At 43.1% G+C, this 144,179-nt stretch overlaps 2 protein-coding genes, 1 long non-coding RNA gene and 1 gene segment (V, D, J or C); 2 read left to right on the top strand and 2 right to left on the bottom strand.

Moving 5' to 3' along the window:
• Positions 1–44,190: 44,190 nt before the first annotated feature.
• On the bottom strand, positions 44,191–88,253 carry LOC138764660 (uncharacterized). Its single transcript, XR_011358278.1, has 3 exons — positions 87,562–88,253; positions 74,910–75,176; positions 44,191–49,998 (listed from the first exon to the last, which is right to left on the bottom strand). It is a non-coding gene; the product is annotated as an uncharacterized lncRNA (long non-coding RNA).
• LOC138764657 (Ig heavy chain C region-like) lies at positions 85,794–99,414 on the top strand. The segment is given in 7 exon segments: positions 85,794–86,141; positions 91,204–91,518; positions 92,431–92,733; positions 95,602–95,901; positions 95,987–96,304; positions 97,340–97,660; positions 98,755–99,414. Coding segments are annotated over 6 exon segments (1,749 nt in total).
• Positions 99,415–102,925: 3,511 nt separating this feature from the next.
• Positions 102,926–130,565, bottom strand: LOC138764659 (uncharacterized). Its single transcript, XM_069940861.1, has 3 exons — positions 128,513–130,565; positions 104,835–105,019; positions 102,926–103,391 (listed from the first exon to the last, which is right to left on the bottom strand). The coding sequence occupies exon 1, from the start codon at positions 130,457–130,459 to the stop codon at positions 129,713–129,715; it is 747 nt and encodes a 248-aa protein (XP_069796962.1). The 5' UTR covers positions 130,460–130,565; the 3' UTR covers positions 102,926–103,391; positions 104,835–105,019; positions 128,513–129,712.
• A 3,610-nt stretch (positions 130,566–134,175) lies between these two features.
• Positions 134,176–144,179, top strand: part of LOC138764658 (uncharacterized) — a 60,049-nt gene continuing 50,045 nt past the window's right edge. For 2 of the 10 annotated variants that reach the window (XR_011358268.1, XR_011358275.1), the window contains exon 1: positions 134,176–134,504. Coding sequence is in view for 1 of the 10 variants with exons in the window: in XM_069940859.1 (XP_069796960.1) it covers positions 140,469–141,545 (1,077 nt within the window). In the remaining 9 variants the exon portion in view is untranslated. Of the gene's footprint in view, positions 134,505–138,535 lie in introns of all 10 variants that reach the window. The other 8 variants (XM_069940859.1, XR_011358276.1, XR_011358270.1 and 5 more) reach the window with 8 other exon arrangements.

Raw genomic sequence — 144,179 nt, 5'->3', positions numbered from 1 at the left:
GAAAGGTGAATTGCTAGAGGTTAGAGGCAACCGAATGGCAGATGAGATGGCAAAGGAGGCAGCCCTAAGTCCTGAAATCTCTGAAATATACGTATTAGTTCCCATTGTGGGTTATGAACAAGCCAAACCAATATTTACTAAAGAGGAAGAGGAGTAATTCCATGGAATGGGAGGCAGTAAACATTGGAGAAGGGAAGTGGATTCTCCCAGATGGAAGAGAGTTAGTAAATAAACCCATCATGAGAAATGTCCTAGCCACCCTGCACCAAGGGAGTCACTGGGGAGGACAAGCGACATGCGATATCGTGTTGAGGAAATATGGATGCAAGGGAGTATACACCATGGCAAAACAGATATGTGCAGGATGTCTAACCTGTTAAAAAGTTAACAAAAAGGTGCTAAGGGAATCTCAAAAGGGAGGAAGGGAACCTGGCATAAGGCCCTTCCAGAATATACAGGTAGGCTTTACCGAACTACCTCAGGCAGGCAGGCAGGCAAAATTACCTTTTAGTACTAGTAGATCATCTGACAGGATGAGTAGAGGCATTGCCAATTGCCTCGGCCACCTTGGGGAGTATCAAAGGTTATTTTAGAGGACATCATACCAGGCTATGGGCTGGTGGAAAACATAGACTCTGACCAAGGAAGTCACTTCACCTCTAAGATACTTCAAGAAATAATGCAAAAGTTAGAAATAACATGGGAGTTTTCATACCCCATGGCATTCCCCTTCCTCAGGATGGGTAGAACGAATGAATCAGACATTAAAGAAACAATTGTCCAAATTGGTGGGAGAAACAAAGTTACCCTGGACTAACTGCCTGTAGCATTACTGTGAATCCGAACAGCACCTCGAAGGGATATCAGATTCTCCTCCTGTGAGATGCTGTTCGGACTGCGATTTTTGTGAAAAGAAGGGGAATTGCCTACTGTAAAAGTCACTGACAAATTTCCAAAGAACTATGTCTTGGCGCTTGCTTCTTCATTTGTTCTTAGGAAAAAGGGTCTGTTGGCCCAGACACCTCCGCTTGAATTTGCAGTCCACCAAATACAACCAAGTGATTGGGTTCTGGTTAAGACAAGCTTCAGCCAAGTTGGGAAGGACCATTTCTAATCCTCGTGATCACTGAGACGGTGATAAGAACTGCTGAAAAAAGGTGACAAATCACACCAGAAAGGACCGGTGGGGACCCCTACAGAGCTGCCGGTGGCACATACATCCCACCAAAGACCCACTCAAGATCCAGTTGAAAAGACATTGATGATCATTAGACCAGGACTTTAAATAGTTTGTGAAACATAAGTTAAATGCCTATGTGCAACCCTCCTCCTTCAGTAGAAAGAAACATGAGATGGTGGTGGATATGTTGGATAGGGTTGGTAATTGGAAACCAGGGTTGGGCCAATGGAATTCATACCCCAGTAGGGAGAGGATTAGAATCCACCGTCAAGCCCTCGGGGCTAGTAAAGTTCACGATTACTATCCCCAAGAGTTCTAACCCAAATTGATACAGTTCAATGCTTGTAGTTTAATAAAATGTGGAGGGGTCGAGAGTCAGAGATGATATAGTGTTCAGGAGAAATATATGAGTCTTAATAGATACTGCCCCCTATTGGAGTGCTGTATGGTGGACCACCCAGACCTGGGGCTAGACGGCTAGAATAAGATCTTGTATAAAAAGTCAGATATCAATTTGAAGGGGACCCTTCAGGAACAAAGAGTGTAATCCTGTCTACATGACCATTAAACGAACCTCATGGATTGAGGAAAATAATGAAAAATCCTATTCAAAAGGGGTAGATGGGGGAAAAAATTTGGAGTGGGGATAAACATCAGTGGTGTGTTGTCTTAGAATAATTGTAGAAGGATCCAAGACTAATCCAATTGATAGTACTTCACAATAATGCCCAACATGAAACCCTATACTTCACCCAATGATCCGAAAATAGTAAAGATAGTGGAGGTAGAGGACCTTAGACAGATGATTGAGATTGAGACGGAATATGGGGATACAAATGCCTGGGTAGAATGGGTAAAATATACGGTGAAGAGTTTGAACAAGCAATTGCTATGCATGCGCTTCTGGATGTCCGATAGCACAGGTGGTTCCATTTCCATTGGGTTGCGATAAAGACGGACAAGGACTGAGGTCCATGATAGCTTTGTATCAGGATAGAGTGGCCTGGGGTAACCAGTCCTGTAAATCTCTGTCCCTGATATTCCCTCCTCTGAAGAAGAAGGATGTCCAGATTCCGCCGGCATTCTCGGCTGTGTCAGGAAATCACTCAGCCTGCATTTAGAGACAAGGAAGGCAGTTCATGAAGAACCTAGGAAAGCTATGACTATGCACAAAGCTACGAGACATGACGGAGGAGAGGGGAGGGAACTACTCAGCCTTGAATGTACCTCAAGGGGATCTATGGTGGTTCTGTGGAGGCAGGATCCTTAGACCGATTTTTCCTCCCACTTGGAAGGGCACCTGTGCAATCATTCAATTGGCCATACCCTTCACCTTGGCATTTGAATGAGAAAAGGTGATAAGAATAAAGAGAAGTAAGAGGGAGTTCTTGGGAACGTCTTTATATTGATTTTGGGATGCCAAGGGGAGAACCTAAAGAATTTAAGGCACTCAATCAGATAGCAGCAGGGTTTGAGTCGACTATCTTTTGGTGGGCAACAATTAATAATAATGTAAATTGGATAAACTATATTTACTACAACCAACAAAGGTTTATAAATTATACTCAGGATGCTGTAAAGGGGATCACTGAGCAATTGGATGCAACCAGTCGAGGGGCTTGGGAAAACAGAATAGCAAAACATGATGTGAGCAGAGAAAGGAGGAGTCTGTAATGCTGGCTGGAAAATGCTGCACTTTTATCCCAAACAATACAGCCCAAGATGGAACTATTATAAAAGTGTTGCAGGGCCTCTCCACCCTGGCTGAGGAGTTGCCTGAAAATTTGGGAGTGGACATCTCACTAACTAGGTAGCTGGAGTTGTACTTTGGAAAATGGAAGGGAGTAATAGTCTCCATACAGACCTTCTTAATAGTGGTGGTAGGAGTACTAACTGGTGTGGGATGTTGTATCATACCCTGTGTGCGCAGGCTTACACAGCGGCTTATTGAAACTGCAATTATGAAACAAATGCCCTTAAGGGACGTGGAAGATGGGACAACACAGGATAAGCTGTATCTACTTGATAGAGAAAGCCTTAAGAAAGTGGAAGAGACTAGTGGTATGATGTTATCCAAATTGGAAGCATTTTAAGGTACTATCTCCAATGATGGAGAAACACCATTGGAGTAGAAAAGGGGGGGGGGATTGTGAAAAGTAGCCAGAGTGATGTTTCTGCAGAATATGATGAGCAGTGTTAATAATGGCTACCCAGAGAAAGCAGATGCGAAACTTGTGGGAGAAAAGTGGGGGGTTGGGGGGGGGGGTAATCTGCTAGAATACAAAGGAAGGTCAGTTCCTGCAAGAGATTGGAGACAAGGGCAACTTGATTTAAAAAATCGCGAAAGAACAGGAACATGTGAGAAAGCATCACACCAAATAAGGATAAGGATGAGAATAAATAAGGGTAGGGGGTAGTGAAATAGGGGTAGTGGGAGAAGTAAACCAGGGTGAGCTTTAAGACGAGGAGAGGAACAGCTTTTGATAGGTTCAACCAACATATCAATTATTCAGTGAGCTAACCAATTAAACTAACAGAGGAGTGGTTATTAATACAAAGAAATGTATAAAAAAAGGATGCCTTTCTGAAGGACACCTGCTCTTGCAAGAATGTTGAATAAAAAGGTTATATCGTTTAACCTATTGACTCTGCGAAATTATTTAATCAGTGAGCTGTGTTTCTCACAATTTTGACCTCCCATCTGCTGTGGTTTGATTTCGACTTGCATGTCCAGATCATAAAGCTGGCTTCTGAATGACATCCAGTAAATTCAAAATTATGTCGGTGTATCCTTGGCTGAACAACACCACAGAGAGACCAGCAACAATACAGTTACGTGTTCACATACTGCACAGTGGACCCACCCTGCACACACTCTCCTTCATTTAACCCACTTCCTTGTGTTCCCTCTTTCTCTCTCCTCTTCCATACAGTCTACTTTCCACTTCATAACACACTGTGGTGGTACACCACCAGCCTACTGCAGGGGGCAACCTCTGTACCTGCAGGAGTACAAGGGGACAGGACAACACCTGGCCGGCTGTCAATCAGTCGGCTTGAATGGATCAAGCCCCACCCAGTCGGGTGTCAATCACCCTCCGGGATACAAGCCTGTGCCGGCCTCCCGAGGCCTCACTCAGAGTTGCTGCAGCCACAGCCAGTCTGGCTCTGTGGAAGTCTTTGTAGATTAAAGCACGTTGTACAGTCTTTATCTTTGTGTGTGTCTGATTCTGGCTAACAGTGCACCACACACACTTCTTTTTGTACCTACTTCCTTTCCTTTTTTCCTGTTTTTTTTTTTTTTAAATTTTTTATTTTTCACACCATAAATCACATTAGCCATGTTATACACTATTTCTTTTTCACACATATACAGTGACTTTTTCTTCCCCCCCCCTTTCCTCCCAAACCACCCCCCCACCCCCCCCTCTCATCCATTTTAGGTATACAATCTAGGTTGCATTAAGCCAGTCAGACAATGTTGTCATTCAACAAAATTACACCAGAAATTCTACTGAGTCCATTCTTTTCTTTCCTTCTCCTTCCATCAACTTAGGTAATGTTTGTCCCCGGTAGGTTTTCGCTATTGTATTTAATGTAAGGCTCCTATACTTGTTCGAATATTTCAATATTATTTCTTAACCTATATGTTATTTTTTCTAATGGAATACATTTATTCATTTAAATTTAGTAGTTTCTTCCTTTTAATTTGGTTATGTATTCCATTAATATTTAAAGACATATAGTTCAGCGTAGCCCTTTTATATTTTGTTTATCTTCTCTTTCCGTTTTTCCATCATTACCTTTCCTCCTTTTCCATTTCTGTTTTCTTATTTTCAACTCTTTATAAGACAACATTCCTACAACATCCAACATTTTCCTTATTCTCCTATTTCTATCTTATTTATCCCCAATCTCCCCTTCACCTCCTGAGTTGTCCTTTATCCCTTGTCGGACAACCACATCTCCCCTCTCCATTTGGATTTGCGAAACACTCGCAAGCGTCAACTGATTTTGCAGTGACCGCTATTTCCCCCCACCCCGCCTCCCCCAGAAAAGATTTCACTTTTCATATGTCACAAAGGTCACTCTTTTAATTCCCTCCTTATTCTCTCTATTCCATTACCTTCCCTTATTAATTCTTGTCTATACTATCTATATTTTCCTCTAAGTACAGATACATTCATGTATGCTCATTGTCTCTATTCACTCTTATACCTCTTTACCCGCATACATATCAATCGTGATCATTTTTACTCTCATTACCCGTCTTCATCCCTCAGTCTATTTTTGTCTTTACCCACATACATATCAATCGTGATCATTTTAACTCTCATTACCCGTCTTCCTCCCTCAGTCTATTTTTGTAATTGTTCTGCAAATTTTCGTGCTTCTTCTGGATCCGAGAATAGTCTGTTTTGTTGTCCTGGAATAAATATTTTCAATACCGCTGGATGCTTTAGTATAAATTTATACCCTTTCTTCCATAAAATCGCCTTTGCTGTATTGAACTCTTTTCTCTTCTTTAGGAGTTCAAAACTTATATCTGGATAAATGAAGATTTTTTGCCCTTTATACTCCAGTGGTTTGTTGCCCTCTCTTACTTTTTCCATTGTCTTCTCCAGTACCTTTTCTCTTGTAGTATATCTTAGGAATTTTACTACAATAGATCTTGGTTTTTGTTGTGGTTGTGGTTTAGAGGCCAATACTCTATGTGCCCTTTCTATTTCCATTTCTTGCTGTAGTTCTGGACATCCTAGGGTCTTAGGGATCCACTCTTTTATAAACTCCCTCATATTCTTGCCTTCTTCATCTTCCTTAAGGCCCACTATCTTTATGTTATTTCTTCTGTTATGGTTTTCCATTGTATCTATTTTTTGAGCTAGTAGTTCTTGTGTCTCTTTAGTTTTTTTATTAGATTTCTCCAATTTCTTTTTTAAGTCTTCTACCTCCATTTCTGCTGCTACTGCCCGCTCTTCCATCTTGTCCATTTTCTTTCCCATTTCTGTTAAGGTCATCTCCATTTTATTTATTTTCTCTTCTGTGTTGTTTATTCTTTTTCTTAAATCCTTAAATTCCTGTGTTTGCCATTCTTTAAATTACTCCATGTATCCTTTAATAAGAGCAAGTATATCCTTTACCTTGCCTTTCTTTTCTTCTTCTATTTCACTGTACTCTTCCTCTTCCTCTTCTTCTTCCTCTGGGTTGACCATCTGTTGTTTCTTTGGTGCCCTTTCCACCTCTTCTTTCTTGTTTCTATTGTCTTCTGTGGTCTCTTCTTGCTGCAGGTGTTCTGCAGCTGTCGTTGCCAGCTGTGGAGATCGACTCCCCAGCTGGTCCCCCCTCCCGTCGGTGTGTTTTTTTTCATGCGCGGTTGCGCACTTTTTTCGGCTCAGCGAGCCATTTTTGTTGTCCAATTTCTACCGACCTGAGGGAGCGGGTTTCTCTCTCCACCGCGGGCCTCTTCGAACAGGTAAGGCCTTCTCCTTCTTCCTCCGTTGTCTTCTCTTCCTCGCTTCTTACCGTTGATTTCAATTTTTCTTTTTTTGTCGCCATCTTTTTTCCACCTTTATACTCACTTTTCTTTAACTTTTATTTCTGTGCCTTTGTGTTTTCCTTTGTTTTTCCCGACTTTTCTGGAGAGGGCTGGAGTTCACCGTCCGGCCACTACTCCATCACGTGACTCCTTTTTTCCTGGTTGATAACAGATTTCTCCCCAATATCCTTCCCCCCCCCCCCACTATCTCTCGCACGTACGACACTTGACATCTTCCTTCCATCTTTCACAGGAACATGGTGTCAGCAGCCAATAATCAACAGACTCTCTCCCACCCTCACGATTCAGCCATCTACAAACCCAGGATGTGGAACCAAGGAGGCCCTTTATCAGTCCACTAACCTCCGCTCCTCTTTAGAAGTACCAGCTCCAAACCTCTCACGACTCACAAAGTCAGCCTCAAATTCTGTTTCCTGTTTTTGCTATTTATCACTTTTCTTTTAATCCAGTTTCCCAAATGAACAATATTTAGTGTTAGGACCGCAGGAGTTTTAAGGTTCGTATTTTATTCTTGGTTTTGGCATGACATTTTTAGATTCAATTACCATCTTATATGCTGACATAGATGGTATCTTTTAAACTTTACAATGGTACGCACCTCTACTACTTCCACTGGCAACATGTTCCAAATACACAGCAAGAAAGTTGTCCTTCCACTATTATAGAGTGGACCATTGTGCCTCACCGCCCTACTTCCCCGTCTATCCTTCAATCGTTGGGTTGTGGGGGGGGGTTCCATCTCTTCCCAGCCAGGAAAAGTCAAGAGAAGAAAACAGCCTGAGCACTGGCCCCCTTGTCGTGACCAACCCATAAGACCCTGAGATATGTCTTATACCTTTGTTTGAATGTCTTAAATGTTGTGTGTAACTGTGCTTAATTAAGCATTAAATGTGGGAATTGGGGAAGGAGGGAGATGAAAAGCGCTCGAACTCTGCAGAAAACTGTATAAAATGGATAAATGTAAATAGTTGTCAATATTGACACTGTTAACATTGGCAGTGATAATGTTGATAACTGAGTTTAAGTTTGGAAAATCATAAATATTCAAAAAAAAGAAAGTTGTCATTCAGGTTCCTTCAAAATCTTGAGCCTCTCACCTGAAAATGATGTCCTCCAGTTTTAGACGTCCTTCTCCGAGGGCAAAGGCTGTGACTATTTACCTTTTCTCCGCTCCTCATGCTTAAACAAATCTATTCCCCTTTCAGCCTCCGACACTGCAGGGAGAAAACCACCAGACTCCCACTAAGGTTTTGGTGGATAAAGCAGATGAACAGACCCCATATCATTATTGGGAATGATGAATGATGTGGCAGTTGCAGAGGCGAGATGCGACAGGGACTGATATGGAAGCTTGAAGTTCCTGGGTTTCAGCAGTTTAGACAGGAGAGGACAGAGAAGGAGATGAAAGGAGGGTGGTCGCGAGATGGAGTAGGAATTGGTCCGGTGTCACCAGCCCTCTCCGGAGCAAAGTTCAAACAAGTGATAAGAATGTAAAGCCTTGATTTAAAATAATTAAAAATCAAAAGTTAAATACTTGAAGAAAAACTTGATGATGGCGCCAAAGTAAGAAAAATCTATGATAGTTAACAGAGATGAAACAATGAAAATGTCAATAGATAAGGAAGTAGGCCTCACCTGTACAGTGGATGCAGGAACTGTTCCAAGGAAGGTAACTGTGATGCACTGAGGTAGCAGCAAGCAAGCACAAGACTCAAAAACCTGTATTCAGATAAAAGTCCAAACACCAGTTCATGCTTTGGTGGCTCCTGTGTGACTGGCTCAGGAGGAGCCAGCTCAGGTCTATACTCTGATTGACAGGCGGCCAGGTGGAGTCAACCCCCTAGGGGGTCTATTCAGGTTGACTGATTGACAGCCGGCCACTTGAAGTCAGCCCTTAGGTAGTCTTCCTGCAGGTAAAGAGAATGCCCCCTGCAGTCAGCTGGTGGTTGTATCACCACATTCACACCCTTCTTAAAATTGTCCTTGGGGGGATGTGTGTGGAACGATGCTGGGTGGTATTTACAAATTTAGATGGTCTGGCAGCCATTGGAGTCTCTGGGACCATCACAGGGTTGGCTCCTGGTCAAAGGTCAGCAAGGATGTGCTTACAGCCTGAGGGCTGGCTGGGTCCAGCATGGTTGGGGTGGGCAGCGTGGTGCTTATTTCCACGTTTGTTTGTGGCGGGGTGACCAGGGAGGTGTGGATCGTCTGGAGCGGGGTTCACTGCAAGGGCGGAAGGAGGGCATCAGCCCCCGGATCCTGGATGGGCCAAGGGTACCCATGGTGGGGGGGACTGGGTCGGGTAGTTGTGATCCTGGGGAGTGGTGCCCCTGCTGGTTGAGATTGTACTGACAACAACCACACCAGCAGTATGGGTATAAGACGGCTTTAATAAACTAATATGTACACTCTCTGCAAGGCGAACCTGGAAGGCTTGACTGTAGCTCTGGACTGCTTTTTATACAAAGTCACTGAGATGACCCCTGGTGACCTAGTGGTGTAATTACATATCACCACATTAACCCCCCCTTTAAAAATTACTCCCCCCCAAACCCATCCTCCTTCCCTTGTTTGTAAGTTCATGTCCAAAATTTTTCGTGGCTTCCGTCGCTTTCTGGACCTCCTCAGTAGTGGTATAGGGGTGGAGAGTGCGGTCTGCCTTTTGGCCTTTCTTGGTGGAGGTGTGGGAGTGGGAAGTACTGGTTGGTCATGTGGCCGTGTGGGCTGGGGATCCTCTTGTATGGGATTAGGTCCTGCCATCAAGTCTAGGGTGGTGATATTTTCTGGGACCGGCGTACCCAGGGTCCTGATTTCCGGGGTGGGTGGTATAGTCCTCAGGGGTGACTCGATGGACGACTGTTCTAGTGACTGCTGCTGTGCTCCTTGTTGATCCGTAGACATCTGTGTTTCCTCCACGTTGTTCACACATCCGGCTGGCACGAGATTCCTGGTGGCCACCGAGTCTTCTCTTCCATCTGGGAATGTGATGAAAGCGTACTGAGGATTGAGGGTTCACATGCCTCAACTCCACTTGATCCACCAGCGGGTCCACTTTGTGGGGTCTGCAGTGCTTCCGGAGGAGAACAGGTCCCGGTGTCATCATCCATTTAGGAAGCACTGTGCCCATCGTGGCTTTCCTTGTGAAAGGAAAGATACGGTCATGTGGGGTCATGATAATGGCAGTACACAACAAAGAATGTATAGAGTGTAGGGCTTCTGGCAACACTTCTTGCCATCTAGTAACAGGCAGATTTTTTGCTTTTAAAGTCAAGAGGACCATTTTCCAGATAGTGGCATTTTCCCTTTCGACTTGTCCATTCCCCCTGGGATTGTAACGAAGTGCGGCTGCAACTGCTGTACTTCTGCCCTCATGAATGCAGCACCTCTGTCTGTGTGTAAGTAGTTCAGGTACCCAAATATGCTGAAGGTGGGTTGGAGGCATTTTATAACAGTGGCTGCTGATACATCAGAACACGGGATTGCGAAGGGGAAACGGGAATATTCATCTATTACGTTTAGGAAATAGACATTTCTATTATTGGATGGGAGCGGGCCTTTAAAATCGAGGCTGACGCGCTCAAAAGGTTTGGTAGCTTTTATCAGGGTGGCTTTGTCTGGCTGGTAAAATTGCGGTTTGCATTTCACACAGATGGGGCAGCTCTTGTTCACTGACCTCACTTCCTCTACCGGAAATGGGAGGTTTTGGGTTTTAATGAAGTGAAACAGTCTAGCGACCCCCGGGTGGCCCAACTCATTGTGCAAGCTCTGAAACTGGGATATGTGGTTAAGGATGGCACAAGTGCCTCTGGACAACGTGTCTGGGAGGGAGCTCGTTGAGTCTCCCAGGGTGGTATAGAATGTCATAGTTAAATGTAGACAATTCTATCTGCCAGCGCAGGATTTTGTTGTTCTTAATTCTCCCCCTGTTCTGTTTATCGAACATAAAAGCCACAGACCGTTGGTCCATGACGAGGGTGAAGTGTTTGCACACCAGATAATGTCATCAGTACCTTACTGCTTCCACAATGGCTAGGGCCTCCTTCTCTACCCCTGTAGGGTTTGCAAGAAAAAGGCCACCAGTCGTCTGTCTTGGTTTAAGGTGGCATCCGTTTCTACTTGAAACGGGATCGACTCATCTATGGACCGCATGGTAGCTTTAGCGATATGATCCCTAATGTCTCTGAATGCTCTGGTAGCTGCTGGGCAGTGGAAAAACTGAGGCTTTTATAAGTAGGCGGGCCCTGTCGGCATAGTTGGGGACCCATTGGGCATAGTAAGCGAACAGTCCCAAACACTTTTTTAGTGCTTTCAGTGTGTGAGGCACTGGGAGGTCTACGAGAGGGCACTTACAGGCTAGGTCTGGGCTGATTTCCCCATTCTGCACTATGTAACCCAGGATTGGCAACTTCCTGGTGCAAAAGGCACATTTGTCCCTGTTGTATGTTAGGTTCCTTTCCTTGGCTGCGTAGAAGAAGCGTTTTAAATTCATGTCATGATCCTCCTGAGTGTGGCCACAGATTGTCACACTGTCTAAGTAGGGGAACATCGCTTTCAGTTGGAACTCATCTACTATTCGTTCCATTTCTCTCTGAAACAGGGACACTCCATTGGTGACACCGAAGGGGAGTCGCAGAAATTGATACAATCTGCCGTCTGCCTCAAATGCTGTGTAAATGCGATTGTTGTTTCTAATGGGCAGTTGGTGGTATGTTGTTGACCATGTCTGTTATGCGAGGCAGTGGGTAGGCATCTAGTTGTGTAAATTTGTTGATTGTCTGGCTGTAATTCACTACCATGTGCAGTTTTTCTCCTGACTTTACTACAACCAGGCTCTCCAGGGGCTGGTGCTCTGCTCTATGATGCCCTCCAGTAGAAGCCTGTGGACCTCTGTCCTAATGAAGGCTCTGTCCCTCGGGCTGTACCTCCTGCTCTTTGTGGCTATTGGTGTGCATTCTGGGGTCAGGTGTGTGAACAGCGGAGGGGGTTCTATGTTCAGAACAGACAGGCTGCCGTGTTGTTTCTTTGTAAGGCGTAGTGGGGGGTGAGGCCTGTTGTGCACTATTGTAATGCTTTCTAACTGGCACTGAAAATCTAACCTCAATAGTACTGGGGCACAGAGGTGAGGGAGTACTAATAATTTGAACCCTTTGTATTTTGTGCCCTGGATTTCTAGAGTAACCCTGCAAAACTGTTTTACCTCAGCCGCAAGGCTGCTGGCTGCTGTGAGAAACAGAAGTACCTTCACAGAATTTGCTCGAGACAAAAATTGAGAACAAAGAACATTTATTATACAACAATGCAAAGTTGGGTGCTTCCCCTTACCCTGGGAATACACACACATACTGGGGCTCACCCAACTTTTATACTGTTCATTTCAGTGTAGAGGTACCCTCCCCCCCACATTCTTCTGCCTCCTGGATAAGTTTGGCATTTGGCTGTCTGCCTACGCGCTGTTTCTGTGAACTTGGAGGACCAGGGGGTATCCTGTCTGTGTCCCATCATGTCATTGTCCTTATTCACCTGCCTTTGTCCTTATTCACACCTTCCCAACCCTCAGGGCTTACTAACTCTTATATGCAGAACTTGCTAATTCTGAGGCTTACTACTTTACTTCCTACATTCTATTATCTACCCTTATCCTATTCATACTGGCTTTATTCATTACACATATTTTCATATTAGTTTTACTTATCTCTCACAATCCTCACTTTTCTTTTAGCTACGCTTCGTGAATTCTCAACTGGAATGTATTACTTGTAAACTTGGTCTTTTTCCCAGCGAGTCAGTAAACAAACTGCAGTCTCAGCATCATCAGACAGAATTTGGGAAACATACATCCTTTGGGTTATAGTGATCTGACGAGGGGTCCGTTGAATTAAATACTGCACACAAGTCTTTAGGCAGGGGAGCACCATAATTGTCATCTCTGCTGCCCCTATTCCAGGAGGACTTAATACATTGTGAGCAATTTGGTGATTTCCCAAAAATTGGAAACCAACAAGTAAACAAAACAGCAAATGGTAAAAACAACATTACAGCACTTTTTCCCGGCGTAGTGTAACTTTCAGATCAGAAGGATGAAGGACTGCACGCCAGGTGGAGGGTAGATTATCAATGTCTTTAGTCCGTGGATCAGCAGCTTGTTTAATTCGTTCTATGTGAGTCCACCTCTTTTCTTTCATTCACACTACAGTGTCTGTAATTAAAAGTACACAATAGGGGCCATCCCGGACAGGTTTTAGTTGGTGATCTTGCCATGCTTTTACATATACCCAATCACCAGATTTAATAAAATGAATAGGATGTTCCAGGGGTGGGTTTTGAGCTAATAAACCCTTCCGTTTTAATTCGTATAGAGAGGCAGAAAGTCCCTTTAAATATTTGGATATGTACTGGTCGTTAGCCTCAAGGGTAGGGGTATTAAAAGGTGACATACAAGGTTCAAGTATACCATCTTTCACCAACTGGTCAATGACTGGCTGCAGCCCCTTTTGGCCAGCCATCGGAATTGGATACTGCTTTTGTCTAATTACTTGCTCAGGATCTTTTAAAGTAACTTGCAGGGGAGGAATATCTAACACTCCTCTATTGCTTCTTTTTGCCCATACTCCAGGATTTATTAGTTCCCGATCCTCCTCGGTTAATACATACAATTGAACCCCGATACCTGATTCCTGTGATCTGATGCCAATAGCCAATTGGTCCTGTAAATATCGTCCTAACAAACAAACTCCAGCTTGGGGAACTAGTAGAATGTCCTCCGTTACTATCTTCTCTCCCATTTGTATTCTTACATCCCTTAATACAGGGACCATAAAATCTCTTCCTCCTACTCCCGAAATCATCACTGTCCCCTCTACCTTAACACCCTCGGGTGGTTGTAAAATAATAGACCAGGCTGCCCCAGAATCTACTAAAAAGGTCATCTTGTCACTGTGGGGTCCTATGTTTAAATTTACCAATGGTTCTCCGTGCAGCCCCACGGTGTGTATGACTGAGAACCGTGACCCCCCCTATTCATAATCTGCTTAAGATCGCATCTCCCTGGCTCGCATTAGGCATTCTCTCTTAAAGTGTCCCTCCTTTTTACAATGGTAGCAGACTAATGCTCCTGTTTCCCAATTCCTACCGGGATTACCACGAGGTCCCGGGAATGGTCGTCATCCCCAGAATTCCCCTCTACCCTTGCCCCTGTTCTGGTCTCTACTCTCCCACTCCCGGAGCTCTTCCCAATGTCCAGGAGCTGGCACACAGCCCCTACCCTTTCCTTGCTGTCCCTTCACGACTTCCTTGACTGCCTGCATCAAAATCTTAGCCTTTCCTTTCTGTTTATTGGGCATTCTCTCTTAAAATTACGCACCTCCATACTAGTCAAGGGCACATTTATGAAACTGAGACCCCCTCCCATGGGAACTTCCCATAAAGGTCTCATCCAGTTAATTTCAGGCTTATCCTCTCCTTTATAATGTCTAGATTCCTGCTCTCCAGGAAATGAATCAAAGGGTTCTGCCCTTCCCTCCCGGAGGGTATCACACTGTTTTGAATCAAAGTCTCCTCCCTCTCTTGTCAATTGAGGTGGTAATCTAGTACTTTGTGAATGGGTCATCATACCACCCCTACTTTCTTCTCCTTTCTTTAGCTGTGGGGGAGGAGGGGAAGGTGAAGAAGGGTAGAGCATAGGAGAGAGGGGAAAGATAGGAGCCGGCATAGGAGGAGCATAAGGTGGAGGATGGGAATGTAACACATCCCATCCTTGTGTTTCAGGGACAAAAGGTTCCTCATCCTTCTTGTCCTTACATTCCTTTTCCGATCCATTGAGCCAGCAGGCTGCATATTCTCTGCTCTCAATATTATCTCTTTGATTTTGATAGAGCCAGATGTTCAATGCCTGACACATCCAATCCTCATCGGATTCAAACTTTGGCCAATATACTGAATTCCCTTTTATTGGTTTTTTTTTAACCCATTCCAGACAGCAATACCTGACCATGGTCTGTTTGTCTTTCCCGCGAGTTCTCTCCGCACCCCAATCAGATAGCATTAATCCTAACGGACTTTGCTTAGTTATCTGATCGTCACGTCCTTCCTTAGGACTATTTCCCTTGCTACTCACACCTCCCATACTAGCACGCTTCCTTAACATCCTCCCGTTGTTTGTTCTCAAAGCCTCTTCTCGGATATCACTCGCTTCATCCACTGACAAATCACCCGCCGTCCGTGAGTCCAGCTGAATCAGCCGGGGTGCACCTACCCTCGTCGTCGGGCACTCTGTCAGTGGAGGGAGTGGGATCCCGGACGAGCCCCCATTTGTGAGAAACAGAAGTACCTTCACAGAAATTGCTCGAGACAAAAATTGAGAACAAAGAACATTTATTATACAACAATGCAAAGTTGGGTGCTTCCCCTTACCCTGGGAATACACACACACACTGGGGCTCACCCAACTTTTATACAGTTGATTTCAGTATAGAAGTACCCTCCCCCTTACATTCTTCTGCCTCCTGGATGAGTTTGGCATTAGGCAATCCTGTCTGCCTACATGGTGTTTCTGTGAACTTGGAGGACAGGGGTTATCCTGTCTGTGTCCCATCATGTCATTGTCCTTATTCACCTACCTTTGTCCTTATTCACACCTTCCCAACCCTCAGGGCTTACTAACTCTTATATGCAGAACTTGCTAATTCTGTCTAAGGCTTACTAATTACATATGCAAAACTTGCTGATTCTCTCTAAGGCTAGAAGACCCTTATCTTATTCAGACTAACTTTACTTCCTACATTCTATTATCTACCATTATCCTATTCATACTGGCTTTATTCATTACACATATTTTCATATTAGTTTTACTCATCTCTCACACTGCTAACAGGATCTGGTGCTCACTCAGGCGTGTGGGGAGGGCAAGGCGGTTGACTAACCCATGGTTAATAAAACTTCCAGACCTTCCACTATCTATTAAGCAATTTATCCTCATATCATTAATTTTGATGCACACAGAGGCATCAGATAAATTGTGTGGACTCGCCTGATTCATGTGTAGGGAAGCAAGTCTGGCGTGTCCCTCGTATCCTTCCATCCATAGTACTCAGCGTCATATTCATCTACTGAAGACTGTGTCCTCTGCTTTGTAGCATTTGTCCAAGATGGCTGGCTGCACATGGCATTCTTCTTCTTCTGTTTGTCTGTGGAGAAAGAAGAGCTTTCCCGCCTCTCATTAGCATGAGAATGGGCCTTGGTTGTGACCTTGGGACTTCTGCAGACTTTTGCATAATGCCCAGTCATTTTCTCTTGCAGGGCAGAGGGCTCTGGGATGCTTTCTTTGTCCACAGGAAAAGCACTTGGGACCCTCAAGGTGCTGCTGCTGCTGTGACTTCCTGTGAGGCAGCATACTTTTCTTTTCACGGGGCTAGAGAGTCCAGCAATGTGACATTTGTTCCAGCCCCAGGGTCCTGTGAGTACACCTCCAATTCTTTCCTCGTGCTTTCTAAAGCTTCTGCAATAGTCTCTGCCTCATCTAGCCCCACCATTCCTTTCTCCAGCAATCGATGTCTCATCTCAGTGGATCGTATGCCCGCAATAACTCTGTCCCTAATAAGTTCCTCCGCATACTCCTGAGCTGATACTGCTTTAAAGTTGCAACCTCTCGCCAGGTCTTTCAGAGAGAGTATAAAGTCTCTGGCAGACTCCCCGAATTGTGACATGGTCATGAGCCTGTACCGGGAGTAGACTTTGCTATGCCCCTTACTGTAATGCCTCTGTAAAGTGCTCATTGCCTCTTGGTAGGACCTGGCATCCTGTATAAGGGAGTAAGGGTAGTCTCCCAGCTGCGCTAACAGCAGCATTAATAGCTCTTTATCTGATGCCTCAGCACCCTCCACGTAATCTCTACCAGCGGCCGAAGTGCATGCCGGCTCTGGGATTTCTGGGGTCAAGCTTGAGCCTGTCTGGTCACAGCACATGGCTAGGCCGCAGTGTCTGGTCCCTTAGGTAATGTGGGGGCACCCCAGGGGTCGTTCCTGGTCTCCACGTGGTCTCTGGGTCTAGATGTAGCAAGGGCAAACCATGGGGTACTGGAAACTGCTGGTAGCTTGTGTGGGGCTTGTGTCTGCTGGAGGAGTAACCTGCTTGGGGCTATTGATTGAGTCTCTGGCTTTGGGACATTTGCTGAGGGCTTAGGGGGGATCCCAGCGGTAGTGTCTGGTGTCCGTGGTACTGGGGAAACTGCTGCTGGGGGAGTGACAGTAGCGGTGTCTGCTTTCCCTGGCTCTGGAGAGATCGGGGATTCTGCACATATGTGGCAATCAGGAGCACAACTTGTGGGAGATCCTTCCACCCGCACGTAGTGGCCCCTTTCTGATCGGACTGAGGTTTAGGGTCAGCAGCACCTGTACTGGTGAACCCACAGGCAGGCAGGGCTCTTGGCCATTTCTTACCTATCCTATCGTACTTCTGTGGTCTTCCCCGCATTCCACCACAATTCCAGTACAGCCGTCTCTCAACATCTCTGTCCTTGGATGTACATGCGTGGTGGTCATCCCTGGATTCCATTCCTCAGTAAGAGTCTTCAGGTGGTCAGGAATGCGTGTTGGAGAAGAAGCAGCTTCCATCCTAGTAGCTATGATATTTGTTTATTAAATTGTACTGACAATAACCACACCAGCAATGTGAGTATAAGACAGGTTTAATAAGCTAATATGTACACTAAGAGGTCTTGTCTCTCTGCAAGATGAACCTGGAAGGCTAGACTGTAGCTCTGGACTGCTTTATATACAAGGTCACCGGGATGACCCCTGGTGACCTAGTGGTGTAATTACATATCACCACAGAGACTATGTCCTTACAGCCACTGGGGTACCTGATCTAGGTGTAGTTGTGGTTGGTGTGGAGGCGGAGCACCTGCTCGACCAGTGGGTTGGCCTCGTGGGCCCAAATGTGTTTGCGTAGGAGCACCGGTCCCGGAGATGTGAATCAAGCTGAGAGTGAGATTCCAGCCGCCGATTTCCTGGGGAACGAGAAAAGGGGCTTGTGATGGGTTTGATTGGTAGCCATGCACAAGAGCGACATAATGGCTTGGAGTGCCTTGGCGAGAGCTTCTTCTGAGTAGTCAATGGACCAGCCTTTGGACCTCAGGACCAGGAGGACTACCTTAAAGATCACCCCGTTTTTGTGCTCCAGGTGCCCGTTGCCCCCGGGTTGTAACTAGTTGTACGACTAGTTGCAATGTCTCGCGCTACCAGGTGCTGGTGCAGTTCCCCACTCATGAAGCCAGACCCCTGATCACTGTGGATGAATGGAGGGTATACGAACATGGTGAAGATCTGCGTCAGAGCCCTGATAACGATGGCTGTGGGGGTGTCCGGGCAAGGGATGGAAATGGAAGTATTTGTCTACAACTGCGAGGAAGTAGATGTTCTTGTTTGTGGAAGGTAAGGGGCCCTTGAAGTCAATGCTAAGCCATTTGAAGGGCCAAATGGTGGGCTGAAGAAGTGTGGTTTGCTCTTCACACAGACCCTGCATGACTCGGTCATGGTCCAGACCTCTTGTACAGTGAAGGGGAGGTTCCGGGACTTGATGAAATTATACAGGTGCATGATGCCCGGGTGACAAAGGGTGTTGTGCAGTGCCCGCAGTTAGTCAGATTGTACAGCGGTGCAGGTCTGGATCAGGGCATCGGAGGAGTCATTGAACTGGATGTCATAGCTGAACGTGGCCAGCTCGACTCTCCATTGCAAGATCTTATCATTCTTGATCTTGTCTTTATGGGTGGTACTGAACTTAAAAGCCACTGCGCGTTGGTTGGTGAGGAGGGTGAGCCTCCAGGCTGCCAGGTAACGATGCCACTGGCGGACCACTTCCATGGTCGCCTGGGCCTTCTTTTCAATGGCGGAGTGTCCGAGCTCGTAACTGTGGAGGATCCTGGAGAAAAAGGCCATGGGTTTCCCCTTTTGGTTGAGTGTGGCTATGAGGGCAACATCAGAGTTATCGCTCTCCACCTAAAATGGGGTGATCTTGTTCACGGCATGCATCATGGCATCAGTGATGTCCTGCCTGATGTGTGCAAATACTGCCTGTGCCTTGGTGGTGGGGTGGGGGAGGGAAGGCGGTGGCCTGGTCCAGAGGGCAGTCCTTGTCCGAGGATCGTAGGATCCACTGAGAGTAATAGGCGAAGAGGCCAAGACACCTGTGGAGGGCATTGAGCATGTGGGAAAGGGACAGTTCCATTGATGGGCACATGCGTTCTGGATCTGGACCAATGACACCATCTCCCACGATGTATCCTAGGATGGCGAGGCAGTTGGTGCTGAACACGCACTTCTCTTTGTTGTAAGTGAGATTCAGCTCCCCAGCCGTCCAGAGAAATCTCTCCAGGTTCTCATCGTGGTCTTGCTGGTTGTGGCCGCAGATGGTGACATTGTCCAAGTACAGGAAGGTCTTTCTTAGGTTGTGCTGGTCTACCATGCGATCCATCTCCCGCTTGAAAACAGAGACCCTGTGAATGACCCCAAATGGAAACCAGCGCAACCAGTAGAGGCGTCCATCTACCTCAAAGGCAGTGTAGGGTTTATCCTGTGTGTGGATAGGGGGTTGGCAATAGGCCGACTTTAGGTCATTTGTTGAGAAGACCTTATAGTGGGCAATCTTGTTGATCATGTTGGCTATTCTGGGTAGGGGGTAGACATCCACCAGTTTATGGTCTGGCTGTAATTGATGACCATCCTCGGTTTGCTGCCCCCTTTGACTACCATGACTTGGGCTCTCCAGAGACTGGTACTGGTCTCTCTGATACCTTCCGCCAGAAGCCACCTCACTTCTGCCTTAATGAAGGCACGATCAGCCGTGCAATAGCGCCTGCTTCTGGCATGCAATCTGGTGTGAGGCAGTTGAAGAAGCCAGGGGTTTTCCCGTAGCGTGGGCTGGGGGCTGTCGCCAGTCTGTGCGCTGTGGAGTGTGAGGTGAGGGTGTGGCCCACCAAAAGCGAGGGTAATACTTTGGAGGTGACACTGGGCTGTGATGGAGTTGTCCTGGGCTGCGAAGGCTATAGCAAAGTTGGTGGGCTAGATTTTGAGCTTTAGTGTCCGGGCCACATTCGGCTGCACGAAGCTCTCAGTACTGTCACTATCGAACAGGCCTGAGCCCTGATGTCCCACGCCGGCAGTCCCTGTCCCGTAGTACCATGCCGGCCCCCCCTACCCCGACATCCCGCCCCGGCAGCATAAGTCCTGACATCCAGCGTCGACAGCCCCTGCCCTGAAGACCCCCATGCCGCCTCAGCCTCGATGCCAGCAGCCCCATCCCTGACGTCTTGCACCGGCTGTCCCTTTCCTGACTTCCTGCGCTGGCTGCCCCTGCCCCGTAGTCATGCGCCAGCCACCCCTTCTCCGACGTCCCCCGCCGGCAGCCCTCGCCCTGACGTCCCGCGCTGGCAGCCCCACACATATATGCTTCTGTTCCGTGACTCGGCTGTAATGCGGTATGAAATCTTGGACCCCAACTACCGCGTTCTAATGAGGTTTTATTGTATATGGAGAATGAAATACCAAAAGGAATGAGAATATTCATTTTATTCTAACAGGTTGTAAAACCTACTCTTGGACTGATATGTTCTTACTTTCTGCTCATATACAAAGAAGAGTTCAGGATATTGAATATGAAGCAAGATTATTAATGGATCATTCACCCTTACTGTTAACAATTGCTCTAGAAGATATTCAATGTAAAAGATATAGATGCAGCTTTAACTCCATGCTTCTAAAAAGGCAAAACTTTTGGGATTTTATAGAACAACAAATTAAAATATATTTTGATATGAATTCAGATTCTATAACTGATAAATTTATATTTTGGGATGCAATGAAAGCCTTTATTTGAGGGGAAATAACCAAAATTGAAAAGAATACTGCCAAGAAATAAAACAGTTAGAAAAAGATACAGTAGTTTTAGAGAAAGATTTAATAAAACAAGACAATATAGAAAAAAAAAGACAATAGAAAAAAAGAGAGTAAAACATTGAAATATGATATATTACAAACATCGAGTGGAAAAAATATTATGAGAACAAAACAAAGATACTATGAGTTAGGTGAGAAAAGCCACAAAATTCTGGCTTGGAGGTTGAAGACAGAGCAAGCAATAAGAACCATTGTCGCAACGAAGAAGGGAAACAATCAGATTTCATATAAACCACAAGAAATTAATGATAATTTTAAGAAATTTTATGAACAACTCTATCAATCCGAATTTTTAGGAAAAAGTACTGAAATAGATGATTTTCTTTTTTTTTGAAAAGTGTATTTAAAATTTTACATGTAAGCATAAAATACACAAAAGAAAACCCTTCTAAATTACTCCCCATAACCTCCACCCTCACCCACCAACCTTAATACACACACACACACACACACACACACACATACACACACACACACACACAGAAAAAATATTGAAACAAACAAATGAAGTGGGTTAAATTACAATACATAATTTCAACAGTTCAAACAAAAATATTAAAAGAAAAAATTACACATCCAAATTCATACATTTCAAATATGGGGTCACATTTTTCAAAAAATAAATAATTATTTCTCAAATTATATGTAATTTTCTCTAAACATAAGCATGATTGAATTTCATTATGCCACCTCTGTATACTCAACTCTACATCATTTTTACAAGTTACCGCTATACACTTACTATATTGCCAAACTTAATCAAATAAATGCAATCCAAGATTTATCCAAATGTACTGCTAATGGAATCATATATCCTAATAAACACAACCATGGATCCACATATAAATCTATTTGAAATAAATCTCACAAAAATTTAATAATCTTTTCCCAAAATGGTTTAACCTTTGGACAATTCCACACAGAATGTACAAAAGTACCTATCTGATTTCCACACCTAAAACACAAGTCAGAATCTCTAAAACCATACCCTTTTAACTTTTCAGGGATTAAATATAACTGATGTAAAAAATTATAATTAACTAAACTATAATGCACATTAACTAATTTTGTAACACTATGTAAGCATAAATCAGACTATACTTCCTCAGAGATAAATGTCGCTTAATCCTTTTCCCATTTATCTCTTATTCGCAACACACCTAACTTCTTTATTTTTGATTGTAACATTGAATATATTTCAGAAACAAACCCTTTCTTTCCCTTATCCATAAGCAATATTTCAAACTTCGATTGTGTTGGTAATATCATTTCTCAACCAAATTTATTCATTAAAAAATCACATACTTGATAATATGCAAAGAATGTATTTTCTGATATCCCAAACTTCTCACTAAGCCTATCAAATGAAAGAAATAAACCTGCTTCAAAACAATCTTCAATTAATACCAAACCCTTTAAGTCCCATTCTTTGAAATGAGGATTATGCATTGAAAAAGGGAATCAAACGATTTTGATATAACGGAGTTTTAATTGAACATACTTCTTTTGAACCTATAATTTGGTTCCATTTACTCCATACTTTAAATAAATGAGTTAAAACAGGTATCTTATATGTTTGTAAAAGCAATAAATTCCATTTATATATGAAATTATGTAATGACCTTTCTTGTATCTGATCCATTTCCACATAGGCCCACATCAGCGGCTGATCAGTATCAAACAATCTACTAATAAACTTCAACTGTGCTGCCTGATAATAATTTTGAAAATGTGCTAATTGAAGACCTCCCAGATCATATGACCATGACAACTTTTGCATAGATACTCTAGATAATTTACCTTTCCATAAAAAAGAACGTATCACTTTATTTAATTCTTTAAAAAATTTCCCTGGTATCGAACACAGAATTGATTCATTTTTAGCCTGTATTTAACAAGGATATTGGTCCATGTGAGGATGGTAATAAAGGATCTTTTCTTTTCTTTTGGTATTACTGAAATTATAGCCATTTTACAAGATTTTTATCTTTTTATCTTCCGAAACATTTCTCTGCATTTTTCTCCAATTTTTTCATCTCTTCCTCAAGTTTATTACTATCTGCCAAATATTTATTTTTGAGCTTCATTGTAAAACTAATAATCTGACCTCTCAAATCTGACCTCTTCAACACGTCCCACAATATAAATTTACTTTGAACTGAATTCTCATTTAATTGTAGAAACATTTTAATTTGATTTCAAAGAAAACTAACAAATTCAGGTTGTTTCAACAAAGCAACATTAAATCTCCATCTATAACTAGTTTTAATCCTATCTGAACTAATACATGATATTAATAAAAGTGAATGATCCGATAGAAATCGACTTTTATATTTGGCATTAATTATTCTTCTTTGTAGTTGAGCAGTTATTTTTTTTTAAATTCTTGAAAATTAGTCATGTCTGGCTGAATAAAATAAAAGTCTTTTTCTGTCGGATTCAATCTTCTCCATATTTCCACCAAGTTTAAATCTTTCATTACCTTGACTATACGTTCTGCCATCTTTAATTTTCTTACTGATTTTGGTGAGTTATCCAACAAAGGTTCCAAACAACAATTAAAATCTCCTCCTACCAATATATTTAAATTGCTTGGTTCAATCCCAAAAAATCTTTAGTAATAAATTTTTCATCATCTACATCAGGAGCATATGCTTTTAACAATGTCCATGCTAAGAAAAAATCATACAATTAATCATCAGAGCTCTACCCTTCTTTTCCAACATAAAAAGTAAATCTTTATGAATTAAAATTGCTACTCCACAGCCTTGGAATTGTAAGAAGATGAAATAACGTGCCCAACCCAATCTCTTTTTAATTTCAAATGTTCTTTTTCAGTCAAATGAGTTTCTTGCAAAAAGGCAATATCCACCTTCATTTTCTTAACGTAATTTAAAACACTCTTCCTTTTTATCGGGTTATTCAGACCCTTAATATTAAAAGTTGCAAAATTCCAGTTAACATTTTAACTACAGTAAATAGGTACTTACAAAGATACAAATACGATTAAGGCTCTACCAAAAAAAGGTTTATAGCTAAACAAAAAAAAATCCCCTTAAAAAACCCCTCCCCCTCTAAACTACAACAAAAATACCCCCCTAAAAAAAACTTGCTAACTCAGTACCACCCTCTTTTAACCGGGTGTGGTTAACACCAACAGTGGCTGATGACTTCGGCACAACTGGGTGATCATCCTCTTCCCAACCAGATGACACAATAATAAAATCAGTTCATTCAAGATTCTGATGTTGCAGGAAGATCCACCTCCAAATCCATCAATTGTTCAGTTTCCGCCTTTCTACTTCCTTGTCCATTTCCAACTTTTAAGCTCACCAAGGGTTTTGGAGAAAAATCTTGGGTCAACTTGGAATCTGGCCAAAGAATTAGCAATGGTTAATGCATCTTGTGCCCTTTGAAAAAATTGTGACTGGCATTGTCCATAGAACACTTTCAAACCGCTGGATATCTAAAAACGATCTATATCCTTTCTTCCACAACACTGCTTTAGCTGGATTAAATTCTTTTTGTCTCTGAATAACTGCAGGGCTTAGATTGGGGTAAAAGAAAACCTTATTACCCTATATCGTCATCGGGCCTTGATTCATACAAACTTGTTGAATTGTAGCATGTAAAATCATTTCCCGATCCTGATACCTAAGACATCTAAGTAAAATTGCTCGCAGTGGTTGACCTGGAAAAGGCTTCTTTCTTATCTAATTCCAGGCCTTCTGGAAAGTATTCAGATACCAAAACCTCCGGTATCCAATCCTTAAAAAATCTTAAAGGATTTGCGTCCTCAATACCCTCCGGTAAACCCACTATCTTAACATTATTCCAACAACTCTGATTTTCCACTGCGTCCATTTTCTGCAGAAATTTTTTCTTCTCCACTTGCCATCCAGTAATCGATTCTTCAATCTGGTCAACTCTATCGGCAAGATTCTTCACCCTACTTTCAACCACATCAACAGTTGACAGGTACTTATTAATGTTCAATTTCACTGAAGCAATTTCACCAGACATATCTGACATTCTCTCTTTAACATCAGCAAACTGTTGAGACATATATTCCATCATATTCTCATTTTGCTTTGTTAATTCCTCAAACACAGTTACCATATCGGGGCCAGGCGAAGGACTTAATAAACTTGGTGATTTATAAGGAGAAGGCGCCTTCAAAGTTCGAGATTTGCCTTCAATAATATTAGATGCTGCCAAAAGTAGTTCTGTTTTTCTTCATCAAAGTCTTCTTCTATTTCTTCTTCCTCTTCTTCAGGCATCAGCTTTTCACTCCTGGCCACCTGACTGCGAGTGAGGACCCCCCTCCATGTTGAGCTGACTTTGTCAGCCCGAAGGTAAGTAGGCCCTCCCAGACCTGGTCCAGGGCTTCGTGCGAGAACGGGCCTCTTGGGGAGGTGCATCCATGTGCACCAACAGGCCCTGTAGTGCACGCGTGCACAAGGCCGTCTGCCCGGACCACCCATGCTCGTCCACGCTACGTGCCACTCCCGATGCGGAGCCTCCGTGACTGTCCTGGATTGATGCCAGGGAAACAGCGCTGGCACCATCTTGTGTCGCTGGTCGCACAGAGGGCGCCAATGCTTCATCTGACCTTGCTGGAGATATACTTTGCGGTTTTGGATCCATCAAAAATCGTTCCCGAGGCTTCAGTTGCTCGGTAGGCCCAAATTCTTCTGTTTTTTTACCAGTAGTTTAAAATGTAGTTTTTTTTAATTGTTGTATTTTCCCTTTTCTTGTTTCTTTCATTCTCAGAGGTTAAAAAGATTATTTAAAATATTCAGTTTATAATCAGTCCTGTAAATTCAGGTTTTAAACAGTCCAGTCAGGGAGAGATGAATTCCCACGTCTTCGTCCTACGCTATCTTGCCATGCCCCCCTTTTTTTTACAGTTTTTATTCCATGAATTTAGTCCACCTGGAATTCACTACATAAATTATACAGAGTAACACATGCACCAAATGTTTATTATTATCCTTTTATATGCTCGCAGATCAAATTGGAAGTCTCGGACTTTTCATTTTCCTAACAATCATTGCAAACTATTAAAGCCTTAAATTGTGGCAGCAATATTTTGAACACTTAAAAGGCTTAGCTTTAAAAGAATTATAAGTTAAACATTCTATTAATAAAACTTTGAAGAATTACAGAAGAAATAGATCAAATCTTCGATCTCAGGCATCAAGTACAAAGATACTTCAAGAATGTAGAAAAATATCTTTTGGTATGTGACATTCTATCCATTTTGTTAATAAAGTTCATCTTTTGGTGATGCTTAAAGAACTTGTCAATTATGAAAGAAATATGCATGAGCATTTACAAGGCAGCTGTATTTGTGGTGAATGAGGAATATTTTAATGCTCAAAATCAGATTTTTTTCCATATAAAGCTTTAATTTATTTGCATCCAAACATAATAAGTATTGAAAATTTTGATAATGAGAAGTTGTATTATATCCCTTGGAGCAGAATTTTCAATGCCTAATTTCCTCCACAGTGGAATATTTATTGGTGTGCATTACCTGGCGATCGATGGGGGATGGACTGGGCAGTGGTGTTTTGGGCAGGACACCTATAAGTCAGTATCTCCTCAGCTAGGGTGATAACAAATGGTTTAATCTCATCTATGTTTATGTTATCAAGATCAACTGAACAGGGTTGCCCATTGTCACTGGCTTTATTTGCTTTTGTAATTGAACCCTTAGCTCAATTTATGAGACAAAATGTTAATATTAAGGATATAACTGTGGGAGAGGAAGAATATAAAATTAATTTATTTGGAGATGATGTATTAATCTATTTGACAAATCCTAAGGAATCATTAGTTCATTTGCAGAGAAGTTTAGAGCAATATAGAAAAATGTCCGGACATAAAGTTAATTGGGACAAGAGTGAATTAATACCAGTATTAGATGAGGACTATTCAGAATGTAAATGGGTCACATAGTTCCAATAGTCTGATAAAATTAAATATTTAGGAGTGACAGTAAGTGTGTAAAACTGTCAACTTTATCAATTGAATTATATACCTTTATTTTAAAAAAATAAGACAGATTTAAAGAAGTGGAAGGATTTACTGTGAATTTTAATAGAGTTAATTGTATAAAAATGAATATATTTCCTCATATACAATATCTTTTTCAATCTTTTCCTTGTTCTTTACCAGTCTTTTTTTAAGAAATTCAACACGGGTTCATTTATTTTTATGGAAGAATAAATTATCTAGAGTCTCATTACCAAAATTGACATGCAAATATGCATTAGGAGGTTTTCAGTTAACAGATTTTCAAAATTATTATGAGGTAGCCCAACTGAAATTTATTAATCAAATGTTAGATGTTTAACAAGTTCCAATATGAGCTAAAATTGAATTGTCTCAATTATCAGAGAAAGATGTTAATCTTTTTATATATAAATGAAAACTAAACTTTTTGAAAGATTATAATGTTCCTATACTTAGACATTTATTAGAAGTGTGGTATAAGAGAGATTTTATGATCGGATCTAAGGGCAGGATTACAGGGTGGACTCCATTATATATAAATAGGATTATACCATTTTCAATGGATAGTTGTTATCTTAAAGAAAGGTATTTGGAGGGTAGAAGATTGTTTTGAAAGAGGTGTTTTTATTTCTTTTGTTCAATTGCAAGAAAAATTTCAAATACCTTCCAATTCATTGTTTGTTTATTATCAAGTGTGAGCTTTCTGAAGAGAAAATTTTGGGCAAGAAATTAAACTTCCGAATTTAACTAGGTTTCAAATATCCCTCTAAGAAAGGATTTATTTTGGAAATGTATAGTTTTGAATAAACAGAATTAAATTGAATAATTTTATTGAATAATTGAAATAAACCTGATTTGTTTAAAATTAAAAATAAATGGAAGAGGATTTACAAGTGACTATATTAGAGGAAGATTGGTTAAGGATGTGTGAAGAGACTGTGACTAGATTACTTAATGTGAGGTATAGTTTGGTCAATTATAATCATCAATTATATTTGAATCTGGAGAAATTGAAAAAGTATGGTTTTAGGGATTTGGATTTGTGCTTCTGATGTGGAATACAAAAAGGGACTTTTATACATTCTGGTTATGGTTAAAATTTCTGGTTAAAAGTGAGACTATTTTTGGAAAGTTTATACAAATTTCAGTTGTTACTTGATCCTTTATTATTCTTATTGGCTTCTATGAAGGATTTAAGAGGTTTGAAATTGGATAAATTTCAAACTGCATTTATTCATTTGGCTTTGGCTGTGGCAAGAAAATCTATAGCACTAACATGGAAGGATGATGTAGTAATTAATATTCAAAGATGGCATAATGAATTGAAGTCACATATTCATTTAGAAAAAAAATCACTTATAATTTGCATAACAATTATTCTTTTTTTATTAATATGTGGGAACAATATTTGAAATGTATGGATATTTCTATATTTTAAAAATTATATTTTTAAATTTTTTTGGGGGGTAATCTTAAGATACTTATCTTTTAAAGGCTCCATTATAATACTATAATAACATTATAATAATGATATATTATGTAGTGTAGGGGTAGTTAGGATTTTTCTGGGGGGAGGGGATAAATACTACTAATTTACTAATGTATGGTTAAGTACTTTATTAATATATCTTTGTAATAGGGGACTTTGTTTTTTTAAATAATTGTTTGTATATTTTTAATCATATAAATAAAGTTGTTTAAAAAAAATTCAGATAAATCCTAAGTTTCTTCCACTTGTTTTAATACTTCTAGAAAGAGTGGAACTAATAATTCTTTAAAAACTTTGTAAAACTCTGTGGAAAATTCATCTTCACCTGGTGCTTTATTGTTTGGTAAAGTCATTAATGTATCATAAACTTCTGTAGTAGTCAATGATTTTGACAATTTGCATTATTCCTCCAAATCCAGTTGAGGTAAATCAATATGTGACAGAAAATCATCTATTTAAACAGCAATTAAAGTCCCCTCCTTCCATTATATTCTCATTTGATTGATTCAAATTTAAAAAGCCATCATTTACAAAATGTACATCGATTTCGTTCGGTGCATACAAATTCACTAAAGTCCAAGTTTCATAAAACAATTTACAATTCACCATCAAAATTCTTCCAACATTTTCAAAAACACATTCCAAAATAAAAGGTACCCTCTTATATACCAAAATCACCACTCCCTGGACTTAGAATTAAAAGAAGATGCCAAAACATGTCCAACTCAATCTTTTTTTAAAAACTTTATTTATTTGAAAATTCATTAGAAATAATACAGCATACATTCCATAAAGACAATTTTATATATGTATATATAAAAAAACCCCTGAAAAATAAGAGAAAAAAAAGAAAAATAAATAAAAAATTAAATCCCCACCCACCCTTCCACCCCATCAGCCAGCTCTCTCAAGGAAAGTCAAAAAACATATAAACGGAAACTAAGAATATATAATAAATCTAAATGCATATATTCCAAATATGGTAACCACTTATTAACAAAAAAAAATTCTCATGTAAATTATGTGTAATTTTTTTTCCATAACAATATAAGCTTTCATTTCATTATGCCTTCGCATAATCACTATATTATTTTCCCATGTACTTTCAACACATTTTCGAGCAACAGATAATGCTCAGCGTACAAATGTAATTTGAAATTTATCCAACCCTAAACCCTTTTAAGGAACCATATAGCCCATTTTTAAAAATTGATGGATCTAATGGTAACTTAATATCATACAATTTTTCCAAAATTAACCTAATTTCTCCCAAACAGCATTTAAAAAAAAAGTACCAATACACACACCACATCTAAAACAAGAGTCCGAATTACTAAAATCATATTTTTTCAACTTCTCTGGAGTTAAATACAGCTGATGCAAAAAATTATAATTAACCATTCCATACCGCACATTCATCAATTTAGTAACACTGTCATGACACATATCCGCCCAACAATCTTCTGGAAAAACAAAAGCTAAATCATTTTTCCATTTAAGCTTAGACTTATCCCATTTTGGTTTATCCATAATATAATAAACAAACAAAGAATTTTCAGCAATATCAAAACACTCTTTCAATTGATTAAAAGAAAGAAACTGTCCTTCTACAAAACAATCCTGTAACATCTTTATACCCTTAGAATCCTGACTCTTTAAATGATTATTAAACATTGAAAAGGGAATAAGCTGATTATTATATAAGGGGGTTAAGATTGGAAATTTATCTTTTGATCCTAAAATCTTATTTTCCTTTGTCCGTATCTTTAATAAATGTTTTAATTTCAGCATATTATATTCCCACAACAAATTTAAATGCCATCAAAATATAAATCGATGCACTTCGACTTCAGAAATACAAGCCATCTCAACCTTAGCCCAACTTGGGGGTTGGTCCAAATCCATCAATCTACTAATAAACTTCAGCTGGGCTGCTTCATAATAATTTTGAAAATCGGGTAATTGAAGCAAACCTAATGCATACTTCCAGGTAAGTTTATGTCACACTATCCATGGTAATTTACCTTTCCATAAAAATTCTCTCACAGCCTTATTTAGATCCTGAAAAAAAATCCCTTGAAAGAGAGCACGGTATTGATTGAAATAAATATTGAATATGGGGAAAAATATATTAATCTTAATACAATTAACTCGACCAATTAAAGTTAATGGAAGATCTTTCCACTTAATTAAATCTGCTTTAATCTTTTTTAATAAAGGAACATAATTTAACTTGTATAAAGATTGATACTCAGCATTTACAATTATTCCTAAATATTTAATTTTATCAGACCATTTCAATTTTAAAAAATTTTTTATACTCTGAATAGTCTTCTTCTCCAACTGGCAAAATTTCACTCTTGACCCAATTAACCTTATAACCAGATAATGTTCCATATTGCAATAAACATTCCCGCGAATGTGGCAATGATTGTTCTGGGTTTGTTAAATATATCAAAACATCATCTGCAAATAAATTAATCTTGTACTCTTCGTCCATAACTCTCATCCCTCTTATCTGTTCACTCTGTCTTATTGTTTGTGCTAACGGTTCAATAGCCAATGCAAGCAGGGCTGGTGACAATGGACAACCTTGTCGGGTTGAACGCGTCAATTTAAATGATAATGAAACTTGACCATTTGTCACCACCCTAGCAATCAGATTCTTGTAATTTTTGTAATTTTTGTAATTTTTGTAATTTTATCAGGGAGAGCAGCGGCGGCCCCGGCCCCGGTCCGGGCGAAGGGTAGACGGCGGCGGCCCCGATACGGGCAGGAGCAAGGGGGAGGCGGCGGCCCCAGTCCGGGCACAGGGAGAGCAGCGGCGGCCCCGGCCCCGGTCCGGGCGAAGGGTAGACGGCGGCGGCCCCGATACGGGCAGGAGCAAGGGGGAGGCGGCGGCCCCAGTCCGGGCACAGGGAGAGCAGCGGCGGCCCCGGCCCCGGTCCGGGCGAAGGGTAGACGGCGGCGGCCCCGATACGGGCAGGAGCAAGGGGGAGGCGGCGGCCCCAGTCCGGGCACAGGGAGAGCAGCGGCGGCCCCGGCCCCGGTCCGGGCGAAGGGTAGACGGCGGCGGCCCCGATTACGGGCAGGAGCAAGGGGGAGGCGGCGGCCCCGGCCTCGGTCGAGTGAGGCAGACGGAGGCCCCGGTCCGGGCAGTATGGACCGACCTAGGAGGGGAGGCAGGCCCCTCCAGCCCGGGTAAGAAACCTGCATAGGAGAAGGCCACTCCGATATAAAACCTACGACCCAAGGACCTCGCTGCCACGTCCCAGCTTGCTTGGCCACGGCACACGAACCATGGGTGTAAAGGGTGGGGCCAGTACTGCGCGCACTGCACTCCACCTAAAAGCTCCTTTGCGCAGGCCCGAGGACAGGTCCACGTCCTCCCCCTCCACGTCCTCCCCCTCCACGTCCTCCCCCTCCACGTCCTCCCCCTCAAAAGATGCTCACAAACTCAAACCGTGCATCTTGGCGCCTCACAGTTTGGCGGGCAGCAGCCTCCTTTGAAGAAGACCGCAGAGCCCACCTCACTGACAAAAGGCAAAGGAGGAAAAACCCAACACCCAACCCCAACCAACCAATTTTCCCTTGCAACCGCTGCAATCGTGTCTGCCTGTCCCGCATTGGACTGGTCAGCCACAAACGAGCCTGCAGCTGACGTGGACTTTTTACCCCCTCCATAAATCTTCGTCCGCGAAGCCAAGCCAAAGAAAGAAAAAGCAATCAGATTCATATATAAAGCTTTTACCCAACCAATAAAAAGGGCAAAATTTAAACTTCTCCAATACCTTAAATAAAAAATCCCATTTGACCCTATCAAAGGCTTTTTCCGCGTCAAGCGCAAGCACCATTGGGGTGGTTGGGCTGCTTTCAATGTGTATTGACCAAACTAATCAATCGAAGAATATTATCTGATGCATTTCTATTTTTAATAAAACCTGTTTGATCAACATGTATCAATTTAGGTAAATAATTGGCAAGCCAGTTTGCTAACACTTTTGCTATAATTTTATAATCTACATTCAATAAAGAAATAAGTCTATATGAAAACATTTTCAAAGGATTTATCTTTTTTCAGGATTACAGTAACTAAAGCACTAGAGCAAGATTCTGGTAACTCGTGCTCTTCAGTCACTTGTTGTAATACCTCCTCAAACACAGAAGATAAATCTTCATAAAAGGTTTTATAAAATTCCACTGAGAATCCATCATTGCCTGGTGACTTCCCATTTGGCATCTCCAACATAGCTGCCTTAATCTCAAATTCTGTGAACGGAGCTTCCAGATTTATAACATCCTCCTCTTCTAATGCTGGTAACGTTAACTTAGATAAATAAGAATCAATAGAACCACTGTCCTGTTTCCCCTCAGAAGTATATAATATGTCCAACCCAATCTCTCTTCAATTTCAAATGTTCTTCTTCCATCAAATGCGTCTCCTGTAGGAAAGCAATATCCACCTTCATCCTCTTAATGTAATCCAAGACACGCTTCCTCTTTATTGGATGATTCGCCTCTTTAACACTAAATGTCACAAAATTCAGTTTACTCATTTTACCTTAAGAAATAACTTTTGACACAACCAACCCACAAACACACTAAAGCTCTGATTAAATAAAAACCCCACCCCTCTCTCTTCCCTCACCCTTAACCTTAATCTAAATAAAATACAAATAAACTGTAAAGAAAAAAACAATAAATCCAAAAAAAAGGGAAAAATGAAGCGGGTAAAGGGAGGGATAAAAGACCATTCCCCCTCCTTAAATCCCTCTAAAGAAACAAAAGAGAAAAAAACCCACAAAAGTGGTAACCACCCCCCCCCCCTCTATTGACCGGGTGTGGTCTAAACCACTAGTGGTAGATGACTTCAGAAGTTATAGTGCCATCCACCCTCCCCAGCTGATATTCATATTGTGATAGTACATCTATCACCAATGTACATAGTGTATATAGTTACTGTATCTAGACTGTGCTTGCAGCGATTGGCTGAGAGCTAAGCCACACCTATTGTCTGGGCCTTAAAGGGTTGTGTCCGTAGCCAGGTCGGATCATTCCGGACTTGTCGGCCACCTGTGAAGAGCTCCGGTCTTTTGCTAATAAAAGCCTTGGTTTGGATCAACAAGTCTTTGGTTCTTTCGACGAGCTCTACACATATATCTCAATATTTCACTTAATTTACAACCTCAATTCAGTCCTCTACCCCTACAACTCCACCCAATTGCTCCTGAACATCCACAACAGCAGCAGGTGGATCCTCTTCTACCTTCCAGTTCGGATGTTGATTTTGACCATTTCTCTTACTACTCCCATTCGCAGTACCATTATGCTTCGGAGAACCATTTGTTGTTGATTGTTTCTGTAACTTAAAACTCTGAAAATTATTTGGCAAAGAATTAGCAAAAGACAAAGCTTCATCATCAAAAAATTCAGCCTGAAAATCTCCGTAAAACACCTTCAACTTGGCAGGGTACCTAAAAGCAAACCGATAACCCTTCATCCATAACACAGGCTTTGCTGAATTAAATTCCTTCTGACGCCGTATCACATCTTGACTCAGGTCTGGATAGAAAAAAAACCCTACGTCCCTGGATCATCATAGGGCCCTGATTCTGCCGAGCTTTCTGAATTGCCAATCATAATATTAACTCACGATCTTGATATCTTAAACAACGAATAAGAAGTACCCGTGGAGATTGATCAGGAAAGGGTATTCTTTGTAACGCTCTATGTGCTCTATCCAGTTCCAATCCTTCAGGAAAAGCATCTTTTCCCAACACTTCAGGAATCCATTTCAGAAAAAACTTCACCGGGTCCGCTCCTTCAAAATCTTCTGGCAGGCCCACTATTTTAATATTGTTACATCTACTTTGATTTTCCAACAAATCAATCTTCTGCATAAATTCACGCTTCTGAGCCTTCCAATCTGTTAAACAGTGTTCCAAATAATCTATTCGTTCAGTATATCAATCTACAGTGTCAGTACAATCACAAAATGCTCGCTTGATATCCCTAAATTCCCCCTGGACCACATCCACGTCTCTTAAACATTTAACCACATCTTGCTTAATCGATGCCACTTCACCTCTTAATTCAGTAAATTGAAGCTTGTTTTCTTGAAAACCTTGAGTAACTTGAACAGCCATATTATCCATATGTCGCATCAACTCTTCTGAAAGAGAAAGTGTAGTATCTTCTTCCATCTGTACTGTTTTAAAAGTCTGTAGAGTTGGAGATTTACAAATTTTTGAAACATTTGAGGCCTACCTTTGATAAGTCTGGCAGCTTTCAGTATCAAATCCAATTCTTCTTCAGGATATTCTTCCATCTCCTCTTCTTCCCCTTCCATAGTTAATAAGGCAGATGCAGATGCAGCCGCTGCCCGGGCCTCCCGACTCTGGGTCAGCATCCTCTCCCACATAGGTCCAACAGGTTTGGGCCTTCTGGGGAGGGTCGGCCCTGTTGTCGGGGCCCATTCCGATGTCACACGCATGCGCGAATCTTCATGCATGCCCAGTCCTGACTGGGCCCCAAGATCAAGACCTGACATTTTCATTGTCAGGTTTGGCACGTTGGCAGTTAGTCCAATGTGCTCGAGACCTCTATCAGGTGTTGGGCCCCCGCTTGCAGAGGCCTCCATGTTCCCGGGAGCGCGCTCTGAGTCACAAACGTGATTCTCCTCAGATAGACGGGCAGCGGCGGTGCCATTTTGTGTTGAAGGCACTGGAGTCAACATTACCTTAGCCTGGCTGGTCTTCGAGGTCTTCATCTGTTCCAAAATCGATCGCTGAGGATCCTTCAATGAGGTAGGCATCAGTTCCTCTGCACTTCCTACTCTTTTAAAATGTGCTTTTTTTGAATGGCTCTCATTATGACTGTCAAAATTCTTTAAAATCTTATAACAAACACTTTTAATATTCTAACAGTTTTTAAAATTCGGGTGTTAAGTATTCAACTGGTGGAATCTCACGTCTACTCCCTACACCATCTTGCCACTGTTGGATAAATCTCCAAATATTGTTAAGAAAACTAAAATGGCCAAAAGGGTGGTCGAAGTGATGGAGGAATTGAATTTGGTTGATATATGGCGACGTATTCACCCGACCGAGAAGGATTATTCATTTTATTCTGCTCATCATGATTCATTTTCCAGAATAGATTTTTTGGTTTCAGGTCATTTACAGGGAAGGGTTGAATTTGCAGAATATAAAAGTAGAATATTGTCGGACCATTCTTTATTGTTGATTTCTTGTGAGATTGCTGAGAAAGTTGAGAGAACTTATTGTTGGAGGTTTAATGAGATGTTACTTAGACAACCTGAATTTGTTTTGTCTTTAAAGGATCAGATTAAACTTTTTTTGGCGATAAATGAGGGATCAGTACAGAGTAAATTTACATTGTGGGATGCTTTGAAAGCATATTTGGGAGGCCAAATTATTAGTTATACGGCTAAAATGAAAAAGCAATATAGAGTGGAACTTTCGGAGTTAGAGAAAGAGATTGAAAATTTAGAGAAAATGTTTCAGGAGAATGCAACGGATACAGTTATCTAATTTGAAACTGTTATAATACGAAGCAAACATAATTATGAAAGATTGCTTTATAGATGAAAACAATGGTATTATGAGTTAGGTGAAAGAGCACATCAGGTATTAGCATGGCATTTGAAAACTCTACAAACCTCCAGAACAATTAATGCAATATGTAGAAATTCTGGAGTTACTTATAAACCACAGGAGATTAATGAAGAATTTTGCACCTTTTATCAAGATTTATATACATCTGAAGGTAATGTAGATATTGAACTGATTGACAAATTTTTGTCTAATTTGAATTTATCTTCTTTGGACGAGCAAGATGGAAAATTCTTACATACTCCATTTACAGATTTTGAATTAAAAGTGGCATTACAAGCTCTGCCGATTGGTAAATCACCTGGTGAGGATGGATTTACGGTAGAATTTAATAAGGAATTTCACGATTTGTTGTTCCCAGTGTATATGGATGTACTGAAGCAGGTTACAGATACTGGGTTATATCCTGAATCATTTTCAAGAGCATTGATAACAGTTGTACCAAAGAAAGATAGAGATCCATTGAAAGTTGGTTCTTATAGGCCTATATCTGTACTTAATGTAGACTAAAAGATTGTACCAAAAGCTTTGGCAAATAGACTGACTAATTTTTTACCAAAATTGGTGCATGTAGATCAAGCAAGTTTTATTAAAAATAGATATTCAGATGATAATATGACTAAATTACTTACAATAATTAATGTGTCAAGATAGAAAATTAATCAACCAATGATATTAGCATTAGATGCTGAGAGAGCCTTTAATCAAGTTGAGTGGAAATTTTTATTTAAAGTGTTGGAGAAATTTAAATTTGGACTATCTTTTATTGGTTGGGTTAAGGTGTTATATATGAATCCTTCTGCACAGTTGGTGACAAATGGTCAAATTCCTCAAGTATTTACTTTGTATACATCAACTAGACAGGGCTGTCCATTGTCACCAGTCTTATTTGCATTAGTTATAGAAGCTTTAGTCCAGGCAATTAGACAAAATGTAAATATTCAAGGCATTACGATTGGGCAATGAGAGTATAAAATTAATGTATTTGCAGATGACGTGTTGATATATTTATCTAAACCTAAGAACTCATTACAACCTTTACAAGAATTGTTAAAATATTATGGGACAATGTCAGGGTTTAAAATAAACTGGGATAAAAGTGAGATATTGCCTATATCTGATGAGGATTATTCAGATTGTATGCAAATTACTAAATTTAAATGGTCAGAGAAGATTAAATATTTAGGTGTAATTATTGATAAGGAATTTAAGAATTTGTATGGTTTAAATTATTCATCTTTGTTAGATAAGATTAAATCTGATTTAAATCGATGGAAGGATTTACCATTACCAAGTATTTCAGGCATTTAAATTATCAGAACAAGTTTAAGGCTCTATATAATGGACCGAAGGCAAAAGTATTAACTAATGGATATATTTCAGACTCTTTTACATAAGGTATGTCAACTAGACAGGGATGTCCACTATCACCGTCCCTTTTTTGTTTTAGCATTAGAACCATTAGCAGAATTGATACGATTGGATCAAGTGATAAAGGAAATAAAATAAATGATGAAGAATTTAAAATTAGTTTATTTGCAGATGATATTATTGCATATATAATACAACCTGAAAAGTCAATAAAGATGTTACATACCGAATTGAAAGAATACGGGGCAATATCAGGATATAAAATCAATACTGATAAAAGTGAAATGATGCCAATGAATACAGTTGATTACACACAATGTCAAAAGGAATCTCCTTTTAAATGGCAGTTACAGGCAATACATTATTTAGGTATCAGAATAGATAATAATTTAAAGCATCTATTTTAAATTAAATTATCAATCATTACTAAAAAAAAGATACAAGATGATTAAGAAAAATGGAAGACTTGCCTATAACTCTTATAAGGAGGGTAAGCTGTATAAAAATGAACATATTTCCAAGATTACAATATTTTTTCAAATGTTGCCTTTTCCCTTATCAGGGTTTTTTTTTCAAAAAGTGAATACATTAATAAGAAAGTTCTTATGGAAGGGTAAGAAACCAAGAGTGGCTTTGGATAAGTTAACATGGTCATATAAACAAGGTGGTTTGCAAAAACCAAATTTTAAAAACTATTACAGGGCAGCCCGATTAAGATTTTTGTCCAATTTTAATCAAGTAGGGAAAAAACTGGCATGGCTTAGGATAGAGCGATATAAATTAATAGAAAATGTTGCTGAATGTTTCATCTATAACTGGAATGAGAAACTAGTAAAGAATAAAAAATTACAAATATTACATCAGATATTAAAAATATGGAGTATTATATATTTAGAAAGAGGGATTGTAAACTATCAATTGCCAAATATGTGTTAAGGTACAATCGATTAATTTTTTTACAATGAATAATAAATGTTTTTACTGAATAGACAAGAAAAGGAACTAAAAGAATAAAATAATGTTTTTTTGGAGTAATATTTTATTAACAACTGAACAATTAAAAGATAAATATGGAATATCAAATGACACAATATTTTCTTATTATCATTAAAAACATATTTAAAAGAGAAGAGGAACTAATTGAAGGTTGTTTGAATTAAGTTGCTTTGAATATATAATTACAGATACTTTGATAGTTAAAAAATTTATCAAAAATATGTATATTAAATTACAAAACTGAATAAAATAAAGAAATGTACGAATCAAAACAATGTTGGGAAAAAGATTTAAATATATAGATAAAAAATGAAACTTGGTCAGAACTATGTGAGGGAACTATGACAAATACAATAAATACAATATAATTGACTACATAGATTATATATTACACCTCAAAAGTTAAAAGAATGGAATCCCATAGGGTCTGAAAAGTGTTTCTGCTATAAACAGGAAATTGGTACATTATTACATTCAATTTGGACATGTGAAAAACTAAACATTTTTTGGGAGGAAATAAATTCAATATTAAATTGAATAACAAAAAATAAGATACCAAAAGACCCAAAAATCTTTCTACTAAGTAATATAAACAATAAAGATTCACAGTTAAAATTGGATAGATTTCAAAAACTATTCATTTTGATTAGCAGCAACAAAATAATGTATAATGATAACTTGGAAAATAGAAACACCTTTGAGAATACAATGCTGGTATATAGAAATGAATAAATGTATTCCATCAGAAAAAAATTATCTATAATTTAAGAGACAATTTTGGGCAATTTAAACAAGTTTTGGAACTATATATAAAGTGTATTAGTGGTCGCTAGATTCAAATCTCCAACTCTTAATGAGATGTGTTATATTCATTGAATTAATAAAAATTAGATAATATCTAGATGCCATTTTTCTTTTTTTTCTACTTTTTTTCCCTGCTTTTTCTTTCCTTGAGTTATGGGGATGGGGTGGGGAGAAAATGAAAAAATGTCACTAAATACATCTATGAATTATATATGTAAAATTTATTGACTTGAATTATTGTGACTGACTAAATAAAAAAAGGATATAAAACAGGAGAAGATGTGGCATTGTTAATCAGAGACAGGGTCACAGTTGCACCTAGAGAGCAGATAATGGTGGGCTCAACTACTGAGGCAGTGTGGATGTAGGTCAGAAATTAGGAAGTTGCAATCACTCTGATAATGCTATACCGTAGACCTCCCAGTAACCACCAGGAGGAGGGGGAGCAGATAGGTGTACAATTCACAGGAAGTGGCAAAAGCACCAGGATTGTTATTGGGAGACTTTTATCTCACAGATTCACTGCCCTCTGGGAAAAGCAGTTCCTCCTCATCATCCTAAATCTACTCCCCTGGATTTTCAGGATATCTCCCCAATTCTAATCTTCCTCAACAATGGGGACACTTACCTTCTCTATTTTATCTGTGTCTTTTATAATGTTATACATTTCTATAAGATCCTCTCTCATTCTTTCTAAATTCAAGCAAGTACACCCCCAGTCTCTCTTCATACGTTAATCCCCTCATGTCTGGAATCAACCTGGTGAACCTCCTCTGCACCACCTCCAAAGCCAGTACATCCTTCTTCAAATAAAGAGACCTAAACTGCACACAGTACTCCAGATGAGGCCTCACCTTGTACTTTTGCAGCGTAACATTCCTGCTGCTAAATTCAATCCCTCTAGCAATGAAGGCCATCATTCCATTTACTTTCTTGATAGATTGCTGCTGCAAACCAACCATTTGTGATTCATGTACAAGTAGTCCCAAGTCCTCTGCTGACAAGGACCTTGCATGGCAAATGGGCTAGGGCCATCCTTCACCACACCAGGGGTAAGTAGAACCTCAGTGCATAGTAGCACATGATCCCCTTGCATTTTGGTTCCATGCACAGCCTGATACAGTCTCACACAAGGGTGGTCATGAGGACGAGGGCCATGTTGGGAACACCCTAGCCTGCTCTTTCTGCAACTTCTACATGATGACCTTCAAACTCGTTCCATTTTGGATCTCCATATAAACCAGAAGAGTGCTCTGGTGAACATCATGGAGGAGGTTCAGCAGTACCAAGAGCACCTTGCACCCGACAACCAGATTCTTCCATGTTATTGAGAGGGTGCATCCTGCTCACAGACCCATTTTCTGGTTGTCCTCTGTGATCCACTCTGGCCAAATTTTGTTCCAAGCTTGAGGCCCTCGAAACCAAATCTCCAACATTTTCAGGTCCTTGGATCTGTGAAGGGGATGGCAATCTGGTCTGACCAGTTACCAAAGCATTGCCTCACTCTTCTTCTAATTTACTTTGGCCCCAGTCCCACTCAAACTGGCCGTAGATGCTGATCAGTCTGCAGATTGATCATGTCTGAACAGAAGATGGCGATGTTGACCCGATGCAGGGAGGCATTGACCTGAATGCCTCGATTGCCCGCAATGTCACTTCTTTTAAGCCTTGTCCTTCCTTTTTTAATTTTTTTTATTTATCACACAATGAACCATATCAAAAAAATATTTACAGATGTTTCTCATTAAATATACAGTGAAATTTTCCCCCTTTTCTCCCCCCCTTCCCACCCCCCTCCAAAACCAATAAATATTAAACATGTACAATACAATAAAACAACGTCTTCACACAAGGGGAAAACAAACAGGAAAAATGTGTCATCTACTTTTACAATCTAATCTAATCATTTTTATCATCTTATCATTTTAGGAGATGGAGGTCCGAGGCAAGCTCTTTCTGTTATGTCCCATGTATGGTTCCCCAATTTGTTCAAACAATGTAACTTTATTTTTTAAATTATATGTTATTTTTTCCAATGGAATACATTTATTCATTTTCATGTACCATTGCTGTACTCTCAGGCCCTCTTCCATTTTCCAAGTTGACATGATACATTTTTTTTGCACCTGCTAAGGCTATTATAATGAATCTTTATTGTGCTTTATTCTATTTGAGACCTAGTTCTTCACTTCTTGTGTTACTTAAAAGAAAAATTTCTGGATTTTTCGGTGTGTTGTTTTCTGTGATTTTATTTAATATCTGATTTAGTTCTTCCCAAAATGTATTCACTTTTGTTCATGTCCAAATTGCGTGTATTGTTCCCATTTCATTTTTACAGCGAAAACACCTATCCAATATTGTTGGATCCCATTCTTTCAATTTTTGTGGAGTGATAACCTGTGTAACCAATTATACTGTATCATACGTAACCTTGTGTTTATTGTATTTTTCATAGTTCCAGAACATAACTTTTCCCATGTTTGATTCTATATCTTTATAGTTAAGTCCTTTTCCCACTTTTGTTTGGGTTTATAGCTTATTTCATCATTTTCCTTACCTTGCAGCTAAATGTACATATTTGTGATAAATCTTTTAAATATCATTGTATCTGTAATCACATATTCAAAGCTGCTTCCTTCTGGTAATCTCAATGTGTTTCCCAATTTATCCTATAAATTAGCAATCACTGTACCATGAGTTATTCCATATTTGTCCTTCAACTGTTCAAATGATAACAAATTATTTCCCAAAAAACAATTTTCTATTCTCTTGATTCCTTTTCTCTCCCATTCTCTAAAGGAAAGGTTATCTCTTGTAAAAGGGATTAGTGGATTTTACATCAATTGCATTTTTGGTATTTGGTATTTTATTTTTTTCCTTTCTACATGTATCTTCTTCCATATATTAAGTAAATGATGCAATACTGGTGAGCTGTTATATTGCACCAGCTTTTCCTCGCATTTATAAAGTATATGTTCCGGTACCTTCTCCCCTATATTAACTAGATCTATCTTAGTCCAGTCTGGTTTTTCTCTCGTCTGGTAAAAATCTGATAAATACCTTAATTGTGCTGCTCTATAATAATTTTTAAAGTTTGGTAACTGCAAACCACCTTGGTTGTACCTCTCTGTTAATTTATCTAACGCTATCCTCGGTTTCTCCCCTTTCCACAAGAATTTCCTTATTATTCTCCTTAGTTCAACAAAGAATTTCTCTGTTAAGGGAATTGGTAATGTTTGACATAAGTATTGTATCCTTGGGAACACATTGATTTTAATGCAGTTCACCCTCCCTATCAACGTTAGTGGTAATTCTTTCCAATGTTCTCCATATTCCTTTAATTTCTTATGTAGTTCTTTTCTTGATTTCTCTGGTTCTATTGTTAGGAATACTATGATGTCATCTGCAAATAAACTGATTTTATACTCCTTCCCCTTTATTTTTATCCCTTTTCTTAGCAGCTCTGCCAATGGTTCTATTGCTAAGGAAAACAATGAGGGGGATAATGGACATCCCTGCCTAGTTGAACTACTTAATTTGAATTGGTTCGATGCATGTCCATTTACTGCTACGTTTGCCAACGGTCCATTATATAATGCTCTAATCCTGTTAATATATTTTTCTGGCATATTGAACTTCTGTACTTCTTTAAGTAAGTAGTTCCACTCTTCGTCAAAGGCTTTTTCTGCTTCTAAGGCAACTGCCACCGTTGGTTTTTTACTCGCTTGAGCTGCATGAAATAAATGAATAAGTTTACAGATATTGTCTGCTGTTCGTCTTTTCTTGACAAATCGAGTTTGGTCTTGTTTTCCTATTTTTGATACACAGTCGGCCAATCTGTTTGCTAATAATTTTGCTATTATCTTATAATCTGAGTTAAGTTAGGATATTGGTCTATATGATACTGGTGTTAATGGATCCTTCCCTGTCTTTGGTATTACTGTAATTATTGCTGTCTTGCATGAGTCTGGTAAGTTTTGTGTTTCTTCTACCTGATTCATTACTTCCAGGAGAGGAGGAATTAATGACTCTTTCCATGTTTTATAAAATTCTATTGGAAATCCATCCTCTCCTGGTGTTTTATTGTTCGGCAGCTTTTTTAATATATCCTGTACTTCCTCTATTTCAAACGGTTTTATCAGTTTGTTTTGATCCTCTACTTGCAATTTCGGCAGTTGACTTTTAGCTAAAAATTCTATTTGAACATTTTGCCCCTCGTTCTCAGTATGATACAATTGTTCATAAAATTCCTTAAAGTTTTCATAAATCTCTGTTGGGTTGTATGTGATTTGTTTGTCCTTTTTCCTTGATGCAAATACAGTTCTTTTAGCTTGTTCTGTTTTAAGTTGGCAGGCCAATATTCTATGTTTTTCCTCGCAATTCATAATACTTTTGCTTTGTCTTCATTACATTCTTCTCCACCTTGTATGTTTGTAATGTTTCATATTTTCTTTTTCTGTCCACCAATTCTCTTTTTCTTTATATCGTCCCTTTTCACTAGTTCCTTTTCCGTACTTGCTATCTCCCTTCCAGCTGCTCTATGTCCCGATTGTATTCCTTTTTCATCTTCGTTACATAACTTATTATCCGTCCTCTATTGAAGGCTTTCATTGCATCCCATCGTATAAAACCATCTTTAATCGATTGTGTGTTTATTTTAAAATATGTTTTAAATTGGCGTTCAATGAACTCTCTAAATTCCAGCCTTTTAAGTAGCATGGGGTTTCACCTCCATCTATATGTTCTTGGTGGGTTGTCCTCCAGTTCAATTGCTAATAGCAGGGGTGAATGATCTGAAAGTAGTCTAGCTTTATACTCAGTTTTCCTGACTCTCCCTTGAATATGAGCCAACAACAAAAACATATCAATCCTTAAGTATGTTTTATGCCTACTCGAGTAATATGAATATTCCTTCTCTTTTGGGTGCCGTCTCCTCCATATATCCATCAGTTTCATTTGCTACATTGATGTAACCATAAATTTGGCTACTTTATTCTTTTTGCTTGTCTTTTGTCCAGATTTAATGTCTCGTCCTTCCTGATGGATTCAACAAAGGAATATATGCAGAACACAAATAAGAATAAATTAGCAGCCATGGCTGACTTCAGACATAATGGGGTAGCTTGGAGTAAAACACAAAGTCTGCAGACACCGTTATTGAAGTAAAAACACAATGCTGGAGAAACCTAGCAGGTTAAACAGTGTACTTTATATCGCAAAGATAAAGATACATAATCAATATTTTGGGCTAGAGCCCTTCATCACCGTTTATGGAAGGGGAAGCTATTGGTTTCCCACCCATTGATTTGAATTGCATAACAGATGTCTGTGTATTGTGAGACAGTGAAACCTTTATGGAATAGACTTGAGGAACTTTTAGAAGCTATATTCAAATTTAAAATTTCACTTGATCCTATGGTATTTTTACTGGGTTATATTAATAAATTGAGTTTGGAATTAAATTTGGATGGGTTTCAAATTGCTTTGTTGAGATTGGCCTTAGCTGTGGCTAGAAAATGTTTGACAATTACTTGGAAAAGCGAGACTGATTTGAGTATTCAATGATGGCACATGGAAATGAGATCTTGTATTCCATTGGAAAAGATGATGTAATAGACATAATAATTATTCCTTCTTTGTTAATACCTGGAACCTGTATATGAATTATATGAGGTTGAATTTGTAATAGTTCTGGGAGTCTGTTCTCGTCTGTGGCCTTAGTTTCATACAAATCTCCAGAGAAGGATCTACTAGTCCTCCATATGCCCATCTATGACAAGGGTTATGGGTGTGAGATAAAAAAGGGTTTGAATGTTGTGGAATAGGGTTACATAGGTCATCACATTGTGGGCTGAGGGGCCTGTACTGGACTGTAATGTTCTATGTTCTGCAATATTTGGCACTGCAGAGGCCCAATATTAAATTTTAACTCTGATATCATTCCATCCCAAAAAAGATGGGGAACTTCAGTTTTGGTGATGGAGTTCCAATTGTTCACCACCTACCAGCTGTCTCTACCTTCACCCTCGCCTGGATCGTCCTGCTCCACCCACCCTCTTTTTCTTCTTTCTCTCTTCCTCACACACACATCTGGCACCTCCCAACTCTATCCTTCACTCTTCCCATTTGTCTCTGATCCTTCACCCCTCCCATGTTCACCAATTCCCACATAGTCCCTCTTTCACCCCTTCAACCCTCTTCTCCTTTTACTGGCTCTCTGCTCTTTCCACAATCAATCAGATGGTTTTCAACAAAAAATATGGACAATTCCTTTCCCCCTATTGATGCTGCTGGATGCAAGGTGAATTGACCACTGTCAGTTTCCCTTAGCATGTTAGTGAGGAGTGGAATTTGGAGGTGGTGGGTAGTTGATGTGAATGAGAGATAACAGGTTGATTATGGAAGGATTTGAGTCGATGGTCAGTGTGAGCTGAAGAGCCTGTTTAAGTGCCGTTTCACTCCATATCCCTGATGCGAGGGAACCGTTGAAACAGAAGGGATACCGTTTTCAGTGCCACTTGACACACTGAACGGCAGTGGAGAGATATCAGAAGTGGTTGGTTTGGGCCAACATTGACAAGTTGAGTCTGCACAGGTAAACTGTTGCAGGCACAGAGATTAATTCTTTCTGGGGATTGTTTGTTTCTGCTGAGCAAATGTTATTGAGAGAGATGAGAGAATGAAGCTGAATGAATTTATTCACTTGGGCTGCTGGTCACCATGAGGTCGAATGATTTCCTGCAACTTGACCTGAAATCTCAGACTTCCTTGGGTCAGGTGAAAAGATTTCACTTGATAGAATAGTTTGTTTCTCCCTCACAGAGATTGCAAGTCCCTTAGTTCCAGGAATTTTTTTAAAAAATTGATTTAAATGACCTATGTCTGAACAGTGGGACTGGGGTCATCAATGCCAGATACAAGTTGGTGCAATACCTCACACCACAAAAATTACATAAATCAAAGCCAGAAATTTTGGAAATGTGCTTTAGGTGTGGTGTAGAGATTGGAACCTCTGTCCACTGCATCCTGGCCATGTGCAAGGGGGAGATCCTTCTGGATGGACCTGGGGACATTCTGTGATGCATGATCAGTTGCAAAAGTCTGAAGTACAGGTCCTGGATGGAGGCTTTTATTAGCGAGGGTGGACAATGTGCCTTGAGTTGCTGGCTCACACTGACCCGGACTCGAACTGGGGGCAGGTTGTGACATGACAGCTTTTATGAGGAATAAAGGGGAGGAGTCAGGAGCCGGCCAGTGAGAGCAGGGTCAAACATACAAGGTCAAGGTATTTACATATATAAGTGGTTTCACCACATTCTGAAAAACATTACAAAAGTGGATTTTCCACAGGATCCAGAGTTGTACCTTTTGGGAGATGTTGGGGATGTGAGTTATAGACTGTCCAAATACCAAATTCAGTTCGTGAAGGCCACCTGGGTGGGAGCCAGAAAGAGTTTAGCGGTAATATGGAAGTCCGACTCCCAATTAAATATCACGCAATGGAATATAGAAAAATGTGTCTGGTGGTGGGGTCCTGTAGTAAGTACCGGAAATTCTGGCAGATAATGTGTGTGATGCGGATGCTAGTGGGGTGGTAGGTGAGGATGAGTTTGTTTTATACAGGTGAAGTATTGCTTCACCTGAAGGTCTTCATAATGGATGTCCAATCCCTTTACACCTCCATTCCCCACACAGAAGGCCTAAAAGCACTTTGCTTTTTCCTGGACCTCAGACCTGAGTGGTCACCTTCAACCACCATTCTTTTCTGCCTGGCAGAACTTGTCCTCACGCTTAACGATTTTTCCTTTAACTCATCCCACTACCTCCAAATTAAAGGAGTAGCAATGGGTACCCACATGGGTTCCAGCTATGCCTGCCTGTTTGTGGGTTTTGTGGACCAAAACACAGGCAAGACCCCCCCCCCCTCCACCTCAACTCTTCCTCTGGTACATTGACGACTACATCGGGTGGACTCATGCATCCATGATGAGCTCATCAATTTCACAGCCAATTACCACCCTGACCTCAAATTCACCTGGTCCATCTCTGATAATACTCCCCATTTTATGGATCACTCTGTCTCCATCTCTGGAGAATAAATCACCACTGACATTTATTACAAACCCTCTACCTCGCACAGCTACCTGAACTACACGTCCTCACACCCCTCCAAGGACGCCATCCCTTCTCTCAAGAACTCCAACTCTGCCACATCTGCTCCCAAGATGAGGTCTTCCAGCCCAGAGCAACTGAAATGTCTGCCTTCTTCCATAAACGTGTCTTTCCCTCCCCAAATATTAACACAGCCCTCACCTCCATCTCCTCCATTCCTCGCTCTAGCACTGGCCTCCTGCCCCTAGAAACAATAAACAGAATCCCCCTCGTCTTCACCTACCACACCACCAGCCTCCACATCCCACACACTATCCGCTGGAATTTTCAGTACTTACTACAGATCCCACCACCAGACACATTTTTCCTTCTCCTCCCCGATCAAAGTAGTTTTAAGAACTAAAGACAAGGTACAAAATACCCCTTACCAAAAAATTGGAAGGAGGGGGACATAACCAGAACATATGATACAGTGAACCTTCTACAGTTATACATTTATCACATTTAGAAGAGAGATTAGAGTAGAATTTAGATCATTGAACTTTGGAATAGTGGGCCCCGAGTACGACCTTCAATTGTAATAATGAGTGTCGAGCACAACGAGAGGATGAATGTGCTCGTTTCAGAATGGAGTCCCATGTAGTTTCAGAAATTAACTGTTGAAAATCTTGTTCTCATAGTTTTTTAAATTCTGTCCAGGGAACTATGCAGAGATCTTAAAATAATTCATAAAGGACTGATAACAGCTGTTTGTGGTCAAATTTAAAATTATAAATCTCCCCGATCATATTAGGTTCCAGTCCCTGAGGAAGCCTCAAAATTAAAGAATTCAAGGAGCTCCTAACCTGTAAATAACAAAAAAAGTGATGTTTAGGTATTATAAATATGGTGGATAATTGTTCAAAAGAGGCAAGAATTTGGTCAATAAAGAAACCTGCAACTACAAATCTCTGGTGAGTCCACAATGGTCACCTCATTACAGGAAGGATGTGGAAGCTATGGAGAGGGTGCAGAGGAGACTTAGCAGGATGTTACCTGGATTGGAAAACAAGTCATATGAGGCAAGGTTAGCAGAGCAGGGAAATTTTTCTTTGGGCTGTAGAAGGATGAGAGGAGACTACAAGATCGTGAGAAGCATTGATAAGGTGGTCAGCCAGCACCTGTTTCCCAGGACAGGAATGGCAAACCCCAAAGGATGTGGGTACAAAGTGAAGGGAGGGAAATTTAGGGGAGACATCAGAGATGTTTTTTTTGTGGAGAGAGTTGTGAATACCTTGCCAAGGATGGTGTTGGAAACTGAATCATTCGGGGCATTTAAAGGACTCTTAGACAGGCACATGGATGGAAGAAAAATAGCAGGTTACGGGGTAGGGAGGTTTGAGAACATTTTGTAAGGAATACATGGGTCGGCAAAACCTTGAGGGTCGAAAGGCCTGTAGTGTTCTATGTATAAGGAAAAAGCAGGCAGATGTCTGAAGAAAGACTGTGAGAGAAAAGGGGGAAGAATGGGAGGGGGAGGAGTCCAGACCAACAAACCAGAAGTGTTCATTGGACATGATAAAAGGAAAGGTGAGAATTGATTTTGGTTCTGTGCAAGGAGAGAGAGAGAGAGAGAGAGAGAGAGAGAGAGAGAGTGCAAACTAAATAAAAGTAAGGAGATGAAGATTGGCAGGGTGGTGGTGGTGATGGTGGCTTATAGAAAACCAGAGAAATTGATATAAGTGCAATCAGGTTGGATGGTGACCAGTCGGAAGATGAGGTGATGTCCCGTCCATTTGTAGTAATCTCAGTCTCTGAATGAGTTGGTTGTCCTAGAGTTTGGTGGTTGAGGGGTAGCAACTATTCCTGATCCTGAAGATGCAAGTCCAGTGGCATCTGTACCTCTTTTCTGATGGGAGCAACAAGAACAGAGGGTGTCCTAGGTGGTGTGGATCCTTGATGATTGCTGTTGCTTGACGACTTCATCGTTCCATGTAGATGTTCTCAATGGTGGGGAAAGTTTTCCCTGTGAGGTTCTGGACTGTGTTCATTACCTTTTGCAGGGCTTTCCGCTCAGAGGTATTGATGCACCCAAAGCAGGCCATGATGCAGCCGGTCAGCACCTGTTTCACTACATTTCTGTAGAAGGTTCCCAAGGTTTCCGTTGACCTACCCAGCCTCCGCTGAGGAAGTCGAGGTACTGATGTGCTTTCTTCATGATGGCATTATTATGATGGGTCCAGGAAAGCTGCTCTAAGATCGTGACTCCCAGGAATTTAAATGTGCTCACCCTCTCCACCTGTGATCCCCCAGAGATGCCTGGATCATACACCTCTGGTTTTCCTTTCCGAAAGACTGCAATCAGCTCCTTAGTTTTGGTGACATTGAATCAGAGGTCATTGTTAGTACACCATTCAACTAAGCTTTGAATCTCCCTCTAGTATGCTGACTCATCGGCCCTTAATTATACAGCCCACTCAGGTGGTATTGTCAACTAATTTGTGAACAATTTTGTTGTCGTATTGAGCCACACAGTCAATGGTGTAGAGTGAGTAGAGCAGGGGGATAAATACATTACTCAGTGGTGCTCTGGTACTGAGGCAGATTGGAGAAGAAATATTCTGCCAATCCGGGCTGACTGGAGTCTGGAAATGATGAAATCGAGGATCCAACAACACATGGGAATATTGACGCCCAGGCCTTGGAGTATGTTGATTAGTTTGGAGGGAATTATGGTGTTGAATACCAAACTCTAGTCAATAAATAACATCCTGATTCATGTATCTTTGCTGTCCATGTGTTCCAGGGTTTTGTGTCGAGCCAGTGAGATGGCATCTTCTGTAGACTTGTTGCACTGGGAGGCAAACGAGAATGGATATATGTCACCACTCAGACAGGAGCTGAAACTGAAGGAGAGTGAGAAAGACAAAAAGAAATACCAAGGAAGAGATTGAAATGAAATTTCAAGAACTGAGATGGAGACATCTTTATCAAGAGATAAAGAGAGATTTTTGTGCTTTTTTTTGTTTGTGATCACAAATAGAATTTTAATCTTGATTGAGAGAGAGGGAAAATGGATGGGTTTGACAGAAACCAAGAAACCAAAATGGCAAAGTTTGTGTCAAACGTCCACTATCTCCTGTTGTTTTTTGTAATTTTTATTTATTGCACGATGAACCTTTTCAACTATGCACAAATCTTTCTCATTAAATATGCACAATGACATTTTCTCTCTTTTCTCCCCCTCCAAAACCAAAAAATATTAAACATATAAAATACAATAAAACAACATCTTCACACAAAAGAAAAACAAACAAGAAAGATGGGTCATCTACATTTACATATTAATTCTGTTCGTGGTTATCTTCTTATCGTTTTAGGAGATGGAGGTCCAAGGCCAGCTCTTTCTGTTATATTTCATGTATGGTTCCCAGATTTGTTCAAACAATGTAATGTTGTCTTTTAAATTACATGTAATTTTATCCAATGAGATACACTTATTCATTTCCATGTACCATTGTTGTATTTTCAGGCTCTCTTTCGTTTTCCAAGTTGAAATTATGTATTTTTTTGCTACTGCTAAGTCGATCATAATGAATCTTTTTTGTGTTCTATCCAATTTGAGACCGAGGTCTTTACTTATTATGTTATTTAAAAGACAAATTTCTGGATTTTTTGGTATGTTGCTTTTGGTGTTTTATTTAATATCTGATTTAGTTCTTCCCAAAGTATATTCAGTCTTGCGCATGCCCAAATTGCGTGCATTGTTGTTCCAATTTCATTTTTACAGCGAAAGCATCTATCCGATATTTTTGGGTCCCATTCTCTTAATTTTTAAGGGGTGATATATAGCCTGTGTAACCAATTATATTGTATCATACGTAGCCTTATGTTTATTGTGTTCTTCATAGTTCCAGAACATAACTTTTCCCATGTTTTGTTCTTTATCTTTGTTTAAGTCCTTTTCCCAACTTTGTTTAGGTTTGTACCTTATTTCATCATTTTCCTTGCCTTGCAGCTTAATGTACATGTTTGTTATAAATCTTTTAATTATCATTGTGTCTGTAATTACATACTCAAAACTGCTTCCTTCCGGTAGTCTCAATCTGCTTCCCAATTTGTCCTTTAATTAAGCTTTCAATTGATGGTATGCAAACATTGGACCGTCAGTTATTCCGTATTTGTCCTTCAACTGTTCAAATCTTAATAAATTCTTTCCAAAAAAACCAAATTTCTATTCTCTTGATTCCTTTTCAATCCCATTCTCTTAAAAAATATAGGTTGTCTATTGTAAAAGGGATTAGTGGATTTTGCGTCAAAAGCTTTTTTGGTGTTTGGTAATTTAATTTCCTTTCTACGTGCATCTTCTTCCATATGTTAAGTAAATGATGCAATACTGGTGAGTTGTTATATTGCACCACCTTTTCATCCCATTTATAAAGTAAACGTTACAGTACCTTTACTCCTATTTTATCTTGTTCTATCTTAGTCCCACTCTATCTCCTGTTGTGAGGATGTGCCCTGTCATTGAGGTACAAACTGGTGAAACAATTCCCTGCTCCTCCTCTGTCCATCAAATCCAAATTCCAAAATAACATTCCATTGATTGTCATGTCCACAAACACAGAAAACTCTTTCCTTTGTTTGCCCTGTCAAAGCACACACTGAAGAGCCATCAATGCAGGGCCACAATCCAGTCAAGAAAGAGGGGCAAAAGAGAGTCCCTTTTGAGGCATTGGGGGTCCTTGGATCTCTCCACCTCCTCCGAGCCTGCTTCCTCTCGGCCTCTGTGAGCTTAGTAACCCCATAGACTCTGCCCTATTCAGTAATAAGCCCCAGCTCAAGGCATCCAAGCTGTATCTCTGTGACCCGTAGTTCTGAAACCCGAAGTGTGGGGAAGCTATCAGTGTCTGAAGCTCCCCAGGAGACTCACTAGCCATCAGTACTTTAACCAATCCCAGTAACCAAAAGTCATTTTCCCGAATGGTGCCAGCGCCCACATCCAACACATCCTCCTCCGCCATTTCCGCCACATATCTCATGATCCCACCACTAGACACGTATTCCCCTCTCCTCCCCTCTCTGCCTTCCACAGGGACCACTCCCTCTGTGACTCTCTGCTACCTCCTTCCCCACCAATTATCTGTTTGGGACCTACCCCAGTGACCACAGGTGATGCTCCACTTGTGCCCAAACCACCTCTCTCACACCATTCTGGGCCCCAAACAGTCCTTCCAAGTGAAGCAAATTTACTTCTGTATTTTCAGTGATGACGTACTGCATTCAGTGCTCCCATTGTGGTCACCTCTACATTGGAGAGACTGGACGCAGACTGGGAGATCGCTTTGTTAAACAACTTGGCTCTGTCTGCTGCAATAGCGTGGATCTCCCAGCTGCTCCCATTTCAATTCTCCATCCCATTCACTTGCTAAATGTGTGCCCATGGTTTCATGCACTGCCAGACTGAGACCAACCACACACTGGAGGAACAGCACCTCATCTTCCAACTGGGCACCAGCCAACCAGATGGCATTAATAACAGCTTTTATGGCTTTTGGTAAAACTCATACCCCCAACCCCCACTTCCTTTAGCTCTGCCTCTCCGTTCAATTTCATTCCACTCACATTGGGTATCTTTCACCAGTAAGTAACTCACTGACAGAGCAGGGTATCCTTTCACCAGTCAGGAACTCACTGACAGAGCAGGGTAACCTTTCACCATTCAGTAACTAACTGACAGAGCAGGGTATCCATTCACCAGTCAGTAACTCACTGACAGAGCAGGGTATCCTTTCACCAGTCAGTAACTCACTGACAGAGCAGGGTAACCTTTCACCATTCAGTAACTCACTGACAGAGCAGGGTATCCTTTCACCAGTCAGTAACTCACTGACTGAGCACGGTATCCTTTCGCCAGTCAGTAACTCACTGACAGAGCAGGGTAACCTTTCACCATTCAGTAACTCACTGACAGAGCAGGGTATCCTTTCACCAGTCAGTAACTCACTGACTGAGCACGGTATCCTTTCGCCAGTCAGTAACTCACTGACTGAGCAGGGTAACCTTACACCAATCAGTAACTCACTGACAGAGCAGGGTATCCTTTCACCAGTCAGTAACTCTCTGACAGAGCACGGTATCCTTTCGCCAGTCAGTAACTCACTGACTGAGCACGGTATCCTTTCGCCAGTCAGTAACTCACTGACTGAGCAGGGTATCCTTTCGCCAGTCAGTAACTCACTGACTGAGCAGGGTATCCTTTCGTCAGTCAGTAACTCACTGACAGAGCAGGGTATACATTCACCAGTAAGTAACTCACTGACTGAGCAGGGTAACCTTACACCAATCAGTAACTCACTGACAGAGCAGGGTATCCTTTCGCCAGTCAGTAACTCTCTGACAGAGCACGGTATCCTTTCGCCAGTCAGTAACTCACTGACAGAGCAGGGTATACATTCACCAGTCAATAACCTGATTCCTCTTGACCTCAGCTACTGCCCCACCAGCCTTCACATTCAACACATCCTCCTCTGCCATTTATACCACCTATTTCGTGATCCCACCGCTAGACACATATTTCCCTCTCCGCCTTCTGCAGGGACAACTCCCTTGTCGACTTCTCCCTTCCCACACATTATTCCCTTGGGTCCAACCCCTGTGACTGCACGAGATAGTCCTCTGTGACCACACCTTCCGCATCACCTTTTAGGGCCCAAACAGCCCTTCCAAGTGAAGTAGCATTTCACTTGTGAACCTGCAGGGGTCATCTGCTGCAACTGGTGCTTCTGTTGTGGTCTCCTTGACATTGGAGAGACTGGGAGATCGCTTTGTTGAGCACCTTGGTTCCATCCGCCACAACAATGTGGACCTCCCAGTGGCCTCCCATTTCAATGATCTACCTCATTCCCTTGCTGACGTCTGTGTCCGTGGTCTCGTGCTCTGCCAGACTGAGACCACGTGCAAATTGGAGGAACAATACCTCTTCTGAATGGGCACCCTCCAACCAGATTCGACATCTCTGGCTTTTGTTAAACCTTTCCCCTATCCCTCACCTTCTTCCCTGTTGCCTTTCCTTTGCTTTGTCACTCCATTCCATCTCCTTTTGCACAAACATGATGAATTCTTTTGTTCTTTTCTTGATATTTTTATTGAGGTTTACAATAAAACAGAGTTAAACAGAATGTTTTTGTAAGAAATACAAATTGTAATAAAATGGAAAGAAACCAGAAAACCCTTAATTCAAAGCCCCTACCACGATACGAGGTTGGAAAAAAAAACTAATGTGTGGATATCAAATGACGAGAACCTGGAAATAAACAGCACAGCATCGAAGGGATGAGAACCGTCAAACTCAGAGTGTGATAATGGCCCATAATGGGCCTCATGTCTGTATGAAATTAGTATTTGAATCTTATTTCATCAAAATTGCTCGTCTCGCTATCAATGAAGTAAAAGATAAAATTTGGTTTTGAGTTGAAGTCAATAAAACGTCATCATCCTGTAATGATCCAAAAAGAGCAATTCAAGGGCAAGGTTCCAACTTAACCTTAAGTTGTTTGGAAAATATTTCTCTAAACCAGGGCAAGTCCATAATATGTGAATCAAAGAAGCCTCAACAATTACATTTGTCACATCGAATGTGTATATCAGAGTAAAAACGAGACAATTTAACTTTCAACAAGTGTACCCTATGGACCACTTTAAATTGCAATAAGCAATGTCGTGCACAAAGGGAGATCATATTAATCAGATAACAAATAGAGTCTGAGAGCTCATCAGAGATTGAAAGATTCAAATCCTCTTCCCAGCGTCTCTTAATCTTAACTAACAAAGTCACATTTAAATCATGCAAATTGTTATAATTAAGAGATAGTGAATCTTTATGAGAAAGTTGTAAACCAAAAAGTAAATCAAGAGGATTTGCCTCGGTAATTTGCGGAAAATCAGGGATCTGAGATTGAACAAAATGGCTCACCTGCAAATATCTAAAAACAATGCATTTGGTCATTCACATTTAACCATTAATTGTTCAAAAGAAACAAACTTATTTTGAAGAAATAGTTCTTTAAAACATTTAAAGTCTAATCTGTGCCGACCCTTAAAACCTCTAAGCTGCAAAAAGGGTAACAATAAGGACTGGCAAGGGAAACATTCTGAAAGCTAAAAAACCTTCTAAATTGTGCTCACAGGTGTTGAGAGCCTCACCTTCTCCTTCAATATCATATCATTTGTTCATTTTGATTTGGCTGTGATTGCCTGCAGATCCTGCAAGGATTTCAGATCAGAGGAGCAATCCTCGTGACTCAGCTCCCATTCATCATGAAGGACACCTGAGGCTGGTTGTGTCCATGGTCGGTGACAGTGCAAAGTCATTGGACAACTGAAGCAACGGCTCCCACTTGCCTTTGCAGAGAGTGGTGAGTCATTACAAGTTACTGACAGGAGGGTGAACCAGATGCCAGACCAAAGAAGAGGGGGGGTTGCAGGGAGGGAGGATATCAGGTGAGGAAGAGTCTGGTAAAAGCTGTTTGGAAGCAATGTTTTAATCTGACAGTATGATCTGTTCAGACAGAACACACAACATTACAGCACATGTAGAGGCCCTTCAGCCCACTATGTTGTGCCAACCTGTATAGACCTACTCCACAACAATCTTTTTTCTGACCTCACACCCATAACCCTCTATTTTTCTTACATCCATTGCCAATCTCAGAGTCTTTTGAATGTCCCTTTTGAACCAGCCTCCACCTCCAACCCTGGCAATGTAACCTCGACACTCACACTCTGTGTCATAAAACTTACCTCTGACATCACCCCTAACTTTTCCACCTCTCACCTTCAACAGATATCTCTGGTATTTCCTAATATTGGGTGCTGGCTATCCACCCTACCTCAGCCCCTAATAATCTTAAATACCTCTAATAAGTAACCTCTCATCCTTTGGAATGCAATGATACACATATCACTCTCTTGATGCCAGAAGCAGACCTCTTCATCCTTTCATTCACCCTCAGACAAAATAAATAGTGTCTTGACTGAATGTCCAACCTTAATTCCTGTCATCTTCGGGGCCTGTGGTCTTTTAAACCAGTCACGACCCTTAATTTATATGGCGATCGACATCTGTCGTCAGATGCATCTCTGGATCAGTGGGAAGAAGACAACGTAAACGATTGGTGGGAACCTCTCAACTCCTTCAGAACCAAAATCACAGGGTGCCCTGTGTCGAAACACCTCGTTCCCATAATGAATGAATCAATCCATCCTGAACAGTCAATCACCATTACTCTGAGCCTGTTGCTTTCCAGTGACACTTGTCCTGAAATGACAAGAGGGTCTTGGTCTGTGTGTATCTCACGGTCACTGGTTTCGATTCCTTCAGTCCCATCCTGCTTGGTAAACATGAACCTGTTGGTTGGTGCAAAGAACCACCTCAGAAATGTATTTCCAGATGCAAATCAGTGGGCTTATTCATTTTAGTAACAAGATTGCAATGGGAGGGCCCCCAGCTCAAATTAAACCGGCCTGTACAACCTGAGAGGAAGTGGAAGAAGGACTGCATCTTCACATTAACACAGAGTTTCAGACATCTGTAGCTCTTCAAAGCAAATGGCTACTGAACTTTAAATGAGCCACAGGCTGTCACTGAGAGTTGGTGAAGTTTGATCCAGGGTTAATTCAAAACCTATGGGGACCTTGTAGACCAAAAGCAGTCTCTCCACTCCTTCCACTCAGTGCCCTGACACCCTCCCAGCAGGGACTCCATCTCTTTGATGCTGCAATGCAGTGGATTGAATACAGTGAGGCTCTTTTCTGTGTGAACGTGGAACAAATAGTGACATTATCGGTCGATAACTGATAGGTTTAGATACTCATGTTAACCCTGCATACATTAGATTAAAGTCTAATGCGTATTTCCACCTTCAAGATGATAACATTGAGATGGGGGGATAAAATTCATTCTCCAGGGGTACAGAGATTAGTGTCATTAATCTCTCATTCTTGATAAATCATAATCTCAATGAGATAGAGTAGGGAGAATGTGGAACTCTCCCAAAGAGGTGAATGAGTGGGAAGGGAATAGACGGAGATGTTGACCCAGTTGGACGGTGTTGGGGTGGCTGAAGGCTCGTGTGGAAACTAAACAATGGCATGGAAAAGCTGACCTGAATCTTCTCCAGTGTTGTATGTTCAATGTGAGTCAGTGCAACCTCAGAGTCACATGGGAGCAACAACATCCACGGGGCAGTAAATAAATCTCCCACCAGAATGTGGTCATATCCTCCAGGACAGGAAGAACACAGATTTGATCTAGAGAGAGGTTCCTTTCACTTGTTCCAACAATTTCACCCAAGTTGTTTCAGACATTGGTGAGACCAAACTTGGAATATTGTATGCATTTCTGGGCACCTAACTACAAGAAGGATCTCAATAAAATTGAAAGAGTGCAGAGAAGATTTACCAGGATGTTGCCAGGTCTTCAGGAGTTGAGTTTCAGGGAAAGAGTAAATGGGCTAGGACTTTATTCCTTGGAGAAAAAAAGAATGAGGGAAGATTTGATAGAGGTTTACAATATTATGAGAGGTATAGACAGAGTGGATGTGAATAAGCTTTTTCCACAGATTAGGGGAGATAAATATGAGAGATCATCGATTTAAGCTGAAGGGGAAAGGTTTAGGGGGAACATAATGTGGAAGTTCTTCACTTATAGAGTTGTGGGAGTGTGGAATGAGCTGCCAACTGATGTGGTGAATGCGAGCTTGATAGTGTCTTTTAAGAATGAATTCAATAGGTCTATGGATGGGTGATACCTGAAGGATTATGAAATGGGAGCAGATCAGTGCAATGAGGGAGATGATGGTCGGCACAGACTAGAGGGGGTGAATGGCCTGTTTTCTGTGCTGTCGCATTCAATGATCCTATGGCTATAAGAGCATATGTTACAGGGTGAGGATTCCTCTGTATAGGCATATTAAACCCTCTCAGGCAAGGAACATGTTGACAAACACCAAAGCTCTCGACCCTGATAAATAGGGGATTAAGCATTTGGAATGGTGAACATGTGGAAGTGACATTCACACAGAGTGGGTGATGTGAAAAACATTCCTGCATTTATTAGATGTTTCATAAATATGATGCAGAAAGGTGCAAATAATAGGTTGACAGGGTTAGAACACAGAAAGTTGCTATGTTCCAAGGAGAGAGAATCCACTGGATCAATGGACATTGGCTGCTTTCTGCATGTGGAGAGGGTAAGAAACTTCATATTCCTGGGTCAAGTGCTCTGAAAATCCATCCTGAACCATGATGCAATCATGTAGAAGGCTCGACAGCCACTATACTTCATGAGGAGTTTGTGGAGATTCGTGATGTCACCAAAGTCGCTTGCAAATTTCCACAGAAATTCTGGCTGGTTGCATCACTGTTTGGTATTGAGGTGCCAATGGACAGGACGGGAATAGGCGACTGAGGGTTGTAAACTCAACCAGCACCATCGTGGGCATTAGTCTTCACTCCATTAAGGGCATCTTTAAGAGGCAGTGCCTCAAGAAAGCAGTTTCTATCTTCAAGGACTCTCACCACCCAGGCCTTGCCCTTTTCTCACTGGGAGGAGGTGCAGGAGTCTGAAGACACACACACACACACAATGTTACAAAAGCAGCTTCTCCCCCACCATCATATTTTTGAATGGACAAGATCCTGTGCACATGGCTTCACTTTTCCTCTTTCTCGCTCTCATTATTTCTTTTACAATTTTGTATTTACAAAATTGTAATTGATAGTCATTTTGCACCTTGTTCTCCACAACCCTGCTGCCCTAAAACAACAAACCCTGATCCATGTTCGTGGCCAACCTGACTCTGACCCTGCGATGGAGGACGTGGATGTCAGGGTGAAGTGACGGAGTGTCTCCTTTGCCTCCATCTTCTCATCTGTGTGGAAGGGACTGAGTTACACTGCATGGATTGGAGGCGCAGAGGGTGCAGCGGTGCTGTTGAATGAAGTCACAAGTGCAGCTCATGAACTGGAAGTGATTTTTGGGAATGAGGGGGAGTTGGATTGTGAGATGCAGGTTCCCTCCTGAGCACTCTGTCCTCTTCCACTGGTTCCACCTCACTGGCATCTTCATTCTGGGACACCTGCTCCTGTTATTGGCACCAGTGTGGAAGTGAAGCAGGTCTCCATCTGTGCCACCGTCATGGTTATTTCCTTCTTATTTCCAGATCAGCCAATCACAGAATTACTCGCAGTTCTCAGCAGAAGAATTAATGTCAGAGAAGAAAAGGATTCAGTGACAAATTGTCGCACTGCTGATTTTCAATCACATCTTTAGAGGGGTTAAGATCAGCTTGAAATACCTCTGGCTCGACCATTTCTGTGCCCACTTCCAATCCTCACTCTATCAACTTGGAACAGTTACTATCACTGTCAGGTCCATGTAGTGAGAGAACGGAGGAGGAAAAAGACATACGGAACCGTCTGTGACCTGTGCAAGACAGCACGGTAACAGACCATTTGGCCCAGTAGCCTGTGCCATCCAATTACACCCAATTAACCGACAACCTCCGCTACATTTCAAACAGTGCGAGAAAACCAGACCACGGGAGAACATACACTTTACAGACAGCGTGGGATTTGAACCCCAGTCCTGATCGCTGGCGCTGTAACAGCGTGACACTAACCACTACACCAACAGTGCTACCCTCATCGTTCTGCCTTTACCTGGTATGATTACTGTGTGAACTGGGGATCATGTCAAACAAACGTTAACCCTGATTCACTGGCAGCCAAAACGTGGACAGGGCCTATGAAGTTGGTGAAAGAAATGCCCTTCAACACCTGGCTGTTGAATCCTCTGTCATCGAACATTAGCGTTCAGGGTTGGGCCCTTCAGGCCTCCACTGTCTGTGCTGAACACGATGTCCCAATTAAGCCAGAACTCTGCTGCTGGCACATGATGCAGTTCCCTCAAGAAAAGAGAGAAGCAAGGAGTGATTTGCCCTATCACTGAGCAGAGGATGAGCAGGGAATCCAACAGACCAAGGTTTCCATCACAGCTGCTGAGATTAGAGTCTGTGTTCTGCCACAGCTCATACATCCATCTAACCCCCCTCCCCCCACCCTCTCTGCCTCTCTCCCCACCCCTACATTCCTTCTATCAGGGCCTTCTCTCCTCATCCTCTCCCTCTCTTACTTTTCCTGCCTTTCCCTGACCCTATTCTCCATCTCTTCCTCGTCTTTCATTGCACCTCTCTTCCCAGCTCTCTGGAGCCACCCATTTTTCCTCTCTCCCTCCTTTGTCACCCCACTCTTCCATTCCTCCCCTTTCCATTTTCTGCCACATCACATCTCTTGCCTCCTTCCCCTCTCCTCCCACTGCCTCTTTATTTCCCTTTATTTTTTTCTCCTTCACCCACCATCAAACTCACTCCCAGGAGCTGCTGTTTCCCAGGGACAGTGTTGGACCCCATCCTATTCCCTGTGGGCAGGTGAGTCAGATCATAAGGCTCAAAGAACCACTGTCTGCACTCCATGTCTCCATTCAGAATGGGAGCTGAATGCAGAGGATATTGGAGATGGGAAAGCCAAAATTGTGAGGCTTATATCCGATGGTCGTTGGGCTGGATCGTTTTAATGAAACTTGTCATGATACATGAAAAATGAAACCTGCTGGAATTGGGAGTTTAAATTCATGAAAGGGTGCACTGGAGGAGATAGAAACTGATGCATCATCTGTGCATTCCAAATAAGGGGGAAAACATTTCAATTAGACCCAGGCTATTCAGAGCACAGGAAATCCGGAACTCTTGCTGGAAAACTCTCAAGGATGGGGGTCAGTTGAAATTTTCTCCAGTGATGGAATTTTGTAAGATTTTGGTTGCCAGGGAAGGCAGATGGAGTTCAGATACATGTCAGCAACGAATAGGAGAAAGTGGAAGGCTGAACAACCTCTTTCTGATGCTCTCTGCATGGGACAAATTTCAACAGACTCTTTGTATGCAGCTGTCGATTGACCAGAGATGTGCTTGACATTTTCATTGTTGTGTGTGAAACTGGGCACTGATCTAGGGACTATTACCTTCACTTCAGACTTCCTGTAGGAGATGGCAGTGGGACTTAATCTGAGATGGGGACCTCCCAGTGGGAACAGGCTGCTAAAAAGAACAGCCATGCTGCTTGATGTATGGAAATGTGTTCCTGATTTAGTGATCAACACCAACAAACAATTCTCACCGTGCTAGAAAAAGACGGCTTGATTAATGTGTTTGGATTGGTGAAGGCAGATAAGGATGCAAATGTGCTCAGCGTCTGTCCTGTGGAGAGAAACATCGCTAAACTACCTCGAGTTGAACTCAAATACTGGATTCATTTGAGAAGAAAAACAAACTTGGCTCAGATCAATGTTGCTTCTTAATTATTCTGCAACCAGGAAGTTTGGGGATATGACTTGATCCCATTAAAATGGAGGCTTCTGGCAAAATGTTCCAGGACAGATTCCACTCTGATACCTGAATAATCACATGAAAATGTATCCAGGTTTCCCCAGTTCTTGTGAAACAGGACACATCCAATAAGTAAATTCCTGATGTCAGTCTACTCAATCCTCAGTAAAGTGATGGACATGTTTGGCTGTGGGATCAAGTGCCACTTACTCACCATTCACCTCCTCACCAGTGACCAGTTTAGGTGTTACCTGGGCCACTTGGTTATTCAGCACATCTTTGCCTTTGTTCTCATGGGGACCAAAGAGCTGAATTCCAGAGATAAGCCAGAGAACTATGGGCTGGACAGATTTACACCAGTTGTAGATAAGAGGCTGGAGGGGATGCTGAGAGACAGGATCTACTTGCAGTTGGAAGGGGAGGCACTGATTAAAGATAGCACGGCTTCTTGCATGGGAACTTGAATCTTGTCACGTTAATTAAAATTTTGGAGGTGACCAGGAAAATTGCTGATGGCAGGACAACCCGTGTTTACCATGTGGAATTTATCAGCAAGGCCTTTGACAAGATCCAACATGGTCGGCTGAACTACATGGTGAATTTTCCATGGAATCAATTGGATACAGATTTGGGTTGATGATAAGAGGCAGAGGGACGTCGTGGAGGGTTCGAACACTGAACATCACAGCAAAGTACAGGCTCTTTGGCCCCCAATGTTATGCCATCCTGTATAAATAACTCAACAAGCTAAACCTTCGATGAGGAGTCACGTGATTCAGTAGTGGACGGTAGGGGAACTCCAGCCCTCTCCAGAAAAGTTAAAAAAAAGGTAGAGAAAAAACTAAGGCACTAACACAGAAAACATAACAAATTGAAAGTGAAAGTGTGGAGAAAATGGCAGCAAAGAAAGAAAAACCAAAAACAATGGAAGGAAAGAAGAAGGAAGGACGTCGGAAGAGGAAGGTGAAGGCCTTACCGGTCGAGGAAGCCCGCCATGGAGAGAGAAGCCTGCTCCCTGAGGTCAGTGGAAACCCTGAACTCAGGACTACAAAAATGGCTCATGGAGCCAAACAAAAGTGAGAATGCGCGATGCGCAAGACAAAAAAGAACACTGACGGGAGGGGGGACCAACTGAGGAGTAAATCTCCACAGTTGAAACAGACAAGTACAACACAACAGCAAGACTCTCAACAGGAAAACATAGAAAATAACGAGAACAAGAAGGAAGAGAATAAAAATAGGAAATCAAAGAAACAACAGATGACCAACCCAGAGAAAGAAGACCAACACCAAGACACTTTTAATAAAAATAAGGAGACCAAAAATACCCAACAAAATAAAATAAACAACCCAACAAGAAAACCAGAAGAGACAGAGGTAAAGGACACAGATCCTGGAGTGGACCCAGAAGAAGAAGAGGAAGAACACAGAGAAATGGAAGATGAAGGGAAGGGCAAGTACATGGATATATTTTTTTTAAAGAATATATGGAAATGGTAAAAGAATGGCAGTCACAAGAATTCTGCGAAATAAAAAGAAGAATAAAAAGTACAGAAGAAAAAATGAATAGATTAGAGATGATCATGACAGATATAGGAAAACGAGTAGACAAGGTGGAAGAACGAGAAACAGCCATAGAAATGGAAGTAGATGACTTAAAAAAGAAATTAGAAGAATCTGACAAAAATGTTAAAGAAGCACAGGAGCTGTTAGCTCAGAAGATAGACATAATGGAAAATTATAATAGAAGAAACAATATAAAGATAGTGGGCCTTAAGGAAGATGAAGAAGGCAAAAATATGAAAGAATTTATAAAAGAATGGATCCCCAGGGTCCTAGGAAGACCAGAATTACAGGAAGAAATGGAAATAGAAAGGGCACACAGGACATTAACCCCTAAACCACAACCACAACAAAAACCAAGATCCATTCTAGTAAAATTCCTAAGATATACAACAAGAGAAAATATATTGGAGAAGGCAATGAAAAAAATAAAAGAAGACAAAAAAACCACTGGAATACAAAGGTCAAGAATTTTTTTTCTATCCAGATATAAGTTTTGAACTCCTGAAGAAGAGGAAGGAGTTTAATGCAGCAAAAATGATCCGATGGAATAAAGGTTATAAATTTATGTTAAAATACCCAGCGGTATTTAAAATACTTATCCCGGGGCAGCAAGGCAAACTATAATATATGTTCAGGTATCTTCTCCCCTATTTTATCTAGTTCTAATCTGGTCAAATCTGGTTTTTCCCTTGTTTGATAAAAATCTGATCGGAATCTTAATTGTGTGGCTCTATAATAATTCTTAAAGTTTGGTAGTTGTAAGCCTCCTTGTTTGTACCATTCTTTTAATTTATCTAGTGCTATCCTCAGTTTCCCCCCTTTCCATAAGAATTTCCTTATTATTTTCTTTAACTCCTTGAATAATTTCTCTGTTAGGTGAATTGGTAATGACTGAAATAGGTATTTTATCCTTGGGAAAATGTTCATTTTAATACAGTTTATCCTTCCTATCAGTATTAGTGGTAAGTCTTTCCAATGCTCTAAGTCGTCTTGTAATTTTTTGATTAATGGATGATAATTTAGTTTATATAGATGGCCGAGATTTTTATTTAGTTGTACACCTTGGTATCGCATTGCTTGTGTTTGCCATCTAAATGGTGATTCTTTCTTGAACTTTGTGAAATCCGCATTATTCATTGGCATTGCTTCACTTTTATTTGGTTGATCCTGAACCCCGATATTTCTCCACATTCCTTCAATTTCCTATGTAATTCTTTTATTGATATTTCTGGTTCTGTTAAATATATTATAATGTCATCTGCAAATAGACTGATTTTTTTCTTCTCTTTTATTTTTATCCCTCTTATTTTATTTTCTGTTCTTATCAGTTCTGCTAGTGGTTCTATAGCTAATGCGAACAGTGAGGGAGATAGTGGACATCCCTGCCTTGTTGATCTGCTTAAGTTAAATTGTTTTGATATATATCCATTTACTGTCACTTCCGCCAATGGCCCCTTATATAATGCTTTAATCTAATTAATATATTTCTCTGGTAGGCTGAATTTTTGTAGTACTTTGAATAAATAATTCCATTCTACTCTGTCAAAGGCCTTCTCTGCGTCGAAAGCAACTGCTACTGTTGGAGTTTTATTTCCTTCTACTGCATGAATTAAGTTAATAAATTTACAGATATTGTCCGTTGTTCGTCTTTTTTTAATAAATCCAGTTTGGTCTAGATTTACTATTTTTGGTACATAGTCGGCCAATCTGTTTGCTAATAGTTTAGCTATTATCTTATAATCTGTGTTAAGTAGAGATATTGGTCTATATGACGCTGGTGCTAGTGGATCTTTCCCTGTCTTTGGTATTACTGTAATTATTGCTGTTTTGCATGAATCTGGTATGTTTTGTGTCTTATCAATCTGGTTGATTACTTCCAGGAGGGGAGGAATTAATAAGTCTTTAAATATTTTATAGAATTCTATTGGGAATCCATCCTCTCCTGGTGTTTTATTGTTCGGTAGTTTTTTAAATATCTCCTGTAATTCTTCTATTTCAAATGGTTTTATTAATTTATTTTGCTCCTCTGTTTGTAATTTCGGTAGTTCAATTTTAGTTAGAAATTCATCTATTTTGTCTTCTTTCCCTTTGTTTTCAGTTTGATATAGTTGCTAGTGGAATTCCCTGAAGTTTTCATTGATCTCCATTGGATTAAATGTAATTTGTTTGTCCTTTTTCCTTAATGCCAATACCATTCTTTTAGTTTGTTCTGTCTTAAGCTGCCACGCTAGAATTTTGTACAATTTTTTCCTAGCTTTTTTCTGTTTTGTCTTCATTATGTTCTTCTCCACCTTATATGTTTGTAGTGTTTCATATTTTATTTTTTTTTGTCTGCCAATTCTCTTCTTTTAGTTGTATCTTCCTTTATTGCTAATTCTTTTTCTATATTTGTTATTTCCCTTTCCAGCTGTTCTGTTTCCCGATTGTAGTCCTTCTTCATCTTAGTTATATAACTTATTATTTGCCCTCTGATTAACGCTTTCATTGTGTCCCATAGTATAAACTTATCTTTCACTGATGCCGTATTTATTTCAAAGTACATTTTAATTTGTCGTTCAATGAATTCTCTAAAATCCTGTCTTTTAAGTAGCATGGAGTTTAATCTCCATCTATACATTCTTGGTGGGATGTCCTCTAGCCCTATTGCCAATAACAGGGGTGAGTGGTCCGATAATAGTCTAGCTTTATATTCCGTTTTCCTAACTCTCCCTTGAATGTGGGCTGATAACAGGAATAGGTCTATCCTTGAGTATGTTTTGTGTCTACCCGAATAATATGAATATTCCTTTTCCTTTGGGTGTTGTTTCCTCCATAGATCCAAAAGTTGCATTTCTTGCATCGATTTAATTATAAATTTGGTTACTTTGTTCTTTCTGTTAGTTTTTTTCCAGTTTTATCCATGTTTGAGTCCAAATTAAGGTTAAAATCTCCTCCTATTAGTATGTTCCCTTGCGTATCTGCTATCTTCTAAAAGATATCTTGCATAAATTTTTGATCTTCTTCATTAGGTGAGTATACATTGAGTAAATTCCAAAATTCTGAATAAATCTGACATTTTATCATTACATATCTCCCTGCTGGATCTATTATTTCCTCTTCTATTTTGATTGGTACATTTTCATTGATTAATATAGCTACTCCTCTGGCTTTTGAATTGTATGATGCTGCTGTTACATGTCCAATCCAATCTCTCTTTAATTTCTTGTGTTCCACTTCAGTTAGATGTGTTTCTTGTACGAATGCTATATCAATTTTTTCTTTTTTCAGTAAATTTAACAGTTTCTTCCTTTTGATTTGGTTATGTATTCCATTAATATTTAAAGTCATATAGTTCAACATAGTAATTTCATACTTTGTTTATCTTTCCTTTCCGTTTCCTCATCACCACCTTCCCTTCTTATCCATTTCTGCTTTTTTTTTGAACACATTATAAGACAACATTTCTAAAACAAAATATTTCCACTATTCTCAGATCTAAAATTCCTTTAACCCCAATAGTCCGTCCCCTTTCTGAGTTGCCCTTTGTCCCTTGTCAGGCAACCACATCTCCCCTCTCCATTTGGATTTGCGAATCCGCTCGCAAGTGTCAACTGATTTCGCAGTGACTGTTATTTTTCCCCACCCAGCCCCCCCAGAAAAGATTTTAATCTTCATATATAACAAAGGTCACTCTCTTAATTCCCTTCTTACTTCATTTCTTCCCTTTCTTTCCCTTCTTAGTTCTTACTTATACTCTATATTTTTTTATATATACATATATAGTTTGTTGTCATTTTTGTTCTTGTTACATCTCTTCATCTCTCTGTCTGTTTTGTAATTGTTCTGCAAATTTTCGTGCCTTTTCTGGATCCGAGAAATGGGATGAAAAATTGGTGCAATGTAGGAATTCACCGGTATTGAATCATCTGCTCAACATTTGGAAGAAGATTCATGTAGAAAGGAATAAAACAAATTACCAACTACCAAAACTAATATTGGTGGAAAATCAACTAATCCCTTTCACAATAGATAACCTTTCCTTTAGAGAATTGGAGAGAAAAGGGATCAAAAGAATAGAAAATTGTTTTTCGAGAAATAAATTATTATCCTTTGAACAAATGAAGGATAAATATAGTATAACTCACGATACAATGTTTGCATACCACCAACTGAAAACCTACTTGAAGGACAAATTGGGAAACAGTCTGAGGTTACCAGAAGGAAGCAATTTTGAATATGTGATTACAGACACAATGATAATTAAAAAATTTGTAACAAACATGTACATCAAACTGCAAGAAAAGGAGAACAAGAAAACAAATGGTAAACCTAAACAAAAATGGGAACAAGATCTAAACATAAAGATAAAGAATGAAACATGGGAAAAGCTACGCTCCGGAACTATGAGAAATACAATAAACACGAGGTTACGCATGATACAATATAACTGGATACACAGGCTATACATCACACCTCAAAAGTTAAATAAATGGACCCAACAGTATCAGACAGATGTTTTTGCTGTAAAAAGGAAACGGGAACAACAATTCTTGCAATTTGGACATGTGAAAAGGTGAAAACATTTTGGGAAGAGTTAAACCAGATATTGAATAAAATCACTAAAAGCAATGTACCAAAAAACCCAGAGATCTTCCTCCTAAGTAATATAAGAAATAAAGAATTTGGACTCGATGTGCATGGAGCACAAAAAAGATTTGTTATGATAGCCCTAGCTGTAGCAAAAAAGTGTATTATGTCAGCCTGGAAATGAGAAGACAAATTGAGAATGCAACAATGGCATATAGAAATGAATAAATGTATTCTATTAGAAAAAATAACCTATAATTTAAGAAATAACATCACAATATTTGAACAAATATGGGAGCCATACATGAAATACAATAGAGAAATCCTACCATGGACTTCCACCACCTAAAATGACAGAAGGAGAAGACAATGAAAAGAACTGACTCAGTAAAATTTCTTGTTTAATTTTATTAAGTGACAACATTGTTTGACGGGTTTAATGTATCTTATAGATTGAACTTCAAATAAATGGGAAAGGGGGTGAGGGAGGGAGGGAAGGGAGGGAGGAAAAGGGGGGAGAAAATGACACTGTATATATTCAAGAAAAAAAAAGGTCTGTATGTATCTTGGTCAATATGGTTTATAGTGTGAAAAATAAAAAAATTTAAAAAAACAAGCTAAACCTTCCCTGCATCACACCCTCTATTTAGCTTGTGTCCAAGAGTCTTTTAAATGCCCCTATTCTATCAACCTCCCCCACTACCCTGGCAATGAATTCCAGGCACCCACTGCTCTTTGTGTCAAAACCTACCCCTGATGTCACCCTTAAAATTTCCTCCCCTCACCTTTATACCGATGTCCTCTGGTATTTGCTTCTGTCGTTCTGGGAAAAAGGTGCTGGCTCTCCATCCTATTGATGCCACTCGTAATCTTATAAAACTTTTATTCAGTCACCTCTCATCCTTCATCGCTCCAAAGCGAAAAACCCAAGATATGTTAACCTTGCCTCATAAAACTTGTTCTCCAATCCAGGCAACATCCCATACTCTCTCCACCCTCTCTTAAGCTTCCACATCCTTCCTACAATGAGACGACAAGGACTGAACACCATATCCCAAGTGTGGTCAAACCAGAGTCTTATAGTGATGCAACATTACCTCTCAACTCTTGAATTCAATCCCCCTACTAATAAAGGCCAGCACACCATAACCCTTCTTATGTTCCCTATCAACCTGCACCTTGGAAGATCTACAGATATGAACCACGAGGTCCCTCTGTTCTTCCACATTATTAAAAATCCTGCCATTAACCATTCATTCCGCCTTCAAGTCCAACATTACAAATTGCATCATTTCACACCACTGCCACTTCTCCGTACATCGCTGCATCCTGTATATATCCTTTTGTAACTTATCGTAACCGTCCACATTATCCACAACACCTCCAACCATTGGGTCATCTGCAAACATTCTAAACTAACCTTCTAATTCTTTGTCTAGGTCGTTTATAAAAATCATAAAAAGCAGAGATTCCAGAGAAATTCGCTGGTCACTGATCTCCAATCAAAATTCTGAATCCACAAAGATAAGTTTCCATGGCTCTCATGCCCCTTGACTTTTTGAATGAGTCTACCTTGGGTGACCTTGTCAATTGCCTTACTAAAATCCACAGACTCCGCATGAATTGCCCTGCCTTCATCAATTTCTATTGTTCCTTCCTCAAAAAAGTCAATTCGGTTCGTGATGCATGACCTGCCCTTCACAAAGTTCTCCTGATTATTCCAGAGCAGACTAGGCTTCCCTGAAGGCTTGGAAATGCTGTTCAGAAGAATCCTCTCCAATACTTTGCACACCACTGATGTCAGATTCACTGGATTCTCCCTATAACCTTCCTTAAACAAGGGTTTACATTTACCATTCTCCAATCCACTGTACCTTCTCTTTGGTCAGAGAGGATGTCAAGATTATTGTCAATGACCCAGCAATCTCATCCCTCACTTCCTGTCATAATCTGGGCTATATCTCGCCTAGTCACGGGAACATCAATCCTAGTGTTTTTACAAAGATTCTGCACGTTCTCTTTCTTACCCTCACCTTGCACCAGCACAGAAACTTGTTTTACATAGACCTCACATTATTTAAGATCTCCCTCTCTGCTGAACACTGAAGCAAACTACTCATTTAGGACCTCCTCTCTGCCTCCAGGCACACGTTGCCTCCTTTATCCTGAAGCAGCCCTACCTTCACTGGAGTCATCCTTCTGTTTTTTTTTATGAGCATAGAAAGCCTTTTGGTTTTCCTTAATCCTTCTTGCCAAGACAGTCTCCTGCCTAACTTCTAGCTATCCTGAGTCCTTTCTTCAGTTCCTTTCTGGCTACCACATAATTCTCATGAACTCTTCCTGTCTTTTGCTTGCTAAACTTTATATAAGCCTCCTTCTTCCTCTAAACTCATTGTCTCACCTCTTTAGTCAAGCACACTTCCTTTTTCCTCTCATCTTTTCCCTGTCTCAATGGGACAAACGCATCCAGAACCCCACACGTGTACCCTAAACATCCTCCGCATTTCTTCTGTGCTTTTCTCTGAGAACAGTCACTGTCATTGAAATATACCCCACCATGAATTCTGTCGCCTTACCAGGCTTATCAGCCAGGACTAGATCCAGAATGGCCTCTCCTCTAATCGGCTGGTTCACATACTGTGTCAGGAATCCTTCTTGGACACCCTTGACAAATTCTGCTCCAGCTCTTCCTTTTGCAGTAAGGAAGCCGCAGTCAATATGAGGGGCGTTGAAGTTTCCCATAGCGACAAGCCAGTTATTTCTGCACTGTTTCACAATCTGCCAGCTTATCTGCTCCACAATGTCCTAAGGGCTACACAAATATGAATATAATAGTTGAAATTTGTGGAACAAATTTAAGGCAAACATTTAGGGGGTTGACTATTACATACACAATACTTTCAACTGCAGTAAGTAACTGTGTCGCTTGAGGCGTCAGGAGCTCAGGTGTGGAGGTGGGTTGCTGGGATCGGGTTGTAAGTCCACATTGACAGCTTTGTCAGCTCAGATGGGCAGGCGGCTGGGACCAAGTTGACAGTCCGTGGTCTGAGCATCTGGAGCTGGGATGGGCAGGCTGGTAGCCGGGGTCTAGGCGAGAGTCCATTGTCGGGACATCAAGAGCTCCGATGGGTGGACAGACGGGGCCAGGAATACGGTGGGCTTGAATTTTACACACAAAATATACAAAAATTCGGATGTTTGGGCTAAAAACTGGTGGGTTGACTTTTACATGCTTTCGACTATTTCACACGTTTATCCAGAGTTTGGGGTACATAGACTATTTCCAACAGAGTGATTAACATAGAACAATACAGCACAGTACAGGCCCTTCGATCCTCGATGTTGTGTCGACCCATATATCCCTTCCTAATAACAAGTACTAAAACATTCTTACCCTATAACCCTCTATTTTTCTTTCATCCGTGTGTCTGCCAAAGAATGTCTTAAGCGTCCCAAATGTTTCAGCTTCCACCACCATCCCCGGCAAGGAATTTCTGGCACCCACAACTCTCTGTGTTTAAAAAAAATCTTACTCTGAACTTCCTCCCTTAAATTTGTACAGAAAGATGTCCTCTGGTGTTTGCTGATCCTGCCCAAGAAAACAGGTGCTGGCTTTCCACGCTATCTATTGCCTCTCACAATCTTGCAGACCTCTATCAAATTTCCTCTCGTCTTTCTACCGTCCAAAGAAAATTGTCCCAGCTCTGCTAAACTTGCCTCATAAGATTTGTTTCCCAATCCAGACAACAGCCTAATAAATCTCGTCTGCATCCTCTCCACAGCTTTCACATCCTTCCTATAATAGGGTGACCAGAACAAATAAGTGTGATCTTACTAAACATTTGTAGAATTGCAACATGACTTCTCTATTCCTGAATTCAATTCCCCGATTAATGAATCCAAGCATCCCATAGACTTTCTTAACTATCCAATCAATGTCTGTGGTGAGCTTGTGGGATGTATGCATTTGCATCCGTTCCTTCTGTTCATCTGCACTCTTAAGTAACCAACAATTAACCCTGTTCTCAGGTTTCTTTGTTCTTCCATTTTATTTATGTACAAGAGTTTGTTTCAGGCATGGCAGGTGAGCTCAGACCTGTATCATGCTCCTCCTATTCTATGTGGGAACTCAGGGATACTGTAAGTGTCCCTGGGGACTACGTGTGCAGGAAGTGTGTCCAGCTGCAGCTTCTGTTTGACCACATGACGGCACTGGGGTTGCGCGTGGACTCACTTTGGAGCATCTGGGATGCTGAGATGGTGGTGGATAGCACCTTTAGTGAATTGGTCACACTGCAGTTTCAGAGGGTAGAGAAAGATAGGGACTGGGTGACCAACAGTAATAGGAAGGAGCGCAGGAGTCTTCTGTGGTCATCATCCTCCAAAAGAGATATGCCATTTTTGATATTGTTTGGGGAGATGACCCCCAGGATCATCAGTATCCAGGATCATGGTACCGTGAGTCATTCTGCTGTGCAAGAGAGCACGAGAAAGAGTGGAAGGGCAATAGTGATCCATTGGAAGGGGAATAGACTGAAGTTTCTGTGACTGCAACGGGACTCCCGGTCGGTCTGTTGCCTCCAGGTGCAAGGGTCAAGGACGTCTCGGAGCGGCTGCAGGACATTCTGAAAGGGTCAATTGTTGTGGTCCATATTGGTAATATCAATTAAGGGAAAAAAATGGGATGAGGTCCCATAAGATACATTTAGGGAGCTAGGAAATAAATTAAGGAGTAGGACCTCAGGGGTAATAATCTCTGTATTGTTACCAGTGCCACGAGCTAGCAAGAGTAGAAATAACAGGATAGTTTGAACAAATATGTGGCATGAACAGTGGTGTAGGAAAGAAGGTTTCAGATTCCTAAGACATTGGAATGGGTTGTGGGACAGGTGGGACCGGTACAAACTGGGCGGTCTACATCTGGGCAGGCCGGGACCAATGTTCTTGGGAGTTGGTTTGCTTCCACTGTTGGGGAAGGTTTAAACTTATGTTGCAGGGGGATGGGAACAAGCGCAGAGAGACAGAAGGGTGTAATATGAGGGTGGAAGCAAAAGATAGCAAGGTGAAAATCAAAAGTAGCAGTTGGGTAAACCCTGGGCAAAAATCAAAAACGGCCACTTCTCAACATAATGGGAAAAGGGATAAAAGTGTGGCAGAAGCAAGCCTGAAGCCTTTGTGTCTCAATGCAAGGAACATTCACAATAAGGTGGATGAATTGAATGTGGAGATAGCTATTAATGACTATGATTTAGTCGGGATCACAGAGACATGGCTTCAGGGGGATCGAGACTGGGAGCTCAACATTCAGGGATATTCAGTATTCTGGAGGGTTGGACAGAAAGGAAAAGGAGATGGGGCAGTATTGTTGGTTTGAGGAGGTAAATGCAATAGAAAGGAAGGACATTAGCTTGGAGGATGTGGAATCGATATGCGTCGAGCGGAGAAGTACCAAGGGGCAGAACTCGCTAGTGGAAGTTGTGTACAGGCCACCTAACAGTAGCAGTGAGGTGAGAGATGGCATTAACCATGAAATTGGTAGTGTGTGCAACAAAGGTACAACAGTTATAATGGGTGACTTTAATCTACATGTAGATTGGGTGAACCAAATTGGTCAGGGTAACGAGGAAGAGGATTTCTTAGAATGTATGCGCGATTGTTGTCTAAACCAGGATGTGGAGGAACCAGCAAGAGGACAGGCCATTCTAGACTGGGTATTGAGTAATGTTAATTAGCAATCTTGTTGTGAGAAGCCCCTTGGCCAAGAGTGAGCACAATATAGTGGAATTCTTCATTAAGATGGAGAGTGACCGAGTGAATTCAGATACAAAGGTTCTGAACTTAAAGAAGGGCAACTTTGATGGTATGAGACGTAAATTGGCAAATGTACTTAAAGGATCAATGATGGAAATGCAATGGCGATCATTTAAAGATAGCTTGGCTGAAATACAACAATTATACATCCCAGTTTGGGAAAGAATAAGTCAAGGAAGGTGCTGCATCCGTGGCTAAGGGAAATCAGAGAGGGAATCAAATCCAAAGAAGCAGCATATAAATTAACCAAAAGATAAACAATATTCCTGAGGACTGGGAGAAATTCAGAGTTCAACAGAGGAGGACAAAGGGATTCATGAGGAAAGGTCAAATGGATTATGAGAGAAAGGTGTCAGGGAACATAAAAAATGACTGTAAAAGCTTTTATTAGGACTTAAAGAGAAAGAGATTAGCTAAGACAAATGTGGCTAAGGGGATCAGGGGGTATGGGGAGAAGGTAGGTACTGGGTACTGAGTTGACAATCAGCCATGATCAAAATGAATGGTGGTGTAGGCTTGAAGGGCCAAATGGCCGACTCCTGCACCTAGTTTCTATATTTCTGGTACAGCTCAAAAACAGGATGTTAGGCCCTTCTCGTCTGTACCTGACTATTATTCTGCCTTGTTCCACTGACCTCCACCCAGACTATAACCCTCCATTACACTCATATAGATGTACAGTACCTGTCCAAATTCTTAATTTTAATTATTTTTTTATTTTTCACACTGTGAACCATATCAACCATAATAACGTTTCTCATTAAATATACACAGTGGCATTTTCTCCCTTTTTTCCCCCTTTCCCTCCCTCCCCCCTTCCACCCCCCTCCAAAACCAATAAATATTCAACATATACGACACAATAAAACCATAAAACAGGGGTGTCAAACTCAAATTCACGGAGGGCCAAAATTAAAAACTTGGACTAAGTCGAAGGCCGAACTAAATATTTATTGAAAATTTTCAACAACATCTGCAGGTTTTCACTTCTTTCAACATATGTAATGTTAAACTTTTTCTTATTAAAATAAATGTTTAATAATAGTTTTGGATAAACTCTTTCCAGAAGCATGAACAAATGAGAAATAAAATATTCAATAAATAATATTTCTCTATAGCGGATTTGTCAAATGTTGCTAGTGGCTGTCGAATAGTAAAATCTGAGGGCTATGGAGAATGTGGGAGAATAACATGATTCCTGAAACAATCAAATGGGTGACTGATTGTGGGCATGAACTCTAGCAGGGTTATTTGCCATGCCCTTTTTCCATTGGTACAGATATCCTTTGATTTACACACTTTTCAAGTTTTATGCCTAATGAGCTTGTATCCAGGTGCAGGACCATTTTTAACCAGGAATATATTTATAACTGTGACATGAAACAATTGGAAGATCATTTTATCCTGAGATTAAAATTCATAATACTTACTCAGGCCTGTGTGCGGGAGGGCGGGGTTTGCGGGCGATCTGGTTGGACAACGACAGTGCGGGGGCATCGGCTCTCGCTGCAGGGCGGCATCTTGGCGGATCAGCAGCCCCGTCACCGTGAGTCGCGGGTCGTCCTGCGGCAGGGAGGGGGAGTGGGCAACGGTCCTGGTGAGGTCAGGCCCGAGGCCTCCGGTTCCGGGCGCTGGGAAGCGGCCTTGGCTTCCCCTGACATCGGCCAGGCCCCAAAACCAGAGTCCACGGTGAGACCCTGCAACGTAAACAGAGGAAGTGAGGGCGATTAGCGGGCTGACGCCAATGCATTCTGGGATTTATAGTATTAGCTGTGCATGCGCTATACTGGCGCGGCGGCCAGCGGGCCACCTCTAATACATTTTTGAAATGATCTTGCGGGCCAAATATAATTATATCGCAGTCCAAATTTGGCCCGCGGGCCAGAGTTTGACATGTGTTCCATAAAACAATGTCTTCACACAAAGGAAAATGAACAAGAAAAATGTGTCTTCTACTTTTACACACTCAATCTAATAGTTTTTATCATCTTATCATTTTAGGAGATGGAGGTCCGCGGCAAGCTCTCTCTGGTTTGTATCTAACCCACCTTCAGTTCAAAAAAGCCTATTTACATTAACTATATGCCTCATAATTTTAAATACCTCGATCAAATCTCCCCTCATTCTTCTCTGCTCCAGGGAATAAATTCCTAACCTCTTTAACCTTTCCCTGTTACTCAGTTCCTGCTTATGTTAACATCCAAGTAAATCTTCTCTGCACATTTTCAATCGTATTGATATCTTTCCTGTCGTTCGGTGACCAAAACTGCACACAGTACTTCAAACTTGCCCTCACCAATCTCAATACAACTCGAAAATGACATCCCAAATCCTATATTCAATACTTAGATTTATAAAGGCCAATATGACAAAAGCTCTCTTTGCAACATTTTTCCACGTGTGACACACTTTCAGAAAATTATGTATCTGTATTCCCAGATCCCTCTGTTCGATCACATTCTTCAGTGCCCTATTATTTACCATGTATGCCGTTTCTCAGTTTGTCCCTTGAAAATTCATCGGGGTGGCATGGTTAGTGTAGGGGTGTCGCCCTTAGTGTAACAGTTAGGGGACAACACCATTAGATCAACACTGTTACAGCTCCAGGGATCTGGACCAGTGATTGAATTCTGTGTTGTGTGTAAGGAGTATGTACGTTCTCCCCATGTCTGAGTCAGTTTTCCCGGGTCGCCGTTTTCCTCCCAACTTTCAAAACTTACCATGAGTTGTAGGTCAATTGGGGGTAATTGGGCAGCATGGGCTTATGGGCCAAAAGGGCCTGTTACCATGCTGTATGTCGAAATTAAATTAAAATGCAACACCTCACGCTTGTCTGCATTAAACTCCATCTGCCATTTTTCAGCCCATTTCAGCTGGTCCAGATCCCTCTGCAAATTTGAAAGCTTTCCTCGTTGTCCACAACACCTCCAAGTTTGCTGATCTAATTCACCACATTACCTTTGCTATAGATAACAAACAATAATGGTCACAGAGCCAGTCCCTGAGGTACATCACTAGTCACAGGCCTCCATTCTAAGAAGCAATCAATCATCCACTACCACTCTCTGCCTTCTCCTGTATAGCCAATCTTGAATCCTGTTTACTCCCTCACCATGAATATTAAGTGTCTGAACCTTCCTGACTAACCTGCCATGTGGGACCTTGTAAAAGGCCTTAACTAAAGTCCATGGAGATAACATCCACAGCCTTACCTTCATCAACTTTTCTGCTCAAAAAACTCTGAAACATTGGTTAAACGTGACCTTCCACAAACAAAGCCATGTTGACGATCCCTAACCAGTCCCTCACTATCCAAATACTTGTATATCCGATCTCTTAGAACACCTTTCAGTCATTTACCTACTACTGATGTCAGGCTCTCACCAGCTGATGATTTTCACGGTCACTTTTGGAACTTCCTTTAAACAACGGAACAACATGAGCTACCCTCCAATGATCCGGCTCCACACACGTGGCTGAGGACATTTTAAATATTTCTGCCAGAGCTCCTGCAATTTCTACACTAGCCTCCCTCAAGGCCCAAGGGAATATCTTGTCAACCATGGGGATCAATCCATCCTTATTTGCTTTACAACAGCAAGCACCACCTCCTCTTTACTCTGCTTGTTTGCCTATTTCCCTGGATTCTGTGCCAGTTTCCTGATTCAATAGTGATACAAAATGCCTATTTAAGACCTCCCCATCTCTTCTGGCTGCATGTATAGCTGATCAATCTGATCTTCAAGGGGACCAATTGTGACCCTACTTTCCTTTTGCATTTAGTAAAGCTGTAGAAACCTTGAGGATTTTCCATCTCATTGTTTGCCAAAGCAACCTCAAGTCTTCTTTTAGTCTTCCTGATTTCTTTCTTTTTTCTTGCATTTATCATACTTCTCAAGAACTTCATTTACTCCGTGTTGTCTATGCCTGTTATTTATCTCTCTCTTCCTCCAAACCAGATCCCCAGTATCCCTCATAAACCAAGGTTTCATATGCCTGTTAAGTTTGCTTTTAATCCTGACAGGAACATACAAACAATGTGCTCTCAAAGTTTCACTTTTAAAGGTCTTATACTTACCTTGCACATCTTTGCCAGAAAACAACTTATCCCAATCTACATGTTCTAGATCTTTTCTCATTTCCTCAAAATTGGTCTTGCTCCAATTTACAATCTCAACTCGAGGCCCAGACCTATCCTTCTCCATAATTAACTTGCGATGCATAACATTATGATCATTGGTCTCAAAATATTACCCTGCACATATTTCTGTCACCTCTCTAGTCTCGTTCCCTAATAGGAGATTCAATATTGCATTCTCTCTAGTTGATACCTCTGTATATTAATTGAGAAAACTTTCCTCAACACATTTGACAAGCTTCAAGCCATCCAGCTCTTTTACAGTAATGGGAGCCCCAGTCAATATGTGGACAGTTAAAATCTCCTCCTATCACACCTTTATGTTTCCTGCAGCTGTCTGCTATCTCTCTACACATTTGCTCTTCCAATTCTCGTTGAGTATTGGGCAGTCTATAATATAACTCCATGAGGGTGGTCATACCTTTCCCAGACCTCAGCTTGACCCATATAGCCTCAGGAGAGGAGTCTTCTGGTCTGTCCTGTCTGAGCACATCTGTGCTATTTTCCTTGATGAGCAATGCTCCTCTTCCCCCTTTCATCCCCCTGTTCTATCAATAGAAGCCCAGAACATTGAGCTGTCAGTCCTGCCCCTTATGCAGTCAAGTTTCACAAATGGGCACAATGTCATAATCCACATGCCAATCTTTGCTCTAAGCTCGTCTGCCTTTCCAATAATACTTCTGCATAGAAATAGATGCACTTGAAAACTCTGACATTTCCTGTAATCTTGAATCTTCAGTCCATCTCTTTCCTCCTTCACTCCCATATCTGATCTGGCATCCTGGTTCCCATCGTCCTGCTAATCTAGTTCAAGTGAGATGGGGGTTAATACCTCCAAGTAACGTTAGTGAGACAGCAGAAATATTAAATCATCAGGTCAGTGTTTTCTGAGATTGGATGATTAGGTGAGCATGTTAAGAACAGAACAATAAAGGGATCAGTGTTTTTTGGAAAAATAGCTGTGAATTCTGATGTTTGGTAACTGCTTTTAATATTTCAAATTTCATGAAGTTTGGAGCAATTCCCTTCGATGAGATACAGAAAATGTATTTCCTACATTCAGGAAGGTAGAGCAGGAAGTCTGCAATCACAGGCCACTTGGCTGAACATCTGCCATCAGTAAAATATTCACAAGAAACAGAAGTAGGCCATTCAGCCCATCACATCTGTTCCGCAACTCCACACCGAGCTAAACCTTTCTCGCGTCTAGTTCCAATTTCCGGCCTTTTCCCCATTATCCTTGATACTCTGACTAATTAGATACTTCCTTTAACTCCTCCAATGATCGGGCCTCCACGACTTTATGTGGCAATGAATCCCACAAATCCACAACCCCCTGGCTAAGGAAATTTCTCCTCCTCTCTGTTTTAAATGGGTTCCTTCTAATTCTAAGACTGTGTCCTCTTGTCCTCAAGGGAAATATTTATTCACTTCTACTCTGTCCAATCCTTTCAGTTTTCAAAATGTTTCTGCGAGATCCCTTCTTATTCTTCTATTCTCCAATGAATACAGTCCAAGAGCTGCTAAGCGTTCCTCATGTGTTAGCCCTTGCATTCCAGGAATCATCCTGGTAAATCTTCTCCGTACTCTCTCCAACATCATTACATCCCTTCTAAGATAAGGGGCTGAAAACTGAACACAGTACTCTGAATAAGGTCTCACCAGTGCCCCGTAGAGCTTCGTCAACACCTCTTTACCCTTATACACTATTCCTCTTGAAATGAATGCCAACATAGCATTCACTTTCTTGACTGCTAATCCAACCTTTCGGGTATCGTGCACAAGAACCTCAAGTCCCTTTACACTTCCAAATTTTGAATTTTCTCCCCAACCAAATAATCATCTGCCTGTTTATTTCCTCTTCCGATATGTTAGAAGCTATAAAGTACAATCTCATATTGCCTGATAATGTAGAAGGGATCTATTCAGCCTGATGAGGCTGCACCAGCTCTCAGAGCATTCTGTTTTTGGTCAACTCACATGAACTCATTCCCCTGTTACCTCCCGACTGCAGAGATCATTTACAGCGCCCAATTAACTAACATGGCAACACATCTTTGGGATGGAGAATCCAGCAGAAACCTACATAGTCACAGGAAGAACACACAACCCCTGCTTGGAATTTTTTGAATACGCGACATGAGTTGCAGAGAATGGGTAGCCGGTGGATGTACTGCACTCAGATTGCAAAAGACAAGGATGATTTGAATTTAAATATAAAGCACAGGAACAGGCTATTTCAGCCCACAGGTCCAATTTACACCCAATTAACCTACACCACTGGTAAGTTTTGAATGTTGGGAGGAAACTGGAGACCCTGGGAAAAATCCACACAGACTCCGAGAAAACGTACAAACTCCTTACAGACAACACAGGATTCCAAACCCGGTCTTGATTGTTGGGGCTGTAAAAGCGTTGCACTAACTGCTATGCCAACCGTGCTGCCCAGTTACCTCCTGAGCCCTGAGCTTCATTTTTCTGCAATAGCCCTCAAAGGCCTTTTCAGAAAAATAAAGCTCAGGGATCAGGAGGTAACACCTTGACATGGAGAGAATGGCTGGGTAATAACCGGAAGCAGGGAGTCAACATTCTTGGGTCTTTTTTGATTGCAAAAATTTACTGAGTGAGGTGCCACAGGAAGAGTGCTGGGCCTTCAACCTGCTAATATATATATAGTCAATGCTTGGGCAAACGTTCTGAAGGCACAGTTGCTTGATGATCGGATCGAAAGTCGATGCTGAAGGATAGAGGTGGGTTAAGTGAGGGTGTAAATATCTGGCAAAGGATGTTAGAAAATCTGCAATGGTCCATTTCAGAAACTGAAAATGCCAAGAGTGAGAGATTGCAGGGGTCAGAGGTGAAGAGAGATCTGGGTAACCATTTGCACAGATTACAAAAGGCTGGTATATAACCACAGCAATAATGAAAGCTCACAGATTGTTGTTGTTTGCAGACCGAGGAAATGATGACGTAGGTGGGAGAGCTATGAATCAGTAGTAGAGAGCAGCCATTCTCAAACTTTTTAAACTATGGCCCCCTTAGGACTCTGACAGAAGTCTATGGGCTCCCTTCCCTGTGAAACAGTCAAGTTTAGTTGGTTTCCTCATATATCTCTCCTACTGACTGCATAAAAAAAACTCATATTTTATGATTTCAGACCGTGACACCCCCCCCCCCCCCCACCCACCCCACCCCATACTTAAATGTGCTGTGACTTCCAAGAGTCTATATGGGCCCTTGTAAGAATGGCTGGTATAGAACACTGGTAAATATCCATGCAAATTACTGTGCACAATACTTTTTCCTTATTCAATCAGAGAAGCAGTTCAGAGAAGGTTTACTCAAAAGCAACCTGGACTGGACAAATTTTCTTAGAACGATAGAACCATAGAACAATAAAGCACCAAAACAGGCCCTTTGGCCCTTCTAGTCTGTGCCGAACTATTTCCTGCCTGGTCCAACTGACTTGCATCCAGAACATATCCCTCCCTACTCCTCCTGTTCTTGGATCCATCTAAATTTTTCTTAAATCTCAGAAATTAAACTGCACAGAATGCTCCAAATTTGGCATCATCAATATCTTATGAAACTTCATCATAACCTCTCAACCACTGTACTCAGTGCTTTGATTTATGAAGGCCAATGTGCCAAAAGCTCTCTTTACATTCCTATCCACCTCTGATGCCACATTCAGTGAATTATTTAGCTGTATTCCCAGATCCTTCTGTTCTTCTGTACTCCTCAGTGTCCTACCATTTACAGTGCATGTCCTGCCTTGGTTTGTCTTTCCAAAGTGCAACACCTCACATTGGTCTGCATGTCATTCCATCTGCCATTTTGCAGCCTATTTTTCCAGCTGGTTCAGTTCCCTCTGCAAGCTTTGAAAGCTCTCCTCACTATCCACTCCACCTCCAGTCTTTGTGTCATGTGCAAGTTTACTCATCCAATTTACCACATTATCGTTCCAAAGACCAGATCATTGATAGAGATGACAATGAAAAGTGGATCCAGCACCGATTCTTGAGGCACACCACTAGGCACAGGCCTCCAGTCAGAGAGACAGCTGTTCACTACCATTCTCTGGCTTCTTCCATAAAGCCAATGTCTAACCCAATTTACTACCTCACCATGAACACCCAGCAATTAAACCTTCCTCACTATCCTCCCATGTGGGTCCTTGTCAAAGGCCTTGCTAAATTCCATGTAGACAACATCCACGGCCTTCATCAATTTTGCTGTTAACCTCCTCAAAAAACTCGAGATTAAACACGACCTTCCATGCACAAAGCCATGTGGACAATCCCTCATCAGTCCCTGTCAATCTAAATCCTTGTATCCAAATACATGTTAGGCTTACATTTGCTGGAATCTAGAAGAATGGGATGAATTGATTGAAATGTCTAAAATCCTGAGGGATAATGGCAGGGTGATGTGGGAGATTCTGGAACTAGGGATCAGTGCTTAAAAGTAAAGGATTGCCAAATTAAAACAGAGATCAGGTCTTTGGAATGATATCCTTCCAGGACAATGGAAGCACGGTGTTTGGATATTTGTGAAGGCAGAGGGAGGTGGGTACCTGAAAAGCAAGGGATGAATAGTGGAATTGCGGAGTTGAGCTTAGAGTGAGATCAGTCGTGATCCCATGGATGGCTGAGTAAGCTCAAGAAGCAAAGTGTTCAGCTCACTCTCCCAACCTGGGCAACATTGTCAGAGAGCCAGCAAGAAATGTGATGGGGAATTTGAAGAACGCTTGTCCCCAAGCACCTGAGATGGAGGAACTTGTTGCTACAGGAGATGGCTGAAGAGAATGATGGAGATGTATTTAAGGGGAAACTAACAGGGCCTGTGTGATGAATCTGTGTCATGCTGTCAGTCTTTCACTGTGCTTAGTCTTCTTTACTGACATTAGACGTGTATTATCTCTACCACTAAAGACTCTCCCCTTGGTTATAACTGTGTTTGCACCCATTATCATTCCTTATTGTATTACTTAGTTTCTACTAATAAAAGCCATGATTTCCGGTGAACTACACAGCCTTCGTCCTCTTCATTAACTGGCATTCAGTCTGAAGGAGAGGTACAGCGACTGATAACACAACAGGACTTAGTGTGGGCTATCAGCAAGTGTACAGCAAGGATTCACGTCTCAGACACTGGAAAATTGAATGTGGAAAATGTGAGCTCGTCCACTTTGGAAACAAAAATACAAATTCAGAGTATTGTTTACAAAGTGAGAGAACGAAAGGTCAGAGGGATGTGGGTGCCCTTGCACAAGAATCACTGAAGTTAAAATGCAGGTGAGACAGTGATTATTGGAAGAAGATTTGAGTAGAGGAGCAGAGGAAAGTTGCTCCAATTTTTGAGAGCCCTTCTGACACAATATTTGGAATAAGGATTACAGCTCTGAAGGAAGGATCAACGTGATTGAGGGAGTGCAGGGATTGAGTTCTGGGATGTGGGCTTGTTGTATGTTAAGCATGAAGCAGGCTGCATCTCTGCTTTCCAGAGTTTGGAACAGGGTGTGTGACCTCATTAAAATGTCTGATATTAGTGAGAGACTTGGCAGGATAAATTTTGAGGTGATATTTCTGCTGGTGGGATGTCGAGAACCAAGGTTCACAGTCACATAGTTCTATCACTGATGACTGAGAAGATGAGAATGTCTTCACCCAGAGTGGAGTGAATCTGTGAAATTCTTGAAATTCTGGATCCAGAGTCAGTCCCCGACTCCTTTTGAGGCTGCAATAAATGGACTTTGAGACATGAATGTTTCAACAGATGTGAGTTTATGCCTAGAAATGGCCCTGAGGTCAAATGTGAACAATGATCTCACTGATTGATGGAGAGAGTATGTGGGGCTGGATGGGCTTCTCCTCTCTCTGTCTCTCATGTTTTTGTATTTCCCACTGTCCTGGATCAACTGGTTCCACGGTGAGAGCTGAGGATGTAACAGAGTTGTCCTGGGGACCTCCAACAACATGTATGGTTTCTGCCTGTATCAATTTCACCTTCACCAGTGGGGTCACAGCCAGCTTGTGTCAATGGCAGTGGGTTGAGGTCCCACTCCAGTGACTGGAGCCCTTTCTGCAGTCTGGCCCTCCCAGCACAGGACTGAAGGTGGTCTGCCCATCTGAAGAAGCAGTGAACTGAGAGCATGCCTGTCATGTGAAGTGGATGTAGGTTTTGGAAATTTTCCATCATCCTTGCCAACATCGATCCCTCAACCAGCATCACTGAAATAGCTTGTCTGCTCTCTTTATTTCTTTGATGTTCAGGGAACTTGCTTTGTACAATTTGGGTCCCAGCGTCCCTCCAAGACAACAGTCACTCCACTTCAAAAAGTACTTTGCTGTCTGTGATCAAGCCCTGATTTAACATAGAACGATATAGCACAGTACAGGGCCTTTTCCCCACCTCATATCTGTAATCCACAATCTTTCTTTTGAAGTCTTTCAAATGTTCTGATGGTACCAGTCTCCATTCCAGACACACACCACTCTGTGTGTAAAAATAAAGGCCCCTGATGTTTCTTCTAAATTTTCCCCTCTCTCAGGGGGATATTTGTACACTGAACATTGCCTCTCAATTCCTGTCTATTGCGAGGTATTCATATACTCACTGGTATCTCTCATTTATTTTTTCTTGGAGATATCTGTACACTGACCGATGTCTCTCTTTGTCACTCACGGGAAGATCTGTACACAGTCCCTCTCTCTCGGGGGGATATCGGACACTGACTGGTGTATCTCAGTCCTTCTCTCTGGGGGGTGGGGGTGGTGGGCATATCTGAACACTGTCCAGTGTCTCTCAGTTCATCTCTCTCAGGGGGATATCAGAACACTGACCTGTGTCTCTCTGTCCTTCTCTCTGGGGGTTGGGGGTTGAGGGGATATCTGAACACTGACCAGTCCCTCTCTCTCAGGGGTATATGAGTGAATTGAAAAGTATGATAGATCTTTAATCCGGATCTTATCATGACCACTGGCCTGCACCTGTTGCACAGACAAACATCTTTTGGGGAACTGAAATCTCTGCTGGGGGAGGGGACAGGAAGCTGCCCCTCTGGTTTCAGTGGGTGGGAGCCTGTTCAAGCCGCGGTTCCCTCTCTCCCTCTCACTGGCCCCTTCCCCATTTAAACAGCGCTCACTGCAGCTCCCGACAAAGCCGGTCTGAGCTGAAGCCGCCGATCTGTGGAGTGTCCAAGTCTGGCTCAGTGCGCGGGGCGATGGGGATCGCTCCTTATCTCTTTCTCTTTCTGTCCTGTCTGGCAGGTGGGTGCCCCGTGTCTTCACCCAGCCCGGCCGGGCCCGGCTGCTTCTCGGAGACTCTCTCGCCGTTGAACCGATCATTAAAATCCACTCTTTTCTCTTTTACTGACAGGCGTGCGGTCCGACGTCGTCCTGACACAGGTCGCGTCAGCGGTGAAGAAGCCCGGGGAGTCCTACAGACTGACCTGTGAAACTAGAGGGTTCAATCTCGGCAGCTACTACATGCACTGGGTGAAACAGGTCTCCGGGAAAGGGCTGGAATGGTTGGTGGCGTATTATACCGAAAGTAGCAAGTATTACGCGCCTGGAATCCAAGACAGATTCACCGCTTCCAAGGGAAGTAACAACTTCTACCTACAAATGAACAAGCTGAAAGTGGAAGACACGGCCACCTATTACTGTGCGAGAGACACGGCGAGAGGAAGCGGGGCTGGACCGCTGCAAAAACCCAGCGAGAGCGCCTGCCCTCAGGGCGCGGAGTGAGAGGGCAGCAGTGATCACCACAGGGATTCCCGGCCTTGCTGTGCCCCCGTCGGCCCTCCCTGCAATAGGAGGCGAGTGGTTGAAGGACGAGGGGATCGATCACAGAACAGGTCGGAGCCAAGCGCCGCGGATGGGACTGGAGTATCGGAACCAGGAGCACGAAGCGGCGGCCCCAGCCCCCTGGCCAGTGTGGATGGGAGGGGATCTGTGAGCCGGGACAGTGTCGGGACGGTTTAACTGAGGGGAGAGTGGGGTCGGAGACAGAGCGAGGGACGGAGGTTGTTGAACGGCGGTGTGTCACCGTGACTCTAGCTGGAGTGTCACGGTGGTAGGGAGCTGAGCAGAAACTGGTCCCGCCCGACAAATGAGCGTCTGCAGCGCAGTCTTGTCTCCACGGATCCCGCATTGCTGCTTCCCAGGGTCACATCCCCGAAGCCTGACTGCGGCTGTTTGAGGAAATGTCCATTTGCGGGCAATTAAACACCCCAAAGCCGGCGACTGAGTTTCTCGCGGGGCGGGGGAGCCGGTGCCCGCAGACAGGAAAACTGCCCAAAATGCTGCTTTTATTCGCTCGTCAGGAAGAGACGAGGACGGAGTTGGTGACAGAGATTTGGGAAGCGGCTGCTCCTGGTCCGGACAGGGTTCATTCTGACACTTGGCTGAGATAACTGGAGGTGACGGCTCAGTGAAGTTACTGTATTGGGTGAGTCGGGAGACGGAGCAGTGTGCGCTCAACTACTGGGGGAAAGGAACCTCGCTGACAGTGACTTCAGGTAAGACCCTACTTCTCCATTCCACCCTTTCCCATTTGTATTTTATTAATTTGCCCTTTGAGCTGATTCACTGAGGCCAGTGAGATATTGAAGCAATTACTTGAATCTCCCCGAGACGGGCGGTTTCTCCAGTTACTGGAATCGGGGTTTCCTGTCGGCTGCTTTCGTGGTTATAACTGTTAGATAAGACCTGGCTGGGGAAAAGGTCTGCACATGTGTGATCCGGTTAAAGTCTGAATAACCCCAGGGTTCCAGTGAACCCGGTTGAGATGTGATTTTTCAGCTGAACAAATTTGCTTTCTCTTTTCTCTTGAATTGCAATATTTAGAGATGCTCGAGAACTCTAAGCATTTCAGTCCACATTATGTATTAACATGGCTCAGAGTTTAGAGTCAAAATGCCTAATTTTTCTGATGTTCTTTCCACTTCCTGAGATGAGGCCGAATCCAAACCGAGCTGCAAACCACATCCCCAGGTTATTCTTTTGGAAAATCCAGCACTGTGTTATCAAACCCACCTCCACCCCAGCACCCTGTTGTCCCATTCAGCTCCTGTCACCTCCACCCCAGCACCCTGCAGTTCCACCCAGCTCCTGTCACCTCCACTCCAGCACCCTGCTATCCAATGGGCTCCTCTACCCATTTCAGTCCAGCACTCTGCTGTCCCACCCAGCTCCACCCCCCTCTATCCTAACTCTATGCTGACCCACCCAGCACCTCTCCCATCTCCACCCCAGCACACTGCTGTACTTCCCACCTCCTGTCCCCTCTCCACCCCAGAACACTGGTGTCCCACCAAGCACTTCTCTCTCCATCCCAGCATCCTGCTAACCCACCCAGCACCTCTCACCTCTCCTCTCCAGCACCCTGCTGTCCAACCCAGCTCCTCCCCTCCATCTCAGCACCCCACTGTCCCACCCAGCTCCTCCCCTCCATCCCAGCACCTCTCCCCTCTCCACACCAGCACCCTGCTGTCCCACCCAGAAAATCTCCCCTCCACCCCATTATCCTGCTGTCCAATGGGCTCCTCTCCCCCATCCACTCCAACACCCTGCTGTCCCACCCAGCTCCTCCCCCTCTATCCTAGCACTATGCTGTCCCACCAAGCACTTCTCGCCTCTCCACCCCAGTATCTTGCTGACCCACCCAGCTCTTCTCGCCTCTCCACCCCAGCACCCTGCTGTCCCACCCAGCTCCTCCCTCTCCATCCCAGCACCCCGCTGCCCCACCCAGCTCCTCATCCTCCATCCCAGCACCTTGCTGTCCCACCAAGCACTTCTCCCCTCTCCATCCCAGCATCCTGCTGACCCACTCAGCTTCTAACCCTCTACACTTGACTCCCTGCTGACGATTTGATGTGTTTTCCAAGTTCACCTCCTGACCATCATTCAGAACACTGATCCCTATTAAATTGCACTTACAATCTGCAGATCTTGGGATGTAGAAGAACCTTGGATGTAAATCCCACTCACTGACATTGTGCCTCTCCACCAGAGACACTTGGCAGCTCTCCGATCCTCTGTGGGAAGGGACACAGAGATTATATTTTACATCAATGGCCTTTCATTAAAGTCCTTCAGTCAGATTTTTGACACCCAGCCTCTTTCATTTTTATTTTGACCCTTTTATTTGGTGAAAGTTCATTTGTGTTTTTCATTGATTTTCATATCCCCAAAACATCCCAAACTCTTCCCTAGCCCTTGAGGTGCAGACACATTGTACCCAACTTGTCTGCAGCTTGGTCCCACAAACGGAACCAGGAAAAAGTCCAGACGGTCTGCTTTAGTGATGTCGGGAGGGACCCGAGTTCCCAAAGTTCTCCTCCACTGGGGACTCCTCTGCTGAAGAATGACTCTGCTGTGGATGAATGGACAGACATTGATTGGCTGGAGGGCATCCAGATGATCCCAGTTCTTTGCTCCAGGAATCCCTGTATTACTAAAGGCTGACATCAATGAAGAGCAGTGAGGTTCCTCAGATCATCCTTTACTTGAATTACTGACTCCTTATGAAGCTGAGGCTCACCAGGATCAGACAGTGCTGGCAGTGAGTGGCAGTTCCAAAGGGAACCAACAGTGTGCAGCCACGTGCACTACAGTTAGTCCTGGACATGCACAGACCCACTGTACAGAGTTTACTGAGATGTAGTGGGCCATTCACCACACTTCTCCACATGGAGCTGGGCTTCCCAGGATTACAAGAGGGATTCCAACACTATGATTCCCTACCAAGTTGGGCCTGGTAAAGGCTCACAGTCCCCATTCATCTGGGAACTCTCGGTCGGCAGATCTGGGAAGATCATTTGTGATGAAGGACTTCGGGGTACATTTTGTGGTTTCAGTGAACTGTAGATCGCTTATTTTAAACAAAGTACCTTTTGTGGCAGAATTTACGTCAGTTTTTATGTTTCAGACATTTAAATTTGTTATGTTACATGACAGCTTTGCTAACCCAGGTTTGCTTTGTGTCAGGGTGTTCTTGGCCCAGAGACCCAGAAATGAAACCATAGGGTGTTGAGGTCTTGGTGCTCCTCACTGCAGGTCTCCAACATCCTGAGGCCCAGCCAGGTCCCACCTTTTCCTGTGTGGCAGGGTGGGGAGAGTCCCAATAGCAGGCCAGACCAGCGCCATTCAGCCCATTGAGTGTAGTTATGGTCCAGCTACCTCCTGTCCTGTGACACTTCACCACAACACAGGTCTGGGTTGTATAGGTACTGGGGAACCTTCTTTGTGGTTGCATCAAAATGGAGGCTCCAGGACAGATCCTCAGAGAAGCTGACACCTGGGAATCATGGCCATTGCTATCTGGTTGAATAATGTCTTTGAAGCAAGATATCAACACTGCTTTTTGTTCATTACCTTGACAAAGGGTTCAGGGCTGAAATGCTGGTTACCCTTTACTTCCCATCAGTGCTGAGTGACCTGCTGAGTTTCTCCTGCACCATTGTGCACTGCAGTTCAACATTTCACCTCCATCTACTGGAGGAAACTATTGTGAAGTAAATATTTTGTAATTTTATTTTCCACCTAATTGAAATCTTGGCCAAAGTTTGCTCACTATCCTTTCATTCGCAGAATATATCCAATAGAACATGAGGCATAACTTTTTTAAACAGAGGGTTGTGGCTGTATGGAATGGGCTGGCAGAAGAGGAAGTTGAGGCATGTTTTAAGAAAAATGTGGATTGATACATGGATAAATTTGGAGGGAAAGACATGAAAAGCAGGCAGGTGGGATGAGTGTGGGTCAGACATTCTGGTCAGTGCATGCAAGTAGGGCCAAAGGGACTGTTTCAACCCTCTCTGACTCTGTGACTCTATTTTGGTGGCCAAGACTAGTCTTGCCCACAACTCTGCTCCAGATAATTCTGACAATGGGCCAAAACAAAATCTCCTGCTATCAAATCTGTCATGGAGTCATAGCTCAGAAACCAACCCTTCAACCCAACTTGTCCATGTGCCTCCTTGTCTTTCCATGACCAGATCCTTGAAATCCCTCATTGTCCAAGGTTCCCTCCTCCTACCAGTTTTATCCTGCGTTTTAACAGGATCATGTTGGTCCTGAAGTCCACCTATCTCACATTTGGAATCCCACTTGCTGGATATCCCTTTATTTGTAAACAATCCATGGAGAGTGAGGAAAGAGGGGAAAAAGCAAGTGTTGTGGTTGCAGGGAGAGTGCTGTAAGGGGAGTGAAATGTGGAGATGAAAAGTGGCCAAGGGAGGTGCAAGGAAAACAGTCCCTTCAGAGCACTGAAATGGAAGGGAAGGGGAAGATGCACCTGGTGGTGGAAGCTCATTGAAGGTGGCAGAAATCACCAAGGTTGATCTGTTGAATGGAGAGGCTGGAGAAGTGGAAAATGTGGAGAAGAGGAGAGGGGGAGTTGGAGCAGATGTGGAGGAAATAGAGGAGATGTCGTTTGTCACACACTGAACATTAAGAAATGATTCACAACTTTTCAAGCCATTGAGAAGATTAAAGTAATGAAAACCTAAGCACCCATTAATGCCCAGGAATTAGCTGAAGTAACCACATGATCATTGGTTGCACTTTTCCAGTCAAATGAGAACCAGATCTTTCAAGTAGATTCTGCCTCTTAACTTGTGCATTTCCTCTCTGGACACTGGGAGCTGTGTATTCCGTGAACCTTTCAACCTTCCAAGATTCCTGCATTTACTCAGGACTGGGCTAATGGATTTCCAAATTCCTTTCTTATCCATGTTAACATTCCCTCCTGCTTCATCAAGCTCCTCTGCCACTACATTTGGAAAACCTGTAAAGCAGGAACAAATTCACTGTGGGGTCAGTTCAATTGAATTTCAGAAGAAGAGTCCCCAGGTGCCACCATATCACACATTTCATATTGACGAGGTTCAGGTATTCAGGCCGGTGTAACTTCATTCCATGCAAAAACATTACCGGTGAAATGTTCTGATTTATACAATAACCTTCCTGCCAAATTCTTCCTTTTTTCTGTGAACAATATTCTGGTGCAAAACATTCACTGAGGATCATTCGTTGCATTTGAGGGAGAGATTTGGTGCAACTTTGATCAAAATCCCACACGTCAGACATTGGGTCACTGCCTCAGTACTGCAGGAGAGAGTCACCTTATATGCCATGCTTAAATCTCCTCTGTGGGATTTTTGAATATTAAATTTAGACATATAGCACGGTAACAAGTGTTTTCACCCCACGAGCCTGTCCCACCCAAATACACCCAATTGAACTACACACCCTGGTACAATTTGAATGGTTGGAGGAAACCCACACACACACAGGGAAAACGTACAAACTCCTTATAGACAGCGCCAGATTTGAACCCCAGTTGGTGGTGGTGTAACAGCGTTGTGCTACCACTACACTAACCGAGCTGCCTTTTGCTGTTCCTTGGATTATTCCATGCCTTTCTCCCTCAGAGACATAGACTCTCTGTTGAGACATAAGTCGGGAAGCAATTTCTGTAACACGGTAAATGAATTTGGAAATGACATTGGATGTTTGCTTCATCTGTTGGTCATGCATTTATTGACAGGACTGTCTGTGAATTTATTTACTTTTCAGAGGTTGAGTCATTACCGTCAGTCTTCATCGCCCCTCCCTGCCACAGAGAATCTGACCAAGTGATCAGCCTCCTGTGTCTGGTCAAGGATTATCAGCCTGAGAGCATCATCCAGAAATGGTCCACTGCCAGTGGGGACATCACCAACGGAATCAAGAAATATCCAGCAGTGTTGGGGCAGAATGCAAAGTACACAATGAGCAGCTTGCTCCGAGTCCCTGCGGCGGATTGGAAAAGCAACAATATCTACTACTGCAAGGCAGGGTACAAGTCAACCGAGTTCGTGACAGCAAGCACAGAACCAATATTCGCTGAAAGTTAGTATGAGATTTGATTTGCTATTTGAAACTACATTACTGTCGAGGGATAAAACTAGAGCAGGAACCTTTGTCAAAAAATGTTCAAGGATGTCCATTCATTCCTTTACTCATTTCTTCCATTCCTACAAGCCAGTGCTGCTGTAGCGCACAAAAAAGGCAGAGAGAAATTAGGTGGAAATAGACGGAGAATGAGGCAGTTTCCTCCAGTCAATGAAACTGAATTTTGGTGGAATGTACAGGAAATAATCTGTGCTGAACAGCCTCCATTGTATCCACTCATTTATCTAATTTCAGAAGACTCTGCACCATCCCCACCACCTGGCCCAAGCATCACCCCCCAGATTAGCTCCTCCACACGGAACCAGACAGACATTAGTCACTGTTCCTGCAAAACTCACACTCCTTGTGAAGGGAACTGAAGAATCAACATCCCCCACTCACCTTTATCCATCACCTCTAAGATGTGAGCAAATCATTGCCATTAAAACCAAATAATTTCCTCTTGTCCATCTGTTCTTCTTTTTGATTGTCCTCAATATTGTGCTTCCCTAATGTCCTGTTCGACCCCATCTGCTCATATCCACAGGATCTGGAGTCAGCCATTCCACCAAACAATCAGATCACCAATAGTCTGCCCACACAGGCCACTTCCTCGTTCAACCCCCTCAACACTGCAGTGTGGGACATAATGCTGGGGAGGCCTGTGTTGTACACCTTGATCTCCCAATCACAGCTCTACCCAACATCTCACGATAGGATCCATCCTACGACAGGTCATCTGTAATGATCAGATTTGTAGAGTGGGCTGCTGTTGGGGCATTTGCAAATGGAGTTGGGGAATGGAGTCCACCTACACTGTGGCCAGTTATGCCATCAGTAATATTGCATTAACATTGCATTGTTTTACAGCTCAATCTCCAAAGCTCATGCCTCTTGTTCCATCCCCGGAGGTTCTCAGCAATCAAACAACTGCTATCCTAGGCTGTGTGATATCTGGATTCTCACCTGACAAGATTCAGGTGACCTGGAAAAAAGGCAAATCAGAGCAAGTGGGCACTCTTCTCCCTTCCATGAAAACTGATGGTGGATTTGAAACTGTTGCCTACCTGACCTTGTCTGTGGATGAATGGACCAGCGAACAAGAATATTCTTGTGAAGTGACCCATAAACCTTCCAGCTTCAGTGAGAAGATCGTCATGAGATATCAGGGGGGTGAGTGGTGTCTGAAGGAGAATTAATTTACTTACAGTATTCAACTAGCTGACCTCCACTCAATTCATGTCCCCGATGGGAGTCCTGTTGAGTGAGGTGTGATATTTATTCCCTCTACATTTCAATCCAACCCTTTCAGTCACTAATTTTAACCCAATCTGTTGTACAGCAAAAGTGAAAGTTTAAGTCTCCTGTGCACTTACTCCCACATAATTCTTGTGGTTACTGTGTGGAGTGAAAGGGAAATGGGACATCAAGCAAGATGTGTCCCAACCGATAGACCATGTGGAGAAGATCTCCACCTTCACTTTTCACTTTGCAGTCTCAGTTTCTGGAAAAATAGCTCCAGCCGAGTGAATGAATCTCCACAGTCTATCTCCACAGTATCCCAGGAATCTCCCTGGCACGTCATCCACTCACAAAGATGGATTATTATTCTGTTGGCCAACCCCTCAGAAACACTGGGATTAGAACTTGGGACAACAGGTCATCATTGGTTTTCATTATCTCATCCCTAAAAGATGGTGAATGCAGAGAATAGAGGTCGGGACTGTGTGGAGCTACTTCCTTTCTCAGTGCAGCCAGTAGAGGAGAGAATATCTAATGGTTAAATCTATGCATCTTCCATTTTCAGATAAAAACTGTCCCAGCTGTTCGACGTGTGTGCCGATATTCTTCCAGCAGACTAATGTCAATGTGACATTCTCTGATGGTACCACCCGACCGTATCATTGTTCACAAGGAAAGTGTCAAATAAAGTGATTGGCTGCATGTGGAATTCGTCAGTGAATTTTATTACAATCCATTTTCTGGATTCAAATCTATCCCACCATATCCACTGAGATCAAAGTGCAGCAGAGAACAAGGCATCAATTCAAGCTGCCCCATCCCCACTCCACACCTCACATGTACACTCATTCATTTGTGGACATTGCTGGTTCAGTGTGATTCAGATCCCAGCCCCACTTCCCTTCACCACCTTCTTTCCAGGTCAGCAAGAACCAGAAACTACATCTCAGCCAGTGGCTTGGGGAGGAGGTGCTGAAGATATACAGGGGTGAAATGTCACCTTGGCTCAGTTACAGAATGTGACAACCTGTAAGAAAAGGGGCCTGTGACAAATCAGTGAGACAAACCACAGGACCCCACCAGTGACCTGACCAAACTCACGCGCTTGGTGTGAAAGGGATGGACAGCAAACATTGGAAGCATTTTGTTCACTCACTTCCTGGACACTGAACTCAGTCCAAGAGAGAAACTCAGTGATCACAAGGAATGCCACTGAGGGGAGTGTGTGGGTGTAATCACCCAAAGGTTAATAGAATAATATCAGCACTTTGCAAAAAGGAGAGCTATCTCGACATTGTGAGGACTTATGAGGGGGAACTGCCTCTCACCAGAGATGGCTGAGCATTGGATTTTGTCATTGATATGGGATGGCACTGAACAACAAACAAACGTTCAACAACATCACTGTACTGATTAAACCAATATTCTGAAAGAAATAACCCTGACACCACACACCTCACTTTACAAACTTCAGACCACACACTGCGAGAAATCTTATCTGGACTAACACCAGGTACCTGTCATATGTTTTTAAATTGCTCAACACTTGTTAAAAGAAAGATGGGTTGAGCAAGAGATAACATCATATGTCATCAAATGAAATGTGTCCTGCCAGACAGGCACAGAGTTCATTATATCTGCTCTAAATACCATAGAGGAATTTACGCTGAATGTCGTGAAGGTTTCAACCCTGACACAAACATAATCACCCTCCTTGAAAAGTGTTTGAAAGCAAACACAGCCCTCGTGGACCAAAGTGACTGATTGTGTAAATGGTGAACTGCAGTTTAACTGATGGGACGATGGTGCTTGAGGAGACCAGTGGCTTTGCAGAAAACAGGAAACAAACGATTCTAAAATGAAACGGGGAAACTACATCTGTTCCAAAAATTTCCCAAAGTGCAGCATGAGGGAGATTTCTGTTATTCTCCAGATTTATGGTTTGCTCTGTTGTTGCTGGAGAGCAAGTTGTCCACATCTTTCTTTCAAATAGTTATTTTCAAATATTAAAACACCGCACCACTTCACTGGAGCACACTCACAGAAAACTGATTCAAACCCAGATGTCAGGTGCCCCCAAAGCTCCGTCACAGAGGAATCATATTCATTCACAATTTCATGTCCCTCATTGATCGCTCTTGAACTGAGGGTTTTGCTGGACCAGGGCTTGGCCATGTAACTGCAGGTCTGGAGTCACATGCAACCAGACCAGGTATAGATGACAGATTTCTTCTGGTGATGAACAACAGTGGACCAGATGGGTTTTATAACAGCACAAATACTTTATAATCCCCACCACCAAAGAGAGTGTTTTATTCCAGGATGCATTTATTAACTGAATACAAACTGAGGGAATCCCAGCCTCAGTCCAGAGAAAAGGATTCTCATTGATTCACAATGCTCAGTGGAGGTAACTCATTCCACAGGGGCTCCATGTGAAGAAGATATTGAATTGTCTCTGATGAGAAATATGCCCACTTCCCTCTCTTCTGGCTTCCCACAAACCTGTGACTGGCTTTGCAGCATCAAAATGTTGTTCAGCCTCTCACCTCCCATCGAGTCCCTGCTCTGAACCTTGTGGTCACAGTTGTGGGGAAGGCGATTAAACCCATTTGGCAGGTCCTTTATACTGAGTTTATTTTCCCAGCCAACATTTGCAGCACACCTTTCCACCCTTGCGAGTTTCTGTTACCTTGTTTCCAGTTCACTGCCACAATGCACTTGGATCTGCTTTGACTTTCCATCACAAAGAGAAAAGTTTCCACTACAATTCTGACATCTCCTCTTTCTGATCCACAGAATTGTTTGTCTCAATTCAAAATCCCTCCATTCAAGAGATATGGATCAACAAAACAGCTACTCTGGTGTGCACAGTCATCTCTGCTGATCCGAAGAAAGTCCACATCTCCTGGGAGGTGAACGGAGAGGATAAAAGTGATGCAGCTGTGACCCAACAGCCCAGAAGGAAAGGGTTCCAAAACACAATAATCAGCCGACTCCAGACCAGCGTGGAGGAGTGGTCCAGCGGGATGGAGTACATGTGTTCTGCCCAAGATCATTTATCCTCACCAGTCTCAGCATGGACAAAAAGCACCAAAGGTGGGTAAGAAATCACTGATTAAATAACAAACATCAGTGATGATGTGAGAAAGAGTCCAATGTTTTCTTTGTTCTTCTGTTCCAGTTGAGACAAAACCTCCTGTGGCCAGACTGCTGCCTCCACCATACGAAGAGGCTAAGCATAGGAATGTGGCTACCCTCGAGTGTGTGGTCTCGGGATTCTACCCAGACCACATTGATGTCACCTGGAAGAAAGGTCACTCCCTGATCTCCTCCAACACCAGCAGGACACAGACTGCTCTGGAGCAGGATGGGACTTTCAGTGCCAGCCACTTCCTGACGGTGAGTTCACAGGAGTGGAAGACAGGCTCAATCTTCAGCTGCACGGTGTCTCATCCCTCCTCCAACACCAGCATCACAAAGGAAGCGAGGAACCTCCAAGGTAAGGTCCCGACCCACTCCATTGTTGACATTGTTTGCTTTTTGCTATAAACTGTGCCAGACAGAAACATGGTGCAGACCTGTTATGGTTTGATGACTGAACGGATCCTCCAGAATCTTGGCCAGAGAAATAATTGCTTTCATAACTTGAGCACAATACAAACTATTTCACTGGCCAGGTGCCCTGGAGATCCCGGATATCCCTCTTCCAAATGGTCTCTCCTTCTGTCTTTGAATGTAATCTGGGCCTCTGGTCATGGCCTCAGCCGTGACTGAATCTGCATCAGGACAGCACTCTGCTCCAGCATGGGAAGAGTTAGCCTGGGCAATGTGGAAGCCTCTGCAGGACGGCTTGAACACAAAACGTTCTGAGAAAGCAGCAAGAGATTTCAGTTACACTTCATGGAGGCCAAATGCATTTTAACAGTTGTAATAAAGATCAACTATTTCTGATGCTGCTTGAATTTTAAAAATGTCAAGGAAAATTGCTGGAATATTTCTGAATTAAAATATTAGCTCTGCTTCCCTCTGCACAGGTGCAGCCTGAATTGTTTGGAATTTTCTGTTTTTGTTTTAATAAGTGGCTGGGAACAGCTTAAGTGTCCTTGAAACTGTCCAACTTACATCAGAGACAAATTTGTTCATTGATATTCCTGACAAGGGTTTACCCTGTCTGCTCAATTGGGGAAATCTCATTCCTCCATCAATGTAGATAAGTCTCGACTGATCTGATGCGACCAACGAATGATTTGCTGGAGATGAATATGAAATGTTGGTCTCACCAGTGATGCCCTATCCTTTGGGGAATGGTGAAATTGTAGCAACTGGTTTACAGCGTGTATTGAAGAATGAGAAAATGATCAGACATAGTCCAGTTGAAGTTCAGTAAAAGTCTTTTACTCAAACAGTCACGCGCAGATTTTGAAAACACCGTACGTTCCAAATAATATCATGACATCACTCGGAACCTCTTGAGCTGGTTCGATTAAGCCTCCAGTGAGCCTCTACAAAATAATAATTATGACATTTCTCCCAGCTGACTGTTCAGATACCAGCCCCTCAGTCACTTTAAGAAAACCTTCCTTCGAAGAGATCTGGATGAACAGGACGGCGACCATTCTATGTGAGGTGGTCCATGGTGATTTAGAGGGATTCAGGGTAACCTGGCAAGTGGATGGAAGTGAGAGAAAAGATGGGGTGAGAACTCAGGGTCCAAATAGGAACGGAGGTGAAGACATAATTATCAGCAGACTGACGGTGCCCGCTGCGGAGTGGGAGATAGGAACTGAGTACTCGTGCGTGGTGGAGGACAAGAGTTTGCCAACACCGGAGAAGAGGTCCATTAAGAAGGCCACAGGTACGTGAAGAGAGAGCTTGGTGTGATTCTGATCTAAGCAAGTAGAGGAATGATAATAAATACTGAGGTTTTGTCATTTACATTGTGTAATGTACAGAAGCAAAGCATATGTCACCATTCAGCAGTGTGGTTGTCTCAGGGAAAATTAGAGAGTAGAAGTAGGCCATTCAACCCTTCATTGCTGCTTAGCCATTCAATATGATCAAAGCAGATTATTCAAATTGCGCCCCCTATTCCTGACTTCTCTCCATGCCCCTTGAACTTTTACCCTTGGAACAATATCCAGCTCATCTTTGGATATATTTACTCACTGGGCTTCAACTGCTCTTTGTGGCAGAGAATTCCCTAGGTTCACCATTCTCCTTTTTATCATTCCTCCTCTCACACCATCTTCAGCTTGTCACCCTTGTTCCTGGATTCTGCCGCCATCAGGAACATTCTTCCAGTATCGATTCTGTCCAATCAGTTCAGAATGTTATAGTTTCCATGAGACTCCCCACATTCTTCTTTGCCTTGGAGAAGGTCTTCTCATGTTGGTCAGAGAATATTAAGGAGCAAAGGAAGACTGAAGCCTCCAGAGAAAACCAGTAAGACCCCAAATCACCACAGCAGCCTCATCCAAAACCAAACTCAGCTGCGGGGTGAGTTCCTGTGATGATGTCGAGGGAGAAGGATCTGCAGCTTTCAAACCCTGAGGGAGAGACTGAGTCAAGGCAGTGGGTGGAAGGGCAGGGAGGCTGAGGCACAGACTGAAGTTCAGCAGATCATTGAAGCAGAGGGGGAGATGGACCAAACAGCACAGGATGAGTCAAGTCCATGGTCTGACCCACTTTCTGTGGAGTCTCTGTGATCAGTGGCTTCCACTGATTAAACGAAACAGACAAACCTCTCTGGAAGCTTTAAAATGTGTCCGAGTCAAGGCTTCCACCCTGCACATCCCAACAATGAGTAGAAAGGGAAAAGGCTCCAGTGTCAGGTAAAGTGAAATCCCTCAAGATGTAGAAGTTGCCCATGTTGGTTTGAAAGCACAATGTGTGGGTTCAGCACAGAATTATTGAAAGATGCAACCTAACTGAGGTTCGTTCTGTTCCCAGGTGGAGTTGTGACTTCTCCTCACATCTTCCTCCTCCCCCCTTCATCAGAAGAGTTAGAGGGCGATCAGTCTGCAACCCTGATGTGCCTAGTCAAGAAGTTCTCTCCTGCAGACATCTACGTGGCCTGGATGGCCAACGACATCCTTCTGAAGACTGGCTACGTGAACCAGCCAGTGACCGAGGACCCCAGAAGTGGCTGGAACATGATGACCAGTCAGTTGAAGGTTTCTCCAGAGGAGTGGGATCATGGCACCACTTTCTCCTGCGTGGTGGGACATGAGTCGCTCACAACTAATCTGTTCAGAAGCATCAATAAATCTCACAGCAAACCCACCTCGGTCAATGTCTCACTTGTTCTCACTGATAGTTTTACCTCTTGTGCATAATACCTCACGATTCAATGGTTTTGTTAGTTTGATGAAAATTAACTGTCCAAGAAGATCATTTTACTTTCTATCATGATTAAGATCTGGACATTTCTGAACCATTGAGAACAAAATGAGACTCGAGGATTACATTAGCCACAAATTTCTCAGCATCTGTATGGCTTTACAGACATTGATCAGATTGAAACATGATCTGGGATCTCAAGATGTGTCAAATCAATGGATGTGTTCATGTATCATTTGGAAGTTCAATAAATGTAACTTGAAAATGTCATGATTCTGCGTGTGCTTTGCTGATGGGCTTTGAGAGGCAGGAAATGAATGATGTGGGATGTGCTGTGTGGAAAATGCACATTTTGGGAGAAATTGGTGTCTTTGGATCGATGATGTGCAAAACCTTCCATCATTGGGTAGCCTTGCACCATACCTGGACCCGCCGGAGACTAATGGACAGGGATGGATTGTGATTATGAGTCGATAACTCCATTATCATTGTGTCATGTGACTGTCAGGGTGACAGAATGTGAGCTGACAGATCATCGACTTTCCCAGTCCAATTGTCACAATGTTCTTGAAGCAAGACTTCACATAACCAATCGAATACGGTTGGATCTTCTGTATTTAATTGTTAGTTTAGTGATAAATATTGGCTCAGGGTCCTGGGGAACGCTCTTATTTTCTTCTTTTGGGCTCGTCATGAGATTATTGAGATTTATCTGAAAAAGCCCCTCTGTTCAAAGCCTAATTCTAGATAGAGGTTAGAATCCATCACCTTCAGTCCAAGAGGTGCCATTGCTAACCACTGAGCCACACGTGACAACTGTGTCCAACAGGGGTCCTCATTGTTTGAGGAATCCATGGCTGATGCTCACCATGTGTATAAATGTGAAATAAAATAAAGGGACTCTTCAATGTCAGGACCTGTTAACATAGAACATCGAACAATTCCACACAGTACAGGTCCTTCAGCTCTCAATGTTGTGCCGACTCATGTATTCCTTCCAAAAAAAAGTTCTAAACCCTCCTTACCCCAGAACCTTCTATTTTCCTTTCATCCATGTCCTTGCCTTGAGAGTCTTTTAAATGTCCCTAATGTTTCAGTCTCTACCACCATCCCTGGCAAGGTGTTCCAGACATCCACAACTCTCTGTGTAAAAAACACTTGCCCTTTATGTCTCCCCTAAACTTCCCTCCCTTAATTTTGTACATATGTCCTCTGGGGTTTCCTGATCCTGTCCTGGGAAACGGGTGCTAGCTTTCCACCCAATCTCTGCCTCTCATAATTTTGTAGACCTCTATCAATTCTCCTCTCATCCTTCTACACCCCAAAGTCAAAAGTCCCAGCTCTGCTAACCTTGCCTCAAGAGAATTGTTTTCCAAACCAGAAAGCTGTTCCATTCCAATGGCACAGTTAAACTCACTGAAAGGAAAAGTACCTCTGAAACCCAGCAAGGAATTGAGGGCTTTGGGTAACTGGCACAGTAGTGGAGTTGAGGTCAAAGTGGATCAGCCATGTTCAGGTTGACTGGCTGGGTGGACGTGAAGTGCTTGGTAGTTTACTCTTGCTCCTTTTTTCCATTGTTCTTCTCAGGAGAATGGAGATGGAGACGGAGAAAATTGCAAACAGAAGCAAAAATTGAAGTGGGAAGAAAATTGACTGAGAGAGAAATAGCGTGTGGAAGAATCAAAGAGGGAAAATAGAATGTGAGAGTAAAGCAGGATGAGGCTCACAGAGGGGGAACCTTCCCATGATTCACTGGGTTTATTCCCACTCTATGAGACCTCACTCCTCATTGTTATCCAGCACTAATCTTTTGTAGGTCTCATCATAACTTAGGAACATCAATGAACTTATTAAAGAGGCAATTAAAGTATCTGAGACAGGAATTTATTGAGAGGAGTTTTCTGAGGCGTTTGCAAATGTTTCTCATGAGAAACTGTTTGCCACATGTTGCAGCCTGAAGTCTGAGTGGCAGAAGGACAGGAGAAAGACTGAAGACACGATGGGTGGGAACTGAACCCAGCAGGAGATGATGATGTGCAGTGTCCTGTAATGACCTCAGTTGCTTCCGTAACCAATCATGGACATATTCATGACATGGCTGAAAGGATATAAAGGGTTACCAGCAGCAGAAGGTGATGGCATTGTAAGCCACGTGGACAAAACACACACACACACACACACACACACACACACACACACACACACACAAATTTCGATAGGTGATCGTGTACAGGTATTTTCAGTTTTGTTCCCTTCTCTTCATTGTTGTGTATTTATTATAAAAAACAATAAAAATGATTGAAAGAGAGGGAGGAGCAATCCCCAGTCACACTCCCCCTATTCCTTGCCCATTTATTTGTGAACAATGTTGGCTCACTGTCACTCAGCCCACTGACCCACTGCAGGACCAGATCATTTTTCTGGTCAGACTCCTGTTGGGAACTGGAAGCCCTCCTTCTCATCCAGAGCCTGACGGGCAGGAGATAATGCGGGTGGATGGGGGAGGGTGGCGAACCCTTTCACAAACCTGAACCTGCGGCAGGTTGGTGAGACTGAACACAGGGATCCAACTGGTTCTCTGTCTCCTCCTGTGCGTTTGGTTGAAACACTTGGCAGCAAAAGCAACAACTGTGTCATTTTCATTCCAATCAGTGAATTCAGTCAAGTGCAGAAATTGGCAAAGTGTTTGTTTAAATTCTGCCAAAAGGTGAATATAATTAGCCATTGGAATAGGATCAGCATTCTCTAACAATAAGGGGAATAGTCCCAACACTGCCAGGCTTTCTGATGGTGACCTTACCTGGGGCACTGGACACTGTGACTGTGTCTCGGTGTCACGACTGCAGGACAGGGCTGAACACCTTGCAATTCTTCATATCAGGGCACTGCTGATTGAAGCCACATTCTCAAATCATTGGCCAAACTGACTAATCTCTAATTACAGTGGGTAACAGTCCTCTATTTCTACAATAAATTTTGAAAGAAATTGACTTTGAAGTTGTTCAGGTTAATTTGGAAAGAAACAGAACTGTACTTATTTCGTGCTGAAAAAAGGGTTCTGAGAAGCAGCTCCTCTGCAGTGAAAATCGGCTCACTTGGAGTCAAAGATGTTGTTCCCTGTGTGACAGAATATATAGATAGTTTTTGGGAGATAAATTGGGAAAGGTTTGTTTGAGTAGGTCACATACAAACACTTTAAAACAGATCTTATTTAAAATACTGGAGCTCTGCCATTTGCTAGACATGTCAGGGCCAACAGTCTTTGCAAGAGATTCAGAGAGTGCCCAAGAGACTTGACGAATGGATTGTTGTTTACAAAAATGCAACAAATGAAAGATCTTGTCGGTCGCCTTCTGTCTGGAAGAGAACTTACTGGTCTAAGTGGGTCATGTGGTTTTGCAAGCAGAGAGAGTAAAACAGACTTTCTCTCAGAAAGAGAGAGAGACAAAGATTACTTCTCCAGTATTACACCCAGCAACAGCAGCTGGGACTGGAACAGGACAAGCTTGCAAGCTTGTGGAAAACCCCATGTGAAAGATGGGTTGTAAGTGCTTGATTTAGCCTGGTCAAAGCCCTTGTGGTTCATACAAGAGGAGAGGACTGGCTCTCTAATGTTCCACTTGCAAGAAGAGAAAGGAAAAGGCACTCTGTGGTGACCTGAAAGAAAGACGTTATCATTTGGAGAACCCTGAAGGGGGCAAGTTTTGTCAGAGAGACAGTGAGGTGACTGGGCATCTGGAGAAACCTGAAGGGGGTGTAGCCCATCGAATGACTCAAAGACTTGTTGACTTTATTAACAAGGCTTTTATTAACAAAAGACTGGAGCGTAGTACATTGAGGTCGACCAGTCCAGACTGACCTGGGTCTGGTTAGGAGCAGCCCTTTATGACCTGCCAGTAGACGTGGCTCCGGCTCTCAGCCAATCACTATTACTATATGTAAATATATACATTGGTGATAGTATCCTGTATTATCATATTCACCCCTTCTTGAGGAACTGACCTCGGAGTGAATAAAAGAAAAAGTGGAAAGTATATCATGCAGTGTTCACGGGCTGTAACAGTCGGGAGGCCTGATTGTTCACATGATCACCGGGATCGGGGTAGCTGGCAGAATATCATTGCTGGAGACCCCGGGTGTGGGTGCAGTTTCGCCTAGTACACAGACGTCGTTGGCTGAGGACTGGTCCAATCTGCTGCCGTTGTCATCTGCGAGGTGCTGCTGGTCCCACTGTCCCTGCATGTAACCTAGGGGAGGATTGAATGGAGGTTGGGGTTGGAACGTGACAATGTTAGACCTGGCTTGGGTCAGGTCCCTTATCCAAACCGTGTCCTCCCGCCCTTCCGGGTACTCGATATAGGCATAGTGCGGGTTCACATGTTACAGCGTTACCTGGTGGACTAGAGGGTTGTTTTCGAGTAGCGGACATGAGTTCTCAGCAGGACAGGTTCAGGGACCGTCAGCCATGCTGGTGCAGTTGTTCCCGGTTCCGACTTCCGCGGGAACGAGAATATACATTCGTGCGGAGTAGCGTTGGTGGTAGTGCATAACAGGGACCTGATGGAGTGTAGGGCATTTGGGAGGACATTCTGCCTTTGGACCAGAGGGAAAGCGTGACTGCTTTCCAGACGGTGGCATTCTCCCATTCGACCTGTCCATTACTATGTGGGTTGCAGCTCGTGGTCCTGCTCGATGCTCCAGGAGGTACTGCCTCAGCTCCGCACTCATAAACGCGGACCCCCCAGTCACTATGGATGTAACTGGAGTACCCGAAAATGGCGAAGATGCTGTGGAATGCATTTATGACTGAAGAGGCAATCACGTCTGGGCAGGGAATAGCGAACAGGAAGCAGGAGAACTCATGTATCACTGTGAGAATGTAGGTGTTACGGTTCATCGACAGTAGGGGCCCTTTGAAGTCCACTCTGAGATGTTCGAAGATCTGGGTGGTTTGAATGACCTGGGTCTTCTCGGGCCAGAAGAAATTGGGCTTGCACTCAGTGCATACTGGGCAGGCTCGGGTCATGGAGTAGATCCCCTCGACCATATAAGGCAGGTTGTGGGCCTTTACAAAGTGGGCAGACCTGGTGACCTCTGGGAGACAGAGCTCCTCGTGGATCTATTCAGCCTGTCCAGTTGTACACTGGCACATGTCCCATGGGAAAGGACGTCAGCGGGTCATTGAGTTTGCCAGGCCTGTGCTGAATGTCGTAGTTGAAGATAGAGAGTTTGATTCTCCATCTGGGAATCTTGTCATGTTTGATCTTACTCCGCTGCTGCCACTAAATATAAATGAGACTGCGCGTTGGTCGGTCAGGAGTGTAAAGCGCCTGCCAGCGAGGTAGTATCTCCAACAACATACGACCTCTCTGCTGGCCTGGGCCTCTTGCTCAACAGATTAGTGTTGGCTTTCTGGGCCTGCAGGGTCCTAGAAAAGAAGGTGACAGGCTTATCGGCCTAGTTTAAGGTGGCTGCCAATGCAAAGTCAGACGCATTGGTCTCCACCTGGAAGGATATGTCTACTGCGAACAGAGTGACCACGGTGATATCCGACTTGATGCGGTCAAAAGACAGTCTGGCTTCCGCTGACAAGGGGAAGGAGGTGGACTTAATTAGGCCGTGCCTTGTCAGGGTACTGTGGGACTCATTGAGCATAATAAGAAAAAAAAACCCAGGCAGCATTTGAGTACCTTCTGGGTTTGGGGAGGTAGAAGGTCCATGAGCCTTGATTTGAGTCAACAAGTCTTCGAGTCATTTGACGCGCTACGATTTTATTGACAAAAGACTGGAGCGTAGTACATTGAGGTCGACCAGTCCAGAGCAGCCCTTTATGACCTGCCAGTAGGTGTGGCTCCGGCTCTCAGCCAATCACTTTCTGTAAAAATATAGAAAAATATACATTGGTGATTGTATCCTGTACTGTCACAGGGGATAAGTTTCATCAGCGAGACACTGAGGTGGCTGGTGTCCATCGTACAACAAATGTCTCTCTGAAAACCGACAAGAACCTCACCTTTCAAGCACCAAAGCCTGGTGAACTTCATAAATGTTAAATTCTGTGCACAGTATAAGAATTGCCTGCAATCAGTGAACTTGGAGGAATGAGAAGTGAGATTGGACTGAGAACCAGAGAACTTACACACACATTACATACACGTGCGCTTAGAATTAGAAGGGGGTTAAGTTAGGTTAAGTAAGTCAATAGCGATAAGTTAAAGTTTTCTTCTATTTTCATGTTTCAAAATAATTAAAAGCAAGGTTTGTTTAAGTAACCATTTCTCTTGGTGAATATCTATTACGATTGAAAGTGCAGCGCTGGCCATCTGAAAGGGAAAGCTGCAAGGGAGGTGCCTCGGAGCACACTCTGGCTCCTGTCCCTTCGGGCTGTCAGGGTTGGGGCGGCAGGCTGTCAGAGGTGGGGTGGTCTACAGGGTTTGGGGTGGGCAGCGCAGACTGTCAGCGCTGGGGTGGCCGGCGTGGGCTGTTGCCATACTGATCCCACTTATGAGGGACAGATTAACTTGTTGCTTTCCAATGCAGACACCGAGCACCAAATGTTTGTTGAGAATCTGCCGACAGCCAAGTCAAACCTTCAGTGCTCTGAGAGGAATCAGACCGGCAGAGAGTTTGAACTAGCAGAGGCATTAGGAAAAATATATGGTACAGAAGAATTTACACATGAACCAGTTAGCAAAAGACATCACGGTGGCAAATAAAAACCCAGCTAGTTTATCAAAGAGAAATGCAAACACTAAATATAATGAATATCTAAAACAAAGAACAGGACAGCACAGAAATAGCCCATTTGGCCACAATGTGTGCACCAAACATTACCGTCCAATTAAACTAGCCCCATGTCGGTCCCCAGACTGATCCCACTGCTCTGCTCTCTCCCCATAGCCACATGTTGGTCCCCACACTGATCCCACTGCTCTGCCCACACCGGCCGCCCCACAGTGTTGGGACTGATTAAGGGCTGTGGGGAGAGCACTCAAGGTTTGGCGTGGCTGTGGGCAGATTATCAACAAACATTTGGTGTTCGGTGCCTGCATTGGAAAGCAACAAATTAATCTGTCCCACATAAGTGGGATCAGTATAGGGACAGCCCATACTGGCAGGCCCAACCACTACAGCCCGCACCGGCCAATCCAACCACTAAAGCCCGCGCCGTCCTCCCCAACCACTACAGCCCTACAACCCCTACAGCCCGCGTTGGTCATCTCAACCCTGACTGACCGCGCCGGTCACCTCAACCCTGACTGACCGTGCTGGCTGCCCCAGCACTGACAGCCCATGCCCACTGCCCCTGCCCTGACGTCCTGTGCCAGCGGGCAGGGCAGCAGCGAGGGGAGCTGTCAAGCGCTCACCAGCATATTGTCATCCCCTCAGCATTCGCTTTCATGCGGCTGCATTCAGGTGCCGGGGGTCCTCAGTACTCCGGCGACTATCCCTCCTGGAGGAGGGTTACAAAGTTTGCCTCACATCCACCTCCTGTGCTTTCAAGTGGCCTCCTGACAGACACATATGGGCATAATATGTGGCTTTACATAGGGGGATTTTGGCAACCTAAAAGTGCCTTTAGTCTCCAGTATGAGTCTTATTGTGATGGGGCAATGAATAACCATCAAGTAGCTGATTTAAATTTCAAATTTAAATTTAGAGATTTTTCTTTGGCTTGGCTTCGCGGACGAAGATTTATGGAGGGGGTAAAAAGTCCACGTCAGCTGCAGGCTCGTTTGTGGCTGACAAGTCCGATGCGGGACAGGCAGACAGGATTGCAGCGGTTGCAAGGGAAAATTGGTTGGTTGGGGTTGGGTGTTGGGTTTTTCCTCCTTTGCCTTTTGTCAGTGAGGTGGGCTCTGCGGTCTTCTTCAAAGGAGGTTGCTGCCCGCCAAACTGTGAGGCGCCAAGATGCACGGTTTGAGGCATTATCAGCCCACTGGCGGTGGTCAATGTGGCAGGCACCAAGAGATTTCTTTAGGCAGTCCTTGTACCTTTTCTTTGGTGCACCTCTGTCACAATGGCCAGTGGAGAGCTCGCCATATAACACGATCTTGGGAAGGCGATGGTCCTCCATTCTGGAGACGTGACCCATCCAGCGCAGCTGGATCTTCAGCAGCGTGGACTCGATGCTGTCGACCTCTGCCATCTCGAGTACTTCGACGTTAGGGGTGTAAGCGCTCCAATGGATGTTGAGGATGGAGCGGAGACAACGCTGGTGAAAGCGTTCTAGGAGCCATAGGTGGTGCCGGTAGAGGACCCATGATTCGGAGCCGAACAGGAGTGTGGGTATGACAACGGCTCTGTATACGCTTATCTTTGTGAGGTTTTTCAGTTGGTTGTTTTTCCAGACTCTTTTGTGTAGTCTTCCAAAGGCGCTATTTGCCTTGGCGAGTCTGTTGTCTATCTCATTGTCGATCCTTGCATCTGATGAAATGGTGCAGCCGAGATAGGTAAACTGGTTGACCGTTTTGAGTTTTGTGTGCCCGATGGAGATGTGGGGGGGCTGGTAGTCATGGTGGGGAGCTGGCTGATGGAGGACCTCAGTTTTCTTCAGGCTGACTTCCAGGCCAAACATTTTGGCAGTTTCCGCAAAGCAGGACGTCAAGCGCTGAAGAGCTGGCTCTGAATGGGCAACTAAAGCGGCATCATCTGCAAAGAGTAGTTCACGGACAAGTTTCTCTTGTGTCTTGGTGTGAGCTTGCAGGCGCCTCAGATTGAAGAGACTGCCATCCGTGCGGTACCGGATGTAAACAGCGTCTTCATTGTTGGGGTCTTTCATGGCTTGGTTCAGCATCATGCTGAAGAAGATTTAAAAGAGGGTTGGTGCGAGAACACAGCCTTGCTTCACGCCATTGTTAATGGAGAAGGGTTCAGAGAGCTCATTGCTGTATCTGACCCGACCTTGTTGGTTTTCGTGCAGTTGGATAATCATGTTGAGGAACTTTGGGGGACAACCGATGCGCTCTAGTATTTGCCAAAGCCCTTTCCTGCTCACGGTGTCGAAGGCTTTGGTGAGGTCAACAAAGGTGATGTAGAGTCCTTTGTTTTGTTCTCTGCACTTTTCTTGGAGCTGTCTGAGGGCAAAGACCATGTCAGTGGTTCCTCTGTTTGCGCGAAAGCCGCACTGTGATCCTGGGAGAATATTCTCGGCGACACTAGGTATTATTCTATTTAGTAGAATCCTAGCGAAGATTTTGCCTGCAATGGAGAGCAACGTGATTCCCCTGTAGTTTGAGCAGTCTGATTTCTCGCCTTTGTTTTTGTACAGGGTGATGATGGTGGCATCACGAAGATCCTGAGGCAGTTTACCTTGGTCCCAACAAAGCTTGAAAAACTCATGCAGTTTGGCATGCAGAGTTTTGCCGCCAGCCTTCCAGACTTCTGGGGGGATTCCATCCATACCTGCTGCTTTGCCACTTTTCAGTTGTTCGATTGCCTTATATGTCTCATCCAGGGTGGGAACCTCATCCAGCTCTTGCCTTAGGGGCTGTTGAGGGAGCTGGAGCAGGGCGGAATCTTGGACTGAGCGGTTGGCACTGAAAAGAGATTGGAAGTGTTCTGACCATCGGTTGAGGATGGAGATCTTGTCGCTGAGGAGGACTTTGCCGTCTGAGCTGCGCAGCGGGCTTTGGACTTGGGGTGAGGGGCCGTACACAGCCTTTAGAGCCTCGTAGAAACACCCGAAGTCGCCAATGTCCGCGCTGAGCTGTGTTCGTTTGGCGAGGCTAGTCCACCACTCATTTTGGATCTCCCGGAGTTTGCGCTGAAGATGGCTGCATGCGCGACGGAAGGCTTGTTTCTTCTCTGGACAGGACGGCTTTGTAAGGTGAGCCTGGTGGGCAGCTCGCTTCTTTGCCAGCAGCTCCTGGATTTCCTGGCTGTTTTCGTCAAACCAGTCCTTGTTTTTCCTGGAGGAGAAGCCCAGTACCTCTTCAGTGGATTGCAGTATGGTAGTCTTCAACTGATCCCAGAGGGTTTCAGGGGACGGGTCCGTGAGGCGGGTTGCAACGTCGAGCTTTGCTTTGAGGTTTGCCTGGAAGTTTCCTCTCGCTTCGTCTGACTGCAGGTTTCCAACATTGAACCTCTTTCTGGGGGCTTTATTGTTCCTGGGCTTTGGCTTGAAGTGAAGGTTGAGCTTGCAGCGAACCAGCCGGTGGTCAGTGTGGCATTCCGCGCTAGGCATGACCCTGGTGTGGAGCACATCTTGTTTGTCACTTTCTCGCACCAGGATGTAGTCCAGGAGGTGCCAGTGTTTGGATCGGGGATGCATCCAGGTGGTCTTAAGGCTGTCCCTCTGCTGAAAAAGGGTGTTTGTAATGACAAGTCGCTGTTCTGCGCAGAGCTCCAACAGGAGGCGCCCATTGTCGTTGCACTTGCCGACGCCATGCTTGCCCAGGATTCCTGGCCAGGTTTCTGAGTCTTTGCCGACACGAGCGTTGAAGTCGCCCAGGATGACAACCTTGTCGGCTGTAGGGGTACGTTGGATGAGGTTGCGCAGGTCGGTGTAGAACTTGTTCTTTTCTGCTGGTTCCGCCTGGAGGGTTGGAGCATAGACACTGATGAGGGTGATGTGACGCTTGTTTTGAAGTGGGAGTCGCATGGACATGATTCGGTCCGAGAGGCCTGTCGGAAGGTTTTCGAGTTTGGAGGCAATGAAGCTCTTGACCATGAAGCCTACACCAGATAGGCGTCGTTCATCCAAAGGCTTGCCAGACCAGTAGAGTGTGTAGCCCGCGCCGCGTTCTCGGAGGCTGCCTACATCTGCCAGGCGGACTTCACTGAGAGCGGCTATGTCGATGTCAAGTCTGAGGAGTTCATGTGCAATGAGGGCAGACCGACGTTCAGGTCGGTGGCTGTCAGCCTTGTCTAGCATGGTTCTGATGTTCCAGCATGCTAGCCTGAGTTTGTGAGCATCTTTTGAGGGGGAGGACGTGGAGGGGGAGGACGTGGAGGGGGAGGACGTGGACCTGTCCTCGGGCCTGCGCAAAGGAGCTTTTAGGTGGAGTGCAGTGCGCGCAGTACTGGCCCCACCCTTTACACCCATGGTTCGTGTGCCGTGGCCAAGCAAGCTGGGACGTGGCAGCGAGGTCCTTGGGTCGTAGGTTTTATATCGGAGTGGCCTTCTCCTATGCAGGTTTCTTACCCGGGCTGGAGGGGCCTGCCTCCCCTCCTAGGTCGGTCCATACTGCCCGGACCGGGGCCGAGGCCGCCGCCTGCAAATTTAGAGATACAGCGCGATAAAAGGCCCTTTCAGCACCTGGACCTGTGCTGCTTGACTACACCCAATTGACCTACAATCTTTGGTACTTTTTTAAACTGTGGAAGGAAACCAGAGCACTGGGATGAAACCCACGCAGATACAGGGAGAACATACAAACTCCTTTTAGACCACGCGGGTTTTGAACCCTGGTCCCAATCTCTGCAGCTGTCAGAGCGTTACGCTAACTGTGCAACCCTGAAGTTCTTTGAGGATGTAATGAAAGCAATGGATCAAAGAGAATAGGTGGATGTTGGGGACTTGGGCTTCAAGAAGGCATTCAATAATGTGCCACAAAAAAGACACCCAGAGGATAAGGATGCTTGAAATTGGGGCATAAGATATTAGGATGCATAGAGGATTGGTTTCCCAAAAGAAAACAGAAGATTCAGATAAATGGGTGTTATCTATTGGCAGTTTGCAACAGGGGTTGATACTGGGCCCATGATATGCAAGAATAATTTAAGTAAGGGACCGAGTGCTCTGTATCAAAGCCTGTTGATGACACAAAATTGAGATATAGAGGCACACAGCACAGAAACAGGCCATTTCGGTCACAAGCCCTTGGCACCCAATTTACCCCCAATGAACCTACATCCCTGGTACATTTCAAAGAGTGGGTAGAAACTGGAGCCTCAGGAAAAAACCATGCAGACATGAGCAGAACTTGCAAACTCCTTACAGACAGCCCAGGATTTTAACCCCGGTCTCAATCGCTGGCACTCTAAAGGCAATGCGCTAACTGCTACGCTAACCATGTCGCCCATATGTACAGGAGAAAATTGTGGAAAGGATGCAGAGTCTGAAGAGAGAGAGAGACTAGTCAATGAGTGGAGAAGGGTCTGTCAGGTGGGACAAAGTTGTAAAATCTGAGGTCATTCACAGTGGAAGAAAATAATAGATCAGGTTATTTTTTTTAATGGTGAATATTTACCTTATGCTCTGATCCAGAGGGAGTTGGCAGTGATTGTGAATGAATCACAAAGGTTAATTTGCAGCTGCAAGAGGTAATGAAGAAGGGAAATGGGATGATGCGGGCCTTCACTTCCGGAGGGACTGAATTGAAGAGAGGTAGGATCTGCTGTAGCTGAACAGGGTTCAGGTGAAGCTGCACCTGGAGTTTGAGTCTCTGTATATGAAAAAGACTATACTGGATTGGAAGCGGTGGTTCATCAGGTTGATTCCATCAAAGAAAGGTTCAGCCTGTAAGGGGAGATTGAGTTGCTGGGACTATACTCACTGGAATTAAGAAGAATGAGAGGGGATCTTACAGAAAGGTAAAATTATGAAAGGGATTGATCAGATGTGGCAGGAAATTTATTTCCTCTAGTAGGGGGAGCCTAACCTCAACGTTCGGGGTAGTCAATTAAGATATAAGTGTGGATTAACTCCTTTTCTTTTAATATTCTATTTATAATTTTCTAAATTGAACAGTTATTGAGTTCAAGTTTTCTCGATCCCTTTCACACCGCCCCCACACCCCCCCCCCCACCCTGCTATACCCTCTCCACATTTAACACTTAACCAACCACAGTTACACACAACAATCAAGATGTTCACAACAAAGGTATGTGTTTGTCACGTCGTGGCAGCCACTGAGGATTAACTCCTTTTTGCAGAGAGAATTGTGTTCACTGGAATTAAGAAAAATGAGAGGGGATCTTTTCGAAATGTGCAAAATTGTCAAAGGGATAGATAACAGTGGCAGGAAAGTTTTTCTTCTGGGAGGTGAAATTCGAACAGGGAACATATCATGAAGACTTGGGGGAATTGAAGAGAGAGAGATGATGAGGATCTGCTTTTCAGAGAGTGTAGCAAATCTGTGGAATTCCCTGTCCAAGGAAGATGTGGAGACCTACTCATTAGATATATTCTTTTTATGTTATTTTTATTGTTTTATCAGAAAAACAAAACAAATGTGTAATAAATTGATCGCATGAGACTATTACACATTAAAGATTATAGCACATATTATGACAATAATATAAGCATATAACAATTTACAGTACGGAAACAGGCCATATTGGTCCTTCTAGTCTGCACCGATTTATGTGAAACTCCACTAGTTCCACCTATCTACTACCATGCCCATTACCCTCCAATCCCCTCACATCCATGTACTCATTTAGCCTCCTCTTAAATGACAAAATTAACCCTGCAGCAACTACTTTTCCAGTAGATCATTCCACTAAACCACCACTCTCTGAGTGAAGAAGCATCCTCTTATATTACTGTGGTGCGCTGATAGCCAGAATCAGACACACACAAAGGTAAAGACTGTACAACAGGCTTTAATCCACAAAGACTTCCACAGAGCCAGGCTGGCTCTAGCTGTAGCAACTCTGAGTGAGGCCTCGGGAGGCCGGCGCAGGCTTATATCCCGGAGGATGATTGACACCCGACTGGGTGGATCTTGATCCATTCAGGCCGACAGATTGATAGCCAGCCAGGTGTTGTCCTGTCCCCTCACACTTCTGCAGGTACAGAGGTTGCCCCTGCAGTAGGCCGGTGGTGTACCACCACAATTACTCCTAAAAATTTCCCCCCTAACCCTTAACTTATAACCCCTTGTTCCCATCTCCCCTACCCTCAGGGGAAAGAGCCTATTCACATCTACTCTATCTATTCCCTTCATAACTTTCAAAAACTCGATCAAATCCCCTCTCAACCTTCTACGCTCCAACGAATAAAGTCCCAGTCTACTCAATCTTTCTCCGTATTCAAGATACTCCAATCCAGGCAACATTTTTGTAAACCTTCTTTGCACCCTTTCTACCTTATTTATATTTCTATAAATAATTCTATAAATTCCTAGAATTTGGCAACCAGAACTGAACACAATACTCCACACTTGGCCTCACCAATGCCTTAAACAGTCTGAACATCACCTCCCAGCTCCTATATGGAGCTATGCTATGCTACCATATGCTATGATTTATAAAGGCCAGCATACCAAAAGCCTTCTTCACTACCCTATCTACATGGGAATCCACCTTTAAGGAATGCTGAACCGTTATTCCAAGATCTCTCTGTTCCTCAGCATTCCTCAATCCCCTTCACTGCATGCGTCGTCCTATTTTGGTTATTTTTCCCAAAATGAAGCAACTCAAACTTGTCTACATTAAACTCCATCTGCCACCTTTCAGCCCACCATTCCAAACAGTCCAAATAATTCTGTAGTCCATGGAAATCCTCCTCACTATCCACAACTCCCCCTATTTCTGTATTGTCTGCATATTTATTCACCCAGTTTACCACCCTGTCATCCAAATCATTAATATAAATGACGATCAACAAAGGACCCAACACCGATTCCTGAGGCACACCGCTCGTCACTGGCCTCCATCCTGACAGACAGTTGTCCACCATTAATCTCTGGTGCCTATCTTCTAGCCACCGCTAAACCCATCTGTCTATCTCTATATTAGTCCCTAGCGATTGAACCTTCTTCACTAACCTTCCACGTGGAACTTAATCAAAAGCCTTACTACAATCCAAATACACCAGATCAACTGCTCTACCTTCATCAACCTTTCTGGTCACCTCTTCAAAAAATTCAACAAGATTTGTCAAACACGACTTTCCCCTGACAAACTGATATTGAGAGTCCCTGATCAATCCTTGCCCATCCAGATATTTATACATATTATCCCTAAGAATTCCTTCCATTAGTTTCTCCACCACCGATATCAAATGTACTAGCCTATAGTTGCTTGGCCTACACCTTGTGCCCTTTTTAATACTTGCTCTTAACTCCCAATCCAATATGAATTTGTACAAAGAGTTGCATAAAGAATAAAGAAAGAGAAAAAAGGGAAAGAAAAAAAATCGAACCTAATGACATCCAAGGTTGTAATTGATAATGAGGATCTGCTTTTCTGAGAGTGGAGAAAATCGGTGGAATTCCCTGCCCAAGGAAATTGTAGAGACCTGCTCATTAGATATATTCAAGACAGAGTTTTGCATTGTGGGGGAATCAAGGGGGTTATGGGGAACAGGTAGGTATTTGGAACTAATTCTAGGACCAGATCAGCAATAATCTTGTTGAATGGTGGAACAGGCTCAATTCTTATGTTCCTTGGTGCACCAAACATAGCAAGTATTTCACGTAAAAACCTGATCCCAAGACTGAGGTCAGCTTCTCAAAAATGTGATTAAAACCATTTGAATCATTCACACCATTTGGACCTCAGTGGCAAGGTCATCATTTCATGCCCACCCTGACCTATCCTTGAGGTGAGCACTTGCTGTTGTTCATTCTGAGGACAGTCACATGGTTCTAGAGTCACATGGTAGCCAGTCCAGAAACTACATCTGCTGGAGATTGCACTTATTGCATTAGGGAAGCTAAAGGTCACTCAGCTTGCAACTATCTCACAGACCCTGCTATGACCAAGGTCATTCACAGTGGAAGAAAAATATAGTTGATCAAATTATTCTTTAAATGGTTAACGTTTGCAGCATACTGCTGTGCAGATGGACTTGGAAGTGCTTGTGCATGAATCGCCGAAGCTTGGTGTTAAGGTACAACAGGTCATTAAGAAGGTCAATGGGATGCGGGTTCATTGCTGGAGGGATTGAAATGAAGAACAGGGAGATTCTGCTGCAACTGGACAGGCTATTGGTGAGGCCGCCGCTGGAGTATTGGGTAAGGTTCTGGTCTCCTTACGTGAGAAATGTTATCCTGGCAGAAAGCGGTGCAAAGGAGGCTCATCAGGTTGAGTCTGTAGATAATGGAGGGAAAACTAGGGGTGGAGATTGAGTTGCTTGGGACTATACACGCTGGAAGAGAGAAGAATGAGAAGGAGTCTTACAGAAATATTATGAGGAAATTTGAAATCGGAAAGGGATAGGAATATATTTAGGATTGAGATGATGAGGAAGTGGTTTTCACATCAAGTAGCGAATCCGTGGAATTCTCTGCCCTGGGCAGTTTTGGAGACTTGTTCATTCGATGTAATTAAGACAGTTCAATAGATTTTTGCATTGTTGGGGAATCAGGGCTAATGGGTGAAAGGCAGGTATGTGGAACTGATCCGACATGATCTTATTGGTTGAGGGTGCAGGTATCACAGGCCAAATAGTCGACCTTTGCTCCTGCTTCATACGTACACACCTGTCATCTGGTATGTCCAGGAATTAATTGGTGCCCAGAAATATTGTTAAAGATATTTGAAGCAGGTCACAAAAAGTTGCCACACTCCCACGCTGCAGAAAATTGTAATATTCCAAGCACTGATTTGGTCAAACATACTGAGATGGCAAGAGGCATGGTCAAGGAAGATCTGAATGTCAGCACCAATGTTTTCATACCAGAAGAATCCCAGGTTCAGTCTGAACAGAGAGGAGAGGCCTCGCTGATTCAGTAGGCACAATGTCAATAAGTGGTCCACAGTCCCACAGAGGCACCAAGGCAAGATGAATTTGTGCAATGTTTCCTTTGGTCAGAAACTGCATCTCACATCCAGGTGAATGCACTTGTTGACCCTGCAGCAACTAAATGCCATTCAGTTTACAACTATCTCACTGTCCCTGTCAAAAGCCGACAGGTTCCCAAGGATATGAGTTCCTGGTGTTCAATTCCGTTTACTCAGTCAAGGCAGTCAGAAAAGATGGTTTCATTCTAATGTTCAGTTCACTGCAGATGCAGCTGTCATTCAAGTCTGGGCCGAAGTGGAGAAGCCCGCTGACACCAGACATAGTCCAGTTTGTAAGTTTTCTATTTCTCACCTGCAGAATTATCCATCTTTTTACAAAATCCATCCACTGAAGAGATTTGGATCAACAAGAGCGCTACTCTGGTGTGCCTGGTTGTGGGTGCTGATCTGAGCCAGGTCCAAATATACTGGCAGGTGAGCGGAAGGGAGAAAATGAAAGGAAATGTGACCCAACAACCGAGAGAGGAAGGGACACAAAGCACAGTGATCAGCCAATTTCAGACCAGTGTGGAGGAGTGGTACAGTGGGGCAGTGTACACTTGTTCCACCCAAGGATCTTCTTCGTCCTCGCCAGTCTCAGCACAGACACAAAGTACCAAAGGTGGGCAAAAGATCAGTGATTAGATGGACAACATCTGTGACCTTGAGTAAAAATGTTGACGTCTCCTTTCTTTGCTCGTCTGTTCCAGTCGAGATCAAAGGGCCTGAGGTCCGTCTGCTGCCGCCAACACATGACGATACCAAGAGTAGGATCACGGCCACCCTCGAGTGTGTGGTCTCTGGATTCTACCCGGACCTCATAAATGTCACCTGGGAGAAAGACAGCTCCCTGATCTCCTCCAACACCCCCACTACACGGACTGCTTTGGAGCAGGTGGGCACTTTCAGTGCCAGCCACTTCCTGACAGTGAGGACAGATGAGTGGAAGAAAGGCTCAGTCTTCAGCTGTATAGTGTCTCATCCCCCCTCCAACACCAGTATCAGCCGGGAGGTGAAAAACATGCAAGGTACGGTTCTGGGATTCACCCTAATCTTAAACACCTTTCTCTATGCCACAAACTGGGGCCAAGTTAGTTCACTGAAAGATCGATGAGGCATTGTTGTGCTTATGTGAGGGAGCTGATAACCTGAATGCATAGAACAGAAGCAAATATATTCATTGATACAATTTCACAGAAAAACATACAAAACCTACATTAAAACACAGGCCCTTCGGCCCACTAAATTGTGCCAATAATGTCCCTACCTGAGAAATGACCAGCCTTACCCATAGGCCTTTTTTCTAAGCTCCATGTACCTTTCCAAAAGTCTCTTAAAAGACCCAATTGTATCTGCCTCCACCACATCTTGTCGAACACCTCAATAGCCCAACACAGAGGAGGGCAACGCTTGGTTATGCTCAACAGCCTCTGGAGAATGGCTTCGACGCACAACTTGAAGGGACAGTGCAGGATTTTAAACTAGAAAGCAATAGCAGGATATGAGTTGCTGTGGGCAGTCGAAGTGAGGGTGAAACTGGGAAAGGAACAGAAGATTAACAGGTTCACTGATGACCTTTTGTAAAGTTCACCTGCCTTTTGCACTCTTTCGCCTTCAGTCACTCACCAAATTCATCAGTGTCTCTGATAGGCCTGGCAAGTCAGTCACTGGAGCAGAACAATAAATGCTGGTCCGATAAGCAACAGTCTCACCCGATGAAAGAAAGATGACATAATGGTGGCAAGATCAAGGTTTGGACACTAGTTTCTCAGGAACTTTGGGCAAGTCTGTCTGTCAGCACAACTGAAGGAAGAGGATGATGGCCACTTTGTGTGAGCTGGCCCTCATTGATTTTGAGCAGTTCAGGGTAACCTGGGACGTGAAGACTTGGGCCGAAGAGGAACAGGGTCAAAGGTTTATTTGGCTGACTCACTGCAGATGGGTGGAGTCAGGCTGAGTACTTGTATTTGTTCAGGTTTTTGTCAACACTGGAGAAGAGGTCCATCACGAAGTTTCAACGCTTCAATGAAACTCAGTTGGAGTCGGTTTGCATTGGCGTGATGTACATCCATCCACAGGCATGCTGTCCTTTAGTATTAGAGTCCAGGAAATCCAGGTCATGATTGCACCACCAATTAATTCCATTGAGGAAAGAGAGGGTATCTCCAGAATGTCACTCTTCCTTGTATGGAGAACAGCATCTGATCACATGGTTCACAATTTGAACAGCGTTGTGAATGTAACATTCTGCAGAAGCCCTAATTCACTATTTGTTCTCAAGTGACTGCAGCTGAGAGACCAGTCCTGATCCAATTCACAGAGTTTTGTGTTCTTTGCAAAAGGACAAACACAAGCAATGTTATGGTCCATTTGGAGATAAGATGTTATTTCTGGACTGGTGATACGCTCCACACTTTTTCCCCTAATTATTTCTGTAGAGAGTGGCCAAGAAGGGAAATAAGGGTATTCCAGGAAATTATACTCCAGTAACATCCAATCTGTGGTGGGAACCTCACCAAAAGAGACTTGAGGATAGTGTATATGTGCACATTTTGAGCATCATGGTCAGATCAACTTGGCTTTACGTGGTGTAGATCATGTCTTAATTATGTGAATGATATTTTTTGAAGAAGTAACAGAGATGGTCGATGAGGGTGGGGCACTGGATCTTGACCTCATGAATTTCAATGAGGCATTTGAGAAGGTCCCTCACAATAGACTGATCCAGAAAGATAGGATGCATTAAATCGACAGTGAATGATAGTATGGATTCAGAAGTGTCTGGCCCCTTGAAAAGTGAAGGTGGTTGTGGAAGCCCGTCACCCATGGTGTTCCAGAGGGAAAGGTCTTGGGAATCCTTTTGTTTGTGGTGTACATAAATGACCTGGATCAAAATGTACGTGTGTGGGTCAGTACATTTGGAGATGATTCTGTGGAGTTGTGGACAAAGAATATAACAGATGTAAATCAGTTACAGATATGGGCAGAGAAATGGCAGATGGAGTTTGATCCAGACAAATGTGAGTTTTTGAACTTTGGAAAGTCAGTTCATGGCAGGACTCTTCAAAGCATGGATGTGCAAAGAGATCTGGGATCCACAGCTCCTTGAAAAGTACCGAAGGTGCTGAAGAAGGGGTGTGGTCTGCTTGTCTTCTTCTGGTGGGGCATTCAGTACCAAAGTGAGCAAGACATGTGGCTGCTATATAAGTCAGGTTGGAGTCACTTGGAGAACTGCATGCAAATAGAATCATGAATGGCATTGAGAATGTAGACTGTCATTGTCTTTTCCCAAAGCTAAACATGTAACACACAAGAGAACGTGTTTAACCCGAACAAGAGCAAGTTTTAGCAAGATCTTTCACTCAGACGGTGGTTGGTGCCTGGAACAGGGATAGTGGTGGAAGCAAAAACAGAGTAACATGTTAGAGCCTTCTGAACAGACTCAGGTACATGACAGAAGGGGTGAACAACTTTACTTTTAGATGTGGTGAGGGCACTCGTGATGTAAAAGTTCCCCAGCTTGCTGTAAGAATAAAACATTGCAGAAACAGGCCATTTCGGCCACAAGCCCTTGGCACACAATTTACACCCAATGAACCCTCACCTCTGGTTTCAAACAGTGGGAAGAAACTGGATCCCCCAGGAAAAATCCACGCAGACATGAGGAGAATATGAAAACTCCATACAGACAGCCCGGGATTTTAACTCCGGTCACAATCGCTGGCGCTGTAAAGGCATTGTGCTGATTGCTATGCTAACCATGTCATCCATATATACAGGAGAAAAATTGTGGAAAGAATGCAGAGTCTGAAGAGAAAGACAGACTAATGAGTGGAGAAGGGTCTGTCAAGTTGTAAAATCTGAGATCATTCACGGTGGAAGAAAATAATAGATCAGGTTATTTTTTTTAATGGTGAATATTTACCGTATGTTCTGATCCAGAGGGAGTTGGCAATGATTGCGAATGAATCACAAAGGTTAATTTGCAGATGCAAGAGGTAATGAAGAAGGGAAATGGGATGTGGGCCTTCACTTCCGGAGGGATTGAATTGAAGAGAGGTAGGATCTGCTGGAGCTGAACAGGGTTCAGGTGAAGCTGCACCTGGAGTTTGAGTCTCCATATGTGAGAAGGAAGGATATACTGGATAGGAAGCAGTGGTTCATCAGGTTGATTCCAGCAAAGAAAGGTTCATTCTGTAAGGGGAGATTGAGTCGCTGGGAATATAGTCACTGGAATTAAGAAGAATGAGAGGTGTTAGGTAAAAACATCATGAGCTGGGAATGTAGAAGGAGTCACCCAGTGCTGGGCCGTAACAAGATGCAGTTGTAACCTTGTACTCTCAAGATAAGAGTGGGGATGACAAATTGATGTGCAGGAAACTAGCAGAGAAGGATAGCAACAGTTTATTCATTGGACAATGTCATGGTATGATAATTTACTAAGTACGTATCCTAAGGTATATAAAAAACACCACTTGCTGATAATGGCAGAATGCGCCTTCTCCAACTAACACTGTTAGTTGCAAGTGTTACAATCCGGCAATAAAGAACAAAGAACCTTGATTTTGACTCAGTCTGGTGTTTGACTCACTCATTCATGAACAAAGCAGACCTAACAGAGGGGATCATACAGAAAGGTAAAATTATGAAAGGGATAGATCAGATGTGGCAGGAAATTTATTTCCACTGATTGGGGGGGGCCCTAACCTCAAGATTCGGGAGAATGGTTTAAAGATAGAAGTGCTGATTAACTCTTTTCTTTAATATTCTATTTATAATTTTCCAGACTTAAACAATTATCCATCTTATCGATGTTAATGTTGACAATATCAACATTGATTACAGTTAACAATTATCAATTCAATACAAGAATTTCTGAGGAGTTCAAGCTTTCTCGATCCCTTTCACACTCTCCCCCCCCCATCGCCACCTTACCCCCTCCACATTTAATACTTAACCAACCACAGTTACACACAATATTCAAGATGTTCACAACAAAGGTATGAAACATCTATCTGTGTTTGTTACGTCGTGCCAGCCACTGAGGATTAACTCCCTTTTACAGAGAGGATTGTATTCACTGGTATTAAGAAAAATGAAAGGGGATCTTATAGAAATGTGCAAAATTCTAAAAGAGATAGATAACAGAGATAGATAAGTTCCTGCTCTGGCAGGTGAAATTAGAACAAGGAACATCTCATGAAGACTTGGGGGAATATATTTAGGAGAGAGATGATGAGGATCTGCTTTTCAGAGAGTGTCGAGAGTGGAATTCCCTGCCCAAGGAAGTTGTGAAGATCTACTCATAAGATATATTGTCTTTTTAAATTTATTTTTATTGTTTTGTCAGAAAAAACAAATATATAATAAATCCATTGCTTGAGACTATTACACATTTGAGGTTAAAGCATATATTATGACAATAATACTTACTCTTAACTCCCAGTCCAATATGTATTTGTACAAAGAGTTGCATAAAAAGTAAAGAAAGAGAAAAAAAGGAAAGAAAAAATCAAACTCAATGCCATCCAAGGTTGTAATTGATAATGAGGATCTGCTTTTCCTAGAGCACAGAAAATCGGTGGAATTCTCTGCCCAAGGAAGTTGTAGAGACCTGCTCATTAGATATATTCAAGACAGAGTTTTGCATTGTGGGGGAATCAAGGGGGTTATGGGGAACAGGCAGGTATTTGGAACTAATTCCAGGTCCAGATCACCCATAATCTTGTTGAATAGTGAACAGGCTCAATTTCTTTATATCAGGAGGACAGGACAGCAAGGGGGAGAGTTATGCTGTAGGTTAGAACACGTGTACAGTACTGAGCAGTTTGGATACCACAACCAGGACAGGAAATTCCAGCTGGACAGACCTGGACCCTCACGGGTAAATTACAAGGTGAGATAGTTAAATGATGGTGTATTCTCTGAAATCTGGAAAGCTGAAGGAAGACACATTCAATGTTTTCAGGATGTTAAAGGAAAATGACAGAGATAATTAGAAGACATTATTTTTTTTTGTTTCATTGATTTCGTGTATTTTTTATTGTTCTGTGCACCAAGATGCAGTTTAAAAACTGTTTTGCATGCTATCCAGGCATAGCAAAAGGTCGCCACTCTCTCGTTCCATTTATGGTTCCGGAATTCGCTGAAAACCATATGGTAAAAACAAAGTTAATGGAGTAATCATAATGAGTGTCCACTGGGATTCTGTCATTCAACAATACAGGCAAATCAAAATTTTGTTCAGCAGCGTCCTGCCTTTCTAGGAGCCGGCTCGTCATCGGCTGCTGGATGGGAAGTGATTCAAACAGCCACTCGGTGTTATCAGTTATAGACCGAGTAAGCGCAGTTTCCAAAACCACAGTTACTGTCCTGGCTCTGTTACCCTCCCAGGTAATTTTGTAATTCAAGTCATTCAACAGGCTGTGTCTTCAGAATTCCATAAGCTTCCATGGTACTTCAGAAGCTGCACTTGTCGTGAATGCAAACCTGCTTCCAGAAAGTACCTCCAGGGACCCCTGGAATATGCCAATGAATTGTAGGTTGAAATAACAGAGAACAAACTCCATATCCTTTGAAATAGCTGCTTCTTCATGTGGAGAATGCCTGCCCTGCTTTTGGAGAAGATATTGTGCTTCATTCAGCAATGAGTGGGAACAGTGACTGGGCCAAAGTTCCACCTTGAACTTGCTCATGTTTTTTCATCGCTCTAAGGTTCAGAACTTTGTCTGAACAGAGAACTCCATCCTCCAAAAAAAGTGAATGTCAGTCCTGCAACTTTTTTCTCACTTTAATGCAATTCAGGTCTCACATTTGTCCCTCAGACATTTTGGAGGGAAGAGTTTTACAGATATGTTCACACCGTTTTACAAGGACGCAATCGATGCTAGATCCAAAGGTTATTTTCACACTGAGATTCTGGAATTTTTGCTGACCCAAGGTTTTAATGGTAAAGTCAGATAACACAATTGGTTCCAGATCATCCACAACCTCATGAAATGGCTCATGTCCTCTTGCTGTCTTCATTTTATTGAGACGTTGTTGGTCTTCATGAAACATATGTGGGAAACTAACTTTCCTGCTTTCTTGATCACTGCAGAAGCCTGCACTGAATTGATAGGAGAGGAAGGAAAGGAAGAACCAGGAGAGTTGGATGGAGATGACAACGTGCTTACAGTTGCTGCCTTCGCCATTCTGTTCATTATCAGTTTCCTCTACAGCACCTTTGTCACTGTGGTCAAGGTAACCAAATGACCAATATCAGAGATAACCCATGAAGCCCAGCTTCCATTTCTCACTACATTGTGTTCTCGGATTTTCGAATCCCAACTATAGCACAATCAACAGCGGATGCAGTCGGGGGGCCTGCACAACCCTGGGACATTACTGGGCTTTGACATAGCAAATGTGACAGAACGTTGCTGAGTGTTTGGGACAATGATCCTGGGCTCCAGCATTGAAATCAAACAAGAGTTGTGTTCATGTGAACAAGGAAGATCTCTGCTCCGAAAACCTGAGCCCGAGGGCAGATCTCACTTCAGACCCCAACTGGGCTTCAGACTGCTGCTCCTTTAGGGACCTCCTCAGAGAATGTTGAGAGACCACCTGTCCGTGAGGAACCATCTCCTAGAAGAAAAATAGACCATTTTCCCATGGGATCCATTATCTGCAAGTGTGACAGACCCCTTAACCAGGAGGGTCCTAGAAAAGGGGGGAACCACCCGTCTCGGAGGGTCCGTCTCCTCGAATAAGGACAGTCCCCTTTATTTATTTTACCCATCCTTCCAGGTCATGGTCTGTGCTGCCTCTTACAAAACACAATATCTCACTTCTCTGTCCACATTCCAGGTACAGCAATGACCAACGGATACACGCACCACCTTCCGTCAGGAAATCCCGGTGAAGCTGCTGATGTTCTGAAATGGATTCTCCCTCTCATTCCCTCAGCAATCCTAGGCTACTGCACTGCAACGCTCATTTCAGGAAATAAACCTTTCTATGCACTGGGGATCCTGGAAAAGAATTGGGTTGGGAGAGGGAGGGAGGGACAGGAGGGGTCATAGCAGTGGGAAAATGTCAGGGTGTGTGACAGTGGATGGGTGGGGAGAGGCAGGCAGGTTTAATTTTTGGGAATGCAAGTGGGGCCAGTGACAATGAAGAGGGCAGAGGGAGAGGGTGTATTGATATTGTGGAGCAGGAAAGTGATCTGGGGACAGGAGAGGAGTTTGAAGCAACGTGGTGGAGGGTGGGTCAGTGCTTGGGGTCTTGGTATGTCGACTTTTGTAAATAAGTTGTTGTTGAAATCATTGCCTGTGGCTTATTTTTCAGTTTTTTGCTGGAGTGTATGTTTTGATTTAAAATCAGATATATTAAAAAATGGATGATTAAAGTGAAAAAAAAATACCTGTCCCATCTTAATTCCCTCACCACATCTGGGAGTTAGTTCACCTACCACCATTTCCAGCTAGCACGTGGACACCCCCCAGAACAAATATCACAGAGATTTGCAGCTTGTAATGTTTGAATGTCGTCACATTCTCACTGCTCACATTCATAAGGGATTTCCCACAGTGGAAACATCGGGGCATTGCATCCCAAGAAGGACGCTGAGGAGAGCACGACAATGCATGGACAGCGTCAGGATTAATAGCAACCAAGAATAGAGCAGGACATCACACATATGTGGGTAATAAACACCAGCATCTGATGCAAGTGAACTAAGTCCAAGGGGCAGGCATTTTGGAAATGAATGCACCAGGATGAGATACGGGAAGAATACACCTAGTCATGGGGTCACCTCTGAAATTGCAGATAACAGGAAACAGCAGACCCCGGCCTAGGGCCAGATGGCACAGTTAATTATGAAGACACAAGTTACTTTATTGGCACATGCCCTGAAGTGCACTGAGAAAGCTTTTTTTGCAAACAGTCCAGCTGGTCATTTCGTAGATTGTACAGCAAGTAAAACACAGTATAAGAGCAACGTTACAGATAGAGATCAGTTAGCACAGGGCAAGGCAACATGATTTTAATGATGTGAATATAATTAATCTCCTCATCCAACGTCATGAGGGACATATGTTTTATCTTGGAGAATGGTCTGATTCCCATGTATGAGAAACAATTCATACAAGAATATCAGTTATTTTAGAAAATGAAGAGGATCAAATTCACAATGTGACCCCAGACAAATGCCCATGGTTCATAATTTATACCTGGATAAGATTTGAGAGACTGCACCAAAAATAACCTATTGGGAGAGAATCCCAGTCCCCAAAACCCAAAGTGCAGAGCAGGTGGGTGTGGATTATGGCCTGAACTCAGATCCTGGGGGAATAAATCACAGGAACAAACAAAGGGTGAATCTGACGGAACAGGACTTGGTGGAGATGACCTGCCCCATGGGTAAACCATCCACAGCCAGTTATACAGATGAAAACAATTTGTCCATCCTGTTTCCATGGAAACAATGAAACAGTCATTAAATTACATAACAATGAATTAATTACATTGCAATTTAGATCAGGAATCAATCCCAATCCAATGGGATAGATCTATTAAATTTAAACATAAGGACAGCACGGAAACAGGCACTTCCGGTACCCCTTATGTTATTGCTAAACATCCACATGTTTTGAAGGGTGCGAGTAAACCAGAGGACCCGGAGGAACCCCACAAAGATGTGGGGTGAACATACAAACTCCTGACGGACAGTGCCGGAGTCAAACCAGGCCACTGGTGCCACAATAGAGTTGAGCAAATCACTCCGCCGACCATTCCGCCCCAACATAGAAGAAAACATCGAGGTGGATCAGTCATATCACAGTATAAAAATGCGTGACATTTATTTCTTCATTCATAAGATGTGGAGAGGTCCAGTATTTGTTTCCATCCCTAATGGCTCTTGAACTGGGTGGCTCACTGTGCCAGTTCACAGCAAACGATCAGCTACTGCACTGCGGTGTCTGGAGTCATGTACAGATCAGGCCAGGTAAAGTCAGCAGATAATCGTCACTGAAGCCTGTCAGTGTCAGATTTAAAATCCAATTTCTTTTAAAATGTCAAAACCACTGACACAGGCCCTTCATTCCACACATTTAATGGAATGAACTTTGACCTCCCAGCTGCTGTTTGACTGGAACTTGTGCCCAAATCATGCAGTTTCTTTATGACATCCAGTAAATTAAAAATCATGTTGGTGTATCTGCCATTCTACGCCTTCATTCCCTCCACTTCCTCGTGCTCCCTCTTTCTCTCTCCTGATCCATGCACTCAGCTCCCCTCTGCCTTCCACTTCAAATCACTCCTTTTTGTACGTTTCCTCCGTTTTTTTCCTGGTTAATAATAGATTTCTCCCCAATGTCCTCCCTCTCACTCCCCACCCCTCCCCACCTTGTGCACCTATGACACTTTGTCAACTTCCTTCCATCTTTCACAGCAGCGTGGTGTCAGCAGCCAACAAACAACACCTGTCACTGAGCAACCAGACTCCCTCCCACCCTCATAATTTAGCCATCGACAAACCCAGGAAGTGGAACAAAGAAGGACCTTACCAGGCTACTGGCCTCTGCTCCTCTCCACAAGTATCAGCTCTGAACATTGACCTGCCATCTCCTCTCCCACTGTGAATAAGAACGGCTAATCTTCCGGTGTATTTTAAAGACATCCTTGCTCACAAATATGGCCTCAAATTCTGTTTCCTGTTTTTGTGTTTCAGCTCCTCTCAGCCAATGAATCAGACACTCTGTTTGTACAAAGTGGAGCCAAGTTGTGAAAATCAACTTCTGCCCAGTCCACAGTGGGGAGGGAGGGAGGAGGGAGGCAGTAAATTGGAGGAATTGGTGTTTTTCCATGCAGGTGGAATTTCACAAAGCAGGGATATTGTCACCAGGGTGTTTCACATGATGGGGATATTCCCAGTTGGAGGTTCAAAGGGCAGATAGAATTCACAGAGTAGGCGCAGAGCACTGCAGCAGTTAGTGCTGCTGTGGCACAGTTTCAGTGACCAAGAGACTTTGAATTTTTCTCCACACATTCTCCACGTGATGTTATTGTTTTCCTGGATGCTGAAGGATCTTCACACATGAGAACTGGAGCAGGATCAGGCCATCCAGCCCGTCGAGAATGCTCTGCCATTTACATATATCATGGCTGATCAGGCCATGGACTTCACTTTCCAACTTACCCCAGGACCCTTTATTCCCCAACTGTGCAGAATTGATCTCCAAGATATGCTGGTGGGCTCATTGGTGATAGAAAATTGATGCCAATTCAGATAAATGCCAGAGCAGTGAGGGGTTGTTGGAGAGTGGGAGAGAGAACAGTGAACGGGAAATAGAAGGGAGAAAGCAACAGAAAGGAATGATCTGTGAATCACCACCGACTTGACAGGTCGAGTCATCCAGTCCTCTGCAAAATCAAATATTTCTAGCATGGAATTTCACAGCATGCGAGTGTACTGAGATGGCGTTGGACAGGGGAGGATTATTCTCAGGATGGAGTCTCACGGGGGTGAGATTATTCCCAAGACGATGTGTCATAGGATTGGAATTTTCCAGGATGGAGATTCTCAAAGAAGGGACCGTCCCAGGATTGAGTTGCAGTGGCTGATGCAGTCATCTGGATTCAGATATGACCCTGAGTGCGAATTGGGTGGAATCTGCATGTGACTGTGTGAGGGTTAACCAGTTGCCCCGATTTCCTCCCACATAAACCAGAGACCTGCTGCCAGCTAATTTGATTCTGTACATTATATCTTGAACCAAGAAGAATCAGTGAAGGATGATGGGCAACTGAGAGGGAATTTAGATGAATTAAGAGGGGCAACGTGACTGTTCCAAATGATTCGAAGGATGACATTGAATTGATGTACCAAACATACCTTTCTATTCCAAAATATGCAAATCAAATCGTTCACCCTAGAATTTCACAAGCAAGACAGAGTCATGGAGCTTTAAAGCACTGAAACAGACTTCAATGCCCAATTTAGCCCTGCCGACCCAATTGTCTGCCCCATTTATTCCAATGTTCCTATATTCAGCCATATCCATCAAAGAATTTCTTGTCCACACACTTTCTGAGAACCATATATGTCAGCATATAAGACGAGTCATGTATCAGATAACCCCCAGTATTTCCACCTAAAATGTTGGTGTCGAGGTAGCATACAAGACAACTTCAAGTCTGGCACTTTCCACTGAGGGCTTATTGCCCAATAGTCCTTGACCAAACATACCACTGACCAGAGGAGTAATGCTGAAACAATATTTTAAAAGCATATTACCCAGCAAAGGTTTAAATTTTATTAACATATTTTAAAAGAAACCACCATTGTCTCCTTTAACAGGATGTTTTAAGTCAATGGTAGTCAGACTGGGCGAATGGATCGTCAGTTGTTGCTAACAGCCACTGGTTAATGCTGTTCACTTCATTTTTCTGTGCTGTTGTAAGGTTTGTTTGGCAGGTTTATTATATTTTTATTGTTTAAATATATCTTTACTATTAATCCAGCTTCTCAAACACAAGGTTCAGGAAAAAATTATTTACTGGTAGGACGGTAGGAGTTTTAAGGTTCAGATATTATTCTTGGTGCACAAGATGACCCCTGGTTTTGGCGTGACATTTTTAAGATTCAATTACCATCTTATATGCCAACATATATGGATATTTTAAATTTTACAATGGTACGCACCTCTACCACTTCCACTGGCAACACGTTCCAAATGCACAGCAAGAAAGTTGTTCTTCAGGTACGTTTAAAATCTTTCCTCAGAAGTCGTCCCTCCCCCATGTAAAAAAGACTGTGTGTCGCACTGCCAAAGGCAGAGCTACTGAAATAAATGCTGTCTGCACCAAGCAAGTAAACCAGTAACTGCCGTTTATTCAAACCACGCAGCTTCCTTTTTCAGGGAGGAGACAGGCTCACAGGAGTGATGTCATCATACTGCTGTGAGGCTTGGCCGTTCCCCGACAATGCGCTGCTGCAGCCTGGAACCTCTGCGCGGTGGGGGGTGGGGGGAAAGCCCTGTGCCCTGCTGCTCTGGCTGTTCACTACAGCAACCCAGCCCACTACACACACTGTCCCCCCCCCCCCCACCCCCACACCTCTTTGGGTGAGGTTTGGGAGATTGTCTTTGGCAGGTGTACCCAGAGCCATAGTGTAGAGGCAGGGAAAGGCTCTGAACAGTCCAAGTGGGCTTTCTTGTAAACATGTCGTGCCTGCCTTCAATTTCTAGAGCATATACACCCCCCTCCCTTCTCAGTATCTTGAAAGGCCTTTATAAGGGCACTGCAGGGAGGTACCTGGTTTGCCGTGTCTTACAAAGACAATATCCGTGCCTTTGAGTTCTTGTGGGACGTGGCTGGTTGGCGTCCCGTGGGTGGTGGTAGGATGCAGACATGGGTAGGCGCTGTGGTTCCTCAGCCGCTGTAGGACGTCCAGGGTATTCGGTGGTGGTACCGTGGAGCTGAAATGGGCGTTGCCTGGGATTGAGAGCGGTGCGCTGTAGACCATTTCCGCCGCACTGTGCGGATGCCCAGCAGGACCCATGGGAGTTCATCCATCCAGTTGGGCCCATGCAGCTGTCATTTGATGGCTGCTTTTAGGTGGCGGTGAAACAGCTCTACCAGCCCATTGGATTGGGGTTGATAGGCAGTTATGTGGTGTAGCTCGCTGCCGCAGAATTTGGCCATTGTCGCCCTGAGGTAAACTGGGCTCCCTGGTCCAAAGTTATGTGGGAAGGGACACCAAAATGAGCAACCCACTGTGAGGTAATGGCCCTCACAGAGGTCTCCGTGTCACAGTCCGACAAGGGCACCGTCTCTGGCCAGCGTGTAAAGCGGTCAACCACGATGAAAAGGTACTTCATCACCTGGCTGATGGGAAGGGGCCCTACAATGTCCACGTGCATGTGGTCAAACCTGTCCACCTCAGGCAGGAAACGTTGCATTGGGCCTTTAGTGTGCTGATGGACTTTGGCTCACTGGCATTGTACACAGGTTTTTGCCCAAAGGGAAACTTCGTGCCGATGCCCATGCCATACAAACCTGTCCGATATGAGGCACACTGTTGACTGGATGGAAGGATGAGAGAGTCCATGTACTTGATTGAATACTTGCTGTCTCCAGGTTGCGGGCAGGATTGACCTAGGGTAGCCTGTAGACTTATCACACAGGAATGTTGGGCCTCCTGGGTCCAGTGCAAACTCTTCAATTTGTAGGCTGGTGATGGCGGTATGGTATGTCTATGCGTCAGCATCTTCAGCCTGGTCCCTGGCGAGCTGAGCTGTGTCGATGCACCTGTCACCTTGAAAATTGTTGGCCTGGACAGTGCATCAGGTACCAAGTCGGACTTCCCCGCTACGTGGCGGATGTCCATTGTAGATTCGGAGATGTATGAAAAGTATGAAAGATGTATGAAAGGCCTTACTGACCAGGGGTTCCAGACTTTACCCAGCAGCTTGTGGTCCCTGTAGGCCGTCAACACTCGGTCTTTGAGGATGCACCAGAAATGGCGTATGGCCAGGTACATTGCCAGCAGTTCGTGATCAAAAGCACTGTACTTCAACTCGGGTGGTCGGATGTGTTTGCTGAAGAAAGCGAGTAGCCACCATTGGTGATCCACCCACTGTTGCAGCATGTGGTGCCCTGTGGTGCAGCAAGCAGAAACAAAACACAGAAAAGGCTTCACTACAGGCTTTAATCCAGCACACGATCTGTTCTCGCTGTTGCCATCAGGAAAGACGTACAGGTGCCACAAGACTCGCACCACCAGGTTCAGGAACAGCCGCTACCGCTCCACCATCAGACTCCCCAATGACAAACTCAATCAGAGACTCATTTAAGGATTGTACACTTTGTTGATTTTCTTTTTATTCTCTCTGTATTGCACAGTAACTTTGTTGACATTCGTTATCTAGATACAGATCTTTGTTTTATACTGTGCACACCTTATTTATGCACTTCCAGTTATTGATAATTCTACCATGCCTGCAGGATAAAGAAATCTCAGGGTTGTATGTGATGTCATGTGTGTACTCTCTGACAATAAATCTGAAATCTGAATCACCGTGGGCCTCTCCGTAATCAGTAGGAGGAAGGGGGAACAGGTAGGGATTAAATTTATAGGTAGCTGCAGAAGTAATGGGATTGTCACAGTGGGAGACATTAATCTCACCATTATTGACTGGGACGTGCTTAGCACCAGAGGTCTAGGTGGGGCAGAATTTGTTACGTGACTGTGGGAGAGTTTCATTAACAAGTGTGTGGATAGCCCAACCAGAAAGAGGGTCATACTGGTGTGGTGCACTGAGGTAGCAGCAAGCAAGCACAAAACTCGAAAGATTGGAGGAAAGGCATTATTCCAGTAAAAGTCTGAACACAGTTCAAGGCTTCTGGCTCAGGGAGGGACCAGCTCAGTTTATAGTCAAGTAAGCTGATTGACAGCTGGCCAGGTGGAGTCAGCCCCCAGGAGGTCTATTCAGGTCAGCCAGCTGATTGACAGCCAGCCAGGTGGCCTGGGGGTATGCATGTGGAACGATGCCGGGTGATATTTACAAATTTAGACATCGGAGTCTCTGGAACCGTGGTTCCTGGTCAAAAGTTGGCGAGCATGTGGATGTTGCCGGAGGCTGGCTGGGTTGAGCGTAACCGTGGCAGGCGTCTGTGTGGGCAGCGTGGTGTCTATTTGCACGTCTGTCAACAGGGGGTGGCGAGGTAGGTGTGGTCCAACTGGAGTGGGGTTCGCTGGAGGGGGGGAGGGAGTGGTTTGGCTCCTAGATAGGCCAAGACTACCCAGAGTGGTGTGCTTGGGTCAGGTAATCATGATGTCATGATGCTGGGGGGGGGGGGGGGGGTTTGGGGCCCCCGCTGGTGCCAGATCCCTGGTCAAGATGGTGTCCTCATGGCCAATGGGGTACCTGATATAGGCGTAAGTGTAGTTGATGTGGATGAGGAGCACCTGCTCGAGCACCGGTCGCAGAGATGTGAGCCTAGCTGGGAATGAGATTCCAGTCACTGATTTCCTGGGGAATGAGAAAAGGAGCTCGTGAGGGGTCTGTGCACAAGAGCGACCTAATGCCATGGAGGGCCTCTTGCCAGTAATCAATAGAGCAGCCTTTGGACCACAGGGCCAGGAGGACTGCCTTACAGATCACCCCGTTGTGACGCTTCACCCTCGGGTTATAACTAGTTGTATGACGAGTCACAATTTCTCACGATACTAGATGCTGGCGTAGCTCCTCACTCATGAAGCCAGACCCCTGATTAGCGTAGATGAATGTCGGGTGTCAGAACATTGTGATTAGCTACGTCAGAGCCCTGATAATGGTGGCTGTAGAGGTGTCAGGGCAAGGGATGGCAAAGGGAAAACAGGAGTATTCGTCTACGACCGCAAAGAAGTAGACACTGTTGTTCGTGGAAGGGGGCCCTTGAAGTCGAGGCTCAGCCATTCGAAGGGCTGAGTGGCCTTGATGACGTGGGCCTGTGGCAGGCAGAATCAGTGCCGTTTGCACTTTGCACAGACCCCGCATGACTCAGTCATGGTCTAGACCTCTTGTGTGGTGAAGGGGAGGTTCTGGGACGATGAAATGGTACAGGCACGTGACACCCGGGTGACAAAGGGTATCGTGCAGCGCCTACAGTTGGTCAGATTGTACCACGGTGGAGGTCCGGGGCAGAGCGTTGGGGAGTCGGTGAACTTTACTGATCTGTATTGGATGTCGTAGCTGAGCGTGGCCAGCTCGACTCTCCAGCGCAATATCTTATAATTTTTGATCTTGCCCTTATGGGTGGTACTGAACATGAAAGTTACTGCGCGCTGGTCGGTGAGGAAAGGTGAACCTCCTGCCTGCCAGGTAGTAGCACCAGTGGCGGACTGCTTCCACTTCTTTTCAATGGCGGAGTGTCTGAGCTCAGAACCACGGAGGGTCCTGCCGAAAAAAGCTACAGTCGCCCCCGACTTGGTTAAGGGTAGCTGCGTGAGGGCAACATCAGAGGCGTCGCATTCCACCTGGAATGGGGTGTCCTCATCCACAACATGCATCGTGGCATCAGCGATGTCCTGCCTGATTTGGACAAATGCTTCTTGTGACTCGGGGGGTGCGGTGAGGAAAAGTGATGGCTTGGGTCAGTGGGGATCCACTAGGAGTAATAGAAGAAAAGTCCAAAGCACCTGTGGAGGGCCTTGAGTGTGTGGGGAAGGGGCACTTCCATTAGTGGGCACATGCATTCTGGATCAGGACTGACGACACCATGTTCCATGATGTATCCTAGGATGACGAGGCGGGTGGTGCTGAACACGCACTTCTCTTTGTTGTAAATGAAGTTAAGCTCCTCGGCCGTCCGGAGAAATCTCTCCAGATTGTCAACGTGGTCCTGGTGGTCGTGGCTGCAGATGGCGACATAGTCCAAGTACGGGATGGTCTCTCTGAGGTTGTGCCGGTCTACCGTGAGGTCCATCTCCTGCTGGAAAACAGAGACCCCAAACGGCACCCAACAGAACAGCTCAAGGCCCCCATCTGCCTCAATGGCAGTGTATGGCTTATCCCATGTATGGATAGGGAGCTGGTGGTAGGCTGACTTTAGGTCAATTGTCAATAAACCAAAGAGCGGGCTATCTCGATGACCATGTCGGCTATTCAGGGTAGGGGGTAGGCGTCTAGTTGGGTGTACCGGTTTATGGTCTGGCTATAATCGATGACCATCCTCAGTTTGCTATCCTCTTTTACAACTAGGACTTGGGCTCTCCATGGGCTGGTGCTTGCAATCTGACATAAGGTAGTTGAACAGAATGGGAGGGGTTACTTGTAACTTGGAGAGGCCGTAGGTGGATTGGGGGCAGTCGCACGGGGTGCATGCTGTTGACTGTGAGCCGGGGGGGGGGGGCATTCGAAGTCCAGCCCAAAGAGGACTGGGGCACAGAGCTGGGGTGGGGTGGGGTGGGAGCCTGAAATCTTGGTAAGTTCCCCTCCCCCCCCCCCTGCAACCCAACTGTCAAATCCACTGAGCAGTGCCTGAAGGCTGTGAGAGAGTGGTCCTGGACTGCGATAGAAAAGTTGGTGGGCTAGATTTGGAGCTTTAGTGTCCGGGCCACATTCGGGTGCACGATGCTCTCAGTCCTTCCGCTATCGGATAGGCATTTTGTTATCTTCCCATTGACAGCGATCTCCATCATTGCTCCTCGATGGATAAGGTGAGTAGCGGCCAGCGGCTTCTTTCTGGGCATGGGGTGCGGATGCTGCTCAATCGGGTGTGCGCCCATGTTGACCACATCGTCCCGACACACGTGGCGTCAACGTGGAAAGGCGATAGGACCAGCTGTGAAGTTGGAGGTGACGTCACCTGAACGAGCGGAAGTGACATCTTCGATGAGGCTCAAGTCGTGCAGAAGAAGATGGCGGCGCCGGGGGTGAGCGCACGGCAGCAGTGCCAGTCGGTGGGTGGGCCAGAAGTGACGTCAGCGGTGTGGGCGGAAGTGGCAGGGTGAGTGATGGCGTTGCCCGGTCCTCACACGTGGCGATGTTCGGGAGGGCCGCTGCGCTCCCGACGGGCCTGGAAAGGCACACTTGGGCGAAGTGACGTTTCTTCCCGCATGGAGAGCAGTACGAGTTCCTTGCTGGGCAGCCTTTGTGGAATCACCTGTCTGACCCACACTAGAACCCGGCAGCAGCGATAGTCTCCTCCAGGTAAAGCCCTTCAGCGACAGCGGTCGTCTGCATCTGCCAGACCGGAGGTTGGGGGAGTTGGGCATAGAAGGCCTAAGCATGATGAGCTGCAGCCTCCAGGGAGCGGACTACCCCAATTGTCCTGGCAAGTGAGGCGATGTTTTCATCCAACAGCTTCTGTTGGGCGCTCCTCGAGCGCAGCCCTCGCACACAGGTGTCCTGGATCAGTCGTTCCCCTTCCCCTTCTGTCACCCCGTCTCGGCCAGGTACGTGTGAGCTATCACCCACAGGGCCCCCAGTTAGGCATCGGCCTTCTCACCTGGCTGCTAAGACCTGATGCTGAGCAGATACCGGCCGTAGACACATTTGTCTGGGGCTTGTACACTATCTCCAGGACAGCCATCGCAGGTTCGTTGTCTGCACAGTCCTTGATGGCCTGGAAAGTTCGTAGGCTCTGCTTGGTGTGGAGCATCATGAGCCATTTCTGGTTTGTGGGTGAGTTAGGAAGATCGCCTCATTCGCATGCCTCCAGATCTCGAAGCGTGCCTGGTGTTGAGGGTCGATCTCTTGGCTCCCGATCGTCAACTTCTCCATGGTCACTCTTTAAAAGTTTTATTGGAATACATTGTGGAGCACTGAGGCAGCGGCAAGAAAGTACAAAACTCTAAAGACTGGACAACAGGTTTTATTCCAGCAAAAGTCTGAACATCATGCCTTGGTGGCGCCCCGTGTGACTGGCTTAGGAGGGTCCAGCTCTGGTCTATATTCGGGTTGGCTAATTGACAGCCAGCCAGGTGGAGTCAGCCCCCTTAGGTGGTCTTCCTGCAGGTACAGAGATCACCCCCTGCAGTAGGCTAGTGGTCGTATCACCACAACTCAACCTTGTATTGGCAAATGAGCTCGGCCAGGTGATCAGAGTTCCAATGGGATAACATTTTGGGAAGCGTGATCAGTCTTCTTAACGTTCAAAGCAGTTATGGGCAAAGGAAAGCTTGGAGCTTGACGAAGGACTGAGCACAAATGATTAGTTATGTTTAGCTTCTTGTAGATCTGCAACGGGTCAGGCCTTCTGAATCAGTCTGCCATTATGGTGCAGTCATAAACGTGGCGTTGGTTACTCAATTCTTACTTGGAGGCTTCAGGTTCAGACTCTGACACCATGTTTGTTGATGCATCGAATAACCATACTGCAAAAGTGGCAACCTCTGATGAATGTTTTACAGTTAAATTCAACAATACAATGGATAACAAGCCCCTGGAAATGGCATCCGCCACCAACCTTTTTTAACTAGCGCAGGTGCAGACGGCCAATACTGAGTAAATATTTGGGAAATGGAAGTCTCCCATAAAAACAACCCTGTAATTTCTGCAACATTCCAAGTTCTCCCTGCTTCTCTGTTCCGCAGGATCTTGGGGACCATTTGAGAACCTATAGACTACTCCCAGAACACTGATTCCTCCCTTTCTCTTTCTGACTTCCACTCACACTGACTCAGGAGACACTCCTTCTCCAGAGCCCTCCCTTTCCATAGCCGTGATGCTATCCCTGACCTGTTTTCATATCTACCACCCACCCCTACTCTTACCTTCCATCCTATCCCTTGCGTCATCTAAATCTCTGTAACAGCCAAAACATCACATGCTCTAATCCATGCTCTAAATAAATTGGTTTCCTTTATTCCTAATATTCCTGTGGTGCGACCACTGTATTGTTTATATTTTATGGCCCACCTCTGAACCTGTGATTCCTCCCTCCTGGAAATCTCTATAAAGGCTGATCTGCCCAAACTCCTCCCTCAGAACCTGCCTTGGAACCGGGCTAGAAACATGTGAGGTGTGTTGATGTCTTAAGGTAATTAAGGCATATTAATCCTAACGATAGCGCTACAACTCCCTGGACACATTTGAAACACTCCAACTGACGACATTTCTGCTCCTCCCCTGCCTGTCCTTCCTCACAAACCCACAGTACATTTCATCATCCTTTCCATCTGGCCCCAATTCAGATTATGGGGCAATAAATCACAGGAACAAACGATGGGTGAACATGACCTTGGACCAGGTCTTGGTGGAGAAGACCTGCCCCATGTGTAAACAAGCCTCAGGGAATTGATCCACAGCCATTTATACAAATGAAAACAAATTCTCCATCCACTTTCCATGGAAACAAGTCAACACCACCATGCAACAATCGAAGGTAATAGAAGGTGAAACAGTCATTAAATTACATAACAATGAATTAATTACATTGCAATTTTGATCAGAAATCAATCCCAATATAGTGAGATTTACCTAATAAATTTAAATATACACACAGCACGGTTACAGGCCCTTCCAGCGCATGAGCCCATACACTCCATTTGCATCCCATCAACCCTTTAGAAGGGAGACAGGTCACCAGAGCACCCAGAGGAAACCCTTGCAGACATAGGGAGAATGTACAGGCTCCTTACAGACAGTACTGGATTTGAACCTGGGCTGCTGGTGCCATAACAGAGTTGGACTTAATGCTACACTGACTGTGCCAACCCAACACAGGAGTCAACATAGTGATGGATCAGTCACAATGGTATAAAAATGTATGCCACTTATTTCTTCATTCATGAGATGTGGAGGGGGGGGCGTGGCAAGATGGCGTAGAGTCTAGATGTGTAATCTCGACCTCTCTGGCCAGACTTTTAAGTTCCCGTTTTTTAACCCTTTGTTTTCAAGTTTAAACTTTTAAAATTTTAGTTTAAAGTATCAGGGAACTATTATGGCCACTAATGGTAAAAAGATTAAACCTCAAGTCCAGAAGAAATTACATTTTCGAAGTGCTGAAGATTTGGGGCCAAGACGACTTGATACAGCCCCAGGTTTAATCTCTTCAGTGTCTAAACCTCAAAGACTGCCTGTGGGAGCTGAAAAAAAATGTCTATTATTCACCAAGTGAAGGATGGTGCTGGAATTACCTGTTCTCTGGAAGAAGGTGTGTGTTCCCAAGAAGTGGATCCCGATTTTGAAAGCCTTTCGATTTCAACAGAGGGAGCACACAGGAAGACGACTCCATTGTTGGAAATGCATCAGGAAGCATTTCAACCTGAAGAAATCACTTACCTTCGTGATTTCATGTAAAAACAACGAGATGTGGGGGGAGACCAGCGGCGACCCCCTGAGGAAGTCGGGGTGCCATCACTGGGAGTCCAGACCCACAGTAAAACTTTTAAAATGCCTTCTGTTGAGTTGCAGCAGGAGCTGCAGTTACCCTGTTCTGCCACTATGTCAGAGAGAGCAGGGCTGAGCTTTTCTGATCTATAGTGTATGTACCGAAATGCAGTTATTCAGCCTTAAATGAATGAGATGGTTCAAATGAATGCTAGTATAAGTTTAGAATTGAATACAGTTAAAGTACATGTGGATGCATCTTATGAAGAAATAAAAAAAATTCAGACTGCTATTTCAGACTGTAAACAACAAGTGGCTTCTAACACAGAAAAAGTATTGAAGATTGAAAAATCAGTCATAGAATTGGGAGAACACGAGAAGGAATTAGAGAGGAAAATAGACTACTTGGAGAATCAAAGCAGAAGGAATAATGTGAAAATTGTTGGTTTGCCAGAAGGTATAGAAGGACAAGATCCTCTTCGTTTCTTTAAAGACTGGATCCCGCAAGTATTAGGGCAAGAATTTTTTTCTGGAGGATTGGCACTGGAAAGAGCCCATAGAGCTCCAAGAAGAACACCCTCAGCTGGTCAACCACCGAGACCGGTAATAATTCGATGTTTGAATTATTTGGACAGAGAAGCAATACTTCGACTAGCAGTGCAAAATGCGAGACAACAACAAACTCCGTTATTGATTCAGAATAGCAGAGTTTTTTTCTTTCCTGATTTGAGTCAAGAGGCCATTCAACGTCGACGTCGATTTAATCCAGTTAAAGAAGTTTTGTGGCGTAATAGTTATAAGTCTACTTTTTGCTACCCTGCAGTGTTGAAGGTGTTTTATGGAGACTATCAATTTCGGTTTTTTGAGAATGATCGTGAAGCAATGATTTTTGCTGATTCATTTGCCAGATATAAAAGGACAAAGACGTAGTGCACTATGATCTCCTAAAGAAAAATCTGCTTGTTCTGGAAATGGAAGAAATGGCAGAAATGGGAAAAACAGGAATGTAAAGAGTCCAGCTTCTTCTGAAATGGGATCTTCGAAATTGGAATTTCTTGGATGAAAAGAAGAATTTTCTTTTTCTTACTCTATTTTTTTGTTATTATGATATTTTGATGTTATACATTGTTTGGCTGGGGAGGGAGAGATTTGCTCTAAGTTCTTTACTAGTCATCAGCCACTGGTGGGTAACCCACACCCAATTTTTGTTTAGGGGATTACTACCTTTTTTTTGTGAGGGGGGGTTCTTTTTTTTCTTTATTTTTTTATTCTCATTTCAGTTAATTATTAATTTGTGATTATTTTTCTATTTGAGGGCCTATATGCGTTGATTTGAGTTTTTATATAAAGATATTATTGGTATTTAGTAATAATAGTAGATATGTCAAAGTTGAGGTTTGCTACTTTTAATGTTCGAGGATTAAACAGTACGATTAAGCGTAAGTGAGTCTTGGCGTATATTAAAATGAAAATTGATATTGCTTTTTTACAAGAAACACATTTGAATCTGAAGGAAAGTATGAAATTAAAGAGGGACTGGGTTGGGCATGTATATTCTTCTTCATTTAATTCTAGGGCTAAAGGTGTAGCAATTTTGATACATAAAAATTTATCTTTTGAATTACAATCAATGGAGGAAAAGGCAGGATGTTCTCTTAAATTGAATTGTAAGATTTTTAGAGAATTTTGGACTTAATATATATACCCCAATTGCAGATGATGAAATATTTATTTCAGATGCATTTTTATTTTTGGGTCAGGCTAACGATAATATTTTAGTTGGTGGTGATTTTGATTGTGTTTTGGAACCTTTATTAGATAAATCTCCGAAGAAAGTTAAGAAATCCAAGATGACAATTCAGGTCCAAGCGTTGATGAAAGATCTTAATTTAGTAGATATTTGGAGACGTCTTAATCCGACGGAGAAATATTTCTCCTTTTATTCATCGAGACATGAATCGTTTTCAAGGATTGACTTCTTTTTAGTATCGGCACACTTACAAGAGAAAATACAACAAGCGGAATATAAAAGTAGGGTGATTTCAGATCATTCTTTGTTATATTTTACATATGCAACTTCTGAGAAAATTCAAGTGGCCTATCGTTGGAGGTTTAATACGATGGTAAAAATATGGAATTTATTGATTTTTAAAAAAAATCAAATTAATTTTTTTTGAAAGAAAATTTAATTCTGTTCAAAGCAAGTTTGTATTATGGGATGCTATGAAAGCCTATTTGAGAGGACAAATAATTAGTTATACTTCTAAAATAAAAAAGAATCGATTAAATCAGAGTTTTGAATTAGAGAAACAGGACAGATAGGGGATTCTGTGGACGCAGCAAGGAGAACCGGATGGTGGTTTGCCTCCCTCGTGCCAGGGTCCGGGATGTTGCTGCTCGTGTCCCGGATATCCTAAAGTGGGAGGGACAGGAGCCAGAGGTCGTGGTACATGTAGGCACCAATGACATAGGGAGGAATTGAGAAGAGGTCCTAAAAAGTGAGTACAGGCAGTTAGGTAGGGAGTTAAAAAGAAGGACCGCAAAGGGGGTAGTCTCTGGATTACTCCCTTTGCCACGTGACAGTGAGAATAGAAATAGAATGAGGTGGAGGATTAACACGTGGCTGAAGGGGTGGAGTAAGGGGCAGGGTTTCAAGTTTCTGGATCACTGGGACCTTTTTTGGGGAAGATGTGACCTGTACAGTAAGGACGGGTTACACTTAAATCCCAGGGGGACCAGAATCCTGGCAGGGGTATTTGCTAAGGCTACTCAGGATCCTTTAAACTAGAATGGTTGAGGGGAGGGAGCAAAATAGTACAGAGCAGTAAGGAGAAGGTTAGAATGCAAACAAAGAAAGTTTGTAGTAAGTATTTGAATATGGATGGGCAGGTGATAGAGAAAGGAAATGCTCTGGAAGAAGATGAAGGGCAATTGGCAGGAAAAGGAAATAATGTTATTAAAGATGAAGGAAAACAGGGATTAAGAATTGGGAAATCTCTGAAATTCATATATTTTAATGCCAGGAGTATTGTAAAAAAGGTGGATGAGCTGAAGGTGTGGATTGATACTTGGAAGTATAATGTGGAAGCGATTAGTGAGACATGGTTGCAGGAGGGATGCGATTGGCAGATGAATATCCCTGGGTTTCGTTGCTTTAGGTGTGATAGAGTCGGAGGGACAAGAGGAGATGGTGTTGCATTACTTGTCAGGGAGAATATTACAGCGGTGCTTAGGCAGGATAGATTAGAGGGCTCGTCCACGGCGGCTATTTGGGTGGAACTGAGGAGTGGGAAAGGAGAGGTTACACTTGTAGGGGTGTATTATAGACCACCCGGAGGGGACCAAGACCTAGAGGAGCAAATCTGTAGGGAGATAGTGGATATTTGTGATAAGCACAGGGTTGTAATTATGGGAGATTTTAATTTTCCACATATAGATTGGGAAACACATTCTGTGAAAGGGCTGGATGGGTTAGAGTTTGTGAAATGTGTGCAAGATAGTTTTTTACAACAATATGTTGTAGGAGCAGTGTTAGATCTACTGTTGGCAAATGGGATGGGTCAAGTGACGGAGGTTAGTGTTGGCGAGCACTTCGGGTCCAGTGATTATAATGCCATCAGCTTCAATGTCATTATGGAAAGAGATAAGTCAGGGCCAAGGGTTGAGGTTTTTGATTGGGGAAAAGCTAGATTTGAGGAGATGCGAAAGGACTTGCAGGGTGTGCATTGGGACAATTTGTTTTATAGGCAGGATGTAGTAGAGAGATGGAAGTCTTTTAAAGATCAGACTTTGAGAGTGCAAAAGCTTTATGTTCCTGTTAGGTTAAAAGGAGGGGCAAAAGGTTTGAGAGAGCCGTGGTTTTCAAGGAATATTGGAAACTTGGTTCGAAGAAAAAGGGAGGCGTACATTAGGTATTAGAAGCATGGAATTAAGGAGATGTTTGAAAAATACATTGAATGTAAGAGGAATCTTAAGAGAGGAATTAGGAAAGCTAAAAGAAGGTACGAGGAGACTAAAGCAAGCAGGGTGAAAATTAATCCAAAAGGATTCTGGTAAAAGGAAAGCGAGAGACAAAATTGGTCCCTTAGAGAATTAGAGGGGAAAACTGTGTGTGGAGACCAGAGAAATGGGGGAGATATTGAACAGTTTCTTTTCTTCGGTATTCACCAAGGAGAAGGATATTGGGATATGTGAGATAAAAAAAAAAGCAAATTGGGTAAATATGGAGAATATAGAGATTACGGAAGATGTAGTGTTAGGGCTTTTGAGGAATATAAAGGTGGATAAGTCTCCGGGACCAGACGGGATCTTCCCCAGGACATTGAGAGAAGTAAAGGAGGAAATAGCAGAGGCTCTGACGGTAATTTTCCAAATGTCATTAGAGATGGGGATAGCGCCGGAGGATTGGCGTATTGCGCATGTGGTTCCGTTATTTAAAAAGGGTTCAAGGAGGAAACCTGGCAATTATCGGCCTGTAACTTTGACGTCTGTGGTAGGTAAATTAATGGAGAAAGTTCTTAGAGATAGCACTCAACACGGATTTGTGAGCGGAAGGTCCTGTTTGACCAATCTGATTGAATTTTTTCAAGAGGTGACTAGGAATGTGGATGAGGGTAGCACGGTGGATGTTGTCTATATGGACTTCAGTAAGGCCTTCGATAAGGTACCACATGGAAGGTTAGTTAGGAAGGTGCAGTCTTTAGGTATAAATTTTGAGATAGTCAAATGAATTGAACATTGGCTGAAAGGGAGAGGCCAGAGAGTGGTAGTGGAAAATTATCTGTCAGGTTGGAGGCCGGTGACCAGTGGTTTGCCTCAGGGATCTGTATTGGGCCCATTGTTGTTCGTTATATACATTAATGATCTAGATGATGGGGTGGTGAATTGGATTAGTAAATATGCAGACAATACTAAGATAGGTGGAAGAGTGGATAATGAAGAAGGTTTTCAAGGATTGCAGAGGGATTTGGGCTGCTTAGAAAAGTGGGCTGAAAAATGGGAGATGGAATTTAATGCTGATAAGTGTGAGGTGCTTCATTTTGGTAAGAAGAATCAGAACAGGACATACGTAGTAAATGGGAGAGCATTGATGAATACAGAAGAGCAGAAGGATTTAGGAGTAACGGTACATCGTTCCCTGAAGGTAGAAACTCATGTGAATAGGGAGGTGAAGAAGGCTTTTAGTATGCTGGCCTTTATCAATCATTGCATGGAATATAGGAGTTGGGAAGTGATGTTGAGATTGTATAAGGCGTTGGTGCGGCCTAATTTAGAGTTCTGTGTGCAGTTCTGGTCGCCTAATTATAGGAAGGATATAAACAGAGTGGAGAGAGTGCAGAGAAGATTTACCAGAATGTTACCTGGGTTTAAGCATCTAGAGTACAGGGAGAGATTGGGCAGATTAGGTCTTTATTCTTTGGAGCGTAGAAGGTTGAGAGGGGATTTGATAGAGGTATTTAAGATTATGAAAGGGATCTGAAAGTGGATGTGGATGTGGATAGGCTATTTCCGTTAAGAGTAGGAGAGATTGAAATGAGGACATGAGTTAAGAGTTAAGGGGCAGAGGTTTAGAGGTAACATGAGGGGGAACTTCTTTACTCAGAGAGTGGTGGCAGTGTGGAATGAGCTTCCGGGAGAAATAGTGGCGGCAGAGTCAATTTTATTATTTAAGAAAAAGCTGGACAGGTATATGGATGAGAAGAAGGTGGAGGATTATGGTCATTGTGCAGGTAGGTGGGACTAGAGAGGAGTGTTTGTTTCGGTGCGGACTAGAAGGGCCTAATGACCTGTTTCCGTGCTGTAATTGTTATGTTATGTTATATAGATTGATGAGTTAGAAAAGGAATTCCAGAAAGATGCTACAGAAGATGAGAAAATAGAATTATCTTGATTGAAATTGGAATATAATACTTTGCAATCTTATCAATTTGAATAGACTAAACAACGGTATTATGAATGGGGAGAGAAAGCACATAAGGTATTGGCGTGGCAATTAAAGAAAGAACAGATTTCGAGGACTATTAATGCTGTTAGACGGAATTCTCTTATTACATAAACTTTGTGAGATTAATGATGAATTTTGTTCATTTCATAAAAAGTTATATACATCTGAAGGATAACAAGAAACTGGATCGATTGATCTTTTTTTTTATCTCAGTTGAATTTACCGATATTAGAGGATGCAGATATACAGGAGTTAGAAGAACCATTTACTGATTCGGAAATTAAAATGTCTATGCTGGAAATGCTGAATGGTAAATCGCCTGGTGATGATGGGTTTTCGGTTGAATTTTATAAAATTTTTTATGATGATTTATCTACAGTGTTTGGGGGTGTATTACGTCAAGTTGGAGAACATTATGAACTACCTGAGTCTTGTTCTAGTGCTTTAATTACAGTAATCCCAAAAAAAGATAGAGAACCTTTGAAAGTAGACAAATTAGACAAATTTTGTTGTGAAATGTAGATTATAAAATAATAGCTAAAATATTAGCGAATAGATTGGCTAAATTTTTACCTAAGTTGATTCATATGGATCAAACAGGTTTTATA

The sequence above is a fragment of the Narcine bancroftii genome, chromosome 5, assembly GCF_036971445.1.
Source record: "Narcine bancroftii isolate sNarBan1 chromosome 5, sNarBan1.hap1, whole genome shotgun sequence".
In the NCBI taxonomy this organism is placed as follows: domain Eukaryota; kingdom Metazoa; phylum Chordata; class Chondrichthyes; order Torpediniformes; family Narcinidae; genus Narcine; species Narcine bancroftii.
The sequence above is the reverse complement of the archived record's forward strand: the minus strand, read 5'-3'. Positions and strand labels throughout refer to the sequence as shown.

Coding starts and splice junctions, on each gene's coding strand:
- LOC138764659 (XM_069940861.1), bottom strand. CDS start 130,459: ATGCTGCAACAGTGGGTGGATCACCAATGGTGGCTACTCGCTTTCTTC.